Genomic DNA, 120,394 nt, shown 5'->3' on the forward strand with positions numbered 1-120,394 from the left:
GTACCGTTAATCCACGCGATCGACGCGGGCTCCGCAGAGTTGACCGAGATGCTGCTGAGGAGAGGCGCGAATCCCGACGCGGCCGACGACGGGGGCACCACGGCCTTGCACGCCATCTGCGAGAAATGGAACGCCGCGAAATCCTTCCAGTTCTTGCGGCTGTTCTTCGAGATAAACGACGAGAGAGATCGGGAGGTGCGGGTGGACGCGCGAGACAAGTCGGGCCGGACGCCGCTGCACCGGGCCCTGGATCGCGGCCACTGGAGAACGGTCGAGTCGCTGCTGCGTAGAGGATCGGATCCGAACTCGGCCGACAACGACGGACGGACCGCTCTGCACGTTATCTGTCAGAAAGACGGCGATGTACTACGACGCGCCGCGGATCTGCACAACGAGATGGCCAGGATATTTTTCGAGACCAGCGACGAACGGAATCTAAGGTTGCGCATCGACGCCCGCGACAAGTTGGGCAGGACGCCGCTTCAGCTGGCCGTGGCGAATCTCAAGCCGAGCCTGGTCGACGAGCTTCTGAGTCGTGGCGCCCAACCCGCCGGCTTCGTTGCTCCCAACGAGAGTCAATTCCGCACGATCGAACCTTGGGATATGAGCGCGAGATTAAAAAAAGTGACGGACGCGTGGACCATTATCGACAGCCTCGAGAAGGCGGGCTACGAGTTGGACCGTAGCGACGCCCTGACGCTCATGAAAACCTTCCACAAGTACGGATTGTTCAAGAAGTCGAGGGAGCTCGAGGAATTTTCGCGCAGAGACCCGCACTTCGTGTGCTTGGCCAAAACCTTGATGACGGATCAGGATGGATTGATCCTGTTCAACGTGTCCACTGGGACCTATGGATGCCTCTTTCATCGTAATCTCTACGACTTTGTTCACTCCGAGGTGTTTTCTTCGCTTCCCCACGAGCGTCGGAAGATCGGTTACGCGTGGTTGGGCGAAGAGCTGTTGAGGAAATTTTTCCGCAGCTGGGCGCTGGATTGTTTCTGGGAGCTGATGGGATGCAGGCTGCCGATCGAGTGCTGCGAAAACATCATCGACGAATCGTTCGTGACGGAAGATTTGTATCACATTTGCTTGGCGGCAACGGGCCAGAGCTGATTTTATTAAATATGAAATGAGAAAAAATTAATTCATCGATGATTTTTATTCAATACCCCTTTTCAACATTGCTAGAATAAGAGTCCACAATATTTGCAACAATAATTTTATAGTATCTCATTTCGTCAGTATAAAAGGACAGGATAACGTATAACGATTTTGGAAATTTACGAGTCGCAGTTTTTGGCGCCGCGGAGAGAGCTAACTGGGCGAGTAATAATTCTAAAATTTTCGATTGAAATAAAATATATTTAGTCATCCGTAAATATTCGATACTTTAACAACAAAATTATCTTGATTTAGCTAAAATATCTATTGAAATCGAGGAATGTGGGTCGCGCTTCACATTGCAAGTATGACAGTAATACATATAAAATAATAAAACAAACTTGAAAAAGCAGTGGCGACAGGCTCTCCTCACATACTTTGTGTTTGAGATTCTTAACTTTCTTAACGTTTTTATCGAAAATTGATAAGCGATATAAAAAATCAGAATGCGCCATTAGATTCGTCGAAAAAAATCCAATCGATATGTCATATATGGATAGAAAAAAACTATTCTGACTTTCAGTGAAATCTCAAGATTTCAAGTTTTTATTTTTTTTTCTACTGTGCGCATGCAATTGTGCTAGAAAAGAATATTAAAAAATTGTCTTATTTTCAGCTCGTATTCGTGTACCGCACCTTATGGACTAAAGATCCACGCCACTTACAAACATGTCGGTCTTCATCGTTGATTTTGAAGTAATAAAATATGATTGAATACGCGAAAAATTTGAGAAACGATATCAAATTAAAGTACTGTGATAAAGTCAAGTGCATAGATTCTATATAGATCCTTACACAATTGCCGAAAGAATGATTGCTGAAGATGATAGAACGTTGCCAAAAGTACGGATATTTGATATCCAATCTTACGTTGTTTTTACGCATAGCGCGTATGCTAATCAACAATTAAAAACTTACAAATCATTAGAAGCACACAGATATTATATCTCAAAGTTTGTTAGCAGCATAAGACGTATAAAACTCAATATTTATTATGTTGTACTTGCCAAGGTTATTAGTTTTCATTGGAAGTGGTATATCGTGGAATTTTTCGATTATTTATTTTTTTTTTGTATTTCTCATCGCAGTTCAAACATTCTCAAAAGCTTAATGAAAAAGAGTCACATTCATGGATAATTTCATTCGAAAAGGCATAGGTGCAGACAGCTTATTGTGACTATGTGACAGGATTGGGCGAAGTCTGCAGTCACACTACAGCCGTATTATTTTACTTGCATTTACATGAATCGGATTCATTATCTTGCACAGACACATCTTGCAAGTGGACAGTCCCCCCAAACACTAAGAAAGTAGAGTTTAATGAAGTTCGAGCTATGAATTGGAGCAGACAATGCTTATCCTACGAGAGTACAGTATAATTTATTATAAAAACAAATTTTTACGGCTTGCAAATGCCTGACGCCAGACGCGAACTATTACATGTTGTTTATCTTTCGTGCCATGTATAACAAGAGAGAGGAGAGACAGACGCACTGCCTAATTCACGTGTGCACAAACTTGGCGCGTATCAATTAACTTATACATTCATTTCCATTTTGCCTTATACATTCGTACGTATGACTTATACATTCATTTCCATTTTGCCACTTGCAGATTTCCAGGTAGTCGTACGATCGCCATCTGGCGGTGGATGCTGTCTCTAGTTACAATTGAACTCTCATACATTTTTTGAGAAGTTAAAGCAGAAAATAAATCAGTATTGAAAGATCAGAACATTTCAATCGAATTGTTTTAATTAGGTTTTATAATTAAATGTTATTTCTTCATTTTTTCATTGAATATCATTGTTATGTTTGTATCTCTATGACTTTTTTTGTATAGTTTAAGTAAATAAGAGTATTCGGTATTGATTCATTACTTTTTAACGAAGGTTCATGCATACTGTAAACTTAATTTAAAAAATTTCTTAAGTTACTCCAAATGCAGCAGCAGCATTGCATGTCATCAACCCTTTTGCTGATCAATGAGCAGCATTAAAAATGGTCCTTTACTTCCACGATTTTTGGGGAGCTTAATTCATCCATTAGATATGCTCAAGTACTCTCTGGAATATTTAAGAAGAATCTAAATGCAATAGACGATCAACGAAGAGCAACAAGACAGCGTTTTTGAAGCTACACTTGATCGGATTGATAGTCCTATTTTATTTGAGCTGCAGGCTGGTCAAATCACAGATTCTTTTTTCATGAGTACATGTATAAATCCTATAGAGCAGTTTTCAATGACTCTTATCAGAACCAATTACTATCCAGCAAAAGTTCATGTCATGTTACCTGGTAAGGCTTACAGACTATCGCACAAAATAAAAGCTCGAGATGATTATTTTCAGCATGAAAGAATCGCATAAAAATTAACGAGTACTTTATTCTGGACTAATAATTTGCAAGAATTCTTCACATTTTGCAGCTCTTCCGGATTATTTAATTGGGTGCGTATGCTACGAGAGGGCAGGCTCTTTGAAATTCTATGAAATATTTTGAATGTTACTTTTATTATTAAAACAATCAAAACACAGGGAACGTCGACAACATAAACATTGAACAAATGGATTCAACATAAACATTGAACCAATGGAATGGATGGAACGAATGGTTCTATTAACATTAGCTCGGCACTCACAGCCCATTTGATCAGTGTTTATCACAAAATCAAGATCATATTTATAATACTAAAAAAAGGGTGGAAAATGATACATTTTGAAGTGTTTAAAGTACAATATTGAAAATTCTTTCAGGGATATAGGTCATTTAGTGGCTGAAAATGAATTCATAGATTACGAAAAAAACCCCAACTAAAAACGCGTTAAAATGCTTATTGATTTATTTAGCATAATTTATTGTCTCCGAAAAACGCATTTACCGAGGCTCGATTTACCGACAGGTTTGACACTCGATGCTGTTGTCCGATCGCAATAACGAATTGAGCCTAGCTTCCGACCAGCTGGCCGTCGTCGAGTGCCCCGAAACTAGGAAAGATACCGATTGGACCGAGGCAACGCCTTGACTATAGTGAAATTATTTAAGATAAGCTCGAAAAATCCATAGGTAAATTATTAAATTATCACACGTAATCCGATGACGCAAAGCGTCACACTGTAGGAACGCAGCTGAGCAACTGGTCGCAATTTCATTATACGCATATATGCGCGATATGCAAGCGGACGGATCAAGAGCGCAGCCTCGCGCAAGCTCGATTGATTTTATCGTTCGCGTTCGGTTATGCTGCTATACACGTATAGACATATCTATACACGTGCTTCTTCGTGTATTAGACGAGCTCGCGTGTAAAAATGGAAGCACGGGAGGTGGAGGGGATGACGCGGATTCGCGCGTCATTCGCGATGAAATTCCAACAGGTGGTGTATCGTATAGTTGTGTACGTGAAATATAATGAGACACGTGCGCGGGGACGAAAAAGTACAAAGGCAAAAAATGATAAAAAAAATGTACGCATCGATGCTGCGTGTGAGATTACACGCGTAGATGGTGCGCGTCGAAAGGTGAAAAGAATAGAATGTCAAAGGAAGGATTTATGTACGCACGAGTAATGCAATACGTCAACGCATTAATGACAACGATTTTAAGAAAAAAGTATCGCAGTAAAATAAAACAGAATAATTCGATTATCGAATGCTTGTTTCGTTGAATATTTTTTGTATCTCAAAAGGTATTTTATGTGCGGCTGGGTCAGTCGTTTCGGTTACTCGACTATACATAGGTATGCGTGCGATCGGGCGCTGAGGGAGTTTACGGGCGAAGACGCAACAATTGGGAGTTTGAGCTTGCTCCGCCTGTCCCTTGTGAATTTATCAAAAGTCGCCCAATGTAAATAACACGGGATTGAGAGAACTTTTTCCGTATATACAGTGGAACTATACGGCGCTTAGAGCCTTTGAAGCTCGGGGAACGATTAAAAAGTCAATAGAGCACAGCTTCAACTTTATTGTCGTGTAAGTGTAATAAATCATGCCGTCTAGGTGGTCAAAGAGGGTAAATTTTTCTTCAGATTTTTTAGCGTTACTTGAATTTCATTAATTATTCTTAGGAATAGTTCGACCATGAAAATTATTTTTTCATATTTGTCGACTATAGTTTTCTTGTTTTTGGCGAAGCCAAATTTTCTGTTGGAGTTTTTGTGAAAGTACTTACAAAATTACTTAGTAAGTACTTTGTTAGTTTTAGAAGGAGAAGAAAATTCCTCCAGAGAATCGTATCCAAGTTAAAATATTCTATTGTTTCAAATATTGTAAGAATCATTAGTGAATAGATAAATCGGTTACTCAATCGTAAACAATAATATCATAATCAATTTTGACAACGTCTCCCGACACACTGATCATTACTGATCAAGTCACATTACCAAAAGACCAATTTTACTAATTTAATTTTCGTATCACTAAATAGGATACATCATTTAATTTAGTCTCCGAAATGGATAAAAGTGTGGAAAAGTCCGAAGAAGTTGTCTCGAAAAATAATTTGCGTGAACACGACGTTGTTGTTTCAGACGACAAACAATACGTTTGTGATATTTGTCAGGAAGCATTTACACTAGAATCAAGTATGATAACACATCGAGAGACAATTCACAATGAACGAAAAGATTACTTTTGCGATAAGTGTGAGAAGAAATTTGAGTTCCGAAGTCATTTGAGTAGACACCAAATGTCAGAACACAAAAATTGCCACGATTTTGCATGCGACAGATGCGACAAGAAATTTGTGAGAAAATCGAGTTTGTTTACACATAAAAAATTAGTACACAAAGATTGCAAAGATTTCACGTGCAACAAGTGCGAGAGAAAATTTGAAAATAAATCGACTTTACTAAAGCATAACAAAATATTCCACGAAGTTTTCAAAGATTACTTATGCGAAAAGTGCGCCGAAAGATTTGGAAATAAACGGAGTTTGTTATTGCACATAAAGACAGTCCACGAGGGCCCCGAACATTTTGCATGTGATCAGTGTGAGAATAAATTCGGATCAATATCAGATTTAATTAAGCACCAAAAAAAAGTCCACCATAATGGCTGTAAAGATTACTCATATGACAATTGCGAACAAAAATTCAGACATAAATTTAATTTGATCTCCCACCAACGGACAGTTTACGAAGGTCAGAGAGATTACATATGTGATAAGTGCGAGCAGAAATTTGAAAGAAATAGTACTTTGACTAGACACCGAAAAACCGTCCATGAAGGTCACAAAAATTACGCCTGTGAAAATTGTGAAAAAAAATTTGGACACAAATCGCATTTGCTCACCCACCAAAAAACAATCCATGAAGGTCGTAGAGATTTTGCATGTGACAGGTGCGAAAAGAAATATGGACAAAAATCGCATTTACTTTTGCACATAACAACAGTCCACGAAGGTCGCAAAGATTTTACTTGCAATAAATGTGAGAAGAAGTTTGGTTTCAAAGCGCTAATGCTCAGACACCAAAGGACCCGTCACGAAGGTCGGAAAGATTACCCATGCGACAAATGCGATAAGAAATTTGGACACAAGTCGCATTTGCTCTTTCACCAAAGGACAGTACACGAAGGTCGAAAGGATTTTGCATGTGACAAGTGCGAGAAAAAATTTGGACGAAAAGGTGATTTACTAAAGCACCAAAGGACAGTACACGAAGGTCGAAAGGATTTTGCATGTGACAGGTGCGAGCAGAAATTCGGGACTCGAAGCAATTTGATAAAACATCAAAAGATAGTCCACGAAGGTCACAAAGATTTCGCATGTGACAAGTGTGAGAAGAAATTTGGAGAAAATTCTAAATTAAATAAACATCAGAAGACTGTACACGAGGGCCGCAAAGACTACGCATGCGACGAGTGCGAGAAGAAATTTGGGACTCAAAGCAGTTTGATAAAACATCAAAAAATAGTCCACGAAGGTCGGAAAGATTTTGCTATTGCGCGGAAAAATTTGGACTGAGATCGAATTTGTTTAAGCACCAACTGACATTCCACGAAGAACAAAAATAAGATCACTTATGCGACAAGTGCGAGGAAAAAAGTGGACATAGTTCAGAGACACGTCAGAGGAAAATACACAAGGATGCCAAAGATTATGCATGCCACAATTTCGAGAAGCAATAATGATTGACAATTGTAAATATCTATAAATAAGTTTTTCTAAAATTTCAATAAACATTGTGCCAAAAATATTGCGTTTTACTTGAAACTTCTTTATTTCTTATATTCTTAATAGCATTTTCAAAGCGTCAAATTGATTTAATATCGATTATGTACTGTCCCCAGTTGTGTCGGGACTGTTTTTGGAAAGTACTTAGTTTTAGAAGGTCAAAAATCGCCTCGACACAATTATCACCAAATTAAAATTTTTGATTTTTTCAATATTGTATAAGCAATGTATAAACAGATAAATTGGCACCTCAATTGTAAACAGTACGAACATGAGCGATTTTCAAATCGTCCCTCGACTCACTGATCATGTTATAGTAAAAACAAATTAGTTCCAATACGGTCTTACCCAATGAAGCAAGCCATAATACCAAAAGATACATTTTACGAGTTTAATTTCCTAAATAGAAAAATCCATCGGTCAATTTAGGCACAAAAATGGACAAACATGAAAAGAAATCGGAAAAAGTTGTGTCTAAAGATAATTTGATTGAACATGACATTGTGGTTACAGACAACAAAAAATATGTTTGTGATATTTACCGAGATGCATTTACATTAGAATCAAGCATGATAACACGTCGAGAGACAATTCACAATGAAAAAAAAGATTATGAATGCGACAAGTGTGACATGAAATTTGAATTTAGAAGTCATTTGAGTAGACACCAAATATTGGTACATAAGGGCTGCAAAAATTTTGCATGCGACAGATGCGAGAAAAAATTTGTGCAAAAATCGAGTTTGTTTACGCATCAAAAACTAGCACATAAAGATGGCAAAGCTTACTCATGCAACAAATGCGAGAAGAAATTTGAGAATAAATCAAATTTACTGAAGCACAATAAGATATTCCACGAAGTTTTCAAAGATTACTTATGTGAAAAATGCGCCAAGAGATTTGGAAATAAACCTGGTTTGCTTCTGCACATAAAGACAGTCCACGAGGGGCCCGAAGATTTTCATGAAGGTCGCAAAGATTTTGCATGCAACAAGTGCGAGACAAAATTTACACAAAAACTGAGTTTACTCATCCACCAAAAGACAGTTCACGGAGGTCAGAGAGATTACATATGTGATAAGTGCGAGCAGAAATTTGGAAGAAAAAGTACTTTGACTAGACACCGAAAAACCGTCCATGAAGGTCACAAAATTTACGCATGTGAAAATTGTGAAAAAAAATTTGGACACAAATCGCATTTGCTCATCCATCAAAAAGCAATCCATGAAGGTCGTAGAGATTTTGCATGTGACAGGTGCGAAAAGAAATATGGACAAAAATCGCATTTGCTTATACACATAACAACATTCCACGAAGGTCGCAAAGATTTTACTTGCAACAAATGCGAGAAGAAATTTGGACTCAAACATCATTTGCTTTTACATCAAAAAACCGTTCATGAGAGTCGCAAAGATTACGCATGCGACAAATGCGAGAAGAAATTTGGAGTAAAGTGTAATTTGATAAGACACCAAAAGACAATGCACGTAGGTATAAAAGATTATCCTGGCAACAGGTGTGAGAAAAAATTTGGTCTAAAAACTGATATGGTCAGACACCAGAAAATAGTACATGAAGGTCGCAAAGATTTCGCATGCGATAAGTGCGAGAAGACGTTTGGTTTCAAAGCGCAAATGCTTAGACACCAAAGGACCCGTCACGAAGGTCGGAAAGATTACCCATGCGACAAATGCGATAAGAAATTTGGACAAAAGTCAAATTTGATCAGACATCAAGAAATAGTCCATGAAGGTAGTAAAGATTTCGTATGTGACAAGTGCGAGAAGAAATTTGCACTAAAACATCATTTGCTCTTTCACCAAAGGACAGTACACGAAGGTCGAAAGGATTTTGCATGTGCCAGGTGCGAGCAGAAATTCGGGACTCAAAGCAATTTGATAAAACATCAAAAGATAGTCCACGAAGGTCACAAAGATTTCGCATGTGACAAGTGTGAGAAGAAATTTGGAGAAAATTCTAAATTAAATAAACATCAGAAGACTGTACACGAGGGTCGCAAAGACTACCCATCAGACGAGTGCGAGAAGAAATTTGGGACTCAAAGCAGTTTGATAAAACATCAAAAAATAGTCCACGAAGGTCGGAAAGATTTTGCTATTGCGCGAAAAAATTTGGGCTGAGATCGAATTTGTTTAAGCACCAACGGACATTCCACGAAGAACAAAAATAAGATCACTTATGCGACAAGTGCGAGGGAAAAAGTGGACATAGTTCAGAGACACGTCAGAGGAAAATACACGAAGATGCCAAAGATTATGCATGCCAAAATTTCGAGAAGCAATAATGACTGACAATTGTAAATATCTATAGATACTTATACATATGTTTTTCTAAAATTTCAATAAACATTGTACCAGAAATATTGTGTTTTACTTGAATCTTCTTTAATTCTTATGTTCTTCATAGCATTTTCAAGGCTTCAAATTGATTTAATCGATTATGTACTGTCCCCAGTTGTGTCGGGACTTTTTTTGGAAAGTACTTAGTTTTAGAAGGTCAAAAATCGCCTCGACACAATTATCATTAAGTTACAATTTTTGATTGTTTGAATATTGTATAAGCAATGTATAAACACACAAATCGGCACCTCAATTGTAAACAATATGAACATGAGCGATTTTCAAATTGTCCCTCGACTCACTGATCATGTTATAGTAAAAACAAATTAGTTCGAATACGGTCTTACCTAGTGAAGCAAGCCATAATACCAAAAGATACATTTTACGAGTTTAATTTCCTAAATAGAAAAATCCATCGGTCAATTTAGGCACAAAAATGGACAAACATGAAAAGAAATCGGAAAAAGTTGTGTCTAAAGATAATTTGATTGAACATGACATTGTGGTTACAGACAACAAAAAATATGTTTGTGATATTTACCGAGATGCATTTACATTAGAATCAAGCATGATAACACGTCGAGAGACAATTCACAATGAAAAAAAAGATTATGAATGCGACAAGTGTGACATGAAATTTGAATTTAGAAGTCATTTGAGTAGACACCAAATATTGGTACATAAAGGCTGCAAAAATTTTGCATGCGACAGATGTGAGAAAAAATTTGTTAAACAATCGAGTTTATTTACGCATCAAAAATTAGTTCATAAAGATTACGCCGATTTCATTTGCAACAAGTGCGAGAGGAAATTTGAAAATAAATTAACTTTACTCAAGCACAATAAGATATTCCACGAAGTTTTCAAAGATTACTTATGTGAAAAGTGCGCGAAAAGATTTGGAAATAAACAGAGTTTGCTTCTGCACATAAAGACAGTCCACGAGGGCCCCAAAGATTTTGCATGCAACAAGTGCGAAGAGAAATTCGGAAAAAAAGTTGATTTAATCTTCCACATGAAGACAGTTCACGAAGTTCGTAAAGATTACTTATGTGAAATATGCGCGAAGAGATTTCGAAATAAACATAGTTTGCTCATGCATATAAAGAGAGTACACGAGGGTCAGAAAGATTTCACCTACTTATGTAACAACTGTGGAAAGAAATTTGCAAATAAGCGAAATTTAGTCATGCACGTGACAACAGTTCATGAGGGTCTTAAAGATCATGCATGCGAAAAGCGCGAGAAAAAATTTGGACAAAATGTGCATTTGCTTTTACACCAAAAGACAGTACACGAAAATCGGAGAGATTTCGCATGTCATCAATGCGAGAAAAAATTTGGAAATAAATCAAATTTGCTCTTTCATCAAAAGACAGTCCACGAAGGTCCAAAAGATTTCGCATGCGGCGAATGCGAGAACAAATTTAAACATAAACAGCATTGGCTCATCCACCAAAAAACAATCCACGAAGGTCAAAAGGATTTCACATGTGAAAATTGTGAGACGAAATTTAGATATAATTCACAATTGGTCAGACACAAAAAGATAGTACACGAAGGTTGCAAAGATTACGCATGCGACAAATGCGAGAAAAAAGTTGGATATAAATGGCTTTTGCTACGCCACCAAAGGATAGTACATGAAAATCGGAAAGATTACGCATGCGACAAATGCGAGAAGAAATTCGGACTCAAAATCGATTTGTTTCGGCACCAAATAGCAGTTCACGAAGGTCGCAAAGATTTCCCATGCGACAGGTGTGATAAGAAATTTGGACGCCTATCGAATTTGCTCCGCCACCAAAATTCGGTCCACAAGGGTCGCAAAGATTTCGTATGCAACGTTTGTGAGGAGAAATTTGGGCTAAAATCGATTTTGATCAGACACAAAAAATCAGTCCATGTGGGTCACAAAGATTTCGCATGCGATAAGTGCGAAAAAAAATTTACAACCAAACAGTCTTTGCTTCTTCATCAAAAGGCAGTACACGAGGGCCGCAAAGACTACGCATGCGACAAGTGCGATAAGAAATTTGGACAAAAATGTCGCTTACTTTTGCATCAAAGGATAATTCACGAAAGTCGTAAAGATTTCGAATGTGACAAATGCGAGAAGAAATTCGGACTTAAACATCATTTGCTTTTGCACCAAAGAACAGTCCATGAAGGTCACAAAGATTTCGCGTGTGACAAGTGCGAGAAGAAATTCGGACTAAAATCTGATTTATTAAAGCACCAAAAAACAGTACATGAAGGTCGAAAAGATTACGCATGTGACAGGTGCCAGAAGAAATTTGGATACAAATCGACTTTAGTAATTCATCATAAGACAATACACGAAGGTCGTAAAGATTTTGCATGTGACAAATGCGAGAAGAAATTCGGAACTAAACATCATTTGCTCAACCACCAAAAGACAATTCATAAGGGTCGTTATGATTATGCATGCGAGAAGAAATAATGATTGACAATTGTAAATAGACTCTTGAACACATTTTTTTTTAATTTCAATAAACATTGAGCCAAAATGATGATGTTTTACTTGAATCTTGGGCGATTAACTATGATTACACTATTGTACACTGTCGATGTGGTGTTTTATTTTTGTACCAAATGTCGCGTGTTACTAATTACTACTCTGTGTTTATTTTTTAGCCAGTTAGTTTCTCCATTTATTCATGCATGGATCAGCCCAAATAGTTTTTTTCATGTCTTGTTTGGATCTTTGCATGGGACGAGCATTTAGTTAGTTTCTGGATTTTTGATAAACCTCAAGTAATGATAGACAATACTGAATTGATCAAAAACGCGCTAGAGCGAACGATTTTTATAAATTGGCTGACATACCGATTATTTCTAACGAAAGAGACGTGATCGGTAATAAAAATAAATTCGTACCGAACAAAACAAAGTGAATAATTTAATTTGAACCAAAAAATGTTCTCTACGTTTCTTTAAAATTAGTAAAAACTCTCATTATTGTTTTAATAAAAGTTTTTTTTAAAAAAATTTGTGTGGTGGCGGTCCTTTTACCAATACTGTTTGTACTGTAATATACTATTTCTTACCTTGTGGACCGAAAATATCTTTTCTCCGCTTTGCGCAGTGGTAGGGAAATCGTCACTTCCGTGTCGCTAGTATGAAAACTGCGGCAATCGTTTAATTTCAATGCATTTTAAGGTTTTTCCCTCTTCAATGTGTATGTGTATGTGTGTGTGGGCTGCGAAGGAGTGGCCTACATGAGCTAAAAGGAAATACGATTTTCGCTTATCTGACATTGATTGCATAAGTGAGATAATGAAATGACTACTCTGATTAAGTCTTTTGCACACAAGTCTATATGACGAAACGAGCCTGAAAATTTAACCATACAAACATTTAATGAGCTTCTTGTTTTCATATTATTGGAGACGCATTAATACACATTCACTCGTTGAACCCTGAATTATTAATTATTATTATAAAAGCGCAAAATGTATGAAGAAAGATGAAATAAAAAACTGCGTGACTCAACAAGTAGTAAGCTATTAGATTTAGTCAGACGCACGTGTATATGATGGTATGCACATAAAATCGGTGTCGCCGATTCGATCTTTGTATAATAATTTCCTCGCTCGCATAATTCTCTTTCTCCTTTTTTAATAATAATAATAACTACAGCTATGTGCATAGAGTGTGCAAGCTAAAAGTTGACGAGTTTCAAAAGGTGTACACAAATTCAATATTATATATCGTTGCTTTAAAAACGCTAGATTAAAATGACGATTTCGTAAAATTCGTTGTTGATATTGTTGATTGATTCGACGTTGTACATGCTTCAGTATCATGCGCACATGGTATAAATCTCTTTTTCCATATACACTTCGGACGGCTCGAAAAGCTCGCGAGATATTCGCTATAGTCTCTCAAAATTTCTTGATGGATAAATGATCTGAGAGAACAGAAAGGGAAAATGCGGCCGCGATTTTATCTATTATTGTCTAACATGGGCACAGTGAAAACGTGAGGTTCGATTTTTTAAACTTTCATAGTAAAATGGCAAAACTTAGAGGAACAGACTCGAGACCGATTGAAGAAGCTGCGTTGCTTCGATTTGGAGATTGGGACTATATGAATATCGTCTTATGAATTTTACTTACTAAATCCGCTGTCTGGTGAAAAATCAAAATCCTGACGAAACCAGTTCTCATGAATCATCGTAGCATAGTGAAGGATCCAATGGGTCCAATAGCGATGTAATTTTAGTATAGGTCCATTGTCATTCGCATTTAGCAAAATAGTAATAATATACGTGTATTACACGAATGTTTTGGAAACAAGATATATTTTTTACAAATTTAAGACACGTAAAGTTTTATTTCATTTTATTTAAAAAAAATTGTATAATTAATATATATAGATAGCAATAACGTTCTTCATCTTTTAGTGAAAATACAAAATTCATACCTGCCAAAGACATACTTTTGTTTTTGCAATTTCTCTCCCGATCGCTCGGTCACTCACTAAGATTTCTATAAATGCTATAATCAATATCTGTATCCACTGGCATTCTATAATTCAAAAACGTTTCTTTGAATTTAAATCATCGATATTTACATCCTTTTCAAGGATACATTAGTTTTATGTGATGTGTGACGACATATAATTAGTTTATGATGCAACGGTTAATGGAGAAAACTCCTCATCCTTTTTTTTTCATCTTATCATAACTATTTTCATTTTTTTTTTTTTCAAGTTAGAAATATGTTTAATAGTATAATTTTTACTATCGATTTAAAAAAATATATGATAATGTTGTCGTTAATGCTCAAGTTCGTTCGTATTTCCAGGACAAAAATGACTGTTAACTTTTTACAAAACATTAACTGTAAATTTTTCGTACGTCAAACGCAATGCGCAGAATGTATAAGTTTTTGAGGAACAAATTAAAAATTGGCTCTCGTTTCGAAGCATTAATTATTTTTACGACTTCATCGTATTTAATTTATTCGTGGAGCGGTATTCTGCACAATTACAATTATAATAAAAAAAAATCGTAACCATTTAGTAGAAAAATGAAATCTTTCTAGGACCGTTCACTTTTTCTTTGCACACATTAAGAAAAATAATACAATATATCATTGATCAGTTCATTTATATACAATACTATATAATACGTATCACATTTCAAGATTGTAATGTTTTTATTCTTTACTTTTGCACGGAGCAATGAATATTTTATCTTAAAATGTATTCTCCACTTGATAATGTCCCTGAACATAATGCGCAAATAATAGTCAGTGTTCTTTTTACATATCGTAAGTATAGTAAGAGGAAGAGTGTACAAATGTGCACAGGCAGACAACGAAGCATACAAGTCAATACATATTTACAATGAACAGTCGTAGTTCATGAAAGACTCGAAGCCAAATTCGATCAAACATATTTTGTTAATATATCACAAGCACTTGATGAAAATTGAACAATTTGTTTTTTTCATTCACACGCCGTGCATTCGAATTTTCACATTGTACGCGCAATCGTTGAATCGCAACGATCGTTTTTACACGATATACGTTTTAAGTATAATAATGTATACAGTAATATGGACAAGGTACGCCACGCGCGTACAACTTTAACGTCGCTCATTTTCCATCTCTTCGCTGCCAAGCCTCGTCAACGCGGATCGCGCGTACAGCCATGAAAAAAAAAAAAAAAAAACTGGATCGATATGGCGCGCACTCGTCACAGTCCCATCCATTTATAATCCATCGTCAATTATTAAATCGCGTACCTAAGCTTGCCTGCCGCAGCGATCGTACCTCGCGCGGCACAGCAGCTTCAGAAACATGTCGCACATGTCGTTCTCGGCGTTGAGGCGAGCCAGATCTTCGACGGCGCTGCGCCTCCTGGCTGGCACTCAAATGTTCCCGCCGCTCGGATAGAAGGGAAACGCGCCGAACTGAAAGTTTACCGGAGTCTTGGGCGAGGCGCACGTGAACAGAAAGTCGTCGTTCTGCAGCTGGGTACGATTGAGATTCGGCTCCGAGGCCGAGCGCGTGATCTTGGGCAGGCCGCGCAGCAGGCTCTCGAGATTCGTCAGGATCTGCCTAAAGAGCGGCCGCTCCTCGCGGGCGTACTTGATGCAGTCCTCGGTGAGGCGGCGCAGCGCCTTGGGCGTCTCCGAGCGCAGCTTGCTGAGGTCCGGGCGCAGATAGCCGCGGCCGACCATGAACAGGATCTGGTCCTTGTTGTTGATGTTGGAGTAGGGCAGCTGGCCGGCCAGCAGCTCGTACAGCACGACGCCGAACGCGTACACGTCCGACTGGAAGGTGTAGGGATTCTCGTCCTGCATTCGGATGACCTCGGGCGCCATCCAGAGTATCGAGCCGGACGGCTGATGGCACTGCAGCGAGCCGGCCCAGCGCGTCTTGGCCGTGGCCAGGCCGAAGTCGCCGATCTTCACCGTGAGATCGTCGTGCAGGAAGATGTTGTTGCTCTTGAGGTCGCGATGAATGATGTTCTTGGCGTGCAGATAGTCCATGCCCTGGGCCGTCTGCCGGCCGATCTCGATGAGCGTCAGCAGCTGGAACTTGGACTCGAACACGTGCAAGTGCTTATAGAGGGACGAGCCCTCGCACCACTGCGTCACGATGGCCAGTTGGGGCTTGCTCACGCAGCCCATGAACAGGAGTATGTTGACGTGGCGCGTCTTGCGCAGCACCGCCACCTCGTTCTTGAAGGCCTGCAGCTGCGCCTGGGTGGGTATCTTGACGTTGAGCGTCTTCACGGCCACGGGGCCGTGCCAGTGCGCCTTGTAGACCGTACCGAAGGAGCCCGAGCCGATTCGCGGCCCCACGAGGATCTCGTCCGCGGGTATCTCCCAGTCCTCGATGGACTCGCGCGGGCCCAGGAGATTCTTCGAGCTCTCGTCCGCGGAGCGGGCCCGCGGCCGCTTCGGTCGCAGCGTGTTCGTCGGGCTCGCCTGGGTCGACTGGCTGTGCTTGGTCGGACTGCTGGCCGGCGACAGGGGCGACTGCGCGACCGTCGACCCTGTCGTCATCGTCGTTCCCGCGCCGCTGCCGCCGCTGTGATGATGATGGTGGTGATGGTGAGAGCCAGACCCTGTACCACCGCTGCTCAGACTGTTGAGGGGCGTGCTGGCTCCGTTGCTGGCCGCCGACCTGGTTAGGCTCTGCGATCGGGTGTAATCCGACTGCAGGTGGGCGGTGGCGGCGTCCGTGCCCACGGGGCCCAGAGGCTTCACCAGATTGAAGCAGACGTTGGGCGCCGAGCTCGATCGGTCCTGCTGGTTCAACGTGCGCGGATGTCGTCCGCGCGAACTCGTGCTGCTCAATGTCGGCGCGATACCTGCGGAAAAATTTGAAATGTCAACAAAATATTCTGTGGAGGATTTCGAATCATTTTACAAGGACGTCGCTGCTGCTTACTCGAATAGGTCTCGTTGTAGACGGGCAGCTGGAGAATGCCGGCGTTGGGATTGTGCGCCAGCAGCGTCTGATAGTAGGCGTCCTGCATGCGCACCTGATGGCAGAGGGCCGGCACGCCGTTGGCGCAGCGCTGATGGAAGCGATAGTTGCAGGTGCGACAGTAGAAGCCCTGAAAGAGCAGCTTGTGGCAGCACTCGCAGAAGGCAAGCGAGAAGAACGTCTTCCTCACGAAGTTGTGCGAGATGCTGGTGGCGATGGGGAACTTGTCGAGTATCTCCACCGAGATCTCGTCGCAGTCGAGCGACGTGATCACCGTGTCCCAGGGTATCTTGTACTTGTCCTCGCTGGTTATGTAGATGTAGCAGACGCACATCTCGGTCGTGAGGTTGCGCAGCTTCATCGCCTTGGCTAGTGCGTCTCGGAGCGACAGACCCTCGCGTACCTGCACGCTCGTGCGCTGCTGGTTCGGCAGTTGGCAGCGCAGCACCGACTTGAGCGGCGTCCTCGGACTGTTGCCGCGCTGTGGCTGTTGCTGTTGCTGTTGCTGCTGCTGCTGCTGTTGAGTGATCGGCTGGCCAGTGGACTGTTGCCTAGGCCCGCTGCTGCTCATACTCGACAACGAGTCCGACGTCGAGATCTCGGTATTGGCAGCATTGGCCTCTGCCTCGGCTATGGTCAGCAGATCATTCAGCAGCTGCTCCTTGGCTTCCAGCTCGTGGAGCTTGGACGTTAGCTCCTGGTACTCCGTCAAGTAGATGGCCGGTGGATCTTGAAAGGTGGCAAATCGACTGTTCAGGGCATCGATGTTCTGTCTTGTGACGTGTATGACACTCTGAATGTTGCGCAGCTCATATCTTATTGGGCAAATGGTATTATGATTAAATAGAGGACTAAAATTAATGAAAAACAGAAGAAAGAAAATGAAGATAATTAATAAAAGAAATTTTATCATAAATCAATAAGACAGACATGAAGAAGACACAGACTTTTGGAACAAGATTGAATAATTTACCTTAGCGGATCTGTACTACTTTGGCAATCCTCAGAATCGCTGAGGTCAGTCTGATCCATTTCCCTGGAATTCATGGCGCAAGGTAGGACTCGACAAGCTTTTTTCTTCGCTTGCTGTCCTCCTGAAGTTGAGTCTGTTCTTTGCTTAATGGCACACGATGGAAGCTCCTCTATGCTTGGTTTTATCAAGGATGGAATTCTGTTGGATAGAATAAAATTGAATTAAAATCTTTGCCACTGTCATCGATAACTTCAAAATAACTCTCTAATTTACTTTCAACATAATTTTTGTACGCAAGAGTGCTTATAATGACAAAAAGTAATTGAAAGACTTTGAAAGGCAGCGAGACAATTTTTTGTTTTGCTCATTGCGATGCACTATACGGTACATATACAGTTTGCCATTACTATTTATAGAAATTTGGGATTTCCATTGAATCACAGACACACACACACCAGCTCATCACAGATAAAAAATCTCCAACTTTATTATTCCGTCCGAGTCCGCGTGCGCAAAATATCATCTCCAAAAATAAGCAATTCGACGGAAACGTTGTTGCGTTTACAATGGAGAGAGAGAGCGCGCGAGTATAGGAAAGAAAAAAAACAACACAACAGAAAGAGAACGATTCGCATCTCATAACCAATGACACTTGGCACTTGCTCCGTGTATCAATTTGTAAATATTTGACATCTGTGCAGCGGACCCTCGCTCGAACGCGCGCCCGCGAGACAATCTCGATCGTAACGAAGCAAAAACAACGAAACAAAACAAAAGCAAAAAAGAAAAAAAAAAACAATCACAGAGTAAAGTAATACCACAATCTGCAGGTACAGGTAAAAAAGAGTCTATCTCTCTCTTTCTCTCTCGCGCGCGCACACACATATAACACATACACACACACACATACACACACACAGGCCCACATTGGCGCAGCGACTACATATATACACGCATTTATAGCGGCAAAGAAATTGTCTTCTCATATTATATATGCTCGCCTCGATGTATATAGAGGAGTTTCTCACTCACTCACTCACACTCTCTCTCTCGCTCACCTGGCTTGTCGTATCACGGCCATTGTCGCAAAATGAGAAACTTTGAGGCGGTCGGCATTTCGCGTTCTTCCCTCCGGATGTGTTATACACACACACGCACGCACACACGGCACAGTCACAGAGGCGGCTGCTGCTGGCTGCCTCGATATATATATATATATATATACACGCGCACACGTACGCAAATTCGTTTATACACAACTCGCACGCATATATGTATACACTGTTACATCTATAGGAGCTGTTAACGTTATATGCTTCACTGAACGGAACTTGGTTTACTTTTAATATCGAACGAAGATCTCTTCTCTTACTCGAGAGACACACGTTTAATAATTAAATATATGCACACGCGAAAGCGTAGCACGAAAAATTCGGAGTTGTCTCGACGCAGCACGGCACCAACACACACGGCACAGCAGCAGCAGCAGTAGCGGTACAGTGTGTATATATACACAGCAGTTGACGAGAAGTATATAGCAATAAAAAGTAGCGATAGGTATATATTTTATGTATAGGTAGTAGTCGGCTGAGAGCACATCGCACACTTTTTTTTTCTGTTTTTTTTTTCGTCTATTTTATTTCCGGCGTTGCATCGTCGAATATACTTACGCGCATAACGGCCTTAACAACTTGTATACACACAAACACACGATAATTCGGTATATGTATTATACGTCAAAAGTGCGCCGCGTGTATAATACCACACTTGGTAAACGATATTATGTATCTATTTTCTACGACTACATATAGGATACATAGTCATGCAGCGACGTATGCAGCCGCAGTTATAATCGAGGTTGTGTATACGCGACACACAACGCACTGTATATATGTAAGTATATCCGCGAGATCCGATCGTCGAGCGACGACTGTGCCGCGGCGACTGCAGTCGCCGAGTATATAAGCTCTCTGTCTCTGTCTCTCTCTCTCGCTCGCTCGTAGGTAGTAGTAGTAGTAGTAGTAGTAGTTGTAGTACGCGCGCGAGGCAACGAAACGCCGTGCGTATATAGTAGCTGCACTTTTGTGACGTTACTATATATAGGTATTCTCACACAGACACAGATACGTACGTATACACACGCGTATATATATCGGAGCGCAAGCCAAGAGCAAGGTCGAGAGCGAAATATACGCGCAGGCTGCTGTGGCTGCACCGCTGCTAACGTGTGACACTGGTGTCGCAGGCGCGCAGCTACGGAAAAAATATACGCATAGCTTCGATCGCGATATCATCATTTTATTGCATATTTGCCTAGTGAGAAAATTGAAAGTCGGTTAACTATACATAATAATGGGGAACGTGTGCGCGTCACCGCACCGTTATCAAGTCGAACATTTTTCGCGAATGATTTTCGTGTATAATTTTTGCGAGGTTAGGGACGCGCATATACTTAATTAATAAAAAAAAAAACGAGAAGTTTTCGTGTACACGCGGAGTTGTCGTCTTCGCGGACACTGTAAATTCATAATACAGATTGGAGTATAACAGTGTGCACACTTATTACTTTGTGTGCCGTGTGATAACTAGATAGCTAATGACGGAACAAAATCGCGAGCAGGTGTGCATTTATCTATCGCGGGATATTTTTTCCCCGCCGACAATCTCTCTGCCCGCTCTTATATCAGCCTTTTTTCGATTAAATTGCAATTTACCTCTTAACACGTGTGCGCGCGAAAATTGATCGCGCCCGCGCGCGTCATCCATATGACAACAGCCCCCCGGCGCGACACTATTACCAGTCGACGAATTACGATTTATCGGAATTTAGATCTAGTTTTTTTCTCTCTCTCTCTTCGAGTGTACTGTTACACGCGTATTAGGAATTCGATGAGAAAGTCGCGGATTTGGCTATACGTGCGATGGTGTTATGTATTTTTATATATGAAAACAGAAGGCGATGGAGATGGCTAAGCGAACGATAAGCCATAATTTTCGTGCTTGATTTTTGACCCTTGGGACACCATCGAAGTTGATTCGAAAAAAAATATTCTCATACGATTGTAGTGTAAACCGTTTATAGTGTCCTCCTAGTCACCGATCATTACTCAAGAAAAATTGCAATTAAAATAAAATATCGATACAATACAAACATTTTCTTAAAAAATCGTTATCGGAGCAAAGTAAGAATTTTTCTCAAGCGACAAGCTACTAGTAGTTTTTACCCCCCCCCCCCCCNCCCCCCCCCCCCCCATATAAATATCAACCGAAAAGCAATCGCTCGCTAATTCTAATTAATAGCAAAAAGATAAAAAAACAATTCCAACTCTCGCAGATCACTATTTGTAACTGCCCAGCGGCAGCATCGCAACGTGCTGCACACAAGGTCACCGTACTCGCAGGCGCCCAGCTACCTACCTATATATACACTGTATATTATACAGATACATCTAATGCCGCACTCGATCTGTACGTGTATAATATACAGCAGGTATACTGCAAATGTAATACGGAGCCGCACGTGTACGTACATCGTCTTCTCGACTCGACACACGAGATGACTTTCTCTCTCTCTCTGCGCTCGAATTTCACCCGCGCGCGTGTTTGAAACGCATAGCGACGCATTTAATAATACTATATATCGCGCGGATCGAATGGTAATGGGAAAAAAGAGATTCACACGCGCGCGGAGCTTTTATTGTAAAAAGAATCAAATTAATACACGTGTTTATCTATACGATACGATGGATGATAATAATGATTCGGCTACACACGTGCACAGGTAGAGAAAGACGAGTTGCGGCAACTTTATATACATTATATATAATTATATTATACACATTGTTTTAAAAAAATAAAGGAAAAAAAAACGTGTGTAGCACACGTGGATACGTATATCAACAGCGCACACGAGAGAATATCGTTCGGTGGGTGGAGGAGGGTATGTGTACGTATATATACAGGAGAGTCGTGTGGATCGTTGCAGTCAGGGTCTCTGGTCTCTCGGCCGCGCTATAATATACAACACACGGTAATAAAATATATATAGTCTATACGGCTCTGCCGCAGCTCTGGGCGCCTCTGCGTATTAGTAGTAGTACGTGCGAGGGTAGGAGGAGGAGGAGGTGGGGGGAGGGGCGAGGGGTGCAAGGCCAGGGCTACAAACGCACCCCGGCCGGTTCGCGGAACGGAGCTCCATCATCATCATCAACGTCGCACACACACACATACTCTCCCCGAGCGAATGTACATTGCCGGTATCAATTGCGTCATCGCGGCGCGAGCGCGAGCTGCAGCAGCAGCAGCAGCATGTAAATGACGTCAGTCAGTGTCACGGACACGGAGAGCGAGAGAGAGAGAAAAAAATTCTTGTATATATACCGTTGCTGCATCTTCCCTTCGTCATAACGACGACGACGACATAATATAGATTCGAGCTGATCCCGAGAGCAAGCCCGGAGCCAGCGGCGCAGCGAGACAGCTTCAATGCTATTTTTCGATAACTAGCAAAAGGATTCGCGCGCGCGAATCTATATTTATATTATTTGTATGCGCTATGCTGCCCCTTTCAAGGTTCTTTGAGCCGTCGACGTGTATTAACTGCCTATCTACTATACTACCGAGCGTATCGTCGTTATTACAGACGTTTTTTTCTTTATTATGTACTACGGTGGCTACGTTGCTGTATTGTGTAAAGCTGCCGATATATAATTTTTTATTAATATATAGAGGCAGCTCTGCAGCTATCGATTAAGATTGCAATTTTCTTTCGATCGCGAGAAACGTTCCTGAATTATTTCAGATTTGGGATCAACGATGAGATTGTGGGGTTTTTTTTTCTTAACGATTTTTTCATAGAAGAATATGCGTTCCCCGTGAATGCTTGTTTACACTTTTTTTTCTTGAAGAGTTTCTGAATTTTTAGGAACATTCGCGTATGGCATCGATTTATTTACGAGTGCTCAAATTTGAATAAAAATTATACAGTCTGAGCTTTATATCGGAAATTGGTACTTTAAACTCTTTAAATATAAGGCCAGTAAATTACAGCAGGCCCCTTGAGCCCTTACCGATCACACAAAGTTCCGAATTTCAGCACAAAAATAAGATGAAATCAGCCTAATGCGAGTTTTAACTAATTTAGGCTACTCTCGTACTGCATGAATTTTTCTTTGTATGTTTCATGGTCAGATTTTAGAATGAAACTTCTTTATTTCTTATGTTCTTTCACAGCATTTTCAAGGCGTCAAATTGATTTATATCGATTATGTACTGTCTCAAATTGTGTCGGGAGTTAGTTATTAAAGAACTTAGTTATAGAAGATCCAAAATTTCCTCGAAGCAATTATCGCCAAGTTAAAATTGTTAATTGTTCGATATATTGTAAAAGTACTGAATAAACAGATGAATTGGTACCTCAATTGTAAACAATACGATTATAAACGAAACATTTCTATCATCTTGTTTATAGTAAAAACAAATTAGTTTGAATGTTATCTTTCCCCGTGAAGCAAATACCAAACAATCAATTTTACTCATTTAATTTTTGTGGAACTAAATAGAAAGATCGACGTTTAATTGAGGTACCAAAATGGATAAAAGTGAGAAGAAATTCGAGCGAGTTGTTACTGAAGATAATTTGAATGAACATGACATTGTTGTTCCAGGCGATAAAAAATATGTTTGTGATATTTGTCAGGAGGCATTTACACTAGAATCAAGTATGATAACACACCGAGACACAATTCACAATCAACAAAAAGATTATGCATGCGACAAGTGCGACATGAAATTCGAGTTTAGAAGTCATTTGAGTAGACATCAAATACTAGAACACAGAGGCAGCAGAGGTTTTTCATGTGACCAGTGTGGGAGAAAATTTGTGAAAAAATCGAGTTTGTTTACCCATCAGAAATTACTTCACAAAGATCGCTATGATTTCACGTGCAAAAAGTGTGAGAGGAAATTCGAAAATAAGTCAACTTTGATTAGACATAAAAAAATATTCCACGAAGTTTTCAAAGATTACTTATGCGAGCAGTGCGCAAAGAGATTTGGAAATAAGCAGAGTTTGCTCCTACACATAAAGACAGTTCACGAGGGTCAGAAAGGTTTTGCTTGCGACAAATGTGAAGAGAAATTCAGAAAAATAACGCAATTAATCTTCCACCTGAAGACAGTCCACGAAGATCGTAAAAATTACGCGTGCGACAAGGGCGAAGAGAAATTCGGAAAAAAAGTTGATATAATCTCCCACCTGAAGACAGTCCACAAAGTTCGTAAAGATTACTTATGTGACAATTGCGGGAAAATATTTGGATTTAAAAAGAGTTTGCTCATACACCTAAAGACAGTCCACGAGGGTCGCAAAGATTTCGCATGCGACAGATGTGATAAGACATTTGGACACGTATCGAATTTACTCCGCCACCAAAAAACAGTCCACGAAGGTCGCAAAGATTTTGCATGTGACAAGTGCGAGAAGAAATTTGGACAAAAATGGATTATGATTCAGCACCAAAAAACAGTCCACGAAGGTCGTAAAGATTACGCATGTGAAAAATGTGAGCGGAAATTTAAACGAAAATCGGATGTGTTAAATCACCGAAGGATAGTACACGAGGGTCGCAAAGACTACCCATGCGACAAATGCGAAAAAAAATTCAAACGTAAACAGAATTTGCTCGTCCACCAAAACATACTCCACGAAGACCACAACCGTTACACATGCGACAAATGCAAAAAGAAATTGGGAAGTAAAATCAATTTGTTAAACCACCAAAGGACAGTACACGAAGGTCGCAAAAATTACGCGTGTGATAAGTGCGAAAAAAAATTCGGTTTTAAAAGTAATTTACTCGTCCACCAAAAGACAATTCATGAGGGTCGCAAAAATTATGCATGTGATAGGTGCGAGAAGAAATTCGGATTTAAACATCATTTGCATTCGCACCAAAAGATTACCCATGAATATCGTAAAGATTACGCATGCGACCAATGCGAGAAGAGATTTGGACGAAAATATAATTTGCTCTTGCATCAAAGGACAGTTCACGAGGGTCACAAATATTATGCACGTGACAAATACGAGCAGAAATTTGGACAAAACTCGCATTTGGTCTTTCACCAAAAGATAGTACATGAAAATCGGAAAGATTACGCATGCGACAAGTGCGATAAGAAATTTGGACAAAAAAGTAGCTTACTTTTGCACCAAAGGACGATTCATGAAGGTCGTAAAGATTTCGCATGTGGCAGGTGTGAGAAACAATTCGGACTTAAACATCATTTGCTTATGCACCAAAGAACAGTCCATGAAGGTCACAGAGATTTCGCGTGTGACAAGTGTGAGACGAAATTTGTAGAAAAATCGAAATTGAATAAACACCAGAAGACTGTACACGAGGGTCGCAAAGACTACGCATGTGACAGGTGCCAGAAGAAATTTGGATACAAACAGACTTTGCTTATCCACCAAAAGACAATCCACGAAGGTCGTAAAGATTTCGTATGTGATAAATGCGAGAAGAAATTCGGAACTAAACCTCATTTGCTTTGGCATCAAAAGACCGTTCATGAGGGTCGTAATGATTACGCATGCGAGAAGAAATAATGATTGACAATTGTAAATAGACTCTTGTACAAATTTTTTTTTAATTTTAATTAACATTGAGCCAAAATGATTATGTTTTACTAGAATCTCGAGCGATTAACTATGCTAACACTTTTGTACACTGTCGATGTGGTGTTTTATTTTTGTACCAAATGTCGCGTGTTACTAATTACTACTCTGTGTTTATTTTTTAGCCAGTTAGTTTCTCCATTTATTCATGCATGGATCAGCCCATATGGTTTTTTTCATGTCTTGTTTGGATCTGTGCATGTGACGAGCATTTAGTTGGTTTCTGAATTTTTGATAAACCTCAAGTAATGATAGACAATACTGAATTGATAAAAAACGCGCTAGTGCGAACGAATTTTATAAATTTGCTGACAGACTGATTATTTCTACAGAGAGAGACGTGATCGGTAATAAAAATAAATTCGTACCGAACAAAACGAAGTGAATAATTTAATTTGAACCAAAAAATGTTCTCTACATTCATTTAAAATCAGCAAAAGCTCTCACGATTGTTTCATCCTTTTCCTGGTATCATTATCAATCCAAAATCTTATATTAATATTTTTCTAATCAGCTACTTGTCACGTGCTCAGAAAGTCCGCAGTTTCAGGCAACAATTGCGGCTCGCAAAAAAAGCCAATCGTGCTGGTTAAGAGCTAATAGAGGATTTAAATGTTGCCATAAAAAGAAAAGACACGACGTAACATCGGAGTTTCGACTAATTAAATTGTTGTTTTGCGTTCGAAACATCTCGAGTTTTGTCTTGTGCGATATCTAGACATTTGTTTACAATATTCATCGGGCGCTGGGCTCGAGTATCGGTTCTCGATCGGCGATTTCGCGCCTTTAAGTAGTACGATTCAGTACTCGTTTCGACGTCGCAGACTAATCTCAGAAAGACAGTATCGAGAATTTCAAATTGTGAGCGACTTTTGATCGTGTGCAATTGTGCGTGTAACAATGCTCAACGACGACAACGATAATGTGGAGGCTGAAGTTGCACAGGGCGCCGATCCCGCGATCCGTGCAGCCAATGAACCCGACCCCGCTGCCGAATTAACAAAACACATATTCGTCGGTCAACTTTCCACAACAGCTAATGCACCGCACTGCATTCAAAAAGAATTCTCGGGTCGAATCGGGCCTCGGAGATGTTATCGATATATCTTCTTGACAAAAACGGTCACGATGCGATTTACAATGAAGTAATTTGACTTTTCGAATATTGGAAATTGTAAAAAAAATAGTACGCCGATTCAAATGATCGTCGTAGCGCAAGGGCTTCGTATTATATACCTGTATATTGGAATTGCCACGCGCGCCGATAGATCTACAATCAAGAGCTCCGTGTAACGAGAGAACGTCGTACATACCACGATCGACGCGTGCGACGATGAGTTTTTACACGTGCCTCGCTCCTCTCGTCGATTAATCGATAAAATGAAAATTTCATCGTTATCGGATTACGGCCGATGAAAAAATTTCCCGTAAATTGAAAATAAACTGTAGTCGATGTGTACATCGAGGCATCCCGTGTAAATACATACCGTTATACAATTACACACACACACACACATTGATATAGCAGCGCGATTTGCTGCACGAGTATTTAACGTACGCACTGTACAGTAGCACCTACGCGTCGTTTATTATTGCAGCAAAAATTAAATTCTTGCAAACTCACTCTATACTCGCCGGTATATCCTATACGATAAAAACGCCTCGAGGCTCTCTTTCTCGGCTGCATCTGCGTAATACAAAACGTATACGCACTCGTCAGTCGTTGCGTATATACACACACACACATACACGCGTAGGCTTCGAGTGCGCACAGTGATATACCTCGTGTATATCCGTACGTTATAAATCTGCGTGTACTGCGGCAGCAGCAGCAGCAGCACAGCTGACGACGGCGACGATGCTAACTGGAAGAGTCGCGTTCGTCACGGGTAAGTATATATACGCATACATCATATAGGGCTCGTGGACTTTATGCACGCATAAATGATAATAATAATAAATACACGCGCGTTATATTCGCTATTATTATCATCAGAACTTTAAAACATCTCTCCGGATCGTGACGTAATGCTGAGGATCTGCCTCGCGCGTCGAGTGTGCACACACACGCGCGCGCGTACTCAATTATATAGAAATATATAATGATGTGCGTGCGTGCGTCGATCTATATATGCGGCTTTTTAAACGTAAAATCGCCTCCACGCGTACTCTTATATACGGCCTTTTAAATTTTTAAAACGTTGATTATTTTCGCTTTGCTCGTTTCGATGTGCCATTATTATATACACACGTGCGCTGAATAAACAACACACAAACACAGGGGCGGCGAGCGGCATCGGCAGAGCAGCCTGCGCCGCGCTGGCCAGCCAAGGCGCCAAGGTCATCGCAGCCGATCTGAATGTCAAGGCCGTCGAGAGTACCCTTGCCACGATACAAGGTAGAATTATAATATATATATACGTATGTATGTATGTAGGTATCCGCGCAGCCTGCGGAGCTTTTCGCTTTACAAAGCACCACTACGCGCATAAATGATGATAATGCATCTGATGATGGTTGGATACGCGAGTGTCTATTATTGGCTCGGGGGTGGAATAGACGCGAGCGAAAGAAAGAGACTCGAGAAGCTCGGCGTTCCGTTGTTTATATACTCGCAACAACACGCGGATAAGCCGAGGCACTTGTTGCAGCTGCATATAGGCAGGTTATGTGTTTTGGGGAATTGGATGACAGCCAGTAGGAGTTGTTAGCAGACGACGCTGTGAGCTGTGCTTGGTACGTCATACTGCGGAATAAATTTACTTCTGTACGACTACCGCGAGTTGAATTTCGATGGGATAAGGATATTCATAGCTGCGTCTGTGTAGAATTATTAATGGGTAACACAAGCTCTAGGATTTTTTTCAAAATAGCACATTTCGGGAATTTATTGCGGTGGCCAGGATGGATCGATCAATTTGGAATTTTGAGGACTGATAATACATGTCTTGAGATACTTTCAAAACCATTCATTCGGTCAATATACAAAAAAAGCGATTTTTCGCTGACGGTAGAATGTTTTGACTTCTAAGACACCTAGAACAGAAATAAACATATCCACTTTTAATGGCAGCTATCCAATAATAAAAAATCGAGTTTTGTCGAAACAGTTCGCCACAAATTAATTATAAAAATTGAAATAACAAACCAATAGAAAAATGGTTACGCAATTCGATTAAAAATACAATTGGGAGCTGCGGTCAAAATTTCAGCTCGATCGGTTCATTATTTCGCGAGATATTACAACGGCAGTGTCGAAAAATGTTGGTTCGAAGAAAAAGGCGTTCAAAGTTTTTCATACCCATTTGGCTTTCGTGCAAAACGCTGTAGAAAAATTAACGATTGGGCATCTTAAAATTATATATTACCCTATAAAATTAATTGTGCATTAGTTTACACGCTTAAAGGAAGCTTTTGTACGCATAAATAAAGAAAATCGATTTTTTTAAAAGTCCTAGAGTGGCGTTACCCCTTCTGTTTTGTGGTTCAATTAATAGTTGCGACGGGGTTAAAAACCAAGCTATGTTCTGTATAAATAATCTATCCAGTTCATGTCCTCATTGCAATGATTCTTAATAATTTTCATGTAAATGTTTTGATCGTAACTTTTAGATAAAAAATAGGTTCTTAATGCTTTGCAGTGCTCAAAAGGAAAAATATAACCGAGGTATATTAATGAAAATGCACAAGTCTTGGAAATAATGCTTATAAAACTTATCCAGTCAATTTATTAAAATGATTTTCAAGTACTTAAAATAAATTATAAATTTACCATGTGCGGTGTAATACAATGTAGTTTATCAATTGTAAATGAGTTTCAAGTTCAGTGGCATTGATAGTTCAATAGGCTAGAAGATTCGCAATTTCGATAACTTTCTGAAGAATATCAATAAGATTTTTTTGATCAAGTTTATATAACCATCAAAATATTATCATTTTTTCCATCAGATCTTTTTTTTTTTTTCAATATTCTGCTTCATAATTATAATTTTTCCCAAGCAGACGCATCCAACTATTGTATCACAGCTTATCCGCACGCGCGCGGTACTTTCAAAACGAAATGATTCATTCACGCACCCTCCCCAGATGCGGGTCAATACCTGCTCCCGGTGGAGCTGGACGTGCGCTCCCGGGCGAGCGTCGAGCTAGCCCTGGCTCGCGGCCGCGAGCATTACGGCGCGACGCCCAGCCTGGTCGTCAATTCGGCCGGGGTGACGCGCGACAACTTCCTCCTGAAGATGAGCGAGGCCGAGTTCGACGAGGTGCTCGGGGTCAATCTGCGCGGCACCTTCCTCGTGACCAAGTGCGCCGCCCAGGCCATGATCCAGGCAGCCGAGACCGAGGATACACAGGGTGGCGGCGGCAGTATCGTTAATATCGCCTCGATCATCGGCAAGACGGGAAACATCGGGCAGAGCAATTACGCGGCTTCCAAGGCGGGAGTCGAGGCGTTCACCAAGTCGGCGGCTGCAGAGTTTGGACAGTGAGTAGTATACTACCATAATATACATTTTGCTGTGTATACATCCAGTTGCTACAGTCGAGTCTTAATATTTTGATTACAGGTTTGGAATAAGAGTCAACGCTGTACTGCCAGGTTTCATAGAGACTCCAATGACAGACAAGGTGCCCGATAAAGTCAAACAAATGTTCATCAAAAGAATTCCTTTAAAACGAATGGGCAAAGCGGAGGAGGTTGCAGAAGTTATTCTATTTTTAGCATCGAACAAAAGTTCTTACATCAATGGTGCATCCATCGAAGTCACAGGGGGTTTGGTTTAAGAAACAGCACTGGTTTTTGGTTTATGTTATTAAAAAAATTGCATTTATTAACAAATTTAGTACCTTACTCTGACCTTATTCTACACTTATCCTAAAACAATTGACGTAATTTATTTATTCTTCTTTCGCATCTGTCTCTTGGCGTGCCTTGCGGCTTTGTAATGTGTTTTGCGCTTCTCCTCAATGATTTCTTGGTACTTCCTCTTATTGTATTTGGCGAATTCAGCATTAGCCATCAGTTCATCGACAATGGTACGCTTGCGTTCCTTATTTGTCAATCTACCAGAATAGAAGTCAACAGCCGAGTCAACAACTTTACCAATGTGGAAGTATTTGGGAAGCGCTTTGGAGTCATTTCTCTTGTAGAAATGTTTGGGATCCAATGCAGATCTCATTTGAATGACCTCAAGATCATGCTTGACTTCTTCTGTCAGTTCTGTAGCAGGAAGATTGAACCATCCAACACCCTTGGTTTTGGCGGCTATTCTTTTCCTTCTTTCTTTTTGTTTTTTCTCACTGACGTCATAATTTGGTACTTTTTTTAATCCTTCGAATCCAGGTTTGACATTTGAATTTTTCAAAGCCTGTTTGACAATTTGTACTTCCATTTGTTCGTCGATGTCACCTAATATTTTAGTTCTCTTTTTCTGTTTCCAGCCCATAGCCTCCTCAAATTGATCAATATCTATGGCCTTCTTTTCATTCTTCTTCTTCTTTTCAGACACAGCAGTGAGATTATCCTTTCCTATTTCAGATATAGCTTTCTTAACAGCTGAAGGGTTGAAATCTAAAAAGAATCATAACAGTTATGCATTACTGAATGTCTCAATGTAAAGTATTTAAAAACATAACCTCAACGGAACGCAACTCACCGATATCTCCTGGATAAAAGTCGTCGTCTGGATCAACTGCCTGCACTTTATCATTGTTCTCGGTCTGACCGACTGTATCGATGAAGAATTCCATCGTGTGCTTTCACTGAACAATATTTTTGTTTTAAACCAGTCACTGAGAATATTTATTTTCAAAAATCAACGTGCTTGCTGTCGACTCTGTACTAGAACCGCGTGTAGCATGCCGACTGCTGCGAGGTTCATCGATTTGACGTAAACGGTAAAGCAGACGTCATTTCTCGGCGCATGTGTGCTCGCTTGGCGCGCGAGTCTGCTTTTTTTGAAATTCTCATATCAACGAGTTTGCTTTTTTGAAAGGTATTTTAAGATTAAAATAATTAGTTAGAGATAAAATGAAGATTCAAAAGTCGTGTAAACAGTCATTTTGTATTTTATTAATTTCTTATATCTCACTTGAGTTGTACACGAATCAATTATGAGTTAACAATCACACATTTTTCATTACGTATATAAAGCTTAAATAATTTGCGGATTCAGCGGTAAGAAAATATTTGTCATCAGTACATTTTTTTCTTTTATACAATATATATTATCTTTTTCATTATGCCATACATGTATAGAAAACTAACAAAACACACTCATACGCAATAAGTTCACATACAAATTAATCAAGAGTTAAAAAAAAGAAAAAAAGTAATGCTTTGTCAGCTGTAAATAAGAAAAATCATCGTTATTTTGATGTTTCATCGTGACATTAAACAGTTATCAATCAAATCAGATGTCAGACGTAATGCTGAGTGTACATTATTGGTAACTAAACGATTGAACGAACATTGAATATATGAATATATACCTTATGGAAATATCCAAGTTTTTACAGATAAATAAATAAATAAATAAGTAAATAAACGTTTAAAATTCCTCTCTTAGACGCTAAACAGGTCCTTGTCAACAGTCATTTACAGTATCTCAGTCATTGTTATTTTATCTAATTCTCCTCGTACAAATAAATAAATATATACTACTATGCTTTTTCTTTTAAAAAATATTATGTACTCGTTGAAAAAAATATCTCAATTCATCTTCTTACGATTATAACGTATATATTATCACTCTGGCGAAGCCACGGAGCTATCCTAAACCAAGTTATTGTACTTCAATCGCGACAGACTGAGGGTCGAGCCGTTGATCGACCCGGTCTTGGCCGCCGGCTGGGGCGGCGGATCGTCCGTGAACAGGACCGCGCCACTGGTCCTGTTGTCGTAGCGCGCGAGCTTCTTGAACTCGGCCGTCTCGAGCTTCTGCCTCGTGGGCTTCTTGTACATCTTCAGGAGCAGCGAGCTGCCGACGATGGACACGCTGCTGAGGGCCATCGCCGCGGTGGCCATCCAGGGCTCCAGTCGCACGCCGAACGGACTGAAGATGCCCGCGGCTATGGGCAGCCCCAGCAGATTGTACAGGCTCGCGTACAGGAAGTTGAGGCGGATGCGCTTGACGGTCTCGCGCGACAGGTCGATGCAGCCGATAACGTCCAGCAGATCGTTGCGCATCAGGACGATGTCCGCGGCCTCGATGGCGACGTCGGTGCCCGCGGCGATGGCGATGCCGACGTTGGACTGGGCCAGGGCGGGACTGTCGTTGACCCCGTCGCCGACCATGGCCACCTTCTTGCCCTGCTTCTGCAGCTGCTGTATGCGCTCGACCTTGTGATTGGGCAGCACCTCGGCGAAGACCTGCTCGATGCCGACCTCCTTGGCGATGGCGTTGGCCGTGAGCTTGTTGTCGCCCGTGAGCAGGGTCACGTCGAAGCCCATCCGCTTCAGGGTGTACACGGCCAGTCGGGCCTCGGGCTTGATCGAGTCGCTGACGCTGACCAGGGCGGCGAGCTGGCCGTCTATCACGGCCAGCACGACGGTGCGTCCGACGCTCTCCTCCCTCTCCATGGTGTCCTCGACGTCGCGCGGTATCGCCACGCCGTTGCGCCGCATCCACTCGCGATTGCCGATGACGCACTCGAACTCGGCGTCGCTGCCGGTCAACTCGGCCTCGCCGGCGGCGGCGGCGTTCCTCGCGTTCATCCGCTGCTCCGGGCTGATCTGGGCGAAGTCGATGAGCACGTCGTTGAGCTCCTTGGCGGCGCGCTCGCTCGTCTTGTCCTGCTGCTGCTGCTGCTGCTGCAAGCTGTCGACGAAGCTGCTGATCTTCAGGGACTTGGCGCAGCTGCGCAGCGTGTCGGCGATGTGCGACACGCGACACTTCATGCCGCAGCCCGGCACCGACTGGTAGCTCGTGCAGCGGCCGCTCAGCTCGGTCTCGATGGCCTCGCGCACGTAGCCGACGATCGCCGTCGCGATCGGGTGCTCGCTGTTGAGCTCGGCTATGCCGATTATCACGAGTATACGGCCGATGTTGAACGGACTGCTGCTGCTGCTGCTGTTGCTACCGGTGAACAGGGCGATGTTGGTCACGCTCGGCACGCCCTTGGTGATGGTGCCGGTCTTGTCGAACACGACGCTGTTGATCTTGTGCGCGTTCTCGAGCGAGTCCGAGCTCTTGATGAGGATGCCGTTGACGGCGCCGACCCCGGTGCCGACCATCACGGCGATGGGCGTGGCCAGGCCCAGGGCGCACGGGCACGCGATCGCCAGCACCGACAGCGCGCACCTGAACGCGTTCTGGAAGATGATCTCGTCGCGATTCCGACCACCGCCGCTTGTCGTATGATTGTGGCTGCTATTGCCACCGGCCATCGTCATCGGGTCCGACATCAGGTCCAGGTACTTGATGTCCACGTAGCCGACGATGATCCAGGCGACGAGGGTCAGCACCGACACCGAGATCACGAACGGCACGAAGAAGCCGGCGATCTTGTCGGCGATGTGCTGGATCGGCGCCTTGCTCATCTGCGCCTCCTCGACCAGACGCACTATCTGCGCCAGGGTCGTCTTCTCGCCGGTGTGCGTGGCCTTGACGTACAGCGGCCCGCTCAGATTGATCGAGCCGCCGATGACGGTCGAGCCCTCCTTCTTGGGCACGGGCATGCTCTCACCGGTGATCAGGCTCTCGTCGCACGACGAGCTGCCGATGAATACTTGGCCGTCCACGGGGATCTTGCTGCCCTGGTTGACTTTGAGAATGTCGCCCGGCTGCACCAGGTCTATCTTGACCAAGCGCTCGGTCAGGATCTCTTGATCCGGTCCCAGGGTTACTATCACTGCGTCGGCTGCTTGCAGAGACAGAAGCTTGGAGAGAGCCTCCGAGGTCTTACCCTTGGCAATGTGCTCCAGCCATCTGCCTAAGCTGACGAAAATCAGGAGCATCGGCGGCGTGTCGAAAAATGTCTTTGGACTGGTGGTCTCTTCCATGATCATTGCTGCCAGAAGTACTAGGACCGAGTATATGTACGATAGCGTTGCAGTCATTGAAATCAGTACGTCCATGTTGGAAGTCCCGTGCTTGATTGCTTTGTACGCTTGGACGTGGAAATGCCAGCCACCAAAAATCTGTACAGGAGTTGATAATATAAAAGATATCAAATTTTCCATGGACAAACCTGGTAGAACGCAGCACATGTCTTCTGGAGACATGGAAGACATATTGATCATAAAATATGCCATTGCTATCATGCTTGGCGCGCCAAAAACCAAAGAAATGAGGAATGCTGTTCTCCATTTTCTGATTTGCAGTCTGTGGTCCAAATACTGCCTGTTCTCGGCATCGTTTCTCTTTGAAGATACACCAAAGCCCATCTTTTCAATGCACTTGATAATTTCTGTAGTATCTATTTTACTTGGATCATAATTTATTCTACCTCTTTGAGTGACAAGTGATACCATGGCTGATTGAACTCCCTTCAATTGTTTGACAGTCTTTTCAATCTTGCTAACACAAGAAGAACAAGTCATTCCCGTAATAAGTAACTCTATTTCTTTAATCTGAGAGCCTTTTTCATTAATCAGTATAGATTGAAAGCCCAAATCTGTCACACTAGATGCAATGTCAACTGGCCGAATCTCATTGCTATCATAATCTATTTCTGCTTTGCTACTTATCGAAGATACCATGATTTTTTTCACTCCAACCAGTTTTTTACAATGTTTTTCAATAGCAGTGACACAAGAAGCATTTGTAATACCATCAATATGCAGAAAACATCTTTCTATATTTTCTGTTTTAGGCAGTGACTTTTTTACATTATTTACAGGAGTATTTTGATCAGTACTAACAAGTTGATTAGTATCTACCAATACAGCGTCATTAACTTTCTTGACAGACGTATCAAAACCCATATCCTCGATGGCTTCGGCAATTTCTTGGGCACTAATGAGCTTATCGTCATACTTGAAAATACCTTGATTTTCTTTTAAACTAACATCAATGTGATGAATACCATTCTTGCCTGACATCATGTCGGTGATGGTATTGACGCAAGACATGCATGTCATCCCATCGATGGCGATGACACAAGTACTGAGTGCACCATCGCCACTGCTCTTCAACTCCTTCATGGGACTGTCATTCTGCTTCTGCTCGATCTCGATGGCCACTGCGGCTGCAGTTTCATCGAACAGCAATTTCCAGTCGCTCTTATCAGCCTCCATTGTGCAGCTGCTGAGCTCTCGTAAACACACTTGCTCACTCGTGCAGCAGCTTATTATACTAAACTAGATCTCCGTTGGCCGGCGGATATTGTTGACAAAAAACAAGTAATAACGCAGCGACGAAAAAAAAAAGGAAAAAGCAACAACAAATGGCTCAGCACTGCGGGCGATCATAATAATACTGCCAGCTCGTTGTCGGATTGCTCGGCTGCTGTTGCTGGCCTATTCCAACTAGTGTATCGTTGATGATTGTGACTCACGTGCCTCGCTTTATCGTGCATCATAATTGTCCGACTAGTAGCCGAACGATTGATCCGTCCGTATCTGTATCAAATAAATGAAAGAACATAGTATCAAGCGGTATGCCGTATATTGCAAAGATAGAGAGGGAAAGAGAGAGAGAGACAGAGAGAGTGGGAATGAAAAAAAGAAGGAGACAGGGAGATAAGAAACGAATTCAGGAAGTATGCGTTACAATAAAATAAACGCAGATTGACCGAGATTGAATGTGGCTCTTTTTTTGTATAACCAACCTCGGATTCGAGCAAGATCCTGGGCAAATTATCGGCGTCGTCGTAGTCTTTGCTGATCCTGCATTCGAAACGTCATGCTACTATACAGTCGCACGGATAAACAAAGGGATACGACACCGCGCCGTGTATACTGTGCAATAATACTCACTCTGCCTACGCGAAACACTGCACACTTTACTCGCGCGCGGGCACACAGTGACACAAAAACACACAACTATATTAATTGTAATAAAGACTTTGTGTCGCGCGGAATATGGTGTCGGATAGCCGATATCGCGACGATGATTGCACAAAGCGCAAGAGCGAAAACGACAGCTGTTTTTCTCAGTCGCCGCCGCGGCCGCAGTGAAAGTGTTCGTAACTGTATGTGTGCGTGTGTGTGTGTGTGTGTGTGTATTGCTGCTGCTGCGCGCGGCGGTCGCTGTTTGCAGAGTGCGCTGCTGGCTGGGGTGGGAGATATATATTTTACGAAGGAGAGCGAAAGTGAGCGGCGTCGACCGAGTTCACGCGTTTAAAATCAAGAGAGTTTTGTCGAAAAAAATCCAAGGGTGGGAGCGGGAGGTGTGCTTATGTACGGCGCGACAGTCAAAAAAATAAAATAAAAAAACAGTTTGTCGATAAGGCACACACGATTTTTTGAATACACGTCGTAGGTTTGGTAAAATGATTGCGAGATTGGGAATAACTTTGTAAGCAACGTATTTTTTAATGTCTTTACGAGTAAGATTATTTCAAAGTATAATTAGTCTAATTATGTGATAAGTACTTAAAAATAATTATTGTTATGTGATCCTCAGTTTACACCTCGACGAGGTAACGTTGAGTTTCTGCATCGTCCAAGATTCTGAAATCCGTATCTTTGCCGACGATTCCGATAGAGATGTTCTAAAAGAAAAGTGTTCAATCGTTATACGTATAGTTCAAGAAGTTTCGATTATACAAAGCAAAATTAACCAGTACCTTGGTAGATAAATGAACCACACTGGGCAGAGTGTCGCGCGCCGATCTCAAACCGTGTCTCACTAGATCCTCCACTTTGCAACTCGCGAATTCGTCGAGATGTTTTTCCAGATAAGTTCGGGCGTCCCGAGACTCCTCGCCCGTAGCCATTGCTCTGCCATCGGAGCATCCCGCCGACGGACACGTTTCGAATAGGTGAGGTCCTTGATCCTGAAATGAGACATTTTTAATTGATACATATATGATTGAAACTTGAAAAAAAAAACAATTATACTTACGTCGTAACCAGCTACCAACGATCCAATTCCGTACGGCCTCTTGGTGTCCCATCGAGCGCATGCATCCATTTTGCTCGTGATACTTTCGATGAGAGTCGTCACGGGGATTTTACTATGTCGGTTCAATTGATAATGCAAACATTCTCTTCTCATGTCTTGGCTATATATCGTCAACGAATGAATATTTTCGATCAATATATTTATTAAACAATTATTCAATTTTCTGCAGAGTAAAGAGCTGAATATTATTATTATTATTATATACCTAATCGTACTGGCATCGGCGGTGACACCGGACGTAGCCATGCCGATGTGCGTGGCGATGGGTATAATTTTCTTCACACCGTAGGGCAACGAATCCGAATTGGCCTCATCCAGAGTCACGACGACAGCGTGAGTTTGGTTTTTCAGGCCCACTGCGAGTGATGCGAGTATACTTGGCTCGGTGCGGGGGCGTTTGACTGGTCGCTCGTGGTCCAATGCAATGGGTTTCCAGTCGGGCTGAGAACGGATCTACAAATAAGTACGTATTTAGAATTACAAAATCCTACCAAACTTGAAGCTTTTCACTGAGAAAAAAAATTTATTGATTCAATGAAATCTAATTTAATATTTTATTTACTATTAATTTAATCAAATGATTGATTAAAGCAATGAAATTTTGGATAAAACAATTAAATATTTTGTTGGATGAAATAAAAAAAGATTATTTCAATGAAATTATTTCATAGATTGTATTTAATTAAATATTTCATTGAATCAATGAATTTTTTTTCTCGGTGTTGAAAAAGCAAAATAAAAAAACGTTCTTTAAAATTTCTCTAAAATTCTTTACAGTTGCTTGGATTATTTTGAAAAGAGTATTTTGAAGAAAAATTATTCAGTAAAAGTTTCAGAAAACAGGATGTAAAATTTGATTTTTAATAATCAAAATTTCAAACAATCTTCAATTATAACTTTATCCCAAATTGTGACGTTCAAATGGATTTTAACTATGATGAATAAAAATTGTTTCTGAAGCAGAAAGAATATGAAATACTCGCGGGAAAGCAAATTGTATTTTTCCTCGCGTTTCAAGTTAACCTTAAAGAAGTAAGTATAATTATTGTAAATTTTACCATTTCGCAGCTTTGAATTGTCTTCAAATGTCAACAACGATCGCAAACCGTTGCGAGCTCGGAAACGTATGAAAATAGAATTGATCTCCGCTAGACTGATGTTCTCACGTGGCCGCAGTGTCGTCTGCAACAACCACACAAATGACAGAAGTTCCAGCACATGGTCGACCGGTCGCACGCGCATAAATGCGCGCAGCGCGCTGCATTCGTCCTGTAAAACTAATGGGAAAATTCAAAAAATCCCATGAAAATTTTGACAAATTTTTACACGCCGGGAACGAATCCATAATTTGTTTTCAGATTTTCTTGAATTTTTTTATGTTTCAAAACATCTTAAAAAAAACCAAATGTCATGCTTACATCTTTTCTGGATGTAAATAAAATCATATTTTAAATGAAAAATCGTTTTTTAGGTAGAACTTCAAATCAACTCAATTTGCATAAATTCACGCGTAATCTTTAAAAAGTATTGAACAGTTTTATGTAAATATTTTTTTATTACATTCAGACCCTGTTTATCAGATAAGACACATCTACACTGAGAAAAAAAATTCATTGATTCAATGAAAATTTAATTAAATACAATCTATGAAATAATTTCATTGAAATAATCGTTTTTTCTTTAGTTTCATGAAATTTTGGTAAAAACAACAAAATATTTAGTTGCTTTAATCAGAATTTCATGAAACTAAAGAAAAAAAGATTATTTCAATGAAATTATTTCATAGATTGTATTTAATTAAATTTTCATTGTATCAAAGAATTTTTTTTCTCAGTGTATTGTTATTAATTCATTGACATTTCTTTATTCGCAATTGTACAATTGAAAAAACCGCGATTCGAATCAAGGAGCTACTCGTGAAAACTAGATTGCCCGCAGCCGGTAACGTAGATGTATAATCGTAACGACGATCGGTCACGGTGTATTTCAAAAGGAAAATCTTATATTTTACATGAAATACAGAAGAGCAATAATTTCATATAGAAAAAGAAGTGTCAAGAGGAAACTGGACTCGTCGTGCATCAAGACTCGTACTATTCGTCGCGTGTACAATACCGATCGCTGAGTGATACACAGCTGTCAAAACAGGTTCTCTCGGTACACATTCACACACCCCCCACGCGTACGATCGCAAAGATCGAAAGTGAAAAAAATGAAAAATTGCGCTTCTTGACGTCAGAAACATACGTAAATACTTGCACACGCGCGTAAACGTACCGACGAAAGCATTAAAACGCAACAAAGGCAAAAAATCGCTATCCGACACCATATCGCGCTTCGAATGCGCACACGCCTCTAACCCTGTGTTTACCACATCGCGCAATTCATTCGTAACAATTTCCGATCGGCCGGTCGGCGGATTTTAATCGTTTGTAAACACGTAAATATATTATTCGGTTTATAAACACGCATTACACTTTTAACGACGCGCGCCGTTTGCCGAATGATTTATAGACCTGTCTAACTTCGACTTGGAGCGAGTCTATAGTGTCGACAAATTCAATGTAAAAAAAAAAAGTCGATCATCGAGCTATATACGCGTGTATGTACATATATGCAAGGTAAACGGAACTTTAAACGCGCCAAACGCGCGCGACTATTACGGGAAACGGGAAAGAAAGAAAGAAAAGAAAAAGTCGACGGTGGCGCAGCGTGTCTGTTATTGCGCAATGCCGCACTCGCGTATATATGTATATAATTTACCGCATATTCCTTTTAATAAAGTCAGAAATATAATTTCAGCGAGAGAAAGAGAGACGTATGTGTGCGTACTTTCTTATGTGACACCTATATCTCCACGGTATGGGAGAATTTTCGCCCGAAAAAAAGGCGCATACCGATCGTCGTCGTCGTCGTCGTCGTGCGTATATACACACACCCGATCTCGTGTGTAACAGACGTCATCGCGCGCGATGTCGTTGTCTTATACACGCGTAATACCGATTACAAAAAGGGAATAAATTGGCAATTTGTGAAAAATCACGAGGGAATTCGGCGCGACGCGCCGTACATCGCTCCCTTTTCTCGGAATATTATACGATTGTGTACGTAATGGATAAAAAAAAAACGTAACGCGTTTACAGGAAAAATTATCATTTGCGATTGTTGTCGCATTGCCGTACGATATATAGAAAACATGTGCAGCGCTGACAATTCGGCTCCAAAAGTACATAACATACCACGCGGATTCCTCGAATGGGTGTAAGCCTTTAGGCGCGTGTGACATAATAACGAACGATGCGAGCGGCTCTCGGGTCAATGCGATGCATCCATCGTATTCTATGCAATTTGTTTTTTGCCGTCGAGGGTAGATGAAAATATTTTTCGGCTTATAACGTTGTAGAAATCGATTACGACGACGACGACGACTACGATGACGACGATGATGATCGGTAACGACCAACGATCGATCGGCGTAGTTTCTATGTATAGAATTGACATTTAAAGCTACTTAACCGGGAATGAAAAATTCCTCCGTAGTTTTATAATCGGCAAATATTCATCCGATGCATCGGGTAGCAGGATAAATCGCCTCGAGTTATCGCACGGCAAATAAAATACTCGACGCGAGTATATATTTTCATTTTTATATTTATTTATTTTTACGACTGCTCGTCCAATTGTGTGTGCGCGCGCGCACGCGAGCTCGATCACGGGCGTTAGATCACGTTTTAATCGATATCATAGCTGCTTAATTATTATTTCTGCGCCTATAATACAATGTTTATAGACTGGCTATAATTCGAAAAAAATACTTGACCCACATATGTACGCGCTAGCGCATGATATATGAAACGCGCGAGAAAAAGGGACATTTATTTTTCCGAGGTTACGACGAAAATTCCTGCGCAAAAACGTACACTTAAAATTTTCCGGAAAAAAACATTACAAAGTCGCGCAATGGCACAACACAATTGCTCGTTAAGTGTGAGGACATGTATATAAATATATTAAAAGCGTGCGGTCGATTTTCACCAGTCGAAACTCTTTGGTATATTAATAATGACATTATACGTATCTACGCAGTGCTCGCGACCGCAAAAAAAGATAAAAATTCGCGAATATATCATGTGCGTGAAGAAAAAAAAAACAGGAGAAAATGCAACGATCGGCACGCGATCCGTGTGCTTTTCGCGCAACTGTCAAAACTCCGCGTGAGCCGGGTGCAAAAAGTATATAAATTAAATTATATATTATTGTCGCGTTAGGCGTGCACCGACGACGCCGAAAAATTCATAACGAGCGTGAAAATGTTCAAATAACGGGTGTATAATATGTATACCACCGGCCGCGGCTTTAACGAGTTTCGTTATATTATCTCGGAGCTGGGGGGGCTGCTGCTACTTGGAAAACCGCAGCCGGTGTATTGATTGAAAATCCCGTGCGCCTCGAAACGACAACGTCGAAGTCGAGAATCGATTGTGCGGCGCAGCGTGCAGCCACTCACGATTCCATAATTTTTGCGACGTTCTCTCTTCGTTTTCGTTCCGCAGTCGTTTCTCAAAGCTGCGCGAGGACCAAACATCGATCGGCTCGGGCTATTCATTGCGCGACTTATCATACTTTGCGGCTTCTGCGGTGTATCGCGGCGCGGGAGATGAATTTTTATTGCGCTCCAACCATCTACAAATGCAGTCCGTTATACACGGGAATCGTCGTTCGAATATATTTTTCATTTTGAAACCACCCAAACTGTCCTTTTTGAGGCCATTATTAATGCGTCGTTCTGAAATATTGTAATATGTGTGCAACAACTCGCAATTGCGTTCGCCCGAAAACGCGACATTCCTGCATAACAGCCAATGTCTCGGGTGCATGGGGGCCTACGAGGTATAAATTGTCTTTTTTTTTTCGAAAGTCTCGAGCATTTTTTCGCTTCGCAAATTTGTCAATGCGCTCTGACATTTATTTAATTCTTTTTTTCCTCTCATTCTTCTCTTCATCTACGCCATACGTAAATTGGCTCGTAATGCGCGTCTTGCGATGCGCAATGACCCGCGCTAAAACGAGTCTCGGAGCGAAATCGAAACACCGCGAGATTTCGAATCATCGTCCGTCTCTCGCGACGCATCGAAATTCGCGATATTGTATAATAATGTAAATTATTACAAATCGATAGTAATAATCATCGATACGCGCTCAAGGTCGCGCGCGAGCGATGCGCAAGACCTTTGAATAAAAAAAAAAAAATTTATCGATTTATTATTTTTATCGATCGGATCGGGGGTAACGTAACGGTAAAGAGAAAGAAAAAAAAATCTCGGAGCAGGGATACGCATATCGAGTTTTGCCACACACGGACACTCGGAAATTTCGTTATTTAATGGATACCCGCGGTACACGCGGACGCGCGCATATTATGTAGGCAGCGGTCGATATAATGTAGCGTTCGTCGGTGCCGTAATATCTTGACGCGTTGATAGCATAATTTCTTCTTCTTCTCCTTCTTGTATTTTTTTTTTTCGTTTTGGCGATTTCGCGATCGAGAGAGGAGCAATCGAAATCGTGCGCGCCCCTGAAACGTTCATTTCAACGTGTGCAACAAAATTTGACATAATCTTTTTGTAATAACAAGTCGATCGACAATCCTCTACCGTTCAATCTCTCTATCCTCCTACATGAATGAAAAAAAAAAAAAAATAACGCGAAGCCATCATTACGAACGTCACGTAACGCGGCCTATACACACTCACACACACAGAGAACGCATTATATAGCGCGTTCTGCTCTCGAATCGATCCTCGCGAGCCTAAATTATACTCGCGTTATGCGCGTACGCAAAAATCCATATTACGGCAGCGACGCGGCTAATCATTCATTTCCGCGTGTCTGTGTGTGTGTGTGCGCGCGCGTACGCGAGTGCGGTACTCGATTTTTTTTCTTCTGATGCTGTTGCTGCTATAGACGTAAGTTTATTTTTCTTTTGTGCTGCTGCTGCTGCCGCTGCGTGTATCAGCAATGACAATAAGTATCATTAAAATAGGCAGCAGCAGCGCGCGTGAGCCGAGCGCCGGGGCCTATTAATCCGGAGAAAGTCTTTCGACGTCACCGAGAGAGATAAAGAGAGAGAGAGAGAGAGAGAGAGCGAGATTGACGTGTAGTATACGTCTAGCGGAGGAGGACGCGAAATTTTATTTATGAAGTGACTGTATCACTGCAAAAGTGCATAGAGCAGAGCTGAGCTCGTTAATAATAGAAAGAAATTCGCGTGTAACAAAAGGATGGGACTGCGCGCGTTTATATTGGATTATGGCATTATGTATATGGGCCGAATCGCGTCAAACGTGAACGTGTGAGGATGAGGTGAGGAATTGGTTGAAAGAAAGATTGGTTGAATAGGAAAAATCCTACTCAAAATTTTAATAAAAAAAAATTTAAGTTTAAGGTGTATATAAGCCCTTAAATCATTTTTCGACTTTTTTCTTCTGCAAAACTATGCATAATATTATCAAAATTTAACTCATTTATTAGATCAGATTCCATGCTCATGACCGTCAAACTTGTCTGTTGTACTTGTAATTATTGATAATTTTATTGAAATATTTTATGCATCGTGATAGTTTTCTTTATATGAGTAAACCTCGTGAAATTTACTCGATTTTTGAGTACTCGGGGTTTTTCGGGTACTCGCGTTTTTTTCGAGTACTCGAGTTTTTTCGGGTACTCGAATTTTTTCGATTAATCGAGTTCTTTCGAGTACTCGCAATATATTTAAGTTTTAAGTTGAATTAACAGTTTCTAGACCACCTCCCTTTGTGTGTACATGCTTATAAGTATGATGAAGCGTGGTACTATTAAATTATTTTCTTCTTCCAATCCAATCCGCTACGAATATCACACTTATAATCATGTACACACAAAGGAAGGTGGCCTAGAGACTGTTAATTCATCATTTATTTACTTAAAACTATTGCGAAAACTCGAAAAAAACGCGTGTACTCGCAAAAACTCGAGTACTCGAATTTTCCCGACTGGACTCGAACTCGATTCGAACTCGGCGAAAACATGGTTTTTTCCTCATTTTCCATGTTTTTTGGTCTTTCAAAAGCTTCACAATGATCTGTAATGGAGACTCAGTTACCAAACTTTATCAGAAGTTGTATTTTGGTGTATCGATGAACATATTACAATATTGGCCATATCGCTGGATACGAACATGTTTATTTTTTGACTTTCATGGTATTTTATACAATTTTTTCAATTATAAGCGGGTTTAAGGTTATGAATGTCATTTTTGAGTACAGATTTGAATTCTACATCAAATTTTATATGAAAAAACATGGTTTAGAAATTTTCTCATATGCACCCCAGAAAAGCAGAGTAACAAGCAGAATATCCTCAAAACATAAAAATCCAACGTTGAGCCCCTGTAGATCCACGTGGGTTGGATTTTCATTTTTCATTGTATTCTTGAAGAGTACATGGTTAGTTTCAACTTTATTTTTTTGGCCTGCAACACCTGTTGTGGAACAGCCCATATATAAATACGGGAGTCACTCTAATCGAGATGAAAGCGTGAAAGCGCGTATCGCGATCGTCGCTCGGGTAGCTGTTACAGATTCTTTGTTGTTGTTGCTGCTGCTTTTTATTTTTCAATTTTTGGAAATAACGTTATCGCGTCTCATCATCGTCTGGGCGCATACACGATCCCCGATTGCGTACTACACAAGCACGAATACATACGAAATGATTTAATGCGCTTCGCGGCTCGATCGTATCCGCTCTTTTCTCTCGTTGCTACGGATTCGTATAACCGCGGACGTGACCCCGTTTATCTGCAAAAAAAAACAATCATACCGATCGCTCCGTATATATCGCGCACGCGATCGCGGGCCATCGAGTGGTCGGAACGGTCGTCCTTGCCACAGGCGCTCTGGATATATAAAAAATACAATGATACGATTGTAACTCACCGGCTTACGGTCGATTAAACTTCCATTCATCGAGAAGGAGATGAAAAAAGATGTGTATAAGATGTGTGTGTATACAGAGCACATTTTAATGTGTATCAATACGTATAGTAAGTAGCGCCCGAGAGTTCACGCGGAGTTTATTGAACTCTCCGCAGCCGAGAGCGTCGAAATTATAAAACTGAATAGCGGCGCAGGTACAGTTTGAAGTATATTGCAATGGCGCGACGACGACTCGCGACGTCTCGTGAAAATTCGTGCGCTTCGTACACGTATAATGATACATTCGCGTGTATGTATGCACACAGATGTGCGTTTTGTTCTCTCGCAGTTGCGCAGCCTGTACGTATATATTATATACAGCTTTTTTGGCTCCGTATAGCGGTGTGTGTTTGTGTGTCCCATTATAAAAAAAAACCCGCGCGCCTATGCCGGTGCATTATCCATTTCGTTTGCCTAATATTTATTTGTGCAGCAGCAGCAGCAGCTCGTGTGTCAAAAGAGAATTTTTAGCCACACGCGAACGAAAGGCACTGCTGCTGCTGCTGCTGCTGCTGCTGCTGCTGCGGCACGAAAAGAAAAAAAACTTGCGAAATTTCGATCGCTGTCACAATTAGAAGCCTCCGACTTTGCTCTGTGTTAATCGCCGGGCAAATATAATCTGTACTATAGGCTTGAGTTTTGTGTTGCTGTTGTTTTTTTGTTGTTGTTGCTGTTGTTGTCGTTTCCTTCCCAAATAGCGCGTGGAATTCGCGCCGACTCATTGATTCTCGTGTCGAGGGAAAAATTTTTCTCTCGACCATCGGATTTTTTTTTTTTGACGCAAAGTGAAAGGAGTCGTGGCGATACCGCGGCGAAAAATGTAAATTAGCCGCAAAGTTTGCACAAAAATACGCGTTTTGTATACGATATATAGGCGTTGTATTGTAGACCCCTCGATCGCCGATTGCATTCGAGAGAAAAAAAAATCATACGATAATCTCGCTAATCCTTGAAGGAAAAAAAAAAAAGAAACACGACGCATTCCTCGTTCCGGGGCTTTAATCTCGCGCGCGCCACGCAACAAAAGCGCGCGCACATGCATATAAGCATTATGTATTTATAATCGATCGGAAATTACATCTCGTGCATCGCACTCCGCGCGGCTTGGTAATTTTTCGAGATTTATCATTGTTAACGTCGATTCGACGCTAAATGCTTCTTATCACTTTGAAAATCGCGCGATCGTCGCCTATATAAGAGAGAGAGAGAGAGAGAGAGAGAGAACAATAAAATAGGAATTTTCGCTCGAGTGAAATTCGACTTGAAAAAAAAAAAAAGATACCTGGAATCGCAGCGACTCCAAGCTCGTGTGTATAATGACTCTATATGTCCGAGCTACACAGCTCCTCGTACACACACACACACACAATGCGTAACCATAATCGCGACGACGACGACGATGATGATGATGACAAGGCGCAAACGTCGTCGCGGCGAAAGTTATGTACTCTCGCGCGAATAGGCGAACTTACGGCGAGTTACGGCGAAGGAGAGAAAGAGGAAAAAAAAAATTTCACCTAATAATCGCGCGTACATGACGTATGTGTAAGTGTTTACGTATGAACAGCAGCAGCAGCAGCAGCAGCAGCAGTACATTATGTTTCGCGCGCGCAGTTAATCAAAAAGCGATGATTTTTTTCTCTCTCTCTCTTTTGCGCGTAGTTACAACAACGGCGTGGCACAGGCTATTCTTGTATACAAGTGTGTGTGTGTGTGATAATCGCATATACACAGCTTTAATAAATAATCAGCCTCGCTCAAGGATCGAACGCTATAATATAATAATAATACAGCATACGCACCACGAACTATTCGACCTCGCGCAAGCTCTCGCGTGGATCTCTTGTGTGTATATATATATATTGCGATTCGTATATCATTATGTGTACCCATCGCGGCATCATCGGCACGCGTTATCACATATACACCTCTCTGCATTCAAAAGGAGGAGGAGAAAAAAAAGCTACCTCGCAACCTTGACGACATATTTTGTCGAATTCGAAATTTCGCACGCGGCATATTATATCTCGTGAGCTTTTATATATATGTAATACTCAACTCATTATCATATATCATAACGACGAAAAGAGAATAGCCTCCTAAGAGGTGCAAAGTTTATATACGAAAATGAAGCCATGATCGTACGCGCGCGTTATGTGCCGCGCGTGTGCGGTAATGAGGTGCATATAGCACTCGGTACAATTATAACATTATACACGCATTCAAACGTTCGCGAGTATATTTACATAATGCGCGGCAAAAACGAGTTCTTTATGTGCCACCGCCGCTTCTATATGCACGTTATTTTGCGCGCCGCCGCCGCTGATGTAAGACATTATGGGGGCAAAATGCTCGATCGAGTTGGAGAACAACCGAAGAAAGTGCATACGAATGGTTGTGCTTTTTCGTGTTTTTGATTTTTTTTTTGGCAACTCGTTAACGTCGATGACGGAAAAATAAAAAAAAAAGAGTTGTTATATAGCGGCCTAATATTTCGAGCGACTCATGGTTACTCGACGCTAATAATATTTATTATGTATATACGGCGAGAAGAACATCGACTTTCTCGCGCTGGCTAATGATTAACAAATATGAGAGAGGAAAAAAAGCGCAGCAACGAGATGACCACGCGTGACTTTTGTCACATCGTACACAGCGCATACGAGAAATATTTCCGGAAGAGAAAGGATCATCGTCGTCGGATCGATTCGATACGACAATCGATTCTGACTCAGAAGTATAATATACGAAATTCCACGCGCGCAGAAATTCAAGCTTCCATCGATTCGTGAATTTTTTTGGCATATTCGTATACAGTGCGCGGCACGAAGTGTGCAGCTAACTGTACAAAGCTACTACTACCACATAGGATAGATTATTAAAGCGTTGTGTGCGGTGTATGTATATACAGCACACAACCCTGATGTAAGAGCGAATTTTCTTACGCAACTGACGTAACGTCGTCTCTCCGGCTATATATACATACGTACGTGCGGCTTATGGGTTCTCTCTCTCTCTCTCTCTTATATTCACTCGCTATGTAGCACTGCAGTATGTGCCACTGCCGCCGCTGCTGCTTTCTCGCGATTTTAACTTTGGAAAGCGGGTGCGGTATACATAGGTACGCATTAACTGTATGTATATTGTAGGTACGTGCATATATACATCGATGTATATACCGTAACGCTAGGATTGAACTTTGGGATAAGCACATTTAGGCATTAATTTTTTCTTTCCTCCTCCTCCTCCTCCACCTCTTCTTCTTCTTCTCTCCCCCGTAAAGCGAGCGAGATACAGCGACGCGTTACGCAATTTTCGGTTTGTGAATGTCGTACAGGTTTTGCATCTGCGTATAGTTTCATTAACTGCAGTATTTAAATGTCCCTCTAATCTCTCAATTGTTGTGATATATACATTTCGCGTCTTATCGCGCGAAATATATCAATTTCGATTCCTCGTAATATTACGAGCCGCGATAAATCAAAGTCGTTCGTACATTACAATGTTTGTTTATGAGAAATCGAGTCCGACGAGTGCAGCGGCTCTCGTGCGACGTTCGGCGTGTATAATAATACAACATAAGTATATTATACATATTATATCGTATGTATATACATACACTTCCGGATCGGAGTTGAGTCTCGCGACTCTTTGTTATGAAAAGAATAATAAGCAGAGCTCTCTGCCTTGGGCACGCGAATCTGTATACATATATTATACGCGCAGCGCACGTGGGTTTCGAAAACGTACGGTCAATTTTTTTTCCTTTTCTCTCTCACTCTATAAATATAATACGCTTGCGATTCGAGCGTCGTTGTATTGAGTATTGCATTCGTTAAAAACAAAAATTCTCGAGCAATTGTAAAGCCATTAGAACAAATAACATATTGCGACACTTATTAAAATCGCGCTTTGACTTATACAATTATATGTACTTTGACACTTGCTGTTTTACAGAAATAAAGGTACTCGCCATCTGGCGGTCAAAACTGGATTACACAATATCATGCTCTAAAGTGGTCACCGTGCTTAAACTTATATAAATATTTTTACTCTGCCGCTTGCAGATTTACAGATAAATTGTTACACGACCCCTAGTGGTGAAGGCTCAAAGTAATACTACCGTATTAGTGCTTGACTACTCGTCCGAATTCCGTCCGGTTGTTTAAAATGGGCTGAATATTTGTAACGCGATTTTAAGAAAATATCTAAAAAACCAAGTCAATAAATAGTCACGTACTTTAAAAAATGTTAAATTGTCATTTTCTGGTTATCAGGCTAATATTAATATAAACTATGGTAGCGAAGTGTCGTCGCGCGAAATTCCACAAGACGCATAGGCAATTACGATCCACGCGCGTGGATGAATCGCCGCCGAGATCCGCAATAATATACACGAGGCATTCTTTTGTGTCGAGATCGTGCGCGGCACAGCCGGTAGCATACATAAAAAGAAAGAAAGAGAGACATTACACCGCCCACGATCGCCGCTAATTGAATCGTATACCCGTTGGAGCGTCGATGAATTATAAATAATAATAATGATGATGACGATAAAAATGATAATAATACACTTGCCCATCGGCTCGCGACGACGACGACGACGTCCGTCTCGTATATATTTATTATATATATTATAATATAACGTGACACAGTCCGAGAGAAAGTCGCGCGCGCGTATGTAACGCACATACGGATGAATTTGCATCCATTATATGCTCCACACGCTCGTTTGTATATATCCCATGTGTGTACAGATATATATGTGCATTACGAATTTCCCGCGCATATAGCAATTCGCTCGTTATAATGTTTATAAGATTAAGTGAAAATGCCCCGATACGCGTCGGGGCTTATTATTTTTAATCCGATTTGTTGTTTAATGAAGGCGGCGATACGGTACATAGGCGTTTGGAAAAATTTATCTTGTCGGCGGGCCGGATTTTGCTATTGGAAAATATATGTGTCGTTTATTCGACGGCGGGGATTAGGTTTAAGTCCGCGAGCCGCACACGATCGCCGCGGCGTTACATCGATTACTCTTTTAATATATAAATGCATTATAATACGTCGATCGATATAAACGGCGATTTTTCATATATAGTCGTAACTTTAGTTCGTTTATTTTCTTCGCTGATTGAATTTTTTTTTTCTACGTCTTTGTGTATATTACGATTCACCGCGAGTTGAAAATTGAAAAGCGATGGGTCGACGCCTTGACCAATTAGCCGCGTAAAAATCGATAGGCCACCACATCGTGTGTGTGTGCGTGTGTGTATTTTATTGCGCTTTGACGAAAACGCACGAGGCACGTCGTCGCGTCCCAGCGATTTTTTCGCGCGAAAAAAAAACTCAATTAACCTTGTGCTTGTGTGCGGGCCGCGGAGAATTATTAGCAATGTAAGCAGGATATTGTGGTCGCGGACTCGCGCGAGTGTCCAACGCGCCAATATATAGGGGAAAGCGGGGCACGTAGACGCACCTAACTAAAATGCTCAATATAAAGTTTGTAATAAGAATAAATGAAAATTTAAACAGACCAATATCAAGATGAGAAGTCAATGAATACAATGCAATAGTCAAAAGTCATAATTTTTGCATATTAATTAAATGACAACCAAAATAAAGGAAGCGTTGAAATCAGTGCTTCTTGCCCCAGCGTGGGTAAGAGTAACTGGGGTGCGGGGCAAGAAGAGCGCACTAGAGAAGTAGGTTGCTCATGCTTGATACTGTCTGCGCGCACATTGTTAATAGACGTAATTTGTTTATGAACTGAAAAATTATGAAAAAAGTTGAATACATAAACATGTAAGTGTAAATTTTTAGCTATGATTCAAATTTTTACAACACAAAATCTCTAAAATATTCAAAAAATTTTTTATTCGAAAAAAATCGAGTTTAGAGGATAATCCTCGAAATTTTCTGAGATGACCTTAGAAAATTAGATTTTCCGTAATTTCGGGAAATAAACAATCTTCTCCAAAAATATTGAAAAAATTTACGGATGTTTTTTAATTAATTATACAACTTATTCGTTCTATTTATTACTCAAATCAATCGTTTTTGCGATAAAAAATAATTGGATTTTTTTGTATAAACAATTAACTTCGGGAATGCCGTTTTGCTAGAAAAAGCTAATTTGAAAGTCTGTGAAAATTTCTGAGATACAATTACACTATGACAAACTTTGATCATATTTATGGAATTTTTCATCGTAAAACTTTGAAAATCATTTTCAGTTTAAGTTTTGCAGAAATTTTTACTGCTTGTTTTGTTTAGATATTCATAGCTTTTTTACTACGTTTTTAATCCTAAATCTGAACCCGGATTCGAAAAAGGCATTGAATTTCATACTATCATTGTGAAATTAATCGTTTTTGTATTGAGTTAATAATTGCGATCGGCGACGAGCAAAACAACAACACGGTAAAATGAGGTTAAGTTTGAACGAAAAGTCAGCAGACCGCCGTCACGAATCGTCGCAATGCCTGGCGTACCGCGACACTAATGCCCCGCTTCAGGCGCTACTCTTGCCCCATTAAGACATGTTTTTAAAAATTAAATATTTCATAAAATATTGCGTTTAATGAAATTTTGAAAAAAGCCTTTTCATCGGGAAGACATGACTGTTCTTATGAAAAAAAAGCGGTAGCATAAAAATCATTATCAAAAAAGATACAGAAGTGTGAAATAAGAAATTTTTGTAATAATTTTAGCGTATTTTTGTTTCGAGCTAAAATTAATAAAATAAACGTTTTTTCGCGTCGTTTTTGCATGCAATCGATAGTTACAAGTATATTTCAACAATATGTGGGGAAAAAATTTATTTAAAAAATCATTATCATTGAAAAAAACAAGAAGTCGTATTACCCCGCAAGTTACACTTGCCCCGCTCTCCCCTATAGGTCCCGAATCGATGCGTTCAACGATGTTTTTCACTCGTTTCTTTTTTTTTTGTTTTGCTTTGTCGAAATTTCCTACTTTCGATAAAGATAAAATTAGATGTACGTTATGAGTTGGTAATTGTATCAAGTAGGCAAAAGAAAAACGAGTCGATGTCGGTGACTCGCTCGATTTGCAACGCGGAATACCTTGGCGATATACATTTTTTTGTACGCTCTTCCTTTTTTTGTATTAAAAAAGTCTCGGTATATAATCAACGCGATTTCTTAGGATTATATCGGGCTCGTTAAGCACACACGTGGATACATCGCGTATTTTTGCACATCGACTTCGAGGATAGATCCGCAAACTTATTTATAAAACATTTGGAAGATATTATGATACCTTACCTATGACAAAGTCATCGCTCGAACGTTCCTCAAAATTAATTGGCTCGTGTCCTATAAAGCAGCAGCGACAGCCGCAGCTCCTGTACCGTGTCCGGACGCGATCGATTATATCCCATTTTTTTCCGTAAAAAAAAAAAAAGAATCTCCGGCATCGTTATGCAACGACTCGCGTAACTCCTTCCAAAAAAAAGAAGAATTTTTCACCTTCGCTCCCTCTCTCTCTCTAGAATTTATAGATGTACATGCGGCATCGTGGTTCTCGCGCGCGCTGCTCTCCTCACTCGAAAACCTGCTTTTTTTTCCTTTTTTTTTTTTATTAATCAAAAAAAAAAAAAAAAAAAAAAAAAAAAAAAAAAAAAAATCGAGGCCGCTTCCATACATACACACAGGTACAACACACACACACACACACACACACACACACACACACACACACACACACACACACACACACACACACATACACACACATATAACGTGTATATGTAACGAAGCGAGCAGCAGACACGATCGCACTCACATAAGTCTGCTGCTGCCCCTACCATACAGCACGTGGCTCGGCTATTATACACTTGTGCCTGTGCCGCTGCTGAATGTTCGGCCGCCTCTCCGTGTGTACCTGTCTGTGCTTATATGCCTGTCTGTGTGTGTGTGTGTGGCTTTATGGGTAGCCGAGGAGCGCCACACAGTCAGGCCAAGCAGTCAGGGGGCCTGCGAGTATCGAGCTACACCGGCTCGAAATCATTTCTCCTCGGCTTCGACACCGAGGAAGATTTCGTCCGTTGCCCGTTGCTGCTACTCGCGCAAGTCCGTTGTATACAATAACGTATACGATTTTTTTTTTGTTTAATCAAGTCCAGTAGTGCGCGATCGAATTAAATAATTGGAAAAATTATTTATATCATTTTGTCGTGATACGTGGTAGTAAACGTGGTCGAACGGAATTTTGGGGGATCGAAACAAAAAGAAGAAAAAAACAAAACAAGCAAAAAAGTGATGACTTGCTCGAGAGCAGGAGACGATGATAACTTTGTGATCAGTTCGCGGTGGTATTCGGCGTCCAAATTTCTTCTCGGTTGACGGGTGATCGTAAATATATACGTATAATAATACAAAAGTAATACGACAGAAGTGCGCGAGTGACGAATACAAAAAAAGTACACGGATATATGCGAAACGATGCCTCCCAGTCGTAGTTCCGCTCTCTGAATCGGTCCGATTCGATAATACTCTTCGTCTCCTCCGCTATCGCCCCATCGAGATCGCCGTCACCGAAGATCGATACACAATATCCGAGAGACGAGAGGGTTGAAGAAATAGAAAAAAAAAAAAAAAACGAAAAGGATCGAGATGAGATCGTTTCCGCTGCCACTGGTGCTGTTGGTGGTGGTGGTGTGCTGTCTGCTACCGATCGACCGATCGGTCCTGGTCCAGGCCACCGGCGAGGCGTCGTCGATCGGTCTGCACTCGATCGTCCCGACGACGCACGACGACGATGCCGCCGCAGCAGCAGCAGCAGCCTCTGTGCCCGGTAACGGTGATCCGGTGTTCGACGCCTCGGGCAACTGGACGACCCTGGCCGAGGCGCTGGACGTGTTCAGCGCCCGCAATCTGGCCAGGAACTGGGCGCGACGCGGCGGCGAGCTGCTCGGCATCGGGCCCGAGTGCCGCAGGGACGTGACGACCTACCTCGAGAGCCTGAAGCGTCAGGAGCTTTGGGCGCTGAAGAGTGAGTATATATGGAGATACTTTGCTTAGAACGAGTGTGTGTTTACGCGTGTGTGCGTGCGAGAAAAAAAAATAACAACGGAAAAACAGGGTAGAGGTCAATGAAAGAGAGAAGAGGATACATTTAATCATACGGCGAGCTTCGTGCATCATCGAATCGCATGAACTTTCATTACGTATCGTTGCATCGCGAACGTAATTAGCCGGGAGGGAAATGCGCGAAAGTATCGTCTCTTCGATGCACTTTAATTATTTTGCTTTTATTGTTCCTGTTTTTTTTTTTTTTTTTTTTAATTATCCTCTCTCGATTCAAATATTTTCGTATCGACAGTATTATAATACCGAGCGCGTCGAGTGTTGTCTTGCATCATCTCGCGGGTATTACGGGCCCGTTGCGGTCGCTACTGACGCTCGACAGCGAATGAAAAATTCTCCTTTGACGATGTCTCGTTTACGCATGTATAAAATGTGTATATACGAAGTGAAAGCTGACGATTCGAAATATTTACCAAAAAAAAAAAAAAAAGAACGAACGAATACGAAGGAGAAGAAGAAGAAGGAAGGAAAAAAAAGATCAGTTTCGAATTCGGGTGACGAATTTTTTTTTAGAAAATTCCGATATCGTTATGTGCGTAATATTGCCTTCACCTAGAGTATACGGATTTTTAATCGAATGTACAACAAGAAACCCGAATTTTTTTTTCCTTCCTTTTTTTTTAGTGTGTTTTTAGGTGAAAGCTCTCGAGTGTCAGTGTGTGTACGTACGTACGTATCGTCAAAACCGCAATGAGAATACGCGGTTTACTTATCGAAAGCCGATATACTCGTGCCGATTTTATTTCCTTCCCCTCGATATGTCGAGAAACGCGTCTCTCTCTCACCCCCAAAAGCGTCGAGTCACGCGGTGATATCGTGTGCCCAAAAATAAACTTTTACTCCCAAGGTTAGCAGATTCGTAACCAGGCTTGATTTTTTGTGGGTTAAAAAACTTTTCACCCGCTCGACGGGACTCGAGAGATTAAAAAATGTGTGTAAATACGTGACACTGAGTAGCCAGAGCTGCACGCACGGCTCTTTTTTACATAAATATATTTAAAAAAAAAAAAAAAAAAACAGTGAAAAGAAGAGTGAGCGAGAGAGAAAGAGAGAAAAAGGCAAAAAGAGTCGATTATGTCATCTGATATGTCTTAAGGCGGTGTGTATATAAAGTCCTAACCGCGGGGCTCTCTCGCGGTTGTGTATTACGACTCTTTAAAAGAACGTCCAAAGCACGTGAATTCTCTCTCTGTCTGTCTCTATCTCCCCTGCAGAGGCTTTCGACTAAGGAAATTCCGCGCCATAATAGGTGTATATAACACTAACACACATTTAGGCGCCGTTAGATTACACGGCTTTATTTATGTAATAATAATTGCAATTACACAAAAGAACACATACATACACACACAATATAGATATATCTATATGCAACTGTTCGCTTCTATATAGATATATAATGTATAAAAGGATCCGAGTAAAATGAGAAAGTTTTATACATCTATACGACGATCGATGGTGCAACATTAACAAAGTGGCCCCGTGGTGGCCGCCGCCGCCGCTGTTGTTGCTGCGCGCGCGTAATCGTTGCACAGTATAATATAATGTACATTCCGCGTTTATTGTTGAAATGTTTAGGAGGGAAGCAAAAAAAAAAAAAAACCAACGAAAATTTATCGAATAAAATAATACCTATAACCGGGGTACACGCGAGAAATCGGAAATCGACGCGTGTTTAAATATGCGTAAATCCGCGTCGACACCTGATTGATTACCATATACATCCCTTTGTGATTTCGTGTAATGCAACCGCGCGCCGATAGATAAGAGGGCGAAATTTGAATGCACCGCGAGGATAATGTATGGTATTGTGTGCGCGTGTGTATACGGGAATTATATAAACGTAGCAGCTCATTATAAAGGCCAAGCCAAGCGTGTAGTACTTATATATCGCCTTTTAAGCGTTCGTGCGCATACGGAGAGTTTCGCCTATTGCAGAGATAGATAGATTTTCGGAGTCGGTGTGTGTGTACTGTTTTTTTTATTTATTTATATATTGTGCCGCACTTTCGTGCCGCGTGTAATAATAATAATAACGATATAGTGCCGATTGACCCACGCGGGAAAGGCGGCAGTACAGTCCCCTCCCGAAATATATAAATGGTTTGTGCAGCGGCAACGAAATATATAAATGGCAAAAATTATATTGGGCAATTGTGGCAAAGAATCGTGTATGCGTCTTAACCGTCTTACCATTTATACAATTATTTTGACGTTGCCACTTGCGGATTTACAGATAGAGGTACCTCGCCACCTAGTGGCAAGGGCTTAAATTATCGCATTCAAAGTGGTGTCGAAGAACTGCACTAAATTTTGGAAAGAACTAAATCGCGATTGAAAATGCGCTCAAGATTTTTAATACAATTGAAGCAGAAACGATTGATGGTACTGTACTTTGAAACAACATTTTAAAGCCAGATTTAAATGTTAATAAAATATTAAATGTTCATTTTTTGGCCACGAGGCCGGTATTAATGCGTTGAACATTTCTACGAGGGATCAGTATTAAATTTGATTCAATTAATACTGGCTGAAAGATGAGACTTTGAAGGATTTGCCATGAACAAAGAGCGACATTGACCATCGAAATTCTTCGAATGCTCGCGCGCGGCAAAGCGAGCGAAAGTCGCAGACGCAGACGATGCAGCTTTATGCGCTTGCAGCTGCGGGCTGGTACACATTTTTATTTATTTTTTATTTTTTTCAAGTTGCACCGAGACCTGCACCCTCTCGTGCCTTCCACGCTGGCTTAAAATAAAGGTGCACCTGTCGTCCTTGGCGTTTTTATTTTTTGCGCGAGGCATAAATAATATATATTTTCTTCGGTCTCTCTCTCTATTGGGATGTACAGCACGCGGAAGGACGCGGCGCTGTTTACATTTTCAAAAAAAAAAAAAAAGGGAAATCGGTACGTCGACTTTGCCAAGGAAGAGATTATTAATCGCTGAATTTTTACTCGCCTCGACGAAACCGCAAAAAGCGGATCGTCGCGTTCTTTTCATGACCTTACTTTTTTATTTGTCCCGTGTCCGTGTGACCGAGTAAACTCGACTAGTATCATCAAGACTCGATTAACGTCTTCATCGAAGAACAAAAAAGAAAAAGAAACAAAAACGTCAAGAATGAAAGAGAAAAAAAACATAAACAAATACTAAACGCGCCGTCAACGACAACGACCTCTCTCTGGTCACACACTACACTGGCGCGCAAAAAAAAAAAAAAAAAGAGAAAAGATCACTTTCGCTTGTTGTGTACGTACGATATACGTACAGTACAGGACAACCCGGCCGCAGTCGGCGAGCGCAAAAGAGAAAGGCGCCGCCGCGCACTAGTATGCGCGCGCGCGCGAATCATCATCGCGCGCTTTCGTTGCCGGCTGATATGTACGCGTATATTAGCCTCTCCGTCTACTTTACACGACACGCGTTACAACGCTAATGTCTTTCTGGTTAATTTATTTTTTCTTTCTTTCCATTCTTTAATTTTTTTTTCAGCGACGCTGTCAACGCGCGCGCGCGCGAAATTATAACGATTTTTTTTTTCGGCGAGCATGATGATGATCTTCTTCGGGGGCGCGGACCTTGACACGGATCTCGAATCCTCGTGGCGGAATTGAAAATTTTTCGTCGGAATTATAGACCGAATCTTGACCTGTATAATATACGGTGGATGTGTCACGCGTTCGCCAGTGACATTTGACACATTTATTTTCGACGCGAGATTTATATATTGCTATCGATCCTTCGAAGATCGAGCGAATCTTTTTCGTCTTAACAAAAATGAAGGAAAAAAAAACAACAACAACAGCAGAGAAGAATTTAATCCTTTTATTTTCTTCGTATATAGTACGCATACATATGACAAAAGTGACGTTGACGTTGAGGCGCGCGCGACGAAGCTCATAATATGTCACTGTCTTTATGTATAGGCACTAAAATTATTATCCCGTAATATCGGGTATAACATTATACGCGCATTGTGTACGTCGGAAAAGCTTAATTTGTTGCTGCGCGTTACAAACGATGTATCGCCGATTTAATGCACACACACATGCCAAGGCTCCACACGCCAGTATAAGCTCAATCATTATTTTTCTTCTTCAATTTTTTTTTCTCTCGTTTTCTGCGAGAGAGAGAGACAATTGTTTATAGCGTCATCTCTCATTGTTGTCGGCGATCGATCGCAGAGTACATTGAATAATGAAAAAAGGAGAACAACATAAATTCATCTATCGCTCGACACACGTCCGTGGCCGAAACATCGCCTCGAACTGCTTCTGTTCTTTTTTGCGGTCATTCTCGACGTTGCTTTCAATTGTAAACACACGAGCTTTTGATTTTTCACGTGTGCGTGCGCGCATTCGTGTATATATGCATTATATTATATCTTATATACGGTTACATCGCGAATGCGCGTGTATTACGTGCCTCGCCGAGGAATAGGCCGAAATCGCTTTCTCTCTCTCTCTCTATACGTAGCATAATGTGGCTTGAAGTTCGCGTGCCTCACTCCGCGCTGATATTCATATATATATAAGTAATAGAAAGTGCACAGAAACACACATCGCGATAATACCGATACTGACGTCCGATATGACTCGGGCTCGCGGGAAAATATTAGCCGGTCGACGTGCGTAAGTAAATTGTGCGCGCAGAAGTGGACTACTGTTTATCCACGCACGCGCGAGGGGGTCATTATGTAAAAACTGAGCCGCGTATATGTATAGTTAATTTCTGTGGATTTTGGAATCGTGACGTAAAATTGGCGCCAAAGGGTCCGGCTTTATTTATTATTATTATTATATATTGTGTTGTGAATCCGACCCATCGAGTTACCGATTGACGAGGATACAATGACGTTACGAAAATATACTTAGCCTCGCTCGAGCTTGGTTAATATTTTATAATATATCGCCTCGTCGCGAAGAAAAAAAAATATATACTATACATTATGCGACTCGCGCGAGATATAAAAGTCAATCAAAGTCTCGTGAACGCGACGAGCAGAGTTTCATCAGAGCCGCGCTCATCGGCTCTGTCAGTCAGTCGCAGGCTTCGGTTTAATGGGTACGAGATTTTCGTACGCGGGGAGATGCGTCGCGAATTATCGACGGATGCACATACTTGAATAATATTTATACAAGTTTTATTTTTCTTCTTACGACAAAAAGAAGAAAAAAATAATGAAGAAAAGACGCGATAATGAACGCGATATGGGTGCGGGATACACACACACCGGTGTCCCATACATTGTAATTTATTGTCAAGGCTTTTGCACTCGAATTGTGTAAAAAAAAAAAGAAAAAATGCAGATTCACCGCGCGTTAAAAATGTCGCATCCATACACTCACACACACGCGAGAGAGAGAGAGACTCGATTGACACGCGCGCATTATGTATATCATCATCATCGTCGTCGTGACATGCTGTCGACCTTTGACGAGGATGAGCAGCAGCTCCTTTTCACATATGTACTTATTATAAAGACACATATGACTGCAATCCGATTCCACGAGCGAAGGTCGAGCGGGCGATTGCCGGACTCGGGAGAAAAAAGCGAGACATATATTATTACATTTATAATAAATTATATATAGACAATATATATATGTGAATATGGTTTCGCGAGAAACGAAAATTTCAGGATAGACGCGCGTGCGGCGGCGTTGTATTTTTAGATGCGCGATACACGATTGCGAAACGCCATAACGTCGAGTACACATGTACAAAACGCCGAAAAATGCGAGATTACACAAATTATAATATGGATTATTCATGAATCTCGTATTATTATATATATATCCGCGGGCCTGCTCGTCTCTGATCCATCTTCGCATAATGTAATATAATAATATATATACTCGTTCTTCTGCTTTTTTTTGCTGCTGCTGCTGCTCTGCCGTTGTCTAATTTATGCGCGCGCGCGATTACCACAGAGCATTGTTGAAATAATTCACCGTTACAGTGGTGTATAAATACAAATTGAACCAGGTGTAAGAATGTTTCATTCTCTGCCTCTCGTTCGATCGATCCGAGCTTTGATCGGTAAGCGCACGACGCGGCGCGAATGATTCATATTACGCCGTCTAATACACGTAATGTAGTGCGTACCGTTTGATTTTTGCGCCTCTCGATGACATGCCGATATACAAGTAAGCGTGTGTGTATCATGTACACTGTACTTCTAACGTAGCCGCATTCTAATTCTTATCGATGTATAGTAAAGCTCTGCGTTGAAACAAACCGAATCGATTTTTCAGCGCTCGTTCGACTCGTTTCGTATATAATGGGTGTAATAAGTACCGATTTATTTGCCGATTTATTTATTGTAACGCGGTTGTCGTCGCGAGCGTTGGGTCTGTTGGTCTCCGCACGCGGAAATTCGATAAACGTTATACACCACACACACACACACACGTGCGATGAATGAATTAGCATGCCGTGTGTTGTACACCGGGCAACTTTTGCTTTGACATATGTATGTTGCGAAAGTCGATCGACGTGCGCGTCGATCTCAACTTGTATAGTACGCGGCGCATGAATATATGTGTGTATGTATTAATACGATAACTGTTTGCATATTACTCGAGCTGCTACCGTCCACAGAGAGAGAGAGACATTCGTAATGAAAATGTCCATTCGTAGCCGGGGATATACATACGTGTCTAATGATTTTATCATAACGACGCGCGACAATGTATACACAAGTATGATTAATACTTCCGACCGAATGACGAATGCATCGTTATACAGCTGAGAATCCAAGGATTCACCTACGCTGGACAAGATTGGCGCCCCATTGGAAAAATTTCCGAAATTCATTTTGCAGATTTACGAGCGACTCTTTTTTTTTTTTTTTTTTATTATTATTGCAACTCATTTTCGAGAACGCGATTACGAATGTAGCCTCGAGAGGCCCGAAATCTTTCCGATATCATTCGATCGTCGGCTCAAGGATGAGACACGATGCTCTCTCTCTCTCTCTCTCTCTGGCGTCGTGATCGGGTGCGCGCGAACTTTTTTATTAATTGCGGCGAGGAAGAGAGAAAAAAAAAAGATTCGTTGCCTCGTCAAAGTTTGCGCTGACGAGATGATTTTTTGATTTGGCTAGATTCTACATGCCATATAGACGTCAGACAATGGCTAATGAAAGAGGGCGACCTGTTGACAAAACTGCACTTTGACTTATACAATTATTTGAACCTATCCACTTGCAGATTTACCGAAAGAAAGGGACTCGCCATCTAGTGGCAAAAGCTCAAAGTAGTATTATAGTATTCAACGTGGTTGAATCCCAGCCTAAATTATTCGAAACAATTAATTTGCCATTTCATTAGGTTGTCTATAACACGCTTAATATTTTTAAAGTAGCAAAAACAAAACTAGTAATTGTCAACATATTAAACGGTCATTTTTTGGTTACGAGCATTCGAGCATTTCCATTGGAAAATGGGGCATCTCATAGAAAGCCACGTAAAGCCAAAGATACATTTATAGACATCCTTTACAACGTGTACGAGGCGTGACGAGATTATTTTGGATTTTATTTATACGACAATGACGTGGCACCTGCAACCCGGTCAGGTGCACACTTGTAAAATGTACACGCGTGTATATAACGGCATCGATTGCACGCAGAAGCAGAGCTACATATATTTATACACACACACATAAGCGGGTGACCCGAAAAAACACTTTAACACTTCGAAGAGTAAGTGTATACAGAGAGAGAGAGAGATGCAGACACAAACGAAAGGGAATGTGAAATGAATACACTGCTCCGACAGGGAGGGGAACTATATGTGCGTTTGCACAAACCTTTCTCTTTTTCAAATTACTTTCTCGCTTTTATGGCCTGGTGTGTGTGTGTGTGCACAGCAGTGCGCCATTGTATACCCACGCACGCAGACAGACACCTCTTTATCGTATCGAATTCGGCCGAGTCACCGAGCCAGCGCGCCACGAGTTTATCTCGTTGAAACCCTTATACGTTAACCCCTGCGATCTCGAGAAGAAGTGTATAGAAAGAAAAATCCCAAGACCTTGCCAATCACTCAAGGGGATATGTAGTTTTTATACTCAACATAATAAGAAATCCCTGAACTTCTACCATCGAAGTTGGAGCTATAAGCGCAACTGCGCATAAGTGGAGTGGACTTTAATTAATACAAAAGTCTCGGTACCATTACACAGCCGCCGCCGAGATTGAGATAAATAAAACCGGCCCGACGGCTATATATATATATCATAATACACACATACATACGCGCGCATAGAGATAGATTAGGATACAGTAGCGACGTGTTGGTGCAGCGAGCAATTAATGACTTTTATACGCTTATATTACACGTACGTACACGATGTGTGTATATTACGAGATTTCCTTTTCTTTTTTTTTTTACCTTTTCTTTCGACTTCGTATTTCGAGCTCTCGATTCTAATTGCTCTTTACACGACGACGGCGGCGACTGGAGGAGCGAGAGTTTATTGACTCGATTCTTCCGAGTATCCGATTGTAATCGATGCACAATAATCGTGTATATATATATATACGGAGCGCAGCGAGCGAATCGGTATTTCAAATATACGTATATGGAGGCTTGAAGCTCGAGTTCTCGAACCGATTTCACGCGTGTGTATATACCGATTTTGTGTAAATTTACACAACGGTTTCATCCCATTCAAAGATATACAAAAGTCCTGCGCGAGATCTTCTTCTTGGCTTTGTTGTACGCGGCGTTTTCACTTCGTAAATATACAGCGTCACAATGCCTGAATTAGCATGAAGATCAGCCAGGTCGAGTACCTTGATTTAGTTCGATATATAATTATTGTTGTGTACATACCGATCGTTTATCGCGCGAATCTTTATTATTATTATTATTTTTTTTTCTTTCAAAAAGTAATATAATAACGACGAATCGCGCGTACGTTAATACGCGTGTTTACAAGCGCCTCGCTTTCGACGCGCACCACCATACATCACCATTACGCGCGACTGTATAATAATATAACGAGGCATTACATAAATCGGACGATTCGCGAAGCCAAAAATAATAATAATAATAATGACGATGATGATGAGAGACCGAGCTTAGGTATATAACCATATACTGTCGGACAAAATATTAGAGAGAAAGAAAACGGGGGGTCGACAGCACATCGTATCAAGCTCGGGGCAACGAAGTTTAACTACTTGTTACTTTTTGTCTTGCATGAAATTATCTATTCGTTAGATATTATATCATAAGTGTTTGTTGTGAGTTGAAGATAAAAAATTGTGCAGTGAGCTAAAGGTGAGAAAGGAGTATTATAATAAACTTTCACTGCGGTATTCATTGCACGTGCTCGTTTTTTTACTTGCAGTATTCAGAATTCAGCGAACACAAGTTGATAATTGCATCAGTTCAGGTCAAAATGGCAAATAATAACGATGAATACTTAACTTTTCAACAAGAAACGTACGACAGATTAAAAAATATAAAGGATTTGGATACTCGGCTCGTAGAATTTTATCACTTACTTAATGATTATTCTCTTCGTTGTCCGGAAAGCGAATTGTTGGACAGAATTTTTATAGATTTCATGAACTGTACAAGTCTGTTCCCGAGTTCTGATAATAAAAAACGTATATTAGGATTTGCTGTATTTAATCCAAACTTGCGAGTAATAAAATTACTCGAGGCGAGCGGACTCGATATATACGAGGTCGAGTTAGAAGATGGATCATCGGCACTTTATTGTTTGATTGAGGAAGCGTATCTACGTACTTTTGCTGAATTCGATCCAAAAATGAAAACTCTACGGGTCATAGAATATTTTTTGAAAAATCCACGAGAAAACTTCTGTGACGGTAATGGACACACGTACTTACATGCGGCCTGCATGTCTGGCAATGTGACTGCAATAAATCTACTCCTGAGCCGAGGCGTGGATGTAAATCTCGACTCGTACGAGTATTCAGCGTTGCATATTGCAGCCCAGTACCGACATCTAGATGTGGTCCAAATTTTATTGGAACACAAAGCTAATCCAAATCAACCAGATCACGAGCAGTCAATGCCTCTTCACGCACTCGCGAGGCTGTGCCTATGCCACTGCACCAACGGCGTCAGATTTTGCGATAAGAGAAAACCAGTTGATGATATAATTCAAACGCTAATTGAATATGGAGCTAACATCGAAGCTCAAAATCGTCATGGCGATCGTCCTCTGGATTTGGCGGTCTCTCGTTTCGATGTGCAGCTTGTCAAGTCGCTTTTGAAATACGGCGCGAGTCTTGACAATTTGAACGAGGATAAAATGTTCGGCACAGAATTCACATCGATCGAATTAAAAAACTATCCACTTACACTGAACATCATCGAGATGGTACAATTATTGCAATCAGCAGGATTTAAGATGAGATTTGAAACCAGACTCAAGATGTTAAAATATTGGATAAAAGTTCGAGGAAACGACACCGACCATCTGATTCCTGAATTCAGTCATCCCCCAACAGATCTGATCATTGGTGCAAATATTTTTTTAACTCTATGCTGTATTATTAACAATGGGTTTTATATTAAACAAGAAGCTAAAGACTTTTTGCAACAAAAAAGCGATGAAATAAAACAAAAATTTCCAGGACAGTCGAACTTATTTCGGCAAGATCAAGAGGATTTATCGTCTGAAAATGTTTCGAAACTCAAGAACATCATGTTAACCGACGACGTCTCGCTGTATCAACTTTGTCAAATGAACTACAGCAAGGGTTACTCGATCGTCAAAAAATTGAATAATTGGCAACTACCACCAATGGATGATTTTTCGTGTACCGAGATAAACCTGATTGTAAAGAGGCACGTAGCAAACATTCTAATAAGGCCACATTTAGAATTGTTCGCAGCCGATCTCTTCATGACTGATTATTGTAAATTAAGTCTTCCTTACGTCGCTTGTCGACGAATAGCCGAATGTATGAGTCACGAGGAATTACTGAGATTGTGCCACCAGACAGACGAAGATAAATTACAATCGAGTCCGATACGTCACAAAAGGAGATGTGACGACGACGACACCAAATCTCAACCTCGAAGTTCGCGGCAACGAGTGCCATAATCAACTCTGGGCCGTAAGATCTATCACAGGATCGAATGATTGTGAGTGAGTTAGGTATTTTTTTTATACCTAAGTTTTTCAATGTGAAAAAAAACGCCAAATTTCAACGATCACCTTGAATAGTTCTTTTTATAACCTTTATTGACTTATCACTGTATTGTAAGTCGATGTGAAATTTCCTAAAAAATTGAATGATTTATTTATAAAATTTTGTAACATTAAATAAAAATACTAAAATTTAAATGATCTTCTTGCTTTAATATACTTCTAACCTTTATGCTGACTTCATGTTTCTCTCTGAAAAAAGTCACGCGAAATTCGTCACCTAATTGATCGACAAGTGTCTAAGACTCATTTTATGACTATAGTCAAAAGAATTATACGAATCTTTGGAAAGGAGGAATTTTAGTCTAAATTGAAGTGAAAGATTATCATAAATATGATCGATTCCGATGTATCATTATACTTTACTATACCTACTAAAATCAATTGTCCACAACACCTATCAAGCTATTTTTTCGATCCTCTAGCTTTCTCAAACGTTCTTACCATGAACCATTGCAGAAACGAGCGTAACACGACGCTAGTTTGAATTATCGTTCGTTCGCATATAAAATGAAAAACCTTCACACCGCACACCGAGGAAACTTACGTAAAGAGAGGATATTTAAGATATCGGCCGATCGCTTCGACAGCTGCTACGGCTAATTAACGATCGATGCATTATCTTTATGCATTTTATGCTTTAATATATCTTGGATATCGAGTGCGCGCAAATTTTCAAAAAATTCAATCTCCGCACACAAAACGTTTTTTACGATCGTGAGAGGCCTTTTTAATTTTACTCCGCGGCCGTATGTCGCGTGAAAATTGACTCGCGTTACGCGCCGTAACTCGAAATTTACGATCCTTCCGATTTTTCCTTGTGTATATCGAAATATCGTAATATCTGACGCAGTGTATGCCAACGACCTCGCGCAATTTCGGTCGTGTGGGTCTGTGTGAGTGTATATTAAATCGACGAGTCGATGAACCGAGTACAGCCGAAGAGGCGCGCGGGCGATTTATTTTTTTTCACAAATAATTTTGCTGACACGATTCGTATATACGAGTGTGCCAAGTATATATATCCAATGCACTTGAAACGTATTTACAAAATCGGTGACGAGGAGAAATTATCGAAGGTCGTCGAGTGTGCGGATATACATTTTATATACTTTCGGTCGAGAGAACTCGATGACTCGGTGGAATTCGCGCGGTAAGACAAAAAAAAAGAGGAGCAACAAAATTATTGAACGCAGTGCGTTTACTTCCCGCACACGCGATCGTATTGCCGATGAAAATCGAACGACGCGATAATGCACCTGCACTTTTATTTATACGCATGGTGAAGCGCGTCGTTTTATCCGCGCGGAAGCGCAACGCATAATTGCGTTGTTTATGTTATAGAGAAGAAGAAAAGATGAAGAGCGAGAGGAAAAAAAAGGCGGAGAAACTCGCGCTTGTATTACATGTATATATACTTTTACGCTCGGCTGATTAATTAAAGGATAATTTGTGTGTTTGTGTGTACATAGCCGAGTGATTTTCAGCCACGCGAGTCAAGTCGAGTATCATCGGGTGCCCAATTAAGCTGCTAAAACTCGAGTGTGTGCGTATATAAATGGATTGCACTGTACACACGAGGAGTATATTAAATCGAAAGTGGGCGCCGAGGAACTGCTGCTTTTTTTTTAATGACTTATATAAACATCCGCCGACGCGATCTCGTCCGGTCAAGTGTGAAAGCGTAGTCTCTCTCTTGCAAATACATATAACGAGCACTTGAAATATTTACATCTTTTCTTCCTTCTCCCAGTGGACGACGCATCGGGCCGCTTCACCAACGGCTTCTTCTGGGGCAACTCGTACTACGTCGGCTCGGCGACCGAGTGCGAGTTCATCGGCCAGGGCGTCTCCAAGAATCCGTCGCTCACCAGCAGCAGCAACGTCGAGACCATCAGCGAGGCCGAGGAGTTCAACGCCGAGCCGCACAAGAAGCGCGTCACCACGGGTAATCGGGGCTTCAGCGGCCAGTCGGCCGGTCAATCCGCGGCCAACGTCGACGCGCTACTGACCTCGGCCAATCTGCTGCTGGACGATCGCTCGCCCTACCCGCTGGGCTTCTTCATGATGCGCATCAACGTGAACTCGACCAGTCCGCCGCTGCAGCGACTGCTGCATCTCGGCGTCTGTCTGCCGTACTCGTGTCGCGCCGCGGACGTCGAGCTGATCGCTCGGCTGTCGGCCGGCGACGCGGCGGCCCGCTACACCCGCGTGGAGAAGGTACGCGACCAGCGCAATCCCTACGACATGTGGCAAGACTCGGTGTTCTGGGTTCTCTTGTGAGTTATATCATACTCGTATACCAAAAAAGCTCATCGAGCTTTCCATACTCATGCTTTTATTTTTTTCCTCGTTTCTCGTTCGCGCAGCGGCGTCAGTGCCGTGGTGCTGTTCCTGCTGATCGGCGGCACGAGCTACGACGTCTACCTGAGCAAGCGGGCCAAGCGCAAGCAGCTGGCCTTCGATCTCGAGCGCCACATCAAGCTCGAGCAGCTCGCCGCCGTCAATTGCAAGCTCCAGAACGGTAATGATTGTTTTTTTTTGTTTTTTGGCTTCTTCCTCTATGTATACTTTCCTCTCTCTCTCTCTCTCTATGGCTGTCTCTTTATCGTGCATATTTTCATTCATCATCATTACACGATACGATACACACACACATAATACACATCTGTAAATTATCGACAATATATCTTTACACTCGAAAGGCTCATTTCTATTGTGTAGTTATATTACGAAAGCTGTAAATATAATGCGTGTGCTTTTGTGAAAATTCTCTCTTATACTTTCAACTTATTTTCATCCGCTCCAGTAAATATGAATTAATTATCTTTCAAAATTTATGATAAAATCACGACAACACGTGTGTTTATTGTAATCCTTACTATTGTATTTTTTTTTCTCTTTATGTTTTCTGCTCGAACCGAATAAAAACAAAAAATTACGAATAACGACAACAATTTGAAAAAAAAAAAAAACAAAACGAAACGAAACAAACAACAACAACAAAAATCGTTATCATCATCCGATCCCCGCAATCGTGTGCGCCTCGCTCAGCCGCCGAAGCTGAAGGTAGGATCTACATTGCTGTTCCAGTAACGGAGCCCGTGATCAACGGTAGCTCCTCGAACGGCGCCGCCGTCGGCGCTGCTGTACCCATCGGGGTCACCACCGTCACCAATGGCTCGGCGGCGGCGGCAGCGGCTACTTCGACGGTGGCGACGACGGCTTCGTCGAACTCGCCGGTCAACAACAACAACGATCACGAGGGCAGCCTGCGCCCGCCCACGCCCGATTTGCAGAATCTCAGTACGTATTATATAAATATTGGAGCTTGCTTCCCAAGTTGTTCCGATCTATATTGACTTTAACTTTGGTTCTTTGTGTTTTTTGCGTTTAAAAGCTTCCATCTCGAGATAGAAAATCGTAAAGTTTAGAAACGTGATGATAAAAAACGGGAAAATCATTTTTCAACAAATTTAAGGGGACACTTGTGTTAAATCCCGTGTTATCCTATAAATTGAAAAACATGAAAATGAAATGTTAAAATTGAATTTTTTTGTTTGGGATGTAAAATTATGTTTCTTCAAGTCTTTTTACGTAAGAAAACATGTCTTCAGTACCATTTATTATTCAAATAAGTGCAAAGTGCACCAAAACTTAAGATAATGTTATTACAAAAATTTCAAGACCTGTAGGAACAAAAACTCCATTCTGATTCATGCGGCACAAAGCTTTGCAATGACAAGTAAGTTTTGGTGCACCTTGAACTTATGTTTTCTGATGTAAAAAGACTTAGAAAAACATAATTTTACATCACAAACAAAAAAGTCCAATTGTAACATTTTATTTTCATGTTTTTCAGTTTACATGACAATATATAGGATTTAACACAGGTGTAACCCCTTGATTAAAAAAAAAAAAAAAACCTTTTGAACCGTACGATTTTCTATCTCTAGATAGAAGCTTTTAAATACAAAAAGCATGCGTATGGATGTTTTCAGATTTTTTTTTAAAAACTTTTTTCGTTTACAGACGTGTGGGAGGAGCTGCTGCTGTCGTTCTCGGTCAAGGAGAACCTGCGCGTGATCTGCGACAAGGAGGTGGGCCGCGACACCATCAGCACCATCCACGGTCTGCGCGCCCTCTCGATGCTCTGGGTCATCCTCGGCCACACGTGCATCGTCGTCTTCAAGTACTCGGACAACACCGAGTATCGCAAAGTCGTCGAGCGCCGTCTCCTCTTCCAGACCATACAGAACGGCGCCTTCAGCGTGGACACGTTCTTCTTCATGGGCGGTCTGCTCGTGAGCTTCCTGTACTTTCGCACCAACGCCAAGGGCCATCTCAATCGGCTGACCCATGGCAAGCGCGGCTTCGTCCCCGGCCTGCTGCAGTTCCTCGGCTTTCTCGCCTATCGCTTCTGTCGCCTCACCGCGCCCTACATGTTCGTCCTCGGCGTCACCGAGATCTCCATGAAGTGGTTCAACGCCAACTCGGTGTTCGAGCCGCCCACCGCGGACCACGAGAACTGCCCCAACTACTGGTGGCGCAATCTACTCTACATCAACACGCTCTACCCCGTGGACCAGATGTGCATGCTCTGGAGCTGGTACGTGGCGGACGACACGCAGTTCTACATAGTCGGCGCGGTGATCCTCATCTTGGCGACGAATCATCTCAAGTGCGCCGCTGTCACGCTGGCCGCACTCATGCTGAGCTCGTGGCTCACCACGGGCTACATCGCCCTCGTCAACAATCACATGCCCAACACGGACGACCCCTTGGCCCTCTTCGACAAGATCTACGACAAGCCCTGGACCCGTCTCGGGCCCTATCTCATCGGCATGGCCCTCGGCTACGTCCTCTTCAAGACCGACTGCAAGGTGAAGATGAGCCGCGCGACCAACTTCATCGGCTGGCTGCTGTCGGCGGCCTGTCTGCTCTCGCTGCTGTACGGCCTGTACGAGGCCGAGCTGTCGCCGGTGACGGGGGCCGCCTACTCGTCGCTCAGCCACACCGCCTGGGCGCTCAGTCTCGCCTGGATCGTATTCGCCTGCAGCACCGGCTACGGAGGTATGCGCGCAAGAATCTTAAAAAGTCTTACAAATGCGCGGATACTTAGATTTTTTAAAAATTCATAAAACCTTGTGGAGACTCGAATTTTTTAGCAAAAGTGTTGAATTTTTTTTTACATTATTCATATGGTTGCCCGTAGAGTTTTTTCATCACCATGACTTTTAGGGAGCATTGATACCGATTTTTTATCAACACTTAATAAATCTTAATAGCTCTTTAAAACAATTAATGTCACTTGTAATTTTATTTTTTTAATTAAATAAGCGATTTTCTTATCCGTCTGAATAATTCAGAAACTAAATATCAGGTTGCACATAAATTTTTAAAATTTATTTATATCAATTAAAGCTCTTACATATTTTTATTAACTCTTAAAAGTCATGGTATGAAATCCGAACATTTATAAGAATTTTTAAGAATTAATTTAGCGATAAATTTCCGTAGGGGACGCACGCGAAAAATTTCTAAACAAACGTATATCTGATCCTGTTGCATTTTTTTTTTCTTTTTTAGGCTACGTCAACAGCATCCTGTCGGCGCCGCTGCTCTATCCGTTCAGTCGGGTCACCTACTGCGCCTATCTCATACACCCGCTCACACTGCGTCTCACCGCCATGAACATGGACTCGCCCCTGCATCTCGGCAAGGACTCGGTCGTCATCACGTTCTTCGGCCAGGTCGTGGCCTCCTATCTGCTCTCGTTCGTCATCTCGGTGTCGTTCGAGGCACCCGTCGTCTCCATGCTGAAAATCCTCTCGCCCAAGAAGAGGAAACGAGTGCAATGAGAGAGGAAAACCCACACACACACACACACCCGCGCAAAGAAAATAAAATGCAACGAATATATTTGATAAATAATAGGGGGTCCCCCTCGTTCGTGTCGATCGGTTACTATACATTATATAGATGAGAGCTCGGACAGAGATTATTATTATTTTTATTTATCGATCGAGATCGACGCGAAAGCGGGGGGTCCTGCAACGTGAGATGTCACGTTCGAGATTATTGAAAGACCCGGAGCGCGTGAAATTTTCTTCGTTTTATTTCGTAAGGCATCATTATTATTTTCTTTTTGTTGTTATATTTTTTTTCCATACCGTCGTATACGAGGGGATATTATTATCGGAATCGAGGAAAATCATTCGAAGATTTTTTCGCGTATACATGTGTGTATTATACAGAGAGAGACTATATGCGATCGTTTTAACTTTTGTTTCCCCCGCCCGCTCGATTGCGCATCGAGCGAAATTCGGAAAACCAAAATTATTGTGTAATATTGGTCGCGAGGACGATATTATTACGTAGGAAGAGCGATGAGAAAATCTCAGTTAACCTTGTACAAGTTTGTTTCTTATTTTTTATGACCATTAAGATCTAAGTGTAATATATTAAAAAAAACAAAAAATCTCGTGTTTAAGTGTGTAAATGTCTCGCTAGTAAAAATTCGTATTTTTTATCTAATTTACTCTTAATTAGTTTTTTTTCAGTCGGATCGTTGACTGAAGCTCGTGTATCGTTTCTATTCGGTTTTACAACAGGAATAGTTGATTTGTTTTTATTTTTTTGTATTAGCGCTCCGTTGCTCCACTCAAACTGTCGGAGCAATTATGCCAACATGTACTTGTATAGATAAAGAGTTTAGATTATAAGTGTATTTTATATGTAAAGACTTGTAACTAATAATAATTATTAAAAGTACATCTGTTGAATAAAATCCATAAAAGACGTATTAGGAACGTTACATTTATTGAGTCTAAATTATGAACTTATACCAACTTTCTTATTACAAAATATTAATTATGAAGTCGATTTCTTATATCAATATGTAATTCAAGAACAGAGCAAGACCATAAGTTTATACTGATTTGTTTGCAGTGATTTGAACATTTTAATTAAATTTAACACTGATGATTAATTTATGAAGCTCCCTCAAAATTTACCTCGTAATCGATATCAGATCCTTTGTAGAAAGCTCCTTCTTGTACATATGTTTTCAGTGAGTCTAAGTTTGAGCTGTCAATGACATCAGACTCGCTCAAATTTTTTATCATAGCATACTTTGTTTCTTTGCACTGTTTGCAAGTTTCATTTCTTCGATTGAGTAAAAATTCCATCATTCCAGGGTAATTTACAATACTCTCTTGACCCCACTGTTGCGAAGCAATTTCAACTAAAACTTCGTACGCTGCATTTCTCAAGTCGTTAAATGGCAGTCTACTTATATCAACAACCAATTTCAAAGGATCTTCACCCAAAGCATCAAACCAAGATTTAGTCAACGTTACTATTCTGTTGTCTTGTTCACTTTTGTCAACATGGAGAATTTTTGCTAGATTAGAGCAAGCAGATATTTTGACTTCTGCTGTAGAATTCTGCATCAGCTCTCCTATTTTTTTCATAGCCATTGGCATCACTTTTAGATCTTGTAAAGCATATTTTGATTGAACAGTTTCAGATATGTATCCAAGAGTGTCGAGTGCTATTGGTAAAATTGCCATATCATTTCCTGATATGAGATCAAATAATGAAAGAACTGCAACTGGATATTTGGCGAATATTTCATAGGGATTCGATCGCGCAGTGCATCCAAAAAACTTAATTAACCCTGGAATGAATAGGGCATCAAGTGGTGATTCTTTTGCATGTTCAATTTGATTTGCCATCTGACTAACGAATCCACGTTCATTCAAGTATTTATAACCGTCTTCTGTCAAAGCTAAAGGTATGATCAATTCTATAACATTTAACTTAATCAATACATCATCTGAATTTATACTATCGATTAAACTTTCCATAAAGCCAGATTCCACTGATGCTGCAAGAGCTTCTTTACTAGATTTGGCAACCTCAATTATAACTTCATAAACTCTAAATCTGACGGTTGGATCCACGGATAAGAGTTTAGCGATGCTTCTCATAATCACTCCGGAGTACAAAAGTTTTGGGCCTTCTGGAGCTTTACCCACTCTTTTAATAACATTCATCGCTAGGTTAGCAACCTTGAGTTCAGCATCTCCGATTCTCTGTGTTACGCTGTTCAACAAATTCACTCTGGCTAACAGCAAAGGCAAACCATTTGCGTCTGATGCGACTTTCAAGATTTGTTCCAAGCTGAGTACTCTCGGCGCCACTACCCTGCTGGACAGTAATTTCTCCAACTCGGCGACGTAGTTGGTCAAAATCTCCTCTGGCTTCAGAGCTTCCAGCAGCAGCTCGACCAGCGAGCAGGTCTCCGTTACCCTGTCGTAAACGAGAAAAAAACGAAATCAAATATTATGCATTCGAACGAAGTTGGCCGGCCGAAAATTCGCTTACTCATCGTCGTCGGACTCGAACTCCTTCCACAGCTTCTCCAGATCGAGCCGCTTGACGACGTTGCGGGCCTCCTCGGCGCCGAGGGCGTGAAACTTTATCTTGAACTCCGCCAGGTACGATTGACGGGGCTCGCCGGCCGGGCTGCTGCGAAACTCGTCGATTCTCGCGGCGAACCACGCGTTTGACTCGACCATTATATTTTAATGCAGGCTGCCTGATGTATAGGTTGATCAAAACAAACCGCGACACACAAGTCAAAAAAAGAAAACAACACAAACAGAAGAGCCACTCGTGTGTATGTCGCACGAAAAAACACTTGAAAAATTATATTTTTCGAGGGATCTACTGCGCTACGTGCGATCGACTAAGTGCACATTTTTGTCACTGTGAATCAGCTGCATCACTCGGTATTGTTTACCGCTTATAGCAGGCCAGCTGATGCTCTGCGCGTTTTCATGCTTTGACAATTCGCGAATCGCGACCGGCTTCGCGTGTCGCCGGTCGCGCCGTCGCGGCAGTGCTCGCGAAGTGGCAAACGCGCGAGATTCAAATTTTTAGATAATGCAAATATGCAACAAATTATAATGGAATGATCGTTAATCCTTTCTTATAAATCATGGAAAATCGTGTTATTTATAGTTCTCGGATATCAAGAAGACAGGAGATGTCGAGCTTTGAGAGTTGTGTACAGTGGATTGCAGACATACAGGCGTCGCTTGTGGAATAGACTCCGCAAGAAGTAACTTTATTTTCGTCAAACGCAAAAAATGTATAGAATTACGACGACTCAAAGACAAATAATATTTGCCTCTGCTCCCCACAAGAGACTAGTAAAAAAAAGTCAGCTTATTTTGTAATTGCAGCTGCTTAATGAACGATACAGAGCAGATTTATTATTATTGCATCTCGTTGCATTCTTAATGTCAAAATGAAAATCTCACAAGTGTCTCCTTATATTGAAAAAAAGTAAATAAATGAAAAAATAGTTGTGTATGGACGGGACTGTGAAACTTAAAAAACTATGCCTAAAGTGCAATCCTCCTCTAATTCTATTGACGTAATATTTAAATCGTAAACCGTAGCAGCTGATGAACAAAGTAAAATAATGATACTGAAAAAAGCAAATATGAATGTATGCCTACCTTTCGGCCTTAATATAGTTTAAACACAGTAATTTCTATTGATATATGATTAAATAAAAGATACACACATATGGTACAGAAAATACGATTTATGAAAAGCAAAAAAATGAAAAATAAATATGGAATGATAAGGGTGCATTTTGTCTGTAATTTTTACGTTGTATAGTTTATACAAAAATTATGTCGAAACAGTCTGAAAAAATTCCTTAAAAACTGCTCGCCTTTGTAATAAGAAAAAAAATGAGTAAGTCGAATGTAATTAAAAATGAAATCACAAAGCCTTCAAAGTTACAAAACAAAAATGAAACTATGTTAAAAAGCGAATGAATGATGAAACCGTTATAATAATTGATAAATTACAAAAAATATATAATTTAATTAATTACAATATTATGTCTGTACAAAACACGTCGCCGAGTTCCAATTAAATAAAACAAAATCGAAACAAGAAAACAATTAACAAAACTGCAAAAAAACTAGTTTAATTTTTTCCCTATATTTACCATTCAATGTGTCTTATAATCTTCAAGAGTTACGGATAAAAATATCGATACTTCAAAGTAAGGTTTAATTTTTTAATCAACACGAAGTCAATGAAAGTTGTTCATAGAAGTAATAAAACAAGCTCGTTGAGATTTTACTTTTTCTTTATTTTACTTTCACATGTACAAATATTATCAAGTGATGAAAATCATCGATGCAATCGTGCTAAAGCGTGATCGGGATCGGAATCGGAAAAAGGTGATTATGACACTCGTTTACGCGAACTTCGAGGTTGAGATTCGGTGTCGTCGTCGTCACATCTCCTTTTGTGACGTATCGGACTCGATTGTAATTTATCTTCGTCTGTCTGATGGCACAAACGCAGTAATTCCTCGTGACTCATACATTCGGCTAATCGTCGACAAGCGACGTAAGGAAGACTTAAATTACAATAATCAGTCATAAAGAGATCGGCTGCGAACAATTCTAAATGTGGCCTGATTAGAATGTTTGCTACGTGCCTCTTTACAATCTGGTTTAACTCAGTACACGAAAAATCATCCATTGGTGGTAGTTGCCAATTATTCAATTTTTTGATGATCGAGTAACCCTTGCTGTAATTCATTTGACAAAGTTGATAGAGCGAGACGTCGTCGGTTAACATAATGTTCTTGAGTTTCGGAACTGTTTTCATCTGATAATCAATGAATCTTTGAGGAAACTCCCAAGCTGAGGTTATTGGTACTGATACGGAAGCACATTTTTGGTGCAAAAAATCTTCGGCTTCTTGCATCATATGAAAGCCAAACTCACGATAAATAAATAAGTTGCTCGAAATTTTTTTTACCATTACCTTGTTTATCCAAGACCCTAGAAAAAAATAATTACCAGCAAATTAAAAAAGTGAGCGAATTATAAAAGAAATTAGTCTGGTGTCAGTCATTTAAACATTCAATACATTATTAAAAAGGTTTTCTATTCGAAGAAAAGTTCATGCTTGAAAATCAAAGTAACCCTTGAAATCTCTAGAAAAAATCATTTTCGAGAAATTTGAAATTTGTAAATATAATTATTGTATAAAGCAAATTAGACACTTACTATCATCACTATTATTAAGCATTATATGGTCTGTGTTGTTTCCACGAACTTTTATCCAACATTTTAACATCTTGAGTCTGGTATCAAAGCTCATCTTAAATCCTGCCGACTGCAATAATTTTACCATCTCGATGATGTTCAGAGTGAAAGGATAATTCTTCAATTCGGTCGATGTGAACTCTGCGCCGAACATTTTATCCTCGTTCAAATTTTCAAGACTCGCGCCGTGTTTCAAAAGCGATTTGACTAGCTGCACATCGAAACGAGAGACCGCCAAATCCAGGGGACGATCGCCATTACGATTTTGAGCTTCGATGTTCGCTCCATATTCAATTAGCGTCTGAATTATATCATCAACTGGTTTTCTCTTATCGCAGCATCTGATTATGTTGGTGCAGTGGCATAGACACAGCCTCGCGAGTGCGTGAAGAGGTGTCGACTTCTCCGCGTCCTGTTTGTTTGGATCGGCCCCATTTATCAATAAAATCTCTACCACAGGTAGATGTCTGTACTGGGCTGCGATGTGCAACGGCGAACACGTGTACGTGTCGAGATTGACGTCCATGCCTCGGCTCAGGAGTAGATTTATTGCAGTCATGTTGCCAGACATGCAGGCCGCATTGAAATATGTGTATCCATGATCGACAAAGAAGTTTTCTCGTGGATTCTTCAAAAAATATTCCATTAGCTCTAGGGTTTTTGATTTTAAGAAACTTAATCCATCACATGTCCTGTCGAATATATCGATTTGTATGTTAAAATTGCTTGCCTCGATTAGTTCTACAATTTTATGATCGCCTTTATGCAAAGCGAATAGAAAAAAAGAATTTTTATCTTCAATGTTCGGAAATAGGCTTTGACAGTTCATAAGTTCTAACATAAGCCTGTTCGCCGACGCGTATGATCCCAAATTCATTTCCGACCATTTTCGGAGCATGAAGCAAAATTTTCCGCGTCTAGCTTCACCTTCTTTTAAACTTTTCAAATGATTTTTTAAGTTTGATAAATAAGATAAGAATACATTGTTATTATTCATTTCCATTTTCAATTGAAATGTTGACAAAATTATCCTCTGAGATGGAAATCGCGCACTGTGAACTAAAAAATTGACACCGAGTATCGAACACGTGGTGGACGTTACAACCGCACCGACACTCGAAAGAAAATCACCCGTTAAATAGAGGTTAAATGGAGAGCTGTTCGACAGGCTTATGACTGAGCAACAAAGCAGTTCATTCGTAAACGTCTAGTAGCCCAACTGGAGCGAGAAAAGCAACTGAGCGACCTGCAGAGGTGCTTACGCAGCTATCGTAGAAATGTGAAAGGCATGAGTGGTAATTGGTGGCGTGTCATGCGCATTCTAATGGTCAATCGCAGAGAGTGAGAGTTTGGGGGCGGGCGCGGCTAGATCAAGCGATTTGACGATCCGTGTTAAACTGTCAAAGCATGTACACTCTAAACCGAAAAGAGTAAACTGCGTTATTTACTCCTTTAAGGTTCGAAAATTACTCTTTTGGATTAAATAATTTCTAATGGCTATGAAGGTCCCGATACAATGAAGCATAACTCTTTAACTACTCGGTGGATCCTAAAATAAGTTTTTGACGCTTCTTACGACACACAAATCCTTCAAAACGAGCCGAACAACTTCGCGCTGCGTGTCTCCGTTCAAAAGTTACACTGGTTCCAGACAACCAGACGTACATNGAATAATTGGCAACTACCACCAATGGATGATTTTTCGTGTACTGAGTTAAACCAGATTGTAAAGAGGCACGTAGCAAACATTCTAATCAGGCCACATTTAGAATTGTTCGCAGCCGATCTCTTTATGACTGATTATTGTAATTTAAGTCTTCCTTACGTCGCTTGTCGACGATTAGCCGAATGTATGAGTCACGAGGAATTACTGCGTTTGTGCCATCAGACAGACGAAGATAAATTACAATCGAGTCCGATACGTCACAAAAGGAGATGTGACGACGACGACACCGAATCTCAACCTCGAAGTTCGCGTAAACGAGTGTCATAATCACCTTTTTCCGATTCCGATCCCGATCACGCTTTAGCACGATTGCATCGATGATTTTCATCACTTGATAATATTTGTACATGTGAAAGTAAAATAAAGAAAAAGTAAAATCTCAACGAGCTTGTTTTATTACTTCTATGAACAACTTTCATTGACTTCGTGTTGATTAAAAAATTAAACCTTACTTTGAAGTATCGATATTTTTATCCGTAACTCTTGAAGATTATAAGACACATTGAATGGTAAATATAGGGAAAAAATTAAACTAGTTTTTTTGCAGTTTTGTTAATTGTTTTCTTGTTTCGATTTTGTTTTATTTAATTGGAACTCGGCGACGTGTTTTGTACAGACATAATATTGTAATTAATTAAATTATATATTTTTTGTAATTTATCAATTATTATAACGGTTTCATCATTCATTCGCTTTTTAACATAGTTTCATTTTTGTTTTGTAACTTTGAAGGCTTTGTGATTTCATTTTTAATTACATTCGACTTACTCATTTTTTTTCTTATTACAAAGGCGAGCAGTTTTTAAGGAATTTTTTCAGACTGTTTCGACATAATTTTTGTATAAACTATACAACGTAAAAATTACAGACAAAATGCACCCTTATCATTCCATATTTATTTTTCATTTTTTTGCTTTTCATAAATCGTATTTTCTGTACCATATGTGTGTATCTTTTATTTAATCATATATCAATAGAAATTACTGTGTTTAAACTATATTAAGGCCGAAAGGTAGGCATACATTCATATTTGCTTTTTTCAGTATCATTATTTTACTTTGTTCATCAGCTGCTACGGTTTACGATTTAAATATTACGTCAATAGAATTAGAGGAGGATTGCACTTTAGGCATAGTTTTTTAAGTTTCACAGTCCCGTCCATACACAACTATTTTTTCATTTATTTACTTTTTTTCAATATAAGGAGACACTTGTGAGATTTTCATTTTGACATTAAGAATGCAACGAGATGCAATAATAATAAATCTGCTCTGTATCGTTCATTAAGCAGCTGCAATTACAAAATAAGCTGACTTTTTTTACTTAACCAACTTTATCGATATTTTACATGATTATTATTTATATATGGAGAACAAGACTGCGATGTAGTTTTTTTTCATTACGCCTTAAGTGCAGCGCAATTATTATTATTATTATTTTTTTTCAAATAAGTTAAATCTTCAAAGTCTCTTGTGGGGAGCAGAGGCAAATATTATTTGTTGTCTTTGAGTCGTCGTAATTCTATACATTTACTTAATTAAAGGTTTCAATGGCATGATTATACTTGTGCATCTTTAACTTTTTTCTGATCAATAAATCACTATTAAGAACACCATTAACTTAAAACATTAGCTCAGCTGGAAATAATAAGTATTTGACTTTTTTTCTTTAAACTAAAAAAAATAACTCATAAAACGTATAACAACAAAGTCGCCGCTGCGATCGAGTACTGGCCAATTCGCAATTTTCAGTCGTCTCATAAGGTACGTAATCATTACACTTTTAATACAGACAATGTACACGTATTTTTACGCCATAGTATCAAAAAATTCGCTCTTTACACAGGATTATGAATTTTTATTCTTCCGTCTCTTATTTTTTTCGTGTATAGGATACAACGAGTGTTCGCGTCGATAACAACACATTCAGCTTACAAACTATTAGTATATAACAAATTAAAATTCGTACACTATATTTATTTCATATAAAAAGGTATAATTGCCAGTTATTTGATCGGAAAATTGCCGGTTATATTTACAGGATAAAGGCTGCGCTGGCCAGCACCGACTCGGGGCGTTCGTAAAATCTTGAAAATCATTCGAGTTTTTTCAATAATTACAATGACAATTTCCAAGCGTATTACTCATCCATACTGACGCATGTAGAATTTTTTTTTAATTCACTGTACTATGCCTAAATTAAAAATATCGTCTTAACATTTTTTACGAAAAATCTGTTATTTTTTCTTTCCCTTTTTTCCCTTTCGTCTAGGTATGAACACATTTAACGTAATATGTTTCTTATTAAACAACATTACAAACATCGTTTATCACGAACGGTTTACTTTTCAAATTGTTTTCGGTTAAATTACGAAATAGAGAAAAGACACTATTGATTCCGTTTAATAATTAAATGATGATCACCTCGAAAATTTGCAAAAAGCTATCGATAAGGTTTGTTTTTTTACAGTTGCATCAACTTTTTTCAATGTTTTTTTTTCATCTTACGAAGTAAAGTATAATTATTTTTTTTTTATTTTATGATTAGAGATTTAAGTCTTAATTTTAGCGTATTATAATTTATCGTATCGTCGTCATCAATGAGAAAATCAATCACTCAAAATTTCTAAGCCTCGTGAAACAAAAAAATTTTGAGAAATCATTATCGTGTGAAGCAAGTGTCTGCGCCACGCAATTTTTTTTTCGATAATTATTGTCACGGTGATAATATTTTTGCTCTAAAACTGTGTACGATCCTTACAATTACTAAATAGAATGCCCTTTTAAATATACTTTTAATCTCCATCAGTCCTAGTCCAAAAATATGTTCGCATTATTACATGGGAAAAGTCTCATTGATGCCACGATACGAATGCACATTATCATCTAAATGTTAATAACATGAAGTTTACTTAATTTTTCAACCCTAAGTTTCTCGTTCTTTTCATATGGCTACTTTAGCAATTTTTTTTTTTTATTTATTAATTTTATTTATTTTTTTGCTTTTAATAAACGTTATCGCCATTATATATTATTCTAATATACGATTACATTAGTAGCTTTTATGATTTATAGCATAAAAGTACCCGCCTAATTAATATATGAGATTAATATATAATGCATATATGGTTACTATTGCTAATAGGGATGGTTATAATCTTTTTTTTCGCGTTTTAACATCCACGTTTTCTTTTTTTTTTAAGAAACTTTATAATATACTTACGTTATATTTTCTTACCACCATTATTAATCGATTACTATGATAATATACGATTAATTAATTGTAATAACGAGATTACTTTTTGTTTTTAAATTACTCTAAGCGCACTGTTTTTAAAGTTTTTCTTTTTTTGGCTATTACACATGTAAGTGACAATTAAATTTTTGTTCTCTAAAAAAATACTATTTTGTAGCCTTTGTTTACGTAACGAAATTCATTCCGAGTGAAACTTTGCAATGCAGTTCCCAATTTTTTTTTTCTAATAGTCGAACGCAATCATTATGATTATTATTATTATTTATTATTATTACATTTCAAGTCGGAGACCAAAGCCATACTGATCACACGTACTTTTTGTATACGATATCGTAATTGGTCGAAATAGCGCGAGTATATATAGAACAACTTATCGGTATTGATATTATATTATTTATATGCTGCTTATTATATATTAATATAAGTCGTACATTTTACGCCTGCTGTGTGTACCGTGTAAACGTTTGTTTATTTTCGCGTGAGAGAGAAAAAGTTTTAGGAGACAAGAGAAAAAGAGAAGATGTCGTGGACTTGTGTTTCTTCACTGTGAAAACTGATTTTTTTTCAACTTGCTTAGGATAGCAGTACGAATGCATATAAATATCCTATATAATTGTATACTTATGTGTATAATCAGAGAGCAAACAAAATTGAACTAGACTGATTCGTGGCCAACATTGTCTCGAGGATTCATATGAGCGTCGAAAGTCTCGACGTCGATTCTAAACGTCGAATTATTTTATCGTTTCTTACATTGTACAAAAGGAGAGAATATAACAAACTTGCAACGAGTGCTGTAATAATTATCAATGCTATCGTACACTTTTATAAATATAACATGTTTATCATAAAATTTTTTTGTTTTTCTTCTCATATAGGACAGACTTTTTGTTAGCAGGGCACAGCCATTATGGATAAAAAAAATCATCGTTTGATTTCTTTCGTTTGTTTCTTTTCCTACTGACACAAGGAGAGTTAAGCGTCTCAGAATTAGATTTTTAAAAAAAGTTCGTGCTATTTTATTTAGCGCGTATTGCTGAGTTTTTACCGTACTTTAAATACATCTATTTATATAATACAAAATTCAAAACGGCCAAACGAAATGCCCCTTGAAAAGCATTCGAATGCAGAAATAAAACCCAACGTGACGGATTTTGCCTTTTTTTTCGTAATCTATATAACTTGCAAAGACACTTTTTTTTCGATGCAATCACAAAATATTCATCATAAGAACTTCATAGAAGCAATGAAAGCTTAGCCTTTTTCTACTATAATACAATATCGCGTTTGACGTTTAGATCGACCATCGAGTTTCGCCAGTGGAGTGAAAAAATTATGCCTATATATTTTCGCATTCGCATTATTCATGTATAAATTTTATCGCTCGCAAAAATTATTCAACACACTGAACATTAATAACATACCAAATAATCAATTCTTTCGAGTCTTGCGTTTCTTTTTCCATCATCATATTATTTTGTATTCGCCAACAAAATTCGTGCATGTACGAAATATTTTTAACGTTATTTAATCAACAAATTGTGATTGGACTGACGTCATCGTAAGCGCCTCTAGCTATTATTTTCTTCTTCTTTTTTTTTAAATTTAATTATATAACGTAGCCACCTGTTTTTATTTTTGTTTCGTTTTACTACTTCGAACAATATAAACAATTTATTTTGGTGTATCACAGTATTATGTATCGGTAGCGCGATTAGTTTCCATTCATAATTTTTTTTGCTTATTAAACGTTTTCTTTCGCTTCGGATATGGCAAATACGAAGAGATAAATAGTAAAATTATATCTAATGTACGTCAGTACACATTCTTTGGGGCTAAATGCATATCACAGTGGGAAACAATTTTTTGCTTTGCCTCTTCATTTGTAACCTTTTTTACACATTCATAGTATTCTTTTATTAATCCTATATAAGTCATCGAAAAATGTTCTATTTCCTCGTGTTTTATTTTTATCCGTGTTATTTTTTTCTATATATATTAGCAGAGGCGCGTCAGTCCATTTTATACAATAAATGTGTTTTCTTAATATAAATATTCAGCTTTTAAATCCGTTTTTCATCTAGTAAAAATTACAGAATATTCGAGCTTAATTTTTGTTTTTTGCTATTGCAATAAGCGTTTCTGTTACTATGATACATATTAATTTTCTTTTTCTTTTTAAATATAATTATTGGCAGCGTTTTGGACAAACAAATGAGCTAGTGTCAAATAAACCATGAGTTAACTTTTTTCACTTCGTCTCACATTATGTTTCATTACAGCTGAGAAATGCACCATACATTACTTCCGATATGCACTAAAATAGTTTATATCTGTATTAAATAATCTAGATTAAACACTAAAAAATTACCTCTGTTGCGTGAACGAGTTTTTTCTGGTTTTTTTTTCTAAGTTTTATATTTTATAATGAAATAGCAAATAAAAATTGTACATTTTGATTCATAAACACATTATACTATAACTGCGAAGTACAAAAGTAGTTCGATTTTTTTCTTCTTGAAAAAACTATATGATTAAAAATAATCTTCGGCGCTCCTAAATTCGATAAAAATATCTGTAAACGGTATTTACACGTTTTGTAAGACAATTTAATTAATAAAAAATAAATCGATTGACTTTCAGTCAATTAAAACATATCAATCTAGCAAAAAACATTCGATCAAATAATTATTAAATTGTTCTAGGAAAAACCCGTGCGCGACTTTGTTTCTTTTCACACATCGACGCGTATCAGTGTGTGTGATTGTATCATGTTTTATCGAGCGAAACGTTTATAATATAGAAACGTTAAGAATACTCGTTCAGATTCTAGTTACAATTTTTTACTTAATAAAGCTCAGCGTGAAAGTTATCATTTTATTAATAGTTATAGATCGAGCCCACGCAACAATTTTAAGACAATTTTAATTGTTAAAGTACGATGCGAGATTGTATCTTCGAAATTAGTCTAAAATGCAGTTTTAGGTAATAATGATACTTTTCCAATACATTTATCAGTGACTCGATAGAGAGAATTACATTCTAATTATCGATTGGTACGATTATTTGAATCGTACTTGAATGAAAAAGTTTTGCCAAAAAATGAAGCGTGTAGAAATGTCTTCAATGGCGTTTGAATTTCGAGCGAGAGAATTTCTTGCATAAAACTAGTTTAAAAATTCAACTTAATACTTGATAACAGGTGAATTTGTGAACAGCTGTTCGGAATTTGTAAAAAAATTTCAACAATTTGCTATTTAAAATAGCAATTTCGAGATTATCTCTTTTGAAAAGAACTTTTACCAATGCTAAACCATTAAAATATTATCTGGTTCTTCATCTTCGATATTTACGTATGAAGGAGTTTACTATTTTAAAAGTATGATCTAGCAAAAGCTTCGATGACTCTTGGAACAGCTCCATCAAATCCGCATATCGTCAAACAATTTTTATCGCAAAAATCAGGTTTGTTTGAAGCTGTAGCACACAACGTAACATTTATCAACCTGCAGTAGTAAATAAAAACAGTTTAAAGCTCTGAATGCACTTGTTAGAAAGAAATTGAAATAGATTCATTACTTGGCATTGGGTAGATTGCTTTTGGCCCTATAATTTCTAATACCCTCTTCCGAAGTTTCAGCTTTTGGATGAATTTGATCAACTATATTGATGAAAACGTCGACGACTTTTTTTGAATCTGCTGCCAAAGTCATGGGTTTGTTCGCGTCAAAAATGTCAGCATATGATGTTTCGAGTTTTCGCTTCAATTGCGCCATGGAAACTTGCCCATCGGTTTCGACCAACGTTATGCCTTCCTTTTCAAATCTGGCTAGAGTCACAATTTTTTCCGTCTTCAGGATGCTAAGGGCTATAATTTGAGCGGCCTCAATGGCTTTAATGTGTCCAGATTTCCAACAACTGTTTTCCATGTTCTTGTTTGTACTGATCGTTATCATGTAATTGACGTTGGTTGCCTCAAGACACTGCAGAGAAAAAACATTTTTGCATTACACCATCACACAACCTAATTTCTCAACGTAATCAACCAATAAATTAATAAATTACCTCAAATGAAAAGTTGAACAATGATTTGAGCTTTTCTACGATCATTTTATTAGGTTCAGGAGGTGGTGGTATTGGTCGCTTTGCTTGTTCCCTAATTTTTCGCTTTTCGAAAGTAAGTGGCCTAAAAATGAGTTTTATTTAAATATTTCTGTATAGCTTTCTTATTTACTTGCAGTAAATTTACTTACTTTCCCGAATTTTCGTAATTTTTTAGAGCAATATAGAGTTGAGCAGGATGGATTTTTTCTTCTTCTACATTTTTCTTACACAAAATATCTAAAACTTTGTTTGTTAAAGCATTGTTCTTGGATAAAAATCCCATATTGTGAATTCTCTGAAGATTTTTCAATAGAGTAGTCAAACTCATAGAAATAAGCAACGAATCCCAAACCTTCAAAATATACAGAGTTAAAATTATGTTCACAAATAGTTTTCTTAAAAGTCCATTATAATATATTAATTCATCTTCTCACCTCCATTGATTTCAAAAAATGTCCGGGTACATGATTTAAATTTAGATTCAAAGTTTCAATTAGAGCTGCTCCTCGAACCTCATCCTCGCAGTGTTTGAAATCTTCAATTGACTCAATGTACTTGAATACTTCTTCAGCTTCTGGAGATAAACCTTTCTCTTCTTTATACACCATCAAACCTTTGAAGCCTTTTAGAATATAACAACAAACAGCTTCCAAGTCTGCAACAGTATGAAATAATAAGAACTAGTTTTTGAATACTTGAAAGAATCTCTTAAGAAAACTCACCCGGATTCGAAACTTTCATATGCGCTAGCTTCAATATATCCTTGTGACCCCATCCATACCTGTGCAGACCTTCGGTGACTATTTTTGCAAGGGTCATTGGTGATTTGGTCAAATACCACTCCTTGACAGCCCTTCTCCATCCGTGACCCCAGCCATTTTTGGGTTGTATTTTATGTTTACTAATGTGCGAACAGAACTTGACAAACAGTATGAATTCTTCAGCCGTAGTGCAGAGTTTTTTGACAGCATCGTACGCTTTCTTTTTCAGTTCCTGGCTCTTGTCTTGCTGCGCACAAACGGCTAGAGCAAAAATCAAAGTCTCCGGATTCTGAACGAGTTTGTTTTCTTTTGCCTGGGTAAGGAGAAAGAGACGGATTAGTCAGCATTGAAAACGATCGAACGTAACAGAGGGCGATAAAAAAGGTCGAGTGTAGTCGGATGGTACGTACCTCCAAGATCAGCGAAATAACGACGTCGTGCTTGAGCGGATTCTCGGCGAGCTCGTAGACGGAGGGCAGATTCTCGGCGACGAAGTAATTGTGCACGAACCAGTTGCCGGGCTGGTATTCCGGGCCCTCCTTGCCGAGGTAGAGAAATCGACGCAGCTGCGTTTCCAGCGCGGTATCGTTGAAGTCCGGCATTGGATTCTGATGCTGCTGTTCGGTAACGAGAAGCAAGTTCAATAGCATTCCATAGGTGTCCAGGACAAAGTTCATAATAATAACTCGCTCATGGAGTTATTTTCTATTGTTATCGGCGTAATGGATAATCGACGGATGGTTGTTGGTGTTTTTTATTTTATGTTGTTGTTGTTTTTTTTTTTTTTTGTGTATGATGACGATGGCACGATGATGGTGGGTGGATGATATTTTTTTTTTTTTTAAACGATCGTTTATCTACTTGAACGATGCGCAGCGCACGTAGTTCGGCGTTTACGTATAATGTCTAATGCAGCTGTTTTTGTTTGTTTCTAAAAAAAGAGCACAAAAATATCCCATATATGGAGAGCCGTGAACAATAACGAACAGAAAATAAATGAGAATGGCATAAAGATATGTATCAACAACAGTCGTCGTAATTTCATAACAAACACACATATGCGGGGTCAAGCGCACACGATATACCTTATAATTACTCGATATACAGCATCGATATTCGATGTGCTTAAATTCGTGTAAACCGTGTGCGCTTGATCCGGCTGCTGCGACAGGCACCTCTCCCATCGGCACGCGCTAATATATTTGTTGACGAAAAATATGGCTACCTCACTCACTCACTCTCTCTCTCCCTCTGCGCTTCATACGCTGAATCTAATACCACTGCGGATCCCACGCAGCGGAAACACCACACACGAGTCTGGTATGATTTTATGTATATACTTGCATCGACGCGTTCGAGAAAAAATCGATGATCGGCGCGAAAAACCTCGTTTCACTGTATACACCCGCGATCCGAGGAATCAGCGAGATAGAGTTATTAAACGAAAATTTGCCCAAATGCCGTGCGCGTTAAACGTGCAGTTTTGTACGTTCGGTGTATAAGATATCCCGCACATTGTATGCAGTGCTGCTGCTGCTGCTGCTGCGCACACATGTACGTGTATATATATTGCTGCTGAGGTTCGTCGTCGTCTCGCTCTTTCCCTCTCGCGTGCGACGCATTACACATTATAATATACCTATATATATCATTATGCACAATACGATGCTGCTGCTGTTGGCTCGAACACACACATACACACGCTCGGCATTGCATGAATCGACGAGAACGAACGAACTTGTGTGTATAGGGATACGTGTTGAAAATTTTCGAGGGTTCCTAGTGCCACACGATGATGTGAATCGATCCTCTCGCGATTCGCCAACGACGCGAATACGTATCGCGAATGTATAGCAGAGATATCGAATTTTGCAACGAGTCTGAGTGAGAGAGAGAGAGAGAGAGAGAGAGAGAGAGAGAGAGAGTCGCATTCCGTCGTGTGCACCTACAGCTGCATATGCTCGTTGCGTACCTTTTTGCGTGACTCGTTCCTCGCTGCGGATGATCTTGTCTCCCAGCTCCGATGATGTTGTTGTTGCTGCAGCTGCTGCTGTTATACCGCTGCGCGACTCGTCGATGTATTTTTTTTTTTTTTTTTACAAATAATAATATTTTCAAACACTTCGCAGCCCGTGTCTATATAACGATATTAATAATTTCTCTCACTCGGACCGAGGGCACTAATTCGCGATTCTTATACGATACAATAATAATAATAATAGTAAATATATAATACAAACACATCCACAAGCGCACTGGCTGGTCGTCGGTGTCACACTGCGAAGCGCCAGTTCTGCGCTTGCCAGTTCTCTCTCTCTCTCTTGCTCTCTCTCTGCATGGCTCTGCATGTATATATGCGCGATTGATTGTCAGCAGTCCTGCGTGTAGCATCAGTGGTACGTAGTACTATATATGTACAGATATATAGGTATATATATTCCTACGCCGTTGTGTATGTGCCGCTGCTGGATTCGCGCATAAGCACACGGTCTCGTACACACACGTGCGCTATGTATATGCGAAAGGGATAAAGGTGTAATTCACAATTTGGCAAATACGAATTCGTGTGTTTCGCGCGCGGGCTAATTGAGATCGAATTATTATCTTTCCCGCGTCGCTATGGCGCGCATTATTTCGTGGGTTACACCGAGAAAACGAATAATTATCCCTGAATATTTTGTGGTGATAATAATGTTGCTGGGCTCTCTCTCTTTTAAAATCGATCATTTTAATGCCATTATATGAAAGAAAAAAATCGATGCGTATAGTACACATTATGAATAAATAAATCTTTGAACGGAGCAGCGCCGCGCTTGGATAATAACTTCGCGCTGCGAGGTCCTTGAAACGATTTAAAAATTATACATGCACACACCCCCTCTTCCCTGTCGTGTTATTGCATCCCCGCGCGCGTTTAAAGGGCGCGCCTCGCGTGTGTTTACATGAAGCAAGAGCAGCAGCAGCAGCCTCGTGCTGCGTGCCGTCTGCAGACGTGTGGTGGTGGAGTTGCGTCTGGCATTTAAATTTTAAAAGCAGTCGTCCGCTAGTACACGATTCTATCCCCTTATACTCGCGTCGCGTCGTCGACGTCGTCATTGAGCTGTTATTAGTACTCCGACTTCGCTATCGCACGTGCGTGACTGTGTTCGAAAAAGAACGTTATCTTTATAATCGCGGATCGAATCGTCAAATGTTTCGGCCTGCTGACACGCGAGTCGCGCACGCTACAACACCGGACCACAGTGTATAATGTCAAAACGTTTGTTGCAAAAATTCTTCAAGAGTAATAAGAAGCTGATCGACGTCGGCAAGCAGCAGCAGCAGCAGCATTATCATCAGCAGCAGCAGCCGCCGCCGCCGCTGCCACCGACGCAGCAGCAGCAACAGCAGCCGCCGCGAAGTAACCAACCGTCTTTGCAGAAACGCAAAATTTCTAACCTGCAAGGGACGTCAGATTTCGGCGAGTGCAAAAGGAATAAAATGACCGAGCAGTCTGACGACATGGGCGAGAAGAAAGCCGAGAGGAAGATCGAGGTCGAGTACCTCGAGGCTCCGTTCAAGTCCGAGAGCGATAAAAAGGAATACAGGTGAGATTTTCGCAGGGGATTCGGTCAATTTTTTTCAAACCGAGAGCGGAAAGTTTTACTTGGAAATTTGTGTTTACTTTCTTCTAGAGTCATTAAATTGCCAAATGGTTTGGTGGCCTTGCTGATATCAGATCCCTCGGGTGCACAAGAAAGTCAGGGAAAAGAAGGTATAAAATATATTCTTAAAATGTTGCACAATTTGAGAGTTGTTTTTTAAATGAGAAATATTTTTGAAAAGCTGCTACTTCGGATGAAGAGACAGAAGATGACGAAGAACACGATGAAGAGGATAAGACAGATGAAGAAGGGGATGATGAAAGTGAAGGTTCGTGTTTCGAAGAAGATGAAGAAAGTGGCGTTGAAAAGAAGGGCAAAAAGTCTTCAGAAGAAGGAGAAAAAATGGTAATGTTGTCATAAACGACATAAAATTCAAATGTTAGTATAACTCAAATGATTTTTGTCACAGGCAGCGTGTGCTCTGTGTGTGGGTGTAGGAAGCTTCAGTGATCCACCAGAAATTCCAGGATTAGCACACTTTTTGGAACATATGGTCTTTATGGGTTCCAAGAAGTATCCAGAGGTTTGTTATTTGAAAAAGTTCTAAAATCTTAATTTTGGATTTATTATAATCACCGCATTTACTTTTAGGAGAATGAGATGGATCAGTTTTTAAAGAAAAGAGGAGGTTCAAATAACGCTTGCACAGATTGTGAGCAAACCACTTTTTACTTTGAAATTCCAGAGAAACATTTGTTCCCAGCCATGGATCGTTTCGCACAATTTTTCATTTCTCCCTTAATGAACAGAGATGCTATTTCCAGGGAAAGGGAGTCTGTTGAAAGTGGTAATTAAACTAAACTTGAATGAGAAAAAAATTAAATTTATTCTTTATGTGATAATTTTAATAGTTCATAATCCATAATGTACTTTTACAAGAATTTAGAATGGCATTTACACACGATTCTAACAGAAAGGATCAGTTGTTCTGCACTTTCGCACAACCGGACCATCCAGCAGCAAAGTTTGCTTGGGGAAATTTAACAACTCTACGTGATAATGTTGAAGAAGACAAGCTTTATTCTAGCTTACATGCTTTTAGAGAAAGACATTACAGTGCTCATCGAATGACACTAGCCGTTCAGGTAAGTGAATTTGATTTGACAGAAAATCACCAGTTTTAATTTTTCATTAAAATACAATTCTATTTTAGTCACAAAATTCATTAGACACTTTGGAGGAGTATGTCAAAGAATATTTTTGTGATGTACCTACAAACAATTTGCCTTCTGAAGATTTTAGTGAATTCAATGGTAGAACTTCGTTTGATACTGATGCTTTTAGAAAAATTTACAAAATTCGACCAATCAAAGATGTTTGTCAAGTAAGAAATTTTGAATAATAATTTTCTCCTCAAAGTTCATTTATATTCATGAAAATTGTTGTTTTTTAATTCAAGGTTGAGTTGACATGGGTGATGCCATCACTGCACCACTTATATGAAATTAAACCGCATCAATACTTGTCATGGATAATTGGCCACGAAGGGAAAGGTTCATTGATTAGTTACCTTCGTAAAAAAATGTGGTGCCTTGATATTTTTAGCGGTAACAGTGAGAGCGGTTTTGAGCACAGTTCACTATATGCACTTTTTAGTCTCAGTTTATTACTCACTCGTGAAGGTCAAGAAAATTTTGATAAAGTCTTAGAAGCAGTCTTTTCGTACATAAATTTATTACGACGAGAGGGACCAAATAAGAGGTTGTTTGACGAAATTCAACAGATTCAGGGCATTAACTTTAGGTTCACAGATGAAACTGAACCATGTGATTATGTAGAAAATTTATGTGAAAATATGCAGTTATATCCATCGATCCATTACATAGAAGGACCGAATTTAACGTTCAATTACGATGCAGATGTTATTCAAGAGTGTCTCGATGCTCTAAACCCAGCTGATGTAAATATTCTCACATTTGACAAGAAGTATAATGAAGATGAATTTGACATGGTTGAACCTTATTTTCAAACGCGGTATCAATGTGTAGAAATAACTGAAAAGTGGAAACAAGATATGGCAGAAATTGAACCTTACCCTGAATTTCATTTACCAAATCCAAATATTTATATAACAGATGATTTTACGCTCATTGATTTACCCGAGGACGTAAAACCTTATCCCGAAAAAATTCATAGAGATGAAAAAGTTGAAATTTGGTATAGACCAGATCCAAAATTCCGACTTCCAGAGGCCTACGTTTATACATACTTGATAACTCCTTTTGCCACGCACTCTCCGAAATCGTAAGTTTCTAGAAATTATTTATAATCAAGAATAACTTTTCTCAATTAATTTTATTTTTCTAGTTCTGCCTTGATAAGAATGTTTTGTTTAATAACTAAACAATTACTCATTGAAGAAGTTTACGAGGCTTCAGCAGCTGAATTAAATTACTCAATAGATATAGGTGACAAAGGTTTATGTATATGTGTATATGGTTTTAATCAGAAATTACCAGTGAGTACTTTTGGATACATTTATTTATTATTTTATCGATTTCACTAAACTTATATAATTATTTTATTACAGCTTTTATTGAAAACAGTATTAAAGCACATAGCTAACTGCCACAATGGTGTTACAGAAGCACTTTTTAATATTATTAAGGAGGAAGTTATAAAAGATTACTATAACACTTTCATTAAACCATCTCAACTTGGAAAGTAAGTATTCTTTGTCAAACTTTTAGTTTTATTTACATTTTTAAATCTAATACATTTTTCTATTATTTTTTAGGGAAGTGAGACTGTCAATTCTAACTACTGGTGGGTCAACATCGCTTGACTGTCATCGAGCTGCTAGAGAAATGACGTACGAGGATTTCTTAGTATTTGCGAAAGATTTCACTGACCATTTTTATGTGAAATCTTTGATTCAAGGCAACATGAAAAAAGAGCAGGCACTAAAAACTATTTTCGAGGCTTTTGAACCTTTAAATTATCTTCCCATTTTGCCAAACACTTTCCCACGCATACAAGTGCATGAAATTCCAAATGGAGAAAAATGTTGCAGAGTTCAAAATTTCAATAAAATGGATGTGAATTCAGTTGTCACAAACTACTATCAATCTGGATTGTCAAATCTAGAACTATCAGTTCTCATTGAATTTTTATTGGTGAATAATTTTATTCATTTTTTATTGATTGAATATTTAATATACTCATGCGTTTTTATTGTATATTTTTAGTTAAATATGGATGAACCAGTGTTCAATCAATTGAGAACGATAGAGCAACTTGGTTATCACGTTTTTTGTCAATTCAAAGACACTTACAATGTTTTGGGTTATTCTGTCACAGTCTGCACCCAAGCCAATAATTTCAAAGTGGATTACGTAGATGAAAGGATTGAAAAGTTTATCCAAGATATGATCAACATGTTCAAAACCATGAAAGATGAAGATTTTGAACTTTCAAAGGAATCTCTCATAAAATTGAAGATGATCGACGATATCCAGTTGAAGGAAGAAGTCGACAGAAATTGGGGTGAAATTAGATCGGGACATTACATGTTCGACAGACTCACCAGAGAAATAGAGCTTATAAAAAAATTGACAGCGCCTCAAGTTTTAAAATGGTTAATCGATCATTCCGTTGGTGGGTGTAATTTCAAAAAGTTAACGGTCCAAGTAGTCGGAAATGTGGGTTTACCGCTTGTAGTCAAAAAATCAGGTACAGTACAGATTTGAAAAACCTCACCTTGTATCATTGACTTGATTCATGTTAAACGATACTTTTTTTACAGACGAAGAAACAGATGATGAAACCGACGATAAAGCAGAAGATAAAACCGACGAAAAAACGGAGACTGTCAATAATCCTCAGCCGTCCCTAACCGAAGATTATTCATTGACGTACTTGACGGACGAAAGAGAAACTCTGACTCCGAGGCCCGAGGAATACTACATCACCGATATCAACCAATACAAGGAACAGCTGCCCGTTTGGCGAACGACTCATTTGTCGCGCGATCGAGCGTAGAACCAAAAGAAAAATTATTGCGACACACCGCCGTTTGATTCGGAAATGACACTGATTCACCTGTTTGTATATTTATCAAAGAAACAAAAATTAAATCAACACATCGAACTTGATCAACTTCATTTTGGCCTTATACTGCTCATTATCAATCGTCCAAAATCTCCATTTACTAATACAAGAATAAAACAATCACTCGAAATCACAGGAACAAAAATGTCGAAGCCACAGTGATAATTAGATTCCAATAGCATCCATTTTCATCTTTTCAAACTTTCGTACGCGGAATCTGCACAACTTGCAAGTTGTAAAGCCCTCCCCCGTGTTACTGCCAGCAGTAATGTGTCTTGTCACTTGTCAGAGTGTCACGGTGCAATTACAACAGCAGGTTATGTGTGTATGTACATCGTACACATACGCCACTCTGGTGCAAAATTTAGTGTTCCGAATCTCCGTGGCGGAATGTCAGTGACTAAGCTGCTGCTGCTGCAGATCCAAGTGTCAAAGCGAACCGCTCGTTGATAGATCGGAAAAACAAAGCAAGCTTTCCGAACTCGAGGCTCCGATTCCGACGCGCGTCGTTTACTTTTTTTTTTTTTCTGGTACACGCGATTATCGTCCACAGAAGTACGAGAATGGCCGGGATCGAGGATCAGGAGAAGCTGCTCGAGGACGCGATCGGCGTCGTCAAGGTCCAGGCGCTGCAGATGAAGCACTGCCTCGACAAGTCCAAGCTCATGGACGCGCTGAAGCACGCCTCGACGATGCTGGGCGAGCTCAGGACGTCGCTGCTCAGCCCCAAGAGCTACTACGAGCTCTACATGGCCATCACGGACGAGCTGCGCCACCTCGAGATCTACCTGCTGGACGAGTTTCAGAAGGGCCGCAAGGTCACGGATCTGTACGAGCTCGTGCAGTACGCCGGCAACATCGTGCCGAGGCTCTATCTGCTCATCACCGTGGGCATCGTCTACATCAAGACGAATCCGTGCCTGAAGCGCGACCTGCTGCGCGACCTCGTCGAGATGTGCCGCGGCGTGCAGCATCCGCTCAGGGGCCTCTTCCTCAGGAACTACCTGCTGCAGTGCACGAGGAACATACTGCCCGACAATCCGGACGACAGCGGCACCGACGAGGGCACCGTCCGCGACAGCGTCGAGTTCATCCTGATGAATTTCGCGGAGATGAACAAGCTCTGGGTGAGGATGCAGCACCAGGGACACAGCCGAGAGCGCGAGAGACGAGAGAGAGAGAGGGAGGAGCTGAGGATCCTGGTTGGGACGAATTTAGTAAGGCTTAGTCAGCTAGAGTCCGTTACGTTGGATAAATATACAAAGCTAGTGCTGCCCGGTATTTTGGAGCAAGTTGTCAGTTGTAGAGACGCTATCGCCCAAGAGTATCTCATGGAGTGTATCATTCAAGTATTCCCCGATGAATTCCACTTGCAAACTTTGAATGCTTTTTTAAAATCTTGCGCCGAGCTTCAGAACGGAGTCAATATAAAGAATATTATAATATCTCTCATCGACAGGCTTGCTGCTTTTAGCCAAAGATCAGATGGAGTTGGTGGACCCGGGAGCCCTAACCAGTTGTCGGGTATTCCACAGGACATACAGCTATTCGATGTGTTCAGTGACCAGGTATCCACTATCGTTCAAACCAGACAAGACATGCCGTTGGAAGACATTATATCTCTTCAAGTGGCTCTAACAAACTTGGCTCATAAGTGTTATCCGGACAGAGTTGATTACGTTGATAAAGTATTACTGAATACTCATCAAATTTTCCAGAAAATCAACACAGAAACTTTAGAGTACAACAGCGCAGTGTCCAGAGAACTGTCTAGGCTACTAAAAATTCCAATTGATAACTATAAAAATATGCTAACTGTATTGAAATTGAAAAACTACAGGCCTCTACTGGGTTACTTTGATTACGAAGGTAGAAAATTATTGGCCACCTACATAGTCACAAATATCTTAGAAAATGAAACTCTGATACCGTCCCCCGATCAGGTGGATGCTATTTTACTAATGATAGCTCCACTCATACAAGACCAACAGGATCATACGGCTGAAGATGATCCTGAAGAATTCGCAGAAGAGCAAGGCCTGCTGGGTAGACTGATTCACTACTTCAAGTCAGAAGTGGCAGATGAGCAGTACATGATTCTCAGCACAGCGAGAAAGCACTTTGTCACGGGTGGCAGCAAAAGGGTCAGATACACTCTTCCTCCGATTGTTTTTCAGGCCTACCAGCTGGCTTTCACTTACAAAAACTTGCAAAAGGAGGACGACATGTGGCAGAAGAAGTGCCAGAAGATCTTCCAGTTCTGCCACTCGACCATCACCGCCCTGCTGAAGGTGGAACTCGCCGAGCTGCCTCTGCGACTGTTCCTCCAGGGCGCCCTGGCCATCGGCGAGATAAGATTCGACAATTTCGAGATGGTCGCGTACGAGTTCATCAGCCAGGCGTTCTCCATCTACGAGGACGAGATCAGCGACTCGAAGGCGCAGTTCGCCGCCATCACCCTGATCATCGCCACGTTCGAGCAGATGAACTGCTTCGGCGAGGAGAACGCCGAGCCGGTGCGCAACCAGTGCGCCCTGTACGCGAGCAAGCTGCTGCGCAAGCCCGACCAGTGCCGGGGCGTCGCCACCTGCTCGCACATCTTCTGGTCGGGCAAGTCGCTCAGCACCGACGGCAAGGAGATGCAGGACAAGAACAAGGTCCTCGACTGCCTCAAGAAGGGCATACGCATCGCCAATCAGTGCATGGACATCTCGGTGCAGGTGCAGCTCTACATCGAGCTGCTCAATCACTACATCTACTTCTACGAGAAGGGCAACACGGCCGTCACCGTGCAGATACTCAATCAGGTCATATCCAAGATCAAGGACGAGCTGCCGAATCTCGAGATCAGCGAGGAGACCGAGCAGATACAGAAGCACTTCGCCAACACCCTGGACCACCTGAAGAATCGCATCGAGTCGCCCGAGGCCGAGACTCAGTCTTACGAGGGACTAGTTTTATAAGTCAGCGCAACAATTGAACAAAAAAAAAAAGAAAACAAACAAACAAAAAAAATCTATTTATTACTGTTAAGACGCTTGTTTTATTCGAAGAATTTATATGTATTATACGATAATATTAAATGAAGTATTAATTTTTAAAATATTTAAAACTTTTTACGATCTTACCCGTGTGGATGTAATATTCGAGTCTTGTAAATATTTTTAATGTGCTTAATGAATTTCAAAGCAAATATATAACAATTTTTTGGAAGAAAAAGGGGAATTTTATTTGATTTCGAAATTAAATTTCAAAAATCTCAATTTTATGTCACTTCAAAACATTTATTGATACACAATTGCACATAATTAAACAAAACTATTTCAAAAATAAATCAAACCGTTAACAAATGTAAAAAAAAACGCAATTCACTTTCGTAAAAAACTAATAATGGACAAATTGCGCTCGGCAATATCAAAAAACTATACCATAACTCATTGAACTGTAATTGTAAGGCAGTTTCGTCAAACGCATACATCGAATAATAAGATGATAAAAATGACAAGTACCTAATTTCACGTAAACGTTTCGCTCAACTTTCACGCATTTACAACAATTTGCTATAAGAAATTCTCTCGCAGTGCTCGCACTCTCATCCGCCATCATCATCATCATCATCACAGCATGCAGGAAGAAAAAATTATAAATATTCCCTCGCTGAAAGATTCCAACGAGTACTTTATCTATTACAAATAAAACGATTTGTCTCGAGACCGATACACTAGCACAAAGTTAAGGATTGTTTCATTTTTCGCATGTGAATTTCAAAGACTCGCGAATTTTCGACTTGTAGATTTTTTAAATTAAATCGGTAAGCATGAACTTGGCAATCCAAGGAGTTTTTTTTTTCAAGTAAATAAATAATAACATTTTGTCAAAGTGATTGAATTTATTGATTTTGACTTAAAAAAGTCCGTTCTTCTAATCATAGTTAATATTTACATAAGTTTTCTTTTTTTTTATCGTTTTAAATTTTTTGTTTACAAAGACGATTCGGCTTTACGTACTTAAAATTCTAGTGAAAACTTGACGACGCAAAAAATAAACACTCACGCTTACAAAACTCATGCATACCCATTTTTTAAATCTATTAAATAGCAAAATCCGGCCGTCCCTTGTCAGATAACGTGTCTAAATTTACAAAACAAGAATTCTTATCTGAAAAAAGTTCAGGCCAGACAAATCTCACATACAATTATGCGCTGAAAAATACAAATCGAAAAATCGAGCGAATTTTACAGCTTGGAAAAATAACACGCAGAAAATCCGGTCGAGATCCGGTTGACGAATCTCGGCCGAATGTTTTACAACAGGGCTCGTGTGTTTTATAGTCAGTCTAAACAGGAGGCGACATATTCGCAATACGTTAACTCCTTATTGTAAATTTGTTAATAATATTTTAAACTTAAAGATCTGCTTTAGATTATAATTCATCCTTGAGATCTTCATCCTCGGCCTCCTCGCCGCCGGTGGGCGGTACGCCGCCGGCGCCCTGGTACAGCTTCGTGATGATCGGCTGGACGATGTCTGTCAGTTCTTTCTTCTGTTGCTTGTATTCCTCGGGATCGGTGTCCTGGTTCTCCTCGAGCCACTTGATCTTCTCGTCGATGGCCTCCTCCATCTTGGCCTTGTCGGCGTCGCTGATCTTCGAGCCCAGCTTCTCTTTGTCAGCCAGCTGATTCTTGAGCGAGTAGGCGTAGGACTCGAGCTCGTTGCGCGCCTCGACGCGCTCCTTGAGCTTCTTGTCCTCGTCGGCGAACTTCTCGGCGTCCTTGATCATGCGCTCGATGTCGTCGGGCGTCAGGCGGTTCTGGTCGTTCGTGATGATGATCTTTTCGCGGTTGCCGGTGCCCTTGTCCTCGGCGGACACCTGGAGGATGCCGTTGGCGTCGATCTCGAAGGTGACCTCGATCTGGGGGATGCCACGCGGCGCCGGTGGGATGCCGGTCAGGTCGAATTTGCCGAGCAAGTGGTTGTCCTTGGTCATGGGACGCTCACCCTCGTAGACCTGGATGGTGACGGTGTGCTGGTTGTCGGAGGCGGTGGAGAAGATCTGGGACTTCTTGGTCGGGATGACGGTGTTGCGGGGGATGAGCTTGGTCATGACACCGCCCACGGTCTCGATACCCATGGTCAATGGATTGACGTCGAGCAGCACGATGGCGTCGGTGTCCTGTTCGCCGGAGAGCACGCCAGCCTGTACGGCGGCACCGTAGGCGACGGCTTCGTCGGGGTTAATGCCTCGTGACGGCTCCTTGCCGCCGAAGAACTCCTTGACGAGCTGCTGCACCTTGGGGATACGAGTGGAGCCACCGACGAGCACGATCTCGTCGACGTCCTTCTTGCTCATGTCGGCGTCCTCCAGGACCTTCTGCACGGGCTTCATGGTGCTGCGGAACAGGTCCATGTTCAGCTCCTCGAACTTGGCGCGGGTCAGCGTCTCGGAGAAGTCCTCGCCCTCGAAGAACGACTCGATCTCGATCCTGACTTGGTGGCTGGCGCTGAGGGCGCGCTTGGCCTTCTCGACCTCGCGACGCAGCTTCTGCACGGCGCGGTTGTCCTTGCGGATGTCCTTGCCCTTCTTCTTCTTGTACAGCTTGATGAAGTGGTCCATGACGCGCTGGTCGAAGTCTTCACCGCCCAAGTGGGTGTCGCCGTTGGTCGCGACGACCTCGAACACGCCGTTGTCGATGGTCAGCAGACTCACGTCGAAGGTGCCGCCGCCCAAATCGAAGACCAGCACGTTCTTCTCGCCTTCCTTCTTGTCGAGGCCGTAAGCGATTGCAGCGGCAGTTGGCTCGTTGATGATTCTCATGACGTTCAAACCGGAGATGACACCAGCGTCTTTAGTGGCCTATTTATAACAAAAAAATGTCATTAGTCACTGTCAGAAAATGCACAATCTCGAGAGTGAGAGAGAGAGAGAGAGAGAGATAGAGATAGACTCACCTGTCTTTGAGCGTCGTTGAAGTAAGCGGGCACGGTGACCACGGCGTGGGTGACCTTCTTGCCTAAATAGGCCTCGGCGGTCTCCTTCATCTTGCCCAGCACCATGGCGGAGATCTCCTCCGGGGCGAAGATCTTCTCGCCCTGGCTGGTGTCGACCTTGATGTGGGGCTTGCTGTTCTTCTCCACGACCTTGAACGGGAAGAACTTGACGTCGTGCTGGACGGTCTTGTCGGTCCACTCGCGTCCGATGAGACGCTTGGCGTCGAACACGGTGTTCTCCGGATTGGTGGTGAGCTGATTCTTGGCGGCGTCGCCGATGAGACGCTCGCCGTCGGCGGTGAACGCCACGTAGGACGGCGTGATGCGGTTACCCTGGTCGTTGGCGATGATCTCGACGCGGCCGTTCTTGTAGACGCCCACGCAGGAGTAGGTGGTGCCGAGATCGATGCCGATCACCGTGCCGATGTCCTCCTTCTCCTTCTCCTTCTTGTCCTCGGTCGCGGCCAAGGCGACGACCGCGCAGAAGCCCAGCAGGGCCAGAGCTCGGAATGCTCCCTTCATCTTGTTTATCTTATTACTTTATCGTTGAGCTGCAACGGAGAAAAAAAAAGGTCGAAGATGAGCGACGACGTTCTTTTTGCAACGACAATATGTCAATCGAGTCGTTGCGGTGTATATCGCGAAAAAAACGAAATCAAATCACTGTATGTGTACTACTACGACACATAACCCACGTACTATAATATACACAGAGACGCGGCAGACGTGTGGCGTACGGTACTTTGCTGCTGCTAACACAATAATAATTCGCCACGTCGCTTCTCGAACACACACAGCGCGAAATGTGAATGAACTTGCGTGCTGTCGGAGCGTAAGCAGGCTGGCAGCAGGCAGCAGCGTCAGCATCGAGCGCGGCGACGAGCTGCTAATAACGGTAAAACGGCCAATCGCGAAAATTCCAGAAAAAGCCGACGACGACCCATAACCGCTCCGCGATTAAAGTACTACCTACTATATATATATATGTTTGTGTGTATATATCTATCGCTTGTGCACACACACACACAGGCTCTTACACGCGCGCAGACGTAGACACTCGGAGATACATAGACATTGACGTGTACGGATGTGTCCGAGAAGCGTAACAATATGTTGGGGTATCGATCAATTTTGCTCGCAACAACGCGCGACAGATTGTGGATGAAAAAAGCCAAGGGTAATAATGAGAAAGCTTAGAGATGACGACGACGCGTATTTGCTTGTGTATACGTGCGTGTGTGTGAGTGTCAGTCTGGGGAACTTTGCCACGTTTGTGCTAAAACTCGCCGCTATCCCGAATCTATCGCCCGTTTACAGGGAGAAAAAGAGTAATTACACAAAATTATTAGACTAGAATCGGCACTCGACAATTCACAATTGCAGTTTATCGCGTAGACAGGAGATGAATCATTGTTAACGGGCGAACATACGCGAAGCCGAAGTCGAGAAGAATCTTTCGGAGCCACACGGGTAAGCATACGACGACGACACAATGGACCTTTTCGCGAACACGACTTATTATTAATTTTTACATCGTTGATGCAATTTTTATCGCACTTACCTCGAACACTCAATTATCACCGTGTATTTTCTTCCTTTCCTTGTTGTGTGTGCGAGATCGATCGAAGTCGAACAAACGCGTTGAGAGCGCGGCGCGGGGGGGAGTTTTCGCGTTCCGTGTACACTGCGGTGTATCTGTGTCGCTCGCGGATTGAGAACTGGTATTGGAAAATTGGCGCAGCGCGGCTATATAACACTATACCGCCTGGCAGGTGAGCGGGGGGGCAAGCGGCTGGCGCGCCGAGTCGTGGCTCTGCCCGATTGGCCGGCGCCAACGGAAAGTTCGTGGCCGGGATTCGTCCGCGTGTTCGCAACACGTTGGCCGGTCGACATTGGCCCACGTCAGCTTTGAAGATTCGACGACGTTTTTCGTACGCAATATGTGTCAGAGCTCGATCGCGGCGTCGCGATTCAAACATATGTAATCGCGACGGAAGCTGAAGATGAGAGGGTGAACGGTGGCTCGGCTCGCCTTGAAGAATCGTGCACCGGTACATCACATCGAAGATATACACGTCAGTGTTTTTGTTTTACGGTATGTGCCTCCGCGCCAGACTGTTGTGTTTACGTTGTCAAAATTTCCGAGGTTGATCCAATAAACGTGTAATGCTTCCGATCGTACATAAATGCCTCGATTCACGCGCACACGTGTATGCAGTGTTACGTACATTACACATTGCTATACAGGTATAACGTAAATGTGTTATACGTGGATGACGCGCGTCGATAACGCGTGCCTGACGTTTGCGTGGACGACAAAAATCACAATTTATACAGTAATTTGACAAATCGACTCGAAATTTCTAATTCGACGTTTCGCTTATGTTTTCGAGCGCGGAGATAACGGAACCGTTGCGTCGATCGTTCATCAGTGCAATTGGTTTAAACGGATAGATAAAAGAGCGACGCGATGCATTAGATGGAGATTATTATTGTATACGCCATATGGGCATACGGGAGTGTACGAAAGTGCAAATTTTTCATGTACGCCTTGATTTTTAATCTAATCTGATCGAATGACGAAATTAATATACGGAGCGTTTGGAAAGGAGCGCTTTTACTCCATGGTACATCGGTACACGTAATTCGGTCGTTGAATAATTTAGAAAGAATGTCAACTTTTCTCACGGGCGCGCCTGTACAGCGCAAGTGTATATAGGTATACGCCTCCGCATCATACCGAACGATGATTTTTCTAGAAAGAGTTTGGAGAGAAAGGCCACATCACATCTCCAATTTCTCTCCCGTAAAATCGATCGCGCGCGAATATTCCGTACTTACGATACCGGCACACTTTTCTCCGTACTTTAACGGGGAGTGTAATAAAAATACGATTGTACTAATTTGATTTTCTTTTCGTTGCGATTTTCGCTTCACCGAGCGAGCCACAGCATCGCTTCGATTTTATGGAGCGATCCGAGGCAGCGCGCAGAGAAACGAATCTTAGGTCTTTATTTATCACAGGTTCTCGTTTACAAAGTGCATGAAAATCAAAACAATTCGCAGAAAACAAGTCGTAGTAACTCTTTTGTTCAAGAATAACATGTGCATTGGTTTGGAACCAATTCATTTAAGTAACATTAAGTATTTTTACAAACAAAATTAAGTGACGTCATATACCCATGCATTTATACTCTAATACACCAAATTAAACCCAGTCATTAAATTTAAGCTAAGTACGAGAATTGCACTAAATTGAATTGGCTAACAATTTATTTTATAAATTGGCTTTTGGTTGCAATAAATCTAATATTAATGGAGTGTAATATGTTATGATAACATCTCCACCAGCTCTTCTCATGCTCAGTAGCACTTCTTTCAGAACAGCCTCAAGGTTGATCGCCCCATTTTTGGCCCCATGATACAGCATTGCATATTCACCCGATACTTGATAAATAAACATGGGATACTCTGGGTATGCATTTTTTGTTTGTCTCACAACATCGAGGTATGCAAGACCAGGTTTTACCATGAGCATATCAGCTCCTTCATCGACATCTCTTGCCTGTAAAAAATCTTGACTTAAAAACAGAAAATTTTTGCTTTGATTTCAATGTGAGTACTACGTACAGCAGCTCTGGCAGCTAATCCTGTACTACCAGAAGGAAGTTGATAGCACTGTCTGTCTCCAAATTTAGGTGATGATCCAGCAGCATCTCTGAAGGGTCCATAGAATCCAGAAGCAAATTTTACAGCGTAAGAGAGCACTGCTACTTGATTTGATAGGCCAGCTGATGCAAGACCTAGCTTTATTGCTTTTATTCTACCATCCATCATATCAGATGGTGCTACAATGTGTGCTCCTGTGATCAAGACATTTTGAATAAGTTACCAATAATTTAACTTACTATGTGAGGACTAATGATGATAAACATGATAACCATATAAATAATGTGGTTCTTACCAGCTTTGGCATAAGCAACTGCAATCTCAGAAATCCTTTGTATGCTTTTTTCATTCTGAATTGTTCCATTAGAGTTCAATATGCCACAATGACCATGGCTACTGTAAGGGCATATGCAAACATCACAGGCAATAATTAAGTGTGGATACAACTTTCTTAGCAACGGCACTGCTTGGATGATGGGATTATTGGGGCAATCAGCAGAGCTAGCATTTTCATCCTGTTAACAGATTATTTTGCTCGTAAACTTTTCTTTTTATTCTTTTAATTATTTTCATAATGATCCAGTAATCATGTACCTTGATTAATTTATTAGAAACGCCAAAAAGAAGAACCGACTTCAATCCCTTTGCAATCAAAGGATCGATAAAACCCTTCAGCTTGTTCATTCCATACCTTTTGACACCGGGCATACTCTGGATCTCGGTGATCGAGTTTGGTTCATCTCTGTACGATACAAAAAAAAAAAAAATTATACACATTAGTTGAGAAATTGCATCAGCTTTCAAAGCTACGCGCCAAACGTCAAGTTTCGTAATACCATACAACACATGACATAATACGATCAGCTGTAAACCAATCGTTATCAGGTAATAATCTCGAAACCTTCTCGAAATGCCTCAAACGTGCGTGACGTTTTGCAACGATTCACCCGCATATCGACGCACATGCACGCGCCAACGATTTCTCGCGATTTCGAATGCGCGTTATTACTACCGTGTGTTATGACGTATCGTCTGCACTACGGAGTGGAGGTTATGTGCACGCCAGAACGTACGCCTCGCGTTACTTTAATGCCGCATCACTTCGCGATATCTTCCGAATATACTCACAGAATGAAAATTGGCAGCATCAGGTTTTCCGGCTTGACGTCGACGTTCGCTGATTGCCATTGTCGCAGGACCGGATGGAAGTAGCCACTGTGCAGCGCGTGCTTGGGTTCCATGATTGTGCTCGGCTATGCAGGTTTTGATTCTAACTTTTTTTTTTGTATGATTTTTCGGGCGCACGCAGTTCAACTTGCAAGCGCTCTAGTACCTACACACAGGGGGTGCACAGTGCGAGCTCCGAACACACAGGTGAAATGCACAGTAGCGAACGAGTCCAAGCGGCCAATGTCACAGCTCGGCTGCGCGATCGAGTGATATAATATATTTAATCCAAGATTCGAGTGCTCGCGTGTCTGAAAATCTTATCGCTCGGGTCGAAATTGTTTTATGGTATTTTTTTTCGTGTGTTTTTTTTTAATTTTGTTTTTGCGGCTAAATCTATGTAAACGATTTCCGTTCGATTATACGCGATTGATTTCTCTCTTTCGTTTCGTGATTCCTTGCGCCTAGAAGGAGTCAAAAGGATAATCGATAGATCTTAGCATATTACTATGTTAATCGTTTTACTATTATTTTTTATTTGATTAAAAATAGTTTAACTGTTCGCGTACAAAGCTTTAGATGACGAGGTAAAAATCACGACTAGATCTGCTTTGTCATTATTGTAGATATGAAAAACGTCGCTAAATAATGCTTTCTAATCGTATTATTAGCCCGTAAATATATACTTTATAGATAATAGAGAGTGTGGTCGTAAGATTTATCGATATGTAAAACGGGTAGCTACGTGAAGATGAAAAATATCGGTGCGGCAAATTTTCTAATGAATATTAAAATTAACCACAATTTACAAGAATAAAAGGAGCACGAATTTGTTCAGAAATCAATCGTATTTTTAATCTTTGCGATTTTCTAACTCGGTAAGAAACGTCTCACACGAGAAAATGCAAAGAACAAAAAAATCTTAGAATTAGTCAAAGAATACGTGTGATTTTTTTCTGATTTTTTTAAACAAATTTTTTCAGTTATAAACAATAAATTTGTTAATAACTTTGAAAGTACAATTTTTAACGCTTGGTAACCAAGCTAAATCGATTCAGCACACCAAAGAACCTATAAAAAGCCTCGGTTACCTTATGGACTTGAAAATGCATACTCGACCCATAGCTGCGCGCCAGGGCTATATTAATACGGAGAAAATCTTTCAACGTCATCGCTCGAGAGAGATAAAGAGAGTTTGAGTTTGAGTTTGTTTTATTTATTTGATTGGACCGTCGGGTGAAACCCCATGTGGCTCAGGTGCCGAAGATCAGAATAACATTGTTACTTATAACTAGGATAGAACAGAAAAACACGAGATAGCAGATACAATCGGCGAGAGTAAGATTCTCTCTCGTTACGGCCAAAGAACCAGCTCGTTGATGAGTGGGGTTGGAATCGGCTCGATGTTTTCGTGGTGGCAACGAGTGATCCAGTCTGCCTTTTATCAAGGCAGAATAAGAAGTAACTGTGAAGAGACGCGCGATAATCGATGGAACTGTTGGCGAGGTCGATTTGAAATGGAAGTGAGTTGATGATGCGTGAGGCGGTGATGAAAAATGAATTGTGTCAGCGATGAGGTGCGTGGGGTTCTGTAGCGCTATAACGGGGCTCGACGTCGCAGCGAGTGGCGAATCATCCGATCGGAAGAGAGTGTGAAGAGGTCTCGGAGAGGGCTGGGCTTGCCCCTGCGTAGTATATCGAAGGCCGAGAGAGCGACGTTTTATTTATGAAGTGACTGTATGACTGCAAAAGTGCATGGAGCAGAGCATAGCTCGGTAATAATAGAAAGAAATTCGCGTGTAACCAAAGGATGGGACTGCGCGTGTTTATATTGGATTATGGCATTATGTCGCCGTTGCTTACGAGTAAAAACACACATCATCGAAGCGCCGTGAAAAAAAACACACCTCTTTGGATACCATGAAAAAAAACACACCTCTTTGGAACGCTGCGAAAAAAAAACACACCTCATCGGAGCGCTGCGAAAAAAAACACACCTCTTCGGAGCGCTGCGAAAAAAAACACACCTCATAGAATGCCATGAAAAAAAACACAGCACATTGGATGCCGCGAAAAAAAACACAGCTCATTGGATGCCGCGAAAAAAAACACAGCTCACTGGATGCCGCGAAAAAAAAACACACCGAATCGAATTTTGTTGCGTTTTTATTCTGCTGTGTTTTTTTTCGTGGCGTCCAATGAGGTGTGTTTTTTTTCGCGGCATCCAATGAGCTGTGTTTTTTTTCACGGTATCCAATGTGCTGTGTTTTTTTTTCATGGCATTCAATGAGGTGTGTTTTTTTTCGTGGCGCTCCGATGAGGTGTGTTTTTTTTCGCGGCATCCAATGAGCTGTGTTTTTTTTCACGGTATCCAATGTGCTGTGTTTTTTTTTCATGGCATTCAATGAGGTGTGTTTTTTTTCGTGGCGCTCCGATGAGGTGTGTTTTTTTTCACAGCATTTAATGAGCTGTGTTTTTTTTCGGGGCATTTTATCAGTATGTTTTTTTTCGTAGAGTTTTTCACGGTGTTTTTACTCGTAAGCAACGGCGATGTATATGGGCCGAATCGCGTCAAACGGTGTATAATTAAATATCGCAGAATTTTGACATTTTTAAAAAATCCTGTAGCGTTGCATTAAGACCGGTTTCAGAGTATAAGCACCAAATAAATTGGTCATTCAATTTTTTAGGAAATTTCACATAGACTTACAATATATTAATAAGTCAATAAAGGTTATAAAAAGAATTATTCAAGATGATCGTTGAAAATTGGTTTTTTTATTATCACATTGAAAAGCTTCGGTATAAAAAAAATATTCACTCAGAATCATTCGATCCTGTGATAGATCTTAAACAGCGAGAAGGTGATCTTGAGACTCGTTGCCGCGAACTTCGAGGTTGAGATTCGGTGTCGTGGTCGTCACATCTCCTTTTGTGACGTATCGGACTCGATTGTAATTTATCTTCGTCTGTCTGATGGCACAAACGCAGTAATTCCTCGTGACTCATACATTCGGCTAATCGTCGACAAGCGACGTAAGGAAGACTTAAATTACAATAATCAGTCATAAAGAGATCGGCTGCGAACAATTCTAAATGTGGCCTTATTAGAATATTTGCCAAGTGTCTTTTTACCATGATATTTATGAAAGTACACGAAAAACCATCCATTGGTGGTACTTGACATATTTTCGTATTTTTCAAAATCGAGTAACCCTTGCTACAGTTCATCTTGCTGATCTGATACAGCGAAACTTTGTCACCAACCATGATGTCTTTAATTCTCGAAACTCCTGTGTACAATAATTCATTAATATGTGCAGGTCGCTGAAATAAGTACGAATAATCTAGATGTTTTTGTTTTATGTCCTCGCTTATTTGTTGCAAACAGTCTTTGGCTTCTTGATTAATATAAAACCCAAGTGTATCTATAAAGAATAGCGTTCGAAAAATAGACACACCAACAATCACATCTCCTCTGGGTTCGGTCAATTCATAAATCAGATGGTCGGTGTTGTTCCCTCGAACTTTTATCCAACATTTTAACATCTTGAGTCTGGTATCAAAGCTCATCTTAAATCCTGCCGACTGCAACAATTGTACCATCTCGATGATATTCAATGTTAGTGGATAGTTTTTTAATTCGATCGATGTGAATTCTGCGCCGAACATTTTATCCTCGTTCAAATTGTCAAGACTCGCGCCGTGTTTCAAAAGCGATTTGACTAGCTGCACATCGAAACGAGAGACCGCCAAATCCAGAGGACGACCACCATGACGATTTTGAGCTTCGATGTCTGCTCCATATTCAATAAGCACTTGAACTATATCATCAACTGGTTTTCTCTTATCGCAGAACTGGAGTCCGTTGGTGCACTGACAAGTACACAGCCTCGTAAGAGCATGAAGAGGTGTCGACTTTTCCACGTCCTGTTTGTTTGGATCGGCCCCATTTATCAATAAAATCTCTACCACAGGTAGATGTCTGTACTGGGCTGCAATATGCAACGCTGAATACTTGAATGAGTCGAGATTGACATCCATGCCTCGGCTCAGGAGTAGATTTATTGCAGTCACGTTGCCAGACATGCAGGCCGCGTGTAAATATGTGTAACCACGATCGTCGCAGTAATGTTCCCGTGGATTTTCCAAAAAAAATTCTATGAGCTGTAGATATTGTTGTTTTAGAATTAAGGTGTCAAAGTTAAGAGATGCTTTCTCAGTCAAAAAATGAAGTACCGACGATCCATCTTCTAACTTGACTTCGTATATATCGAGTCCGCTCGCCTTGAGTAGTTTTATTATTTTCAAATTAGGCTTCATCAAAGCAAATTTTAAAATACGTTTTTTGTCTTTAGAGCTTGGAAACAGACTTGTACAGTTCATCAAATCTATAAAGACTCTGTCATAAAGTTCGTTTTCTCGTGAATGGGAATAAAAACTAACAAGTATTGAGTACAATTCTTCGCGTCGATTTTCCATATCCTTTATACTTTTCAATTTTTCGTACAGTTCTTGTTGTAAAGTTAAGTATTCATCGTTATTATTTGCCATTTTGACTTGAACTGGCGCAATTATTAACTTATGTTCACTGAATTCTGAATACTGCAAGAAAAAAACACGACCACGTGCAATGAATACCGCACCGAAAGTTTCTTATAAGACTTCTTTCTTTCCTTTAGTTCACTGCACAATTTTTTATTTTCAACTCACAACAACTACTTATGATATAATATCTGAAGAATAAATAATTTCATGCAAGACAAAAAGTAACAAATAGTTCAACTTCGTTGTAAAGTTAAGTATTTATCGTTATTATTTGCCATTTTGACTCGAACTGGCGCAATTATTAACTTATGTTCACTGAATTCTGAATACTGCAAACAAAAAACACGACCACGTGCAATGAATACCGCACCGTAAGTTTCTTATAATACTCCTTTCTTACCTTTAGTTCACTGCACAATTTTTTATTTTCAACTCACAACAACTACTTATGATATAATATCTGAAGACTAAATAATTGCATGCAAGACAAAAAGTAACAAATAGTTAAACTTCGTTGGGCCGAACTCGATACGATGTGCTGTCGACTATAGCTCAAAACCTACTATGGGTTGGAATTATCGTAAACATGTGGAAAGGAGCTCTATTCGTCGCTTTCTATTCTAGTGCAACAACTGGACGTGCCGAGAAAACCCCCAATGGTGAATAATTCAAGATGGCGCAGAATTCAAATCATTTGAAAACTAATTATAAAAATTATTAGAAAAAATTTTTCGGAAAATTATAAGAACGATTAAAATTGCGAGGAAGTGCGATAGTTATTGATTTTATCGACTACAATGCATATATTGCTATTAGGCAGCAGCGACACGTGAATTTCGCTCTTCACAAAGTCTCATCTCTGAAAATGACTTGTCTCGGAACCATAGAACCACAGATGTTAGTCATCTGAAAAAAAGATTCAAATAAACTTTTTCGATTTGGTGGGTCCCTAATGAGTTATTAACGAAAAGCAGAGAGCCGATGAGCTGAGAAAGTGGGCGTGGCTCGAGTGAGAATTCGAATTTTCCGATCATCTAGATTACACGGATGACGATGCGTTGGCTGAGATCATTCACGAACTGAGGCAGCAGAGACTAGAAAAAAGTTGAAATCATCAGAATCTTGATGTCGAGAGAAAAATATACATGTATCGTTTAAATAAATGAAACTCATACATATCAAATCGATGCACAACATCTATACATAGATACATTTAGCCTACACGGAAAAACTTTTGACCATGTTTCAGGCTCGAATACATAAAGATACATTCACGCTCTGAGTCGAGCACAATTCATGCTCAGTCCCGAGCACGAAACGCCCTCGAGTTCTGTCGAGTGCTTATTATGACCGACGCTGAGCAGGATGTTACCCTTAACTCAATCTGGAAAGATATTCGCGCTCGAAGTCGATCACAGTTCATGCTCAGACCCGAGTACGAAATGCTCTCGGCTTCTGCCGATGCGAGCGAATTAATTCTGAATCATGAATTTGAAAGATTAATGTGTCTATATGCGTAACGCAGCACACAGAATTAGCATGACAGAACATAGGGGAAATATGTTGGATTCTTAATATCTTTTGAAAATGGTTGAAAACACCCATTTATAATTATATCATTCGAAAGCGAATAAGATTTCCTATAACATCTATAATCTTTTCATTTAATAAACTATCATTGGTTAAAATTTCACTTCCATCTAAATTTTTTTTCATTTTCGCTACAGCCTGCTGAAGGGGGCTCAATATACTGCGTTTTATATTTGCATTGATTTATTTTAAAAAACAGTTTGTAAAACCAAAATGACAGTCATTACATAGTAATTCACTTGACTATAATACTTAATTCATTGTCAAATTGACCAAGTATTACATTGTGGACGGATGTTGCGAGAGTCACCACCCCATATAAATTTCTTATATTCAATATTTATTCATTTTTGTTAAATCTATTCAATAATTGTGACTGAGTGGCTCAAGACTGAGCGTAAATAGTATTCACCGCAACACTGAAACAAACTCAGCCGAACTCGAGCGTGATACATGCTCGAGCTCGAGCGTGAATCGTTCTCAGTGCTGGTTATGAAACGAGCTCAGTAGAACTCGAGTGTGATTCGTTTTCAGCATTCGAGCGTAAAACATGGTCAAAAGTTTTTCCGTGTAGCCTTATTAATCAATTAAAACGATGATGTGAAGTTGGCCGTGAGACTACGTGAGACCGCGTGAGACTGTTTTTTCGTCGGGGATTTTTTCTTTTATCATTCGTATTTAGTTAATACTGCGTTTTTCGGAGACTATGAATGCACTATTTTTGGTCACTTTTTACGAGGAATCGATTTACCGAATCAGAATTATCGTATCTTTTATAGTTTTCAAATTATAACGATAGGTTGTTTTCACGCGTCCCGAAAAAAATCGCGATTCTCACGCATAGGCCTTTTTCACAATCGTAACTATTGGTCAATTTACAATTTTCCTGGAGGTAAAATATGCAAGGTGTTGCGGGTTAAGTAAATGAGAGACCTAGTTTGTTTTGCCTCCTGGCAAATCTGTAAAGTGACCAATAGTGACGACATGAAAAAGGACTAGATCGTAGAGTGACGCTGCTCTCGGCTGCCATAATTGCCATTCGGAGAGCAACGCGCGCTCCTCGATCTATTGACTTAATTGCGATTACGGAATGTTTTTTTGAAATATTTTAGTTTCAGGCGCCCGAAATTTACTCAAAAAAAATCATCGCCAAGTTAGAATTTTTAACTGGATCTATTATTGTAAAGACAATGTATAAACCGATCGGTTACTTGATAGTAAACAAAATGATTATGAACGATTTTCCATATTATCCAATTGGAACACTGATCATGTTAATAGTAAAAACAAACTAGTTACAATATTGTCTTTCCCGGTGAAACAAGCTATAACACAAAGCAGATAATTTTCACTCGTTTAATTTTTTTGACAGTAGATATAAAAATCTGACGTCCATTTTAAGTAGCTAAATGAATAAAAGTGAGAAGAAATCCGAGCTAGTCATCGAAAAAGACAACTTAATAGAACAAAACACTATGGTTTCAGACGAGCATATTTGTAACATTTGCCAGGAGGCTTTTGCACTAGAATCAAGCATGATTACCCACAGAGACACAATTCACAATGAACGAAAAGATTACAAATGCGACAAGTGTGAAGCGACATTTGAGTTCCGAAGTCATTTGAGTAGACACCAAATATCAGTACACAAAAGCCAAAAAGATTTTGCATGTGATAGGTGCGAAAAGAAATTTGTGAAAAAATCGAGTTTGTCTAAGCACCAAAAATTAGTACACAAAGATCACGAAAATTTTATATGCCCCAAGTGTGAGAGGAAATTTGAAAATAAATCGACTTTACTCAAGCACAACAAAATATTCCACGAAGTTTTCAAAGATTATTTATGTGAAAAGTGTGCGAAAAGATTTGGAAATAAACAAAGTTTACTTTTGCATATAAAAACAGTCCATGAGGGTTGCGAAGATTACACCTACAGCAAAGATTTTGCATGTGACGATTGCGAAAAAAAATTCGAGTTCCGATATCTTTTAAGTAGACACCAAATATCAGCACACAAAGGTCGTAAAGATTACGCATGCGACAAGTGTGAGAAGAAATTTAATGACCCGAGAAATTTGCTGAGCCACCAAAAGACTGTACATGAAGGTCGTCGCAAAGATTACGTATGCGACAAGTGCGAGAAGAAATTTCGACGAAAATGGGATTTGCTCATCCATCAAAAAACAGTCCATGAAGGTCGCAAAGATTACGTATGCGACGAGTGCGAGAAGAAATTTGGACACAAACCTGTTTTACTAAGGCACCAAAAGACAGTCCATGAACATCATAAAGATTTTGCATGTGACAAGTGCGAGAAAAAATTTGGACAAAAATCGACTTTGCTTTTGCACATAAGAACAGTTCACAAAGGCCACAAAGATTACGCATGTGACAAATGCGAGAAAAAATTTAGCCAAAAATGGTATGTGCTTTTGCACCAAAAGACAGTACACGAAGGTCTTAAAGATTATGCTTGTGATAAGTGCGAGAAGAAATTCGGACAAAAATCAACTTTGCTCGACCATAAAAAAATAGTTCACTATGGTCGGAAAGATTTCGCATGCGACCAATGCGAAAAAAAATGTGGACAAAAAATGCATTTGATTAGACACCAAAAGAGGGTTCATATGAAAGTCGGAGATATTTCGCATGTGACAAGTGCGTGATAAAATTTGGACACAAATCGGCACTGATCAGACACCAAAAGACAGTGCACGAACGTCGCTCAAAATAAGAATCAATTTGACGGATTATATAGGAATTTTTAACGAAAAATGAGTCGATTTTGAGTCATACTACGAGCCTAAAAACTAATTTTCATGTTTAGTACCTATTCGAACTGAAAAATGTCCAGTTTTTCAATGGTTAATACTAGTAGGATATTTTAGAATGTATTGTCTCTTAAAATATTTTGGATAAAGTTCAGAAAATTTTTATTTCAAATACTTTTATTTCACATCATAAAAGACCTGATGAAATAATATTTACGTTCATCATGACAATACCTTTTTTTATATACTTTAGTTTTATATAAATTTATGGCTTATACAAATTTCTCGAATTTATTGCAACCATATGCTTCAAAATAATTCTTCAGAAAATAATTTGTATCTCATCAGAAAAATAATAGAAAGAGTTGATTTTTTTTTGACGTTTGTAATAAGATGTATTTCTAATACTTCAATAAAAATTGTGACAAAATGATTGTTTCTTACCTAAACCTCAAAATAAATCTTACTCATTTGGAAGGATAATACATAAATCGGTTATTTAATTGTAAATAATATGATCGTAAACAATTTTGACGTCGTTTCTCGAACACTGATCGTGTTTGTAACTTAGTTTGAAACTTGACTTTCTCTAAGAAATAAGCCATAACACCAAAAGATTAGTTTTACTCATTCATTTTCCGTGTAACTGAGTAAACTGATTTATTGTTTAATTGAAGCACCAAAATGGATAAAAGTGAGGATAGATACGAGAAAGTTGTCTCCAAGGGTGTTTTAGGCGACAAAAAGCGTGTTAGTAATATTTGTCAAGAGGTATTTGTAATTGAATCAAGCATAATAACACGAGGAGACACAATTCAAAATGAACAAAAAAGTTACGCATGCGACAAGTGCGAAAAAAAATTTGGGTTCCGAGGTCATTTGAGTAGACACCAACTATCAGCCCACAAAGGCCACAAAGATTTTGCATGTAACCAGTGCGAAAAGACATTTGTGAAAAAATCGAGTTTGCTTACGCACCAAAAATTGGTTCACAAAGATCCTGAAGGTTTCACTTGCAACAAGTGCGAAAAGAAGTTTGAAAGTAAATCGATTTTACTCAAGCACAACAGAATATTCCACGAAGTTTTCAAAAATTATTTATGTGAAATATGCGCGAAGAGATTCGATACAAAACATAGTTTGCTCTTACATATAAAGACAGTCCATGAGGATCCCAAAGATTTCGCTTGCGACAACTGTGAAGAGAAATTTAGAAAAAAAACGCATTTAATCTTCCACCTGAGGACAGTACACGAAGGTTGCAAAAATTACTTATGTGACAATTGCGGGAAGAAATTTGGAGATAAAAGCAATTTGAAAAGACATAAAATTACAGTTCACGAAGGTCGCAAAGATTACGCATGTAACGAATGCGAAAAAAAATTTGGAAGTCGATCAGATTTGTTAAAACACCAAAAAACAGTACACGAAGATTGCAAAGATTATACTTGTGATAAGTGTGAGAAAAAATACGGACGAAAATCGGATTTGCTAAAGCACCAAAAATCAGTCCACGAGAGTTGCAAAGATTTTACATGTGATAACTGCGAACAAAAATTTAGACAAAAATCACATTTGCTTTTGCATCAGAAAACAATCCACGAAGGTCGAAAAGACTACGCATGCGACAAGTGCGATAAGAAATTTGGACAAAAAAGTAGCTTACTTTTGCACCAAAGGACGATTCATGAAGGTCGTAAAGATTTCGCATGTGGCAGGTGCGAGAAAAAATTTGGAGAAAAATCGATATTGATCAGACATCAAAAGATAATACACGAGGGCCGCAAGGATTATGCTTGTGATAAGTGCGAAAAGAAATTTGGACACAAATGGACTTTGCTTATACACCTAAGGACAGTACACGAAGGTCGCAAAAATTATGCTTGCGACAAATGCGAGAAGAAATTTGGACGAAAAGCGACTTTACTTGTGCACCAAAAGACAGTACACGAAGGTCTCAAAGATTATACTTGTGATAAGTGTGAGAAGAAATACGGACGAAAATCGGATTTGCTAAAACACCAAAAATCAGTCCACGAGGGTCGCAAAGATTTTACATGTGATAACTGCGAGCAAAAATTTAAACAAAAATCACATTTGCTTTTGCATCAGAAAACAATCCACGAAGGTCGAAAAGACTACGCATGCGACAAGTGCGAACGAAAATTCGGAACAATATCAGATTTGTTTCGACACCAAAAGACAGTACATGAAGGTCGAAAAGATTATTTCTTCTTTCTCTCGCTATATCTCGCTAAAATCAAAAAACGCCTCTCTGGAAAAGGTCTATATCGATGGGAAATTTCCTGATCTTTCTATCTAGACTATTTAAAAAAATCTTAAAAATGAAGTTTTCGAGATAATCGACTTTAAAGTTTTCCCAGCGATTTTCCCGGGTAAAGCGGAAAATTTCGGAAAATCTGACCTCACCATCGGAAAGATGAGGCGATTTCCCATCGAAATCATGGGTTCGTTTTTTTCTCTAGGTCCATTTTAGTACTTTTACAGCGATTCACAAATTTAGTGATTTGGCTTAATTCTGCCGTGCCGCGCGGCACTGGGAGAGTTGACGTGAAATGCCACATATTCATCTTCACAATACCTGTTTTAATAATGTAATGATTAATTGCTTATACAAATTTCTTGAACTATCATGCCAGTATGAATGTGTCTTACCTAAACCTTGTGCTATCGATTATCATTACACCTTCGTTCCCTATCGGGGTGATGCTTTATTTTTTAAGCGGAAAAATATTAATAAGTTACTCTTTGTCCATTTTTTAGCCGGTGCAATAATCGGGCGAAAATTTTTTCACGTCTTGTAATGGAGCTTAAATTGATCCACCATGCGCTGATAAAAGATTTCGGTAAATAATTTATATATTAAATAAAGGTATGATCAAGTAATTTAAGGAAAATTAAAGACTGGTTTGCTATTAGACGATAAAATTTAATCATTACAGTTGTGTCTCGAGAATTCGTTTGTTCCGCTTGTCCGACATTTAGTCAGCGGGCTGAAAATTTTGGAATGAATATACAATTTTTTATAATTTACTATACAAGTACAAAGGGATTTATTAATTGGACATTTCATAAAGTTTTTTTAATTTTGCACGATCGTCACCAAGTTAGAATTTTATACTGGTTCAAATTTGATAAGACAATATATATACGTCGATAATTTAATTGTAAATAATATGATCGTAAACGATTTTAGCATCCTTTCTCGACACACTGATTATGTTTATAGTGAAAATAACTTAGTTTGAATGTTGTCTTTCCCTGTGAAACAAAGTCATTTCACCACAAAGATAAATTTTATTCATTCAATTTTTGTGTCACCAAATAGAAAGATCCGTCTTTATATCAAAATGGATAAAAGAGAAAATAAATTCGAAGAGTTCATAACAAAAGAAAATTTACGTGAACTAGACATTAATGTTTCAGACAACAGACAACAGGTAAGTGATATTGGTCAAGAGTCATTTACACTAGACTCAAGTATGATAACAAATCGAGAGACAATTCACACTGAACGAAAAAATTACGAATGCAACAAGTGCAAAAAGACATTTGAGTTCCGAAGTCATTTTAATAGACACCAAATATTAGAACACAAACGCCGCAACGATTTTGCATGCGACAGATGTGAGAAGAAATTCGTGAAAAAATCAAGTTTGTTCACGCACCAAAAAATAGTACATAAAGATAGCAAAGATTTCTCATGCAACAAGTGCGAGAAGAAGTTTGAAAATAAATCGATTTTACTCAAACACAACAAAATATTCCACGAAGTTTTCAAAAATTATTTATGTGAAATATGCGCCAAGAGATTTGATTCAAAACATAGTTTGCTCTGGCACATAAAAACAGTCCACGAGGGTCCCAAAGATTTTGCATGCGACAAGTGCGGAGAGAAATTTAGAAAAAAAACGCATTTAATCATCCACCTAAGAACAGTACACGAAGGTGGCAAAAATTACTTATGTGACAGTTGCGGGAAGAATTTTGGAGATAGAAGCAATTTGAAAAGACATAAAAATACAGTTCACGAAGGTCGCAAAGATTACGCATGTAACAAATGCGAGAAAAAATTTGGAAGTCGATCAGATGTGTTAAAACACCAAAAAACAGTACACGAAGTTTGCAAAGATTATACTTGTGATAAGTGTGAAAAGAAATTCGGACGAAAATCGGATTTGTTAAAGCACCAAAAATCAGTCCACGAGGGTCGCAAAGATTTTACATGCGATAACTGCGAGCAAAAATTTAGACAAAAATCACATTTGCTTTTGCATCAGAAAACAATCCACGAAGGTCGAAAAGACTACGCATGCGACAAGTGCGAACGAAAATTCGGAACAATATCAGATTTGTTTCGACACCAAAAGACAGTACATGAAGGTCGAAAAGATTACTCATGTGACAAGTGCGAGAAAAAATTTGGAGAAAAATCGATATTGATCAGACATCGAAAGATAATACACGAGGGCCGCAAGGATTATGCTTGTGATAAGTGCGAAAAGAAATTTGGACACAAATGGACTTTGCTTTTACACCTAAAGACAGTACACGAAGGTCGCAAAGATTATGCTTGCAATAAATGCGAGAAGAAATTTGGAGAAAAATCGCATTTGCTCAGGCACCAAAAGACGATACATGAAGGTCAGAGAAATTTCGTATGCGACGAGTGCGAGAGGAAATTCGGATGTAAATCAAATTTGCTTTTACACCAAAAGACTGCACATGAAGGTCGCAAAGATTACCCATGCGACAAGTGTGAAAATAAATTCGGACAAAAATCAGATTTGTTGAAGCACCAAAGAAGAGTTCATGAGGGTCGCAATGATTATCCATGCGAAAAGTGCGAGAAAAAATTTAGGGACATACACGATCTGACCAGGCACTACAAGTCAGTCCATGAAGGTCGAAAAGATTTTGCTTGCGAAGTGTGCGGGACGAACTTTGCTCAAAAAGTGCACATGGTTATCCACCAAAAGACAGTACACGAAGATCGCAAAGATTTCACATGCGATAAGTGTGAGAAGAAATTTGGGCTTCAGAGCAATTTGATAAAACACCAAAAATTAGTCCACGAAGGTCGTAGAGATTTCATATGTGACACGTGTGAGAAGAAATTTAGAAATAAATATAATTTACGCAACCACCAAAAGACAATACACGAAGGTCGCAAAGATTTCATATGCGATAGGTGCGAGAGAAAATTTACACGTAAATCAGATTTGTTGAGGCACCAAAGGGTAAAACATTAAGGTCGCCAAGATTACCCATGCGGCAAAAGCGAGAAGAAATTCGGATATAAATCAGATTTACTGAAACATCAAAGGACATTACACGAAGGTTGCAAAGATTTCACATGCGAAAGGTACGCGATCAAAATTTACTTTCAAAATACAGTTGATGAGGAACCAAAAATTATTACACTAAGCTTACAAAAATTATGCATGAAAAATGTGCGAGAAAATATCATGCATGTTCTACATCGAAACTCCATAAAATTTTTATAAACTGTATTTCTGATAATTCTTGACGATTGTCACTTGTCTTTATCATAAATATGATAAAATTTGTTCTTCATAGATGCAAATATATTTCCTAATTTTGATTTGCTTACCATTATTAGTTTTTATGGTAATGTGCAAAAAGATGCATAAAATAAGAATCAATTTAACAAATTTTAAACGAATTGTTAGAAAAAAATGTGTAGATTGTGGATAACAGTACATA

General features: G+C 40.1%; 13 protein-coding genes across 23 annotated transcripts; 5 read left to right on the forward strand and 8 right to left on the reverse strand.

Annotated features, from left to right (window-relative positions):
• Positions 1-14,050: 14,050 nt before the first annotated feature.
• On the reverse strand, positions 14,051-27,521 carry LOC106655603 (raf homolog serine/threonine-protein kinase phl). Of its 5 annotated transcripts, none has more exons than XM_014376087.2 (4): positions 27,445-27,521; positions 18,140-18,337; positions 17,128-18,017; positions 14,051-17,047 (listed from the first exon to the last, which is right to left on the reverse strand). In XM_014376087.2, the coding sequence occupies exons 2-4, from the start codon at positions 18,211-18,213 to the stop codon at positions 15,597-15,599; spliced, it is 2,415 nt and encodes an 804-aa protein (XP_014231573.1). In that variant the 5' UTR covers positions 18,214-18,337; positions 27,445-27,521; the 3' UTR covers positions 14,051-15,596. The 5 variants fall into 5 exon arrangements, with proteins under 5 accessions (XP_014231573.1, XP_014231572.1, XP_014231570.1 ...); XM_014376086.1 differs by lacking the exon at positions 27,445-27,521 and adding an exon at positions 19,810-20,055; XM_014376084.1 differs by lacking the exon at positions 27,445-27,521 and adding an exon at positions 19,198-20,055 and having other exon boundaries at positions 17,128-17,981.
• A 62-nt stretch (positions 27,522-27,583) lies between these two features.
• On the forward strand, positions 27,584-30,694 carry LOC106655592 (estradiol 17-beta-dehydrogenase 8). Of its 2 annotated transcripts, XM_014376065.2 has the most exons (4): positions 27,584-27,709; positions 28,102-28,218; positions 29,907-30,303; positions 30,386-30,694. In XM_014376065.2, exons 1-4 carry the CDS (start codon positions 27,679-27,681, stop codon positions 30,600-30,602), a joined length of 762 nt encoding a protein of 253 aa, XP_014231551.1. In that variant the 5' UTR covers positions 27,584-27,678; the 3' UTR covers positions 30,603-30,694. The 2 variants fall into 2 exon arrangements, with proteins under 2 accessions (XP_014231551.1, XP_023315553.1); XM_023459785.1 differs by lacking the exons at positions 27,584-27,709; positions 28,102-28,218 and adding an exon at positions 29,307-29,487.
• On the reverse strand, positions 30,606-32,506 carry LOC106655591 (deoxynucleotidyltransferase terminal-interacting protein 2). Its single transcript, XM_014376064.2, has 2 exons — positions 31,475-32,506; positions 30,606-31,389 (listed from the first exon to the last, which is right to left on the reverse strand). The coding sequence occupies exons 1-2, from the start codon at positions 31,566-31,568 to the stop codon at positions 30,713-30,715; spliced, it is 771 nt and encodes a 256-aa protein (XP_014231550.1). The 5' UTR covers positions 31,569-32,506; the 3' UTR covers positions 30,606-30,712.
• A 2-nt stretch (positions 32,507-32,508) lies between these two features.
• Positions 32,509-36,938, reverse strand: LOC106655589 (copper-transporting ATPase 1). Of its 2 annotated transcripts, none has more exons than XM_014376063.2 (2): positions 36,739-36,938; positions 32,509-36,381 (listed from the first exon to the last, which is right to left on the reverse strand). In XM_014376063.2, exon 2 carries the CDS (start codon positions 36,055-36,057, stop codon positions 32,593-32,595), a length of 3,465 nt encoding a protein of 1,154 aa, XP_014231549.1. In that variant the 5' UTR covers positions 36,058-36,381; positions 36,739-36,938; the 3' UTR covers positions 32,509-32,592. The 2 variants fall into 2 exon arrangements, with proteins under 2 accessions (XP_014231549.1, XP_014231548.1); XM_014376062.2 differs by having other exon boundaries at positions 36,591-36,938.
• A 338-nt stretch (positions 36,939-37,276) lies between these two features.
• On the reverse strand, positions 37,277-39,064 carry LOC106655551 (proteasome subunit alpha type-1-like). Its single transcript, XM_014375981.2, has 5 exons — positions 38,947-39,064; positions 38,094-38,341; positions 37,829-37,988; positions 37,551-37,760; positions 37,277-37,475 (listed from the first exon to the last, which is right to left on the reverse strand). Exons 1-5 carry the CDS (start codon positions 38,947-38,949, stop codon positions 37,389-37,391), a joined length of 708 nt encoding a protein of 235 aa, XP_014231467.1. The 5' UTR covers positions 38,950-39,064; the 3' UTR covers positions 37,277-37,388.
• A 14,835-nt stretch (positions 39,065-53,899) lies between these two features.
• LOC106655578 lies at positions 53,900-73,025 on the forward strand. Of its 2 annotated transcripts, none has more exons than XM_014376047.2 (6): positions 53,900-54,921; positions 67,974-68,499; positions 68,590-68,744; positions 69,275-69,526; positions 70,253-71,293; positions 71,810-73,025. In XM_014376047.2, exons 1-6 carry the CDS (start codon positions 54,543-54,545, stop codon positions 72,079-72,081), a joined length of 2,625 nt encoding a protein of 874 aa, XP_014231533.1. In that variant the 5' UTR covers positions 53,900-54,542; the 3' UTR covers positions 72,082-73,025. The 2 variants fall into 2 exon arrangements, with proteins under 2 accessions (XP_014231533.1, XP_023315535.1); XM_023459767.1 differs by having other exon boundaries at positions 69,314-69,526.
• On the forward strand, positions 64,119-66,317 carry LOC106655579 (ankyrin-3-like). Its single transcript, XM_014376048.2, has 2 exons — positions 64,119-64,311; positions 64,382-66,317. The coding sequence occupies exon 2, from the start codon at positions 64,433-64,435 to the stop codon at positions 66,113-66,115; it is 1,683 nt and encodes a 560-aa protein (XP_014231534.2). The 5' UTR covers positions 64,119-64,311; positions 64,382-64,432; the 3' UTR covers positions 66,116-66,317.
• Positions 73,020-75,042, reverse strand: LOC106655580 (26S proteasome non-ATPase regulatory subunit 5). Its single transcript, XM_014376049.1, has 2 exons — positions 74,612-75,042; positions 73,020-74,536 (listed from the first exon to the last, which is right to left on the reverse strand). The coding sequence occupies exons 1-2, from the start codon at positions 74,803-74,805 to the stop codon at positions 73,213-73,215; spliced, it is 1,518 nt and encodes a 505-aa protein (XP_014231535.1). The 5' UTR covers positions 74,806-75,042; the 3' UTR covers positions 73,020-73,212.
• A 2,169-nt stretch (positions 75,043-77,211) lies between these two features.
• Positions 77,212-77,932, reverse strand: LOC106655487 (ankyrin repeat domain-containing protein 27-like). Its single transcript, XM_023459773.1, has 2 exons — positions 77,335-77,932; positions 77,212-77,261 (listed from the first exon to the last, which is right to left on the reverse strand). The coding sequence occupies exons 1-2, from the start codon at positions 77,930-77,932 to the stop codon at positions 77,212-77,214; spliced, it is 648 nt and encodes a 215-aa protein (XP_023315541.1).
• Positions 77,933-82,567: 4,635 nt separating this feature from the next.
• LOC106655555 (60 kDa SS-A/Ro ribonucleoprotein-like) lies at positions 82,568-89,511 on the reverse strand. Of its 3 annotated transcripts, none has more exons than XM_014375989.2 (8): positions 89,192-89,511; positions 87,630-87,833; positions 87,181-87,532; positions 86,893-87,113; positions 86,608-86,810; positions 86,420-86,540; positions 85,934-86,337; positions 82,568-85,860 (listed from the first exon to the last, which is right to left on the reverse strand). In XM_014375989.2, the coding sequence occupies exons 2-8, from the start codon at positions 87,819-87,821 to the stop codon at positions 85,728-85,730; spliced, it is 1,626 nt and encodes a 541-aa protein (XP_014231475.1). In that variant the 5' UTR covers positions 87,822-87,833; positions 89,192-89,511; the 3' UTR covers positions 82,568-85,727. The 3 variants fall into 3 exon arrangements, with proteins under 3 accessions (XP_014231475.1, XP_023315534.1, XP_014231473.1); XM_023459766.1 differs by having other exon boundaries at positions 87,630-87,836; XM_014375987.2 differs by having other exon boundaries at positions 87,630-88,150.
• Positions 89,512-90,203: 692 nt separating this feature from the next.
• LOC106655552 (nardilysin) lies at positions 90,204-94,966 on the forward strand. The gene is made up of 13 exons (XM_014375982.2): positions 90,204-90,806; positions 90,894-90,973; positions 91,045-91,208; positions 91,273-91,386; positions 91,455-91,650; positions 91,743-91,948; positions 92,017-92,187; positions 92,263-93,107; positions 93,171-93,321; positions 93,394-93,527; positions 93,601-93,979; positions 94,052-94,535; positions 94,609-94,966. The coding sequence occupies exons 1-13, from the start codon at positions 90,469-90,471 to the stop codon at positions 94,842-94,844; spliced, it is 3,498 nt and encodes a 1,165-aa protein (XP_014231468.1). The 5' UTR covers positions 90,204-90,468; the 3' UTR covers positions 94,845-94,966.
• A 95-nt stretch (positions 94,967-95,061) lies between these two features.
• On the forward strand, positions 95,062-98,101 carry LOC106655553 (vacuolar protein sorting-associated protein 35). The gene has a single exon (XM_014375983.2). The coding sequence runs from the start codon at positions 95,477-95,479 to the stop codon at positions 97,874-97,876; it is 2,400 nt and encodes a 799-aa protein (XP_014231469.1). The 5' UTR covers positions 95,062-95,476; the 3' UTR covers positions 97,877-98,101.
• A 681-nt stretch (positions 98,102-98,782) lies between these two features.
• LOC106655554 (heat shock 70 kDa protein cognate 3) lies at positions 98,783-105,826 on the reverse strand. 2 transcript variants are annotated; one of them, XM_014375985.2, is made up of 7 exons: positions 105,699-105,826; positions 105,165-105,312; positions 104,866-105,085; positions 104,532-104,764; positions 104,250-104,466; positions 100,863-101,404; positions 98,783-100,767 (listed from the first exon to the last, which is right to left on the reverse strand). In XM_014375985.2, exons 1-7 carry the CDS (start codon positions 105,809-105,811, stop codon positions 99,337-99,339), a joined length of 2,904 nt encoding a protein of 967 aa, XP_014231471.1. In that variant the 5' UTR covers positions 105,812-105,826; the 3' UTR covers positions 98,783-99,336. The 2 variants fall into 2 exon arrangements, with proteins under 2 accessions (XP_014231471.1, XP_014231470.1); XM_014375984.2 differs by lacking the exons at positions 104,250-104,466; positions 104,532-104,764; positions 104,866-105,085; positions 105,165-105,312; positions 105,699-105,826 and adding an exon at positions 102,463-102,640 and having other exon boundaries at positions 100,863-101,452.
• Between the last annotated feature and the right edge of the window lie 14,568 nt (positions 105,827-120,394).

Source organism: Trichogramma pretiosum, unplaced genomic scaffold (assembly GCF_000599845.2).
Source record: "Trichogramma pretiosum strain Unisexual culture from Peru unplaced genomic scaffold, Tpre_2.0 scaffold120, whole genome shotgun sequence".
In the NCBI taxonomy this organism is placed as follows: Eukaryota; Metazoa; Arthropoda; class Insecta; order Hymenoptera; family Trichogrammatidae; genus Trichogramma; species Trichogramma pretiosum.

Coding starts and splice junctions, on each gene's coding strand:
- LOC106655591 (XM_014376064.2), bottom strand. CDS start 31,568: ATGGAATTCTTCATCGATACAGTCGGTCAGACCGAGAACAATGATAAA. Junction 31,390..31,474: donor CTTTTATCCAGGAGATATCG/GTGAGTTGCGTT, acceptor GATTCTTTTTAG/ATTTCAACCCTTCAGCTGTT.
- LOC106655578 (XM_014376047.2), top strand. CDS start 54,543: ATGAGATCGTTTCCGCTGCCACTGGTGCTGTTGGTGGTGGTGGTGTGC. Junction 54,922..67,973: donor GGAGCTTTGGGCGCTGAAGA/GTGAGTATATAT, acceptor TCCTTCTCCCAG/TGGACGACGCATCGGGCCGC. Junction 68,500..68,589: donor TCGGTGTTCTGGGTTCTCTT/GTGAGTTATATC, acceptor TCGTTCGCGCAG/CGGCGTCAGTGCCGTGGTGC.
- LOC106655589 (XM_014376063.2), bottom strand. CDS start 36,057: ATGGAGGCTGATAAGAGCGACTGGAAATTGCTGTTCGATGAAACTGCA.
- LOC106655552 (XM_014375982.2), top strand. CDS start 90,469: ATGTCAAAACGTTTGTTGCAAAAATTCTTCAAGAGTAATAAGAAGCTG. Junction 93,108..93,170: donor GCCACGCACTCTCCGAAATC/GTAAGTTTCTAG, acceptor TTATTTTTCTAG/TTCTGCCTTGATAAGAATGT. Junction 93,528..93,600: donor AAACCATCTCAACTTGGAAA/GTAAGTATTCTT, acceptor ATTATTTTTTAG/GGAAGTGAGACTGTCAATTC.
- LOC106655551 (XM_014375981.2), bottom strand. Junction 37,761..37,828: donor CGTTGGTAGCTGGTTACGAC/GTAAGTATAATT, acceptor GTCTCATTTCAG/GATCAAGGACCTCACCTATT. Junction 37,476..37,550: donor TGGTTCATTTATCTACCAAG/GTACTGGTTAAT, acceptor CTTTTCTTTTAG/AACATCTCTATCGGAATCGT.
- LOC106655555 (XM_014375987.2), bottom strand. CDS start 87,896: ATGAACTTTGTCCTGGACACCTATGGAATGCTATTGAACTTGCTTCTC. Junction 87,533..87,629: donor TTATTTCGCTGATCTTGGAG/GTACGTACCATC, acceptor CTCCTTACCCAG/GCAAAAGAAAACAAACTCGT. Junction 86,338..86,419: donor TGTTCAACTTTTCATTTGAG/GTAATTTATTAA, acceptor TTTTCTCTGCAG/TGTCTTGAGGCAACCAACGT.
- LOC106655553 (XM_014375983.2), top strand. CDS start 95,477: ATGGCCGGGATCGAGGATCAGGAGAAGCTGCTCGAGGACGCGATCGGC.
- LOC106655554 (XM_014375985.2), bottom strand. CDS start 105,811: ATGGAACCCAAGCACGCGCTGCACAGTGGCTACTTCCATCCGGTCCTG. Junction 105,313..105,698: donor ATGCTGCCAATTTTCATTCT/GTGAGTATATTC, acceptor TGTATCGTACAG/AGATGAACCAAACTCGATCA. Junction 101,405..104,249: donor ACTGAGCATGAGAAGAGCTG/GTGGAGATGTTA, acceptor GAGCATTCCGAG/CTCTGGCCCTGCTGGGCTTC.
- LOC106655603 (XM_014376083.1), bottom strand. CDS start 19,220: ATGGCCGTGATACGACAAGCCAG. Junction 18,338..19,197: donor GCCGTGATACGACAAGCCAG/GTGAGCGAGAGA, acceptor TCTATCCAACAG/AATTCCATCCTTGATAAAAC. Junction 17,048..17,127: donor CTACAACGAGACCTATTCGA/GTAAGCAGCAGC, acceptor ATTTTTCCGCAG/GTATCGCGCCGACATTGAGC.
- LOC106655487 (XM_023459773.1), bottom strand. CDS start 77,932: ATGACTGCAATAAATCTACTCCTGAGCCGAGGCATGGACGTCAATCTC. Junction 77,262..77,334: donor GCTTAATAATAGTGATGATA/GTAAGTGTCTAA, acceptor GATTTTTTCTAG/AGATTTCAAGGGTTACTTTG.
- LOC106655579 (XM_014376048.2), top strand. CDS start 64,433: ATGGCAAATAATAACGATGAATACTTAACTTTTCAACAAGAAACGTAC.
- LOC106655580 (XM_014376049.1), bottom strand. CDS start 74,805: ATGGTCGAGTCAAACGCGTGGTTCGCCGCGAGAATCGACGAGTTTCGC. Junction 74,537..74,611: donor TTCGAGTCCGACGACGATGA/GTAAGCGAATTT, acceptor CGTTTACGACAG/GGTAACGGAGACCTGCTCGC.
- LOC106655592 (XM_014376065.2), top strand. CDS start 27,679: ATGCTAACTGGAAGAGTCGCGTTCGTCACGG. Junction 27,710..28,101: donor AAGAGTCGCGTTCGTCACGG/GTAAGTATATAT, acceptor ACACAAACACAG/GGGCGGCGAGCGGCATCGGC. Junction 28,219..29,906: donor TACCCTTGCCACGATACAAG/GTAGAATTATAA, acceptor CACCCTCCCCAG/ATGCGGGTCAATACCTGCTC.